This window comes from Mchenga conophoros, linkage group LG7, assembly GCF_057382185.1.
Source record: "Mchenga conophoros isolate Kocher_MC1m ecotype Shallow Benthic linkage group LG7, M_conophoros_male_GT1.1, whole genome shotgun sequence".
NCBI classification, from domain to species: domain Eukaryota; kingdom Metazoa; phylum Chordata; class Actinopteri; order Cichliformes; family Cichlidae; genus Mchenga; species Mchenga conophoros.
The window spans coordinates 55,834,178-55,963,585 of record NC_140532.1 but is presented as its reverse complement, the minus strand read 5'-3'; the positions used below and the strand labels follow the sequence as shown (position 1 = coordinate 55,963,585).

Sequence of the window (129,408 nt, the reverse complement as noted above, 5' to 3'; positions counted from 1 at the left end):
AGAGCAAGTCGGGGTTTGTATCTTGCCCAAGGATATTTGGCATGGAAACTGGGGGAGCCAGGGATTGAACCACCAACCTTCCGATCAGCAGCTCTACCTCCTGAGCTACAGCCACTATGGCCTAGCATCCATAGTCACATGACCTAAACCCAGCTGGTTTGGGATGAGATGGACCGGAGTGAAGGCAAAAAGGCCAACAAGTGCTGAGCATCTCTGGGAACTGAAAGGCTGCTTAAAACAATTTCAGGTGACTACCTCATGAAGCTCATGGAGAGAATGCCAAGAGAGTACAGTAATAAAAGCAAAGGATGGCTATTTTGAAGAATGTAAAATACAAAGCATGTTTTGAATTATTTCACGCATAATTCACATGTGTTCATTCATAGTTTTGATGCCTTCAGTGAGAATCTACAATGTAAATCGTCATGAAAATAAAGAAAAACCATTAAATGAGAAGGTGTTTCCAAACCTTTGACTGGTAGTGTATGTCAATAATGTACTGTAGGGCAGTGGTGTCAAACATCTAAAACCTGCAGGACACCGGCCCTCGAGGCCTGGAGTTCAACACCCCTGCTGTAGGGTCAATCCATGAAAAATCACTCTGTGATTTTGAACACAGTGGGCTGAAATTTGTTGGTTTGGTCACCTTTTTTGTCAGCATTTTTTGAACCTTGGTAACTTCTTAACCATAAGTGAGAGCCACATTTAACATTCAGGACTAAAGAAAAATGTATGCAATTTTACATCAACTCCAAGTGTCAATATCTAACGATAAAGATTTAGATTTTAGGTAACCAATTAAAAGAAACGACTTTCTAAACCCTGGTTATGGCCCTGCTTCTGTTGTCCACTGTTGGCAACTCTGTGTGAACTCGAGTTTTCTGTTCTTAGCTGATGGGATTGGCACAGGCGTGGCCTTCTGCTGTAGCTCATCTGCTTCAAGATTTACTATGTTGTAGGTTCAGAGATGCTCTTTTGCATACCCCGATTATAACAACTGGTTATTTCAGTTACTTTATAGTCATTCTCCTCTGACCTGTAGCATCACTATTGTATTTTCACTCAGAAAACTGTTGCTAACTGGTCATTTTGTCTTTTTCAGATCGTTCTCTGTATACTCTAGTGATGATTAGATATTTGTGGTAACAAGCAGTTGAACACGGGTTCCTAACAAAGTAGCTGATGAGTGTATATGTCTCTGTATGTATCCAAAAGGATGTTAACAGTTCAGCTGTTTGTCAGCTGGTTAAATGACACTTTTTATGAGATCTTTCATTTCATGAAGTCGCTACAGTTGAACATGGGGCCGCATCTAAAGTTATTTTTTTATATTCAGTCTGTGGCAGTGATTAATATTCTGCCCAAAGGAAAAAATTTAGCAGTTTTCAACTTGTGTTTGTTTTGTTTGTAGCTGCAGCTCTGTGCCATTGTTTAAGTGCACTAAACAGCATTGCAAAGACTGACACGAACTAAGCAGAGGCTCAGATGAGTGCTGAGAACACTGATTAGCTCCCCTCCCTCCTCAGGCGGTGATGCATTGCCGTCATTTACGAACGCGCAGGAAAGCAGAACAATTTGAGAAATGCCACAACTAACTCCAGCTACAGCAGCGCCATCACTTTGATCCCTGGACCCGCATCACCTCCATTTCCCCCATGCCCCCACCTCCTCCCTCTCCTCTGACACCCTCATCTAAAAATAGCTTCTCCTCTTTCATCAACCCAACCATCACGTCAGGGCTGCATTCACTCTCATTTGCTGCCCATGCCTTGTTTTTTTTTCTCTGCTGTGATATTTTGACAGTGTCAGATGACCACATTAGCTATGGATGAATACATTTGGCGTCAAGGAAAATAAACCTCCAACTAATTGCAGACACCCAAATCACTTTTTAAATAATGTAATATGCAATGCTTTTGCAACTAAGCATTACTCAATACTTTCAATGCTCTGAAACTGGATTGAGGAAGGAAATGGTTTAAAAACAGTCACTTCTCCTCCGTAATGTGATATTTTTGACAGCACTCTCTTTCTTGTGCAATGCTTCTGCATTGTAGGCTCCTTGAAACACACACCTGCTCTCTGAGGTTTATTTCAGCTGTTTCTTATTCACAGGAAGAAGGGTTGAAGCCTCCACTGGGGATGAACTGCAGGTCAGTGACACCATCTTCTATCCGTAGTAGTTCTGCAAACCAAACCATCAACTGATGGAGGAAGAGTGATAAAATATCATTTTTGTTAAGTAAAAGGAAGAACAGAACACCAGCCCTACTTACCGTAACCATTCAGAAAAGTCAAAGTACTCATTCTGCACTATAATGTCCTTTGCATTATGTGTTGTTATTAATGCTGACTCGTCATGTGTAAGCAGCATTATTTTAGTGTTTCCAAGTCCTTTTGTTTTCACTCTTATGATTGGAACCGTAAACAATCTGTGACGCCCTGAGTCTCTCTATGAAACTGATTAACATATTGACAGTAGTAAAGTGATCAACAAACACTGCCTCGACTGGTAGGGGGGGTGAGGGGAAGCACGCTGTAGAAGTAATTTGCACTAATAAATAGCTTTTAGCTTTAATTTTGTTTTTAAATTTTTAAAAAGGAAAAACAAATGGACACCTCAGGTAGCGGGTTCTTTGAATGGCTACTTGAGGTCACTCCAGTGTATCAATCCTCATAGATTCTCTAGATTCTCATGTTAAAATCAATTTTTCACCTTCATGATGGCTGTACAGTATAGGGAATTTCTGCACACTTACTCCATCCATCCATTGTCTTCCACTTATCCTTTTCAGGATTGTGAGGGGGCTGGAGCCTATCCCAGCTACCAGAATACAGAGAGACAGAGATATATGCTAACTTATATTTTTAAATTGTATTAAGGCTTAAAGTTATGGAATATTAAGGGTGTGGCCACTTTGAGAGACGGAGAACTGCCTACTAGGTGGGGTCTGTCACATTACCAGCAGCTTCAAGTCACTGAACTACACTACTGAAAACCTATGGATGAGAGGGTGTGCACATTTTGGCAGGCTGTTTCTAGCACTAAGAAAAAATGGATAAAATGTAATGTAAATATAAATAAATAAGTGCCTCACAATTGTAATTATGTAATGCTTTAAAGGATATAGTGTTGAAAATGACTCAGCCGAGATAAATGTGAAATATAAATGCAAACAGTCTACTGGTAATGCAGCCATACACATGCTCAAGTGACGTCCACATAAATGCCGTTAGTTGCATCACAGCAACTGACAGTGAGTAGCCACACAGACCTTTTTTGATGAGTGCAGGATGGGTAGCAGGAGTATCTGGTGAGGAAAGATGTGCTTGACAACATCACAAATTAACAGTCACAATGACAGCAGATGTTCATGTTGGGTTGTGCGTGTGTAAGTAGGGGTTGTTTCTGTTAGCGTCTGCTCTGCTGATGCTCGGATAAAGAGTGTGTGTGCAGCGGGCGGAGCACCCATCAACAAGTCATTTCATTCTGAGGATGTGGATCCCTGCAGCTCACAGATAAAATGCGAGGCTGAGAGCAGTGAACCTGCTGCTGGTGTGACTGTACAAGCCTCGAAGCTTGTTTTCAGTTGCCACTGACTGTAAATTAATTTAGGGGTTGGCTTGGCTTTTGAGATCTCCTGTAGTGAAATGTCTCAGGTTGTCTTTCTTCTCCTTCCTCTTGTAAGTTATAGTCTTTGAAATGTCCTTTAAGCCCAAGCAGCAGCTACGTAGTCCCCTATAGATCACTACGAGCTGCAGGTGGAGTATTTTAAACGGAAACCCTCTGAGAAAAGTCATAGATAAATTGGTGTTAACTTGAAGCTCAATGGGAAAAGTGCAAAATAGTTCATAAAATGGAACATTAGTGGATGGAAATGTTTATTCAGGCTGGCCAAAAGCTAAACTCAGCCATGGTCTCTGCAGATCAACTTACTCAATGCCAGCTTAGGCAACATCCTGTTGCAAGTAGGGTTACCACACTGTTTAAGCTTCTTTAACCTGCACATGGTTGCTAGAGCGGCAGAGCCATTGCGTGGTGGTGGTGGGGGAATTAATAAAAAAAAGAAAGAAAGAAGAAGCTTAGACACTGCTAGCATAATGGACAGGTTTTCTACGGGGCTCCCACACAAATGCAAAGCTGAGGATGAGGCATTGCCAAATACTAGAAAATATGGTGAAGCATATCTTCCCTTTGGCTTCACCTGCACAACTGCCACGGTAGGTCTCCCCGACAGAATTGGTTTTCCCTGCGTCGGAAGCACACGCTGGGCTCTCCAAATCACAGACAAACAGTATCCCACATTCTTGATTTTTAGTTGACTAAATACTCCTGACATTTTAGAGATGTTAGCTCTTTATACAGTAAAGTTACTGTGGGATACAAATAATCCTGCCACAATTTGTTCCCCCTGTCCAAATCACAGACAAACAGTATCCCACAGTTGTTTATGTTTTTGAACCCATTTTGCACAGAGAGGCATTTTTTTTGAAAAATGCAATGTTGAATATTATTACACAGGAAAAAAATAACTACACGTAAAATAATTACACCGTGACGCCTCTGCATTTCTAAATGGAGGGACAGTAACTGCGTGTGTAAATGTAAGCATAAAACCTGAAGATAGTCAGATTAACAGTAACAGTATTTTGTCTCTATCCGCGATTGTAGAAATTCATCTCATGTAAACAGTAATGTGGCGCAGAGTGTGAAAAAAGGCACATACCTTTGACCTTGCATGACGAACTCCGTATTCCTAAACTAACCTCAACGCCAGCTGCTCCTTTGGTGCTGCTTAAGTTTGAATTTAATGTCATGTAGATTTTCTACTGATGCCTGCACTGTCTGGACTCTCGCAGCTGCTCTACAGCTGAGCCATATGCCAAATAAGGTGACTATTGACTAAAGTCAATGTTAACCAAGGTCATTCAGGACGTTTATTCAGTTCAGCTTTGTAGCAAATGAACAAATCTTAAATATACCAATCAGGAATAACATTATGACCACCTGTGTTGTGGTCCCCCTTATTGCTGCCAAAACAGCCCTGACCCATCGAGGCATGGATTCCTCTAGACCTCTGATGGTTTGCTGTGGTATCTGGCACCATGATGTCACCAGTAGATCCTTTAAGCCTTGTAAGATGTGAGGTGGGGCCTACATGGATCCGACTTGTTTGTCCAGCACATCCCACAGATGTTTGATTGGACTAACATCTTTGAAATTTAGGCTGAGTCAACACCTCAAACTTGTTGTTATGCTCCTCAAACCATTCCTGAACCACCTTTGCTTTGTTGCAGGGGGCATTATACTACTGAAAGAGGCTACATGACCCATGGTTCACCACTGTTCCTTCCTTGAGCCATTTTTGATAGATACTGTTGATTGCGTGGCCCATGACCCCAATACAGGAAGTCTGTCTCTCGACAATACTAACCACTGCAGAGCCAAAACACCCAAAAATGCTCCAGTTTTGGGGATGCTTTGACCTGCGTTCCCAATCTAAATTTAGCCCATGTCAAACTTACTCAAATCATTATGCTTGCCAATTTTCCCGGCTTCACTGTGTAGTCTGCTTTACTAAAACAAATTCTGCAAAAACTAAACATCCAAAATTGCACCAGGCTCATTAAAAGGAAAAATGGCCCTAATAAGAGAGCTGTCAGTTAAAACAATCGAAAGGATTATAAAGCTTTCTCAAGAAGAAAATCTGACACAGTTCACACAAAAGATGTTGATTTTTTCCACTCAGCTCTGTCTAAAATTTGGAGGAAGTACAAAAAAATGGAAAGGTTATAAAAGGAAAGCATATATGGGTAGATGGAAGACAGAAAACTCAAAGGACAGAATAAGAAATTCAAAGCAGTATACAGGAGTCACTGTTTGTGACAGAACTGTAAGAAATAAAGGGTATGTATAAATTAAAATATACCTTCTATGCACATCAAATTTTGTGTGCATAGAAGGTATATGATGATGATGATTTTTGAATATCTCAGAAGGCTATTTGCAGTGTGGAATTACCTGTATAAATTGTATCATTTTGCTCAACCAAAAGGAAATACCTGTGTTCACAGCACTCAGTTGACTCATTCTGAAGCTGTTCAAAATGCACCTCAGAGGCTGAAGCACAAGCAAAGCACCTCACCAAAGGCAGGACAGTCACGATGCCCTGCAAACAAAGGCATAATCATCAGCGCAACCAATCTGCTGCTCAGAGCTCCCATTAAAACGTGATGCACACACATTTTCTTCACACATTGACTCCTTATCACCTCTGATGTTGTCTTTAAAAGAGATCCCATCATCAAGGATTTGTCGGAATGTGTCAAATGCACAAAAAGAAAAAGAAAAAGGGATTTGCAAAGCCATTCCTATAAAGCTTTATAAAAATGACTGAAAAATGACACTGTCGTTGAAATTATATATTAGAAAATGTGGTTATTTTTGAAGCAACATCTTTTTCCCCTGTTTTTCCCGTTATATATATCCATCCATCCATTCGCTTCCGCTTATCCTTTTCAGGGTCGCGGGGGGCACTGGAGCCTATCCCAGCTGTCATAGGGCGAGAGGCGGGGTACACCCTGGACAGCTCGCCAGTCTGTCGCAGGGCCAACACACAGGGACAGACAACCATTCGCACTCACATTCAAACTTAGTGGCAATTTGGATTATCCAATTAACCTATCCCCTCAAGTTGCATGTCTTTGGACGGTGGGAGGAAGCCGGAGTACCCGGAGTGAACCCACGCAAACACGGGGAGAACATGCAAACTCCACACAGAAAGACCCCGGCCTGATGATGGAATTGAACTCAGGACCTTCTTGCTGTGCGGCAACAGTGCTAACCACCGTGCCCTGTTATATATATTTTATATAAAACATTTGGTTTTCTCTGGTATTAGAAATAGATTAAGAAAACAATCAGCCAATAAGTTGGTATTGAGAATAATACATAAGCAATTAAAAGATGGCGTCTTGGTTGCTATTGGTGAATGCAACTTCAGTCTATGGCAATTTGTTGCGAATGAAAAATTAGACTAAAGTTGCACTGATCTTGTTTCTGAGTTTGTCAAGTCATTTTTAAGTCATTTTTTAAAATACAAATGGAAAATTGCGCTGGTTTTTCCTCTGCTAAAATGGGACTGTTTCACTACAAACTCATCTTTGTTTGTTGTTATGTGATTGATGGCTGAAAAAAAGTTGCTACAATAAGTTATCTGTAAATTGATCAGAAAATTTATTGCATCTTTTTAGCAAATAGATTAATCATGAAAATATTTTTCAAAGCAAAAATGGTTTGCCTCACTTCAAGAAGCCTGAGCTATATTGTGTGGCGTTTGCATGTTCTTCTGGTGTCTGTGTGGGTTCTCTCCAGGTACTCGGCTTCCTGCCACAGTCCAAAGACATGCAGTTAGTGGGGTTAGGTTAATTGGTGATTCTAAATTGCCCATAGGTGGAAATGATTGCCTGTCTCTCTGTGTTAGCCCTATGACAGATACTTCCCCTATTGAGGCTGAGATAGGGTCCATCCCCCTGCGACCCTGAATTGGATAATTCAAAGAAAATAGATGGATGATTTATTTCCATCTTCTGTACTGTGAGCATTTATTGCTTTAATCTGCTTCATATCTGGAAAAAAATCAAAATTCTATTTATTGAAATTTTTCACAATTATTTTCATAATTTGTTTGTGAAAACTAGCTTTCTGCTTGTTCTCCTTTTTTATCCAATAAAATTAATCAATTAATGTAATAGACAAAACGTGCTGAGTTAGTCTTTTATAGATTGCTAAATTCCATTGTAAAGTATGTATTTTAATTGGGAGTTAAATAAATTTGACATTCACAGTCCTCCATACTTTCCACCACGGGCTTTGCTGTGATACACAACCAAGTAATGTAACACTGAAAGTGAATTGTAATCCCCCGCTTTACTGAAAATTAATTCCTATATATCTCCACTTAGTAAGCTTATTCTGGCTCAGTATTACACAACGATTCTGACTGAAAAGGCAATCAATCTAGTGGGCTGCACTGCCGACTTGCTGCATCACAACAAACTCCACCAATCAGGCCACAGCCTCATGCGTCTCCGTGGTAACAAAGCTTCCTCAGTCCCAAAGAGGTGGAGACGGCAGAAAAGGGAGCGCAGAAGAGAAATAGAGGTGGATGGGAGGAGAAAGGAGATAGAGGAGAGACAGAGAATCGATATCTTCTCTGATTTCACTGTGAGAATTTAGAAAGTGAAGCTCCTTACCAGAGCGGGGGTGAACCGGTGAAGATAAGCTGACCAAAGACGGAAGAGGAAGGGAAGCGAGGGTGCGTGCGCTGGGATTCTCTTTAGGATTGGAATCTGCAATGGACCCTAAGCCTGTATTTAGTGGATCAGTTGGGTAGCTTTGAGGTAAACACCCAAATGATTTATTTGATTATACATGATTATTTGCTTGTATACATGAAATACTGCCAAATGGAGCATTCGTTTGTTTTCTCCTCCAAACTGCACTGTTATGAACGTAAATGACATGATGGTAACATAAATGCTGCCTGCTGGACTGTGGTTCACTGTGGTCAAGGCTGACTGGAGTGAGGATCTGCAGGTGGGAAACTAAGGCTGTGAATAAGTAATGGATTCATGTTTGATGTGTGGGCTTTAGCAGTATTCAGTTTTCTTTATCAAATACCACTTTAAAAAAGAAAGAAAAAGAAAAACCTTATTTTTTTAACGTTTCTATAATCAAACACTGTAACTCTGTGGATGTGGGGAAAATGCTAGTTACAGGTTGTAGCCAAATATCTGAAAGAAAATTACCTCATCTTGCAAATTGTGTGAACCAACTTGCATGTTGATTATTTAGCTTGAAAGAATCAAAATATAAACCTTTAGATCTGGTGAAACATCATGTCATTAACGTCCTGTGGCTGCAAGCTGGGTGGTGATGATGTGCTGCACGCTGAGTTTTTCATGCCTGAGTTATGATAACAAATCATCATACGAGACTCTGCTCTGTACAGAGTAACGCAAATATCGTTTGCTAATTTCCTACTGGATCATTAGGCAGTACATGCCTGTCTATGAAATCCACATCTGCAGCTAGTGTGGAAGGAAAACTGAATTACGCAACAAGCGCACACAGTACAGTACTTGACTCTTGGGGTATCTCATGAAACCAGGGGGGAAACAGACTTGCTGTTGATTTGTCTGTGTGTATGTGGCAGATGTTGTGCCCCAGCATATGTGTTCTCATGTGAAGACTGTTGTGGTGTGTTTTACATCAGTGTGTGCTATGATTACTGAATGTAGAGCACAATCCCATCGGGGGATCTTGTCAGTGCAGCACGACTCCTCTAAGTGCCAAAGAATCAAATCAAATGTATCCTGATGCATCCGACTGTGATGTGTAAGAAACAGATGATGCACTGGCCTCCTGCTCTTAGATGTTGTGTATGTGATTGTGACAGAAACACATTATTCATATCATGGTCGTAGGGTTTGTTTGAGGATCTGTGAGGGAACACGTTAAGTAGGGGATCAGGGAATCCCCCTGAAGTAAGCTGAGAGCATTGGACACATAGCTTAGATTTCCATTATTTTGAGTCAGAAATCGTATTTTTTGTAGAAAAAGATTAAGCAAAAGGTAACAGTTTGCCATACTGTTCATTCTAACTAACTCTTCTGCTTCTTTTATATCTTTATTAGGAGAACAAATGCATTGGAGTGGATGTGTCATGTGGATTCCCCCTATGGGTCACCTACATTGGCCATGTACTTTGCACAGACTCAGGGGACTTGGCAGAGGAACAGGAATTTAAAAAACTTCAATATGAGATGTGCAGACAAGTAAGGTGCAGAAAATAAACTAACTGAAAGCTTAAAAAGAGCTCCACAAGAGGATTTTATTTTAAATTAATCAATCCATTTTTCTTAACCACTTCAATTCAGGGAGGCTGGTTGTGAGAGGTGGCAGGTGGGGTACACCATGGAAGGGCCAGTCCATCTCAGGTCTAACACTGAGAGAAAATTTAGAATGAGCAGTTAATGTTTTTGGACTGTAGGAGGAAGTCAGAGTAACCAATTATTTGTGGGTCTATTATTCATGGTTTTTTTTGTTAGAAAAAAATCGCATAATAACAAAGCCTGTAATAAAAGTATGAAAACACTGACAGGAGAATTATCTCCTGAACCTGGATCTGCTCTTGGCTCTACAGAGCTGTTTGGCTCCAGCTTCACTGCTTCTGTTGGCTGTTTGGCAGCAGGTTTAAGACAACTATAAAAAACGAACAAACAAACAAAAGCTGCAAAAAGCAGACACACACAAAGACCAGCTGGTGACCATCATGCACCATTTAGTAGCTACAGAGCCAGAGATTTCCCCTCAGGTGTTTGTGAGGCCAAAAAAAAAAAAAAAAAAAGTTGAATTCTGGACTTGATGACAATGCACCTTTCACAAACTAAATATTCTCAGCTGAATGAAGCAGTGCTCATTAAGGTGGGTTTTAAACAGCTTCTTTGAATTGTAGGCATCTTGGTTTTGAATCGAATGTGCAAAAGTCTGTTAGATATGGAGCCTAAAATATGAACGATCAAAAGAACAGAACCAGGATCAGGAAGCTAGTTTAAGAGTTGAGAGCTTAAGAGACTAGAGAAATGGTGCATATGCAACATAATGCTTATGTTGTTGGTGCCTGTTTGATAAAATGTCTATCTTTGATCAGTTTATTAATAAATATACAGTTAGTCTCATGTATGCTACATTTGTCCAGGGCATCTTCCATGAGGAGCCCAACATGACCCTGAACATTGTCAGTATCTTTAGCATCAATCTAGACTTGCTGGCGGATCATCTCATAACCCACTCACTGGGATGGAATGGTCCTCAGTGACGGGGACCTTCCACATGGACACACAAATGAAGTGGAAGTGGGTAGAGAGAGGGTGTCAAGTTTGAAAAAACCTAATATGTTCATGTTCTGTTAATTTCTATTGACCCTAGTGCTCAAACAAACTGGTTGGAGAATCAGTCGAAGTTGTTTGTCAAACTCATCAACATGTGCTGTAAGTAGCCTTGTAATCTTTTTGCTTTTTAGCACAAGTGTTTGATTAGCTTGTGCCATGGCGAGATGTGTGTCTGTCCATCCTTACGTCCATCACCAATTTGAAAGAAACACAATTTTTCATAGATTATTCATTAGTCTGGTTCCTCAACCTAACTGTGCTCAGGTCCAAGGTCGCATTTGCCATTTTACGAGGAATAACCTGTAAGTTGTGGCAGATCGTGTCCCATACGTTCTGGTTTTATCTGCAGTTGTCCCAGAGATGAGCTGTCACAACCTTTGTCATTCAGGTTGAAACACCAGCATCTATTGTTGGACTGTGGGTCGAAGGGGCTAATGGTGGGTGTGCCTTTTTCCAGACAGTAGCTTGAGCTCCAATTTGGTGCACAGGAACAAGCTGCTGTTTCTATTTGACCAGAGCTGCTTCAGCTGTAAATTTAGTACAGTTTAGCTGTAGACTTTCTCAGCCTCCCATCACATAGGACTTTGATAGATGGCTGCTGGCAGCTAGTCATCCTCTCAGAGGTGCAGATGAGACATTTCTTTTTCTCTGCATAGGCAGGCACAGGCTCTGACCAGCTGTAATTTTCTGCTTTGAGCTCAATTGGAAAGCTTCTGAATCTACCCAGGAAACGTCCTAGCTGCTGCATGGAGTCAACACTCTGTTTGAGTTTACTGGTGATTTTGATTATAATAAATGTTAGTTGTACAGTATTTTTAAAAATAGAGTTTGCAAAGCAATTTGGCAAACAGAAAAAGCAGTTCCAGATAGAAAGCCAAATATTAGGGCCAAATAAGGTCAATACAATTAAGTTCAAGTGAAGACATAATAAAAAACAGAAAGTAAAATAAAAAATAATTAGCAGTAAAAGAGTAAAATATAGAGAAATAATAAAGAAGACAAGTGAAAGATGATAAACAGTTAATACAAGACTATAAAACACGAAATAAAATTGTAATGACGTCACAAAGGAGCAAGCCTGTAAAAATGTGCTTTGGAAGAAGTGGTTTCAAGGAAGTTTCTGATTTTTCAAGCCTAATTTCTGCAGTCATATCTTTATCTTTCTGTAGATTTAAGTTTGGGCTTTGAAACAGGCAGACGGCCCCACCTAAAGATCTGAGGCTGCAAACTGGTTCGAAATTTCTTCTGTGCAGCTCGGTACCAAGCTGGTGCCTTAAAAATGATCATCTTAGATGTTAAAATCAACTCTAAAACATACAGGAAGCTAATGTAGAGAAGTCAAGACTGGGGTGATGTGATGTTGTCTGCTAAAACTTGCAAGAAGTCAATCTGCTGTTTGAGAAAATAAACATGGATCGCTTGTTCTAGTTCATAACTTATTTGATGTCTGGTTTAAAGATAGAAGCTGAATAAAATGTTACTCTAAAATGTATGAACAAGAGACAACTCCATGGGGTTGTACAAGAAGATTTTGTATTTTTAGGTACTGAGTTGAAGAAAATCTTGTGCCATCCAACATGCAGCCCTTCATGGTGATCTGAGAACCATGTAGGATTCTCACTTATTGGAGTCTATAGAGGATAATCTTTCTTTATTATGTGGTTTTGTCCTGGTGCCACAGTGAAATGTTGTGTCTGGTGAGCAGATGTTGATTGGGGCTTATTATAGCATTGCTCTACGAATTGTAAACTTATAGTTAAAAGATGCTAAAATGCCCTGCAAAGACAGTGGCAATTAGCTTCAAATTCACCACTAAAAGCAGCCCCTCTAATAGGAAATCATGTGACTTCTTTGTTTGTAGGAGCTGCTGTTTGTACTGTAGTTAATAAAAGCAACTTTAGACTATTTTAACAACTTACATATAAACCTGAGATTTGCTACACTTGTGCACAAGACCTATGCAAACCAGGAAAGATAGCTAATCTGTTAATGACTATCCTTATATTTAAAACTACTTGAAATGATTTTGTTTGTTAAGAAAAAGCATCTCCCATTCTTAAAATAATTGATTCATTTTCTGTCAGTGAACTAATCATTTCCCCTACAGTAATATCCTGGCAGCTCTCCTCTATAATTCACATCCTTTTGCCAAAAAAAAAAAAAAAAAAAAAGCCAGTTTATCATACATGACACTATGTGTCTGTTTATGTCTACATGTCAGGGCTCATCTGCCACTGTCTCACATTTTGCATTATGTGGATTTAGTGATTCTTGCTGCATAGCAGCTGTTCTGTGGGCCAAGGACTCACTCTTCACAGGAGTCAGTGAGAAATGTCACTCAGTTTCTCTGCTGTAACTGCTCCAGAGCACAAACTGTCTCTGCATTGTAAATAAGGTCATGCATTACAGCCTCTGGAGGGCAGCTTGGATTTCACTGTTCGTTCTGTTGTTGAGTCAGACAAATATTTTATACCTGCTCCTGTTGTTTGTTATTATTTATCCATTGTAGATGTGTGTAAAAGAAATCAATCTTTGAATGAAATGATTTAAAAGTATAGTATTGGGCATAGATCTGAATCATGTAACTGCTCCTGGGGCATGGACTGTTCAGACAAATAAAACAACCCCCCTGCCATGCAGTTGTTTTACATCTTGTAATAGTTTTTCTGGTCAGATTTTCCTGTTTGCAGTGCTGGCAATCAAATTGGAATATTAAAAATATAAGCAAAAACTTAGAAGCAAAAGCTATTTAAGGTTAGACCATAATAAAAGCTTACATTTGTTTTTTCAAAGCTTTGTATTCTTGGTTGCCAGGGTGACACATCTTCGCTAAAGACAATATAATGTGACCTTCTTATAAACGTAAACCAAAAAAAAAAAATCCATAACGATTTCACAGTTTCCTGTTTTCCATGAGACTGGGCTGGAACTTGTATGAAAAATCTGGAAAAAAAACAGATGGCGTTTTGGATTTTCTTCCCCCCAGAATTCTGACATTAATTGCAGAATTCTGAGTTTTTGTTTTTATAATTCAGTTTTTTCTTTCTCAGAATTCTGCCGTTCCAAAAAAAAAAAAAAACAACCTTCAAATTCTGTGGTTTATCAGCTGGGCTTTTACTGTCATTTGACAGATTTTAAAAATGGCTGTAACTTAAATACAATAATAAGCAAATGAAGACTGCAGGAAGTCTTTAATGTCAATCTACACTTCCTGACCACTGCAGTTCATTTGCTATAGAAGCTTGAACAAACATGCACAGCTTAGTCATGCACAGATGGACAGACACACACTTCGCATTTGACATCAGCTCCTTACCTTAACCCTTTCCCCTCTCAGCATTAGATTTACTGTCCACCATCATCTGCCTAAGATTAAGCATTCACTGTCATGTGACCCTCCTCTGGTTGTTTAACGGCAGGTGGAATAAGCGGTACATCACCCTCACTCTCACAGCACTGTTTGGATAGATGGATAATGATGTAAATGGTAAATGGTAAATGGTCTGTATTTATATAGCGCTTTACTAGTCCCTAAGGACCCCAAAGCGCTTTACATATCCACAAGTGTGTAAAGTAAAGATGGCGGTTTTGGTTTATTTATTTATTTTTTTAATGGAGCACATGAGTCAAAACATTTGGTTCCACCTTCCACAGAGCTGTCAGACTCATAGAGATCAGATGAGCTGCCTTTTTAAAAGTCTAAAGTTACTTTTGCATTTAAAATTCCCTCATTTGAATGGTAATTTAACTGCAGAAAACTGGTTATTTAAAAATGTATTTTAATATGCAAGCCAACAGATCAATTCGGTTTTATTTATAGTGTAGCACCAGTCAATAGTATCAACAATAGTCACCTCAAGAAGCTTTGTATTGTTGGGGTAAAGGTAAAGGTGCTACAATCAGAGAGAGAACCCCAGCAAAAGCACTTGGCGACAGAATAGAGATCACAGGCTCAGCGAGGAGCAGTCATCCAGCATGTCAGTCTCTCTAAGGTACACATGGGAAAAATACAACCCATAGCCTGGGCCCATCTCGGTTTAGCTAACACACATGTAAAAGAGAAACAAAAAGAATGCGGCCTTTTGCTCACTTCATCTAAATCAGCATCAGTAGAACTCTGGAATTAAAATGTTGGCCAAACCTGCTCTATGGGGACAAGTGAACCAGATAATGCCAGGAAACTTTTATGGAATGTATTATTTTAAATGAACAGCTTATATGTTTTCCCCCCTATGTAATAATGTAAATAAAATGTCTAATAACTTTAAGTAGTACAACCTTTCAATCTGAAATGCACTATAAGTAGAAGTATAATACCTGAGCACTGTGGCTCTCTGATACTTGAATACATGCGCTTTCTATCACTAGACAAGAAGAGTAATTTAAAAGGCAGCACTGAACACAACTTGGTTGCATCTTTGGTCTGTAGTCAGAGTTGGGATTTAGGTTGCTGGGGGATTTCAGCGCGTTTCCTGGGTCAGTGGATTACCTTGTATGTGTTGGCTTGCGTATGTAGAAGGAGGGGGGGGTGTTAATCCTTGAGACAAACATGCAAACTCTTCCTGTGTTTTGTCTGTAACTCTGGAAGCTGAAAGGACATTTTTCCTCTGTTTCAGGTGTGAATAATGAGTCCCGTTCTTCCTGCTTGAACATGCAGCTTGGGTAGCAAAGCCGACTGACAGGAGCATCTACCTTCACGCGCTGCTTCCTCTTTGGACACACACACTAACTGTGTCGGCTCAACTCAAGCACAGCCATGCTGATCAAGGAGTATCGGATCCCCATGCCTATGAGTGTGGAGGAGTACCGCATTGCTCAGCTCTACATGATCCAGGTGAGTAGTTTTCCTCACACAGCCTTACAAACATTACACATGTATTTAGGTTCATTTCACCTGGTTTCACTTAGATGTGGCGCTGCTACGGCTGGACACTATTAAAAACTAAGCATTTATATTAAAAGACGCATGTGTCATGCAATTACATGTTTATACACAGTCCCACGTTTTCAGAGATTCAATTAAAAGTGGAAAAATTAGCATCGTTTTAAATATAAGGTAAGTCAGTGAACCAAATGTAAATACAAGTGAAACACTACTCTACTTTACCTGCTTAAACGGCCCTCACCTGGCTGTGACACTCTTGTTTATCAATTCAGATGCTATTACCTCTGAAAATAGTGCACTGTGTTGTAATTCCTAATCAATTAAACCACGTTTCTGGTTGTTTGGTCTAGAATCCATTGTGGTTGGTCCAAGGCAAAATAAAAAAAATGTGTATTTGTCCAAACACTTACAGGTATGGACTGAACTGTGAACAGTAAAAATAAATTAGACACACTACAAGTAATTTGAATACTTTTTTATTTTCTAATTATTATATATTATTTTGTTATAGAATTTGGAGATAAAAGCTGCAGACAAGGTGTGTGTAAAATAAATAATGGCATCATTTTGGCTTCAGAATTTGTATTAAACTGTTTTAAAAATCAGAAATTGCAACTCATATAACTTGTATGCTCCCGTCTAGATGTCTTTTTCCTTTGCTGTAAAATCAAAACTTTAAATGAGAAGTTGCATTATGTGATTTTTAAAATTCATTTATTTTTAAATAATTTATATACTCAAATATTTGTGGAGCACATTCTCTAATTTTTCTGTCTTCAAAGGAAATAATAAGTATACCTGAGAGGAATTAAATTAAAAAAAATTATAGTACAGGGCGTAGAGTAATTTTCTTGACCTGGGGCACTAAACCAGGTAGAAGTTCAGGTTTTTTATGTCATGGTGGCAGAGGTCAGCTGTGTGGGTCTGTACCAGGACAAGAGCACTAAGGGAACATGAGTAAATGGTCACAGGGGCAGTGGAGTTCTGCAGAGCAGATGGTGCTCCATATGCCTGTGGCTTGTGTTTATCTTGGTAATTGTGTGAAAATACAAATGCAGATAGTTACAAGGGCATAAAAATGATCTCTCTGTGAGTTTTGTTTAGTAAACATAAGCAGGGAAATATTCATAACCACCATCTAGCCCTCATTGTGGTGTCTCATTGCTCTGTGTATTGTGTTCTAACAAAATGTTATTCAATATTCAATATGCTTGCAGAAAAAAAACAGAGTCTGGTACTAAAGTCCAAGACCACCAGAGGTCAGGTGACGGGGGAAGAAAATCTATAAATCCAGAATTTTGTGGTTGTCAGGTGCTTCTTGAACGCTTTGTGGTGTGTGGCCTGGCAGCAAAATTGCAGAATCATCAAAATCTTTTGTCCCCGCAGTTAGTTGTAACTGTGGATACACTACAAGTGTGCATGCATCCAACAGATATACTAGAAACTAGTATAATAAGAACAGCTGTTCATCTGCAGTGTCCAGAGCTGACCATGTGCGAGTATTCTTCCCTTCTGGGAATCAGTTCAGAGACCACTGAGATGCTCTGAGACTATTAGACAGCCTTCTTCTCCAGCCCTCACCTGTGCTGACTGGAGTCAAAATGTCTATCTGAAACGTAACTGGATTTTTGTCTCTCAGTGTACAAAGCCTGATGAATTGCTCTCTGTATGATGTGAAGCCTAGCCATGTTGTGACACACAGAAAGGCTTTTTTGCTCATAATAACTTTTTCACTCTTGTGAAATTCCTTTATTTCTTTTTATTTCTTTTTATTTCTTTTTTGGCCAATGTCACTGCAGAGAGTAGTCAGGAAAGTGGGAAGATATGTAAAACATGGTCTGGAGTCGAATCAAACCCAGCTTTTTAGAATATGGGTCACCTGCTCAACCAAAGGAGCTATAGCACCACCATGTTCCTTTATTGCTTCAGCTGTGTTCATGAGATACAGCCATTTTTCTTAGAGGTGAACAATGGCTGCGGATTAATTTAGCTTAACAAGGGTTGATAAGACAAATTGTAAGTGAATTTTACAAGTTACGACTTGTATTCCTAAATGTTTTATTAAATTAAAGGTTTAGTTGGGATCCTCATACCTTCAGATTATTTCCATTTATACATGAAAGTGTTGCAGCTGTTTGATGTGGTCTCAGATATGCTGGACCTCATGGCATAAAAGCAGGTAGTGCCTGTTTGATATTTATGTTTTCCCCCAAACCCTCTAAATGTATTGCCACTGGCACATTAAGTAAGACACACACACACACACACACACACACACACACACACACACACACACACACACACACACACACACACACACACACACTTGTGCTGGACGTTGCCTCTTGCTCACTTTCACAGCTGGGCACTAGTTGCCATGGTAACCAGTGACATCAGCTGCAGCAAGGCAGCAGCTGCCATCATTTTGTTTTTGAGAAAAACAGCAAGTGAAAGGACAGCTGTGATTTAGTGAAATGTTGAGATATTGTTGGAAATTAAGTTACAACAGACAATTAAACAGGTAAGACCAAAAAATAAAAAAATAAATTTTAACTCCTCGAGTTACCTTCCAAAAGGTAAAAAGCATTAAAATATCAGTTCAATCCCATCATCATGCATACTACAGGACTATTATCTAACATTCTTAAAAAAAATCACGTTAAGCTTCTCAAATGTGGAAATTATTAGATCAATTTATACAAGGTTGTAAATTTTTTCCTGACTATCTTCTGCTCATAAATACTTAAAAAAAAACTTATCCAAAATACACCAAGACAACAGGCGGGTTAGCAGCTCATCTTAGAAGACATTAAGCTGTGTATTTGTTCTGAAGACTCAGTTTTAGGAGACCTTTGATGATGTGATTGGAATCTACTGCAGTGTCTCTCCCAGGGAAATGGGAATTACGGCCTCTAAAGCTCCTATTCCCACTGGGATCATATCTGTTCTGTGATACGTTTTCACTTGTGCGTCTAAGTGTGGAGGACTGCAGTTGCAGAATATAGAAAATACATATGTAGCAGTTTTTGAATATCGAATGATTGTCTGGGTTTGTGTCAGTGCCAGTGTCAGTTTCTCTAGAAGCCATCTCACATATCATCCCTCACTTTTGTTAATTAGAGGTCATTAAAAACTATCTACAGGAAATTATCAACCCCTGGGCTTTGTCCTCTGGGGACCATGATCTGTCCACAGGAGATTATTACAGTTTTTTCTACTTGTTGGTGGATTTTCCATTGCATTTTTGTTTTACTTCAGCAGCAAGCTGACAGCAACCTTTTGTTTGTGGCCAGTGTCAGATTGACGCACTGGATTTGAAAAATGACCAAGGTAGGAAATGTGTGAAGCCTTTGAGCAGCCACTCATAATGTTTGATGCATGAGGTTCTACTAAGGCACCAAGAGCTGAGGGGAGGAGTTAGCTACCCCTGGTTTATGCTAACCTTGTGTTGTCACATAAATTATTCAGGGACACTTCAGCCTGGCAGACTCACGACCCTCAGCAAAGCTGGGTTATTACAATTCACAGAGGGAGTCGTCCGAGTGTCTGCATAAGCTAGCAGCAGTTCTCAAACTGGACATACAGATAAAGTCAAGGTCAAATTTATTTATATAACACAAATGTATTTATATAGTGCATTTAGAATAACAAAGTTCAACAAAGTGTTTTAAATGAAAATATATAGCCAAGTAAAAGTTTTAAAATCCAGTAAAATAGAATCCAACACACCAGATTAAAAGACAATAAATAAAATAAGATCAAATAAAATAAAGTAAATGCAGACCATAAAATGCAATAATCTAAAGTGATGTCACACTGGAGGAAGAACTTGAGCCTATCCCACCTGCTATAGGGCGAGAGGCAGGGTACACCTTGGACAGGTTGGCAGTCTGTTGCAGGGCAAACACAGAGATACAGACTAGCATTCACTCTCACATTCACACCTATGGGCAATTTGGAATTACCAGCCAGATGTGATGAAAATCTGAAAGTAGAAAATTTTTCCACAACCTGATCAACATTACACCGCTTCTCACCAAGACAGAATTAAAAATACTAAAGAGCAATTGAGGCCTGTGACTGTTATTAGAAACAATATTTGAGAAGTAAGCAGACATGACTGTTAAACAGTCATGTAAGATCTCCAAGGAGACCTGGAGCTTGTCCTTTTTCTATTTACTCAGCATGTCTACACTCATGTCTGTGGGTTGTGTTATTCAGCAAGGGCTGAAAGGGGGATGTAGTCCAATACAGCAGTGCAGGGCTTCAGCTAACAACTCTGAGTTTGTTAAACCTGAGTGGGTTTTAGAAAGAGAGTTATCTTCAACTCTGAAGATAAAACTATAAAACTGAACTCTGAAGTGGGGTAACAGAAATATATTTGGCCCTGTACTAGCCAGCTCAACATATCCAGGGTATCTTTTTGTTAGCTGTATTCACTTACCCTAATGTTGACAATCAGGATAAGCAGTCAAGTTAAGCTGGTTATTAATTCGGTAAATTAACCCAGGGTTTTCTTGCACGCACATGAAAGAGGTGGTGTTGGCAGTCCCAATCTAAAAGGATTGTTTCATGGGTAATATGATTTTTCTTCCACAGAAAATGATCCCCATATGAGTGCCACCTACAACATGATTAAAAATCTATAAGAAACATAAAAATATAACAGTCAAATGCAACACTATTATAAAAAGGACAGTCGTTAGTCTGGTAGTTTAGTTCACAGAGGGGTAAAATAAGGATTTTTAAGGGTTTGATAATAAAGATTAAAAATAAAAACAGAATTCAAACATAGGCTTAGTCTATACATAAATGATATGAGGTCTCTAAGTAGAGTGTAGGTGTCCTGTTTTAGAATCAGATATTATTGCTAATAAAACAATAAAATTGTTTTTAATTTTTTTGCAGAGCAAAGCTTAGTAAACTATACAAATTTTTGAATTTTAAAGCTGACAAATGAAATGCATTCAAATTCTGAGTTTTCACTTATTAAGTTTTCACGTATTAACTGCTAATTAGATGCAATCTAATTAATGTAGTCTAATGGTGTCAAACTCCATCAATAGCAACTGTAGAGACTCAGTAGTTCAATCACCACTGACAAAGCCATTAATTTGGCTTTTCAGACACTTAATCACAGGCTACGTCCACACGTACACGGGTATTTTTGAAAACGGAGATTTTCTGTTTTCGTTTTAAAAAAGAATCCCGTCCACACATAAAGGCAGAAATGAAGGAAAACGCTGCTAGGAACATGCCAAAGCAGCAGGTGGCGCTATATTCCTAACCGTGTAGAAATGTTGGCCAATCAGAAGTCTAGAAGCCTCGGTGGGAAAAAGTAAACAAAGCTGGGGCATGGAAGCAGAACCGAGTCGTATGTGTGGAGGGACAGTAACTGTGTGTATATGTAAGCATTTAAACACTGCAGAGACTACAATTAACAGTAACAGTATTGTAGAAATTCATTTCACCGAAACAATAACGTGGCGCACACTGTGACGTCAAAAAAGGCACACATCTTTGACGCTGCGTTTTCTCCGTTTTTCTCGTCCACACTTAAATGCAAAAACTGAGTTTTAGAAAATATCCACCCTGGCTGGAGTTTTTAAAAATCTCCGTTTTCAGTGACCAAAAACGCCGTTTACGTGTGGACGAAAGGTGCAAACGCATAGAAAAATCTGCGTTTGCAAAAATACCCGGGTACGTGTGGACATAGCCACAGTCAGTTTAAGTAAAAACCATTCATATTTTTCTGTGCATAAACTGTATCTTAAAGATGGCCCCAGCTACCCATTGTTTAGAGAAGTCCTGTTGTGAACTTTCTGTCAGGCTCAACATTCCCCAGGATTACCTATGTTTTAACCCTTTAAAGCCGGTCGGAGTGGACACGCTCCATTTTGTGTAACTATTTTCAAATCCCGGTAGCACTGCAACCAAGTAAGCTAGCGCAATAATTTTTTTTGCATATGAAACCGGAGGAGTTGTACTTACATCTTATGCACATCAGCTTGTCCTAGGTCACAGTTTCCTTCCACATATGGCTTTGCAAAAACTGCATAAAAAGCACTTGCAGCAACAAAAACATAATATTCCAGAAACATGCTTTGCCGATCCGATCAGCTGTTCATAACACTTCCTACGTCCATCAGCGTGAACTGTCGCATGTCCGTCATGACCTGCCCGAAACCGGAAGTGATGTCATTTTGCGGAAATGTAGTTTTTTTTACCATTGTGGCCTTATGAGCCTATACTTGTGTTTTTAAAAGTTATGTTTGACTTTATGACTTTCTGTGTCGTTTCTGGGATGCCGAGGACTCACATTGCACTGCTGGAAATATTTTATTTTGATGCATATGCTGTTATTTTGCAAATTTGCACTATAATATATTTTTTCGTTTTTCCTGCAGTATATGAAAATTGGTGTATCTCAAAAATAAAACTATGAAGACACTTAAAATAAATTTCCTGTGGTGGGAAACTAGTTTGTGCAACTTTTTTGTATTTACAGTTTTGAGGGATAAGCCTCTTAAATTTCTCTAACTAGAAATATATGTTAAAAAAACAAAAACGATTTTACATTTTTTTGTAGTTTATTGCACTTTTTTACAATTTATGTAATTACTATGCACTTAATGCAGATATATTATTAAAATTTGGGCTATAATGGTTGTATTGATGTATAGCAACTTGAAATGCTCCAAAAAATGGCTCCACAGCATGTAAAAATATACTATAAGCTCTGGCGGACTTGGTTCTATGGTAGGTCTTAAAGGGTTAATAAAGATTCACAGAGCACCCTGTATATTCTACACTGTACCTCTTTTCTGCTCTGGGATTGAAGATGAGTGTTATTAATACAGATCCTGTGTGCTCACTTCCCAGAAGGTATGCAGACAGAAGGATGGTAATTTGAGGCTCTTAGCACCTCACCTAAATTACATTACCTGCTAGATTATTACAATTTTCCAGCTGTTTGCCTCCTCTGACCTTCAGTACTGATATTACCTCCCTAAAGTCTTCAGTAGAGAGAGCTCATTTTGCAATCTGAGCTCTCCTTCTTGACCCTGAACACCCCACTCTTGCCGTTAGTAATGATCATGATGATTTATATTCATGTTGTGCGTTCCTCGACCTGCAGCATATTACAGTGGCAGGAATGAAATGCCTTTTCAATCATTTTTCAATCATGTTTCAAAAATCACAAGACAATGCCAGTGCAGTCATTCATTCTGAATGAGTAGGAAGATGCAAAAGCTGTAGCCAGAAATACCCAGTTTGCATGAACAGTGTAACACCTGATAATTAACTCTTACATCACTAGTATATCACTGCCGCTAAAAGTGCATGGGCAACCCTCAGACCCCAGATCTTCATATTGCCCTAAAAGCCCCAGGTTGACACTGTGGTGTCATACACATACAACAAACATGGACATAACCATCAACCAGGGGTTTCTGGAATCTGAATTTTGAAATATCAGTGCTCTTACTGTTGCCATGTTAACTTTTGGAGCCAGATAACAGAGAGCAAAAGAGCAGATGACTTAGCAGGAAGTTTGGGTTGCATCTCCATCCACAATCTATGTGGGTCCAACAAAGAGAAACAGATTGGTAATGGTGCATTAGTATCAGACAAATAAAATCATCGAATTTCACTCAACAAAACTGAACTGCAGCTGTCTTTTTCTAGCTGTGCCACACAGCAAAACATTCTATTTGTGCTCCAAAAGGTGCTATCGCCACAAACACATCAACATGTCCATTTCAGTGACTAGAATTAGCAAAGATCAGGCTTAGCAGATACAAATCAGCGATACTGTTGTTCCCTTTGTTGGCACACCTGTGTATTATAGCAGCCATGCCCTTTATCAGTGTCCTTATAGACATATAGACGTATAAAAAGATAAACATATTATCACATATTCTTTTGGAAAGTTCTTTTATTTTCCAGTATTATAGACTATTGTTTATATGACACATGTATGCACCGCACCCATGGTGTCAGTGCTGACTTGGATAGTTATTAGCTGGCGGTAATAAGTTTTCTTTTTCTTTTTTTTTCAAGACTCCAATTTCAATGTTTTCTGTTCCAATATGAGTCTGCCCAGCTACAGTTTTGTACCAGTGTTATTATGTCTGAAATATTCAACCAAGCATGGCAGGTTAATTATATGAAAGTCGCTGACCCTCTGAAAAACTAAAGAACTAAATCCAGTAATATGGATATCTCTCATGTAATCACTGCAGTCATTTTGGAAATTAGCTCCAGTCACAAGCCAAAGGATGGTAAAATATAAAAGTGGTTTTAAACACCAAACAATCCTTTACTGTGTGAATGTGAACATTTGCCTGCCAGTGGCTGGCAGATGTTAAAATTTTAAGTTCACTTTCCACCCTGGTAGATTGTGATTCTTATGTAGGTAACTGAGCTTCTATTATCAGATCCTGGAGGGTTTTCATATATTTAATAAGCCACATAAAGGTGGATGTGTACAAAAGGAGAGCCTTGTAAGGAGATGTAGGCTCTTTATAAACGGAAACTGTAATTCCAGACCAGTTGTCTGTAGAGCAGCAGGATTAATACAACACTCGGTGGGATCTATGTGGCTGAACCATCTGCTGCCTTTTATTGGGGGAAGTTCCATGCTGATTTTACCTCCCCTATGTCTGTCTCATTTAGTCTGGATTAGATGAAAAGATGCGAGGTTGATAACAGATTCAAAATATTACTGTATGATCTACTGTTATGCACTTCTCAGATTGTTATTATATAGATGCATAAAAAATACAATCAGAAATGTATTGTTTTGGTTGGTATTTCAGGATATTCCATTGAAATCCAAACCTTAATTTGTAATGAACTGACTTTTTTGGTAACAAATATTTTGCTTCCCACTAAGTGACCTGTGAAATCGCCTTTTGATCAAAAGTAGTTGGCCAGAGGTGTTGTGTTGCACGCTCAACTTCTGGGTGACCAGTTGCTTTTTGCAGCTACTTGAAATCATTCACTAAATGTGAAAAGAAATTTGTGCAATCACCCGGTAACCAATGAGTTTTTATTCAGTTTTTTGCCCTAAAACAATATTTTCTACAAACCTATTATCATGTAGAACAGGTCGAAGACTATCCTACTAATATTCCCATTTAGCATAAGGCATCAGATCAGATAATCTGCTCAGACTAGATCACGCTGACTCAGCTTTCCTCTTTCAGTGATGAGCTAGGACTGAGACTTCATAAAACACCTGAAAGTTCCTCCTAATGAGGACGATCCTCCTAACCTGAGGAAAATCTGCAAAATGCTGCATTTAAAGCAAGATCTACTCAAAATACGCAAACTGAATCTGCTGTTAACATAACTCTTCACAGTGTAACATCAAACAGAGGTGTTGTTCAAAGCCAAAGAAGATGGAAAACTCTGAACAGTAGAGGAATAGGGTGGGCGAAGTAGAGAAAACTGGTGTCTTATATAATGGAGAGGCAGACCTTTCTTGTTCCATGTGGCAGCTTTTTCTTTCCACCTCATCACATCGGCTCTGCTGCATCATCCAGCTCTGTGATGTAATCACAAGGTTGGGCAGTGACAGACAGGAGTGCTGCGTAAGGCTAGCAGGGGTTTAATTGGAAGTTTATAGAAAGAAGCGAGTGTGTGGACACCAGTCCCAGCTGCAAGTTGTTCATTAATCAAAACCAAGGTCTGAGCCAGGAAAAGTACAATTTAAGGACCTTTATCATTCAGCAGTATAAAAAGCTTGTGATACCAGTTTTTGCAAGTGATCTGTTATTTCAATTTATTAGTCCCCTAAAAACATACCATAGTTGACAGGATATTAATGATAAGAAACACTCTTGGCTCTTTATAGAATATGAAGGAACAGAGTTATTTTCAAAGAGACATGCTTATTTAAGCAATTCATTGAAATTAACAAAGAAAAAAGTGTTTTTTGAAATTACACCACTCTTAGTTAACAAAGGTGCTCTTTTGGGATATGTCTTATTTCACTGAGGAGAGATCAATAGAGAGAACTAAACATAATTCATGATGATTTTAAGTTATGGTATTTGGCGATTAGATGCCGATGACCCATCACAGTAGAATAAAATGAATTAGGACAGGATACGTTGAAAACTTGGATGAAGTGACTTGCGTAAGGCAGAGATGAGGGGGAGTTGGGTTGCACGAAGGAGTCTGCAAGGGAGAATGAAAGATGAGTGGTGTGATTTAAAATATGCAGAGAGGAGACTGATTGAAGGTGGGCTGAGTTCACTCAGAGTGAAGGGAGGCAGAAAGATGATTGGACTACAGCAATGATGTCAGCACTGAGTTTTACAACATGGGAAAGTGGAAGTGAAGTCATGTAGGTTTTGTATGTTGGAGGCAGGATCTAAAGTGTACAATCACACCCCTAATAAAGAGGAAACAGAACTGTAACGTGTAACAAATGAATTCTTGTAATGTCAGTGATGATAGCCATTGTCATAATGTTCAACATGTTCAGGCAGGTGGAAATCTCTTTCTGTTACTGCAGTATATTTCCAGTGTTGGACATTTTTCCTCCGACTGAAAAATGCTTTAAAGATACTACATCTCCTCAGAGACCAATACTGAGGGATACTGCTGAGGTGGTGTACAGAGACAAACTGTGTCCTTGTTCAACAAATTATGGACCTAACTGTATGTGAGCTTCTACCTGAGCTTCGTCTGAACACTGCTTATATAGACAAAAATATAACTTGAGGGAATCTGACCTTTTGTACTAAGGAATTATGGTCACTGAGAAAATTTGTTTTAATTGTCTGAAGTTCTTTTTGCATTTCATCTCTTGTGTTTTGAAATATTTCTGAATTCCAGGCTTACGAATAAATATCTTGGGTTTTGATGTGATCCAACACTTTTGGAGTCCAGTAGAGTATAACATGCAAATACATGTAAAATTAGCTGATGCTACATTATTATTATTAATATAATGTGTGTATGTGATACTAATGTAATACTCTAACGTGAACACCATTGTGGCTGTATATTGAGTTCTTTTACACATACTATTTGCATCTTGATTAATCTCAACAGCTTTATACTTTAGACCTCTTCATATTTGCTGTCTTGCAGAAAAAGAGCAGACAAGAAAGTTGTGGTGAGGGCAGTGGGGTGGAGATCCTGGAGAACAAACCATATGAGGACGGCCCTGGCGGCTCGGGTCAGTACACTCACAAGGTCTATCACATCGGCAAACACATCCCATCCTGGTTTTGTGCCATTCTGCCTCAAGCTGCCCTTCGAGTGGAAGAGGAGTCTTGGAATGCTTACCCCTATACGCGAACCCGGTGAGGGAACCACAGATACAGAAAATAAAGTGATGGAATTTTATTTCCGGGGAACACATTATAAAACTGTCCCCCTGTGCCTCTTGTAAAACAGTTGCTCCCTCTTAATGCTTAAGCGTACGTTACATGAGGTTGGCTTTATCTGAAGTAGAAATGCTGACCTTTCAGAGATAAAATGTTGTTAATGGTTTTTATTATGTTCTTTTTATTATTATCTGCTGATGGCAGTGTGTTCTTTCTTTCTTTTTTCTTTTTTTAAATACAACAACTTCAGCTGCATGACCACATATTCATTTGCTGCCAACTTTGAATATCATCCTGATGACTTAATGTGTTGGAACCAGCCACTCCAACTGCTTTCTAAGCCCATCAAGTGTTAAGGGAATTTTATTGGCACCACTTTTTACTTTACAACTGATGCTGATTTGCAGCATTTTACATGAGCTCTGCTTACAGGTGCTGCACTTTACTTCAGCTTAGGCTTTTTTCTGCTGATGCTCAGCTACATTTTAAAGGAGATGCACTTACTAGTAACTTTAACCATTTCCACCCTGGAGGTCCCTGTCTTAGGACCAGGCTGTTAAAATGCAGCCCATTGCAATTTCTTGAAAGGATGCTGAGCATGGGATATTCAGTGAATTGTTGTGCTTGGTTTCTGTTGACTTTCACTTGAAGATATCTAATTGCCTATGCATCATTGGGGGGGTCATGAGATCTAATATTGACTTGGGATGAAGGATCCTGTTAACTGATGCATGATACCACCAATGACTTCTAGCAAAGAACCCAAACACTGGTTCTTGTATTGTTTCAACCATGTGAAGATGCCAGAGCAGCTTTTCACTATTGCCTCTGACAATCCTAGATTGTGACACTGCATTCACACTTCATATGATTTTGAATTGGAAATTAGGATTATTACTTTCAATAGCAGTGATTTTGTGCTCAAAGCGTTTTCTTACTACAAGGCTCATTCACCCTGTCATATACACTTGCACTACTAATACTGCTTTATATAAACTGCTCTTTTCTGCATCTAAGCACTTAATAAACATTCTTACACACTGACACTCACACTCTGATGGATACTTCGAGGTCAATTCAGGGCTTGGCATCTTGCCCAAGGGTACTTTGATATGTAAACTAGGGGAGCATAGTTCCCCTAGAGGGATTGAGCCATCAACCCCCCATCTTGTAGATAACTGGCTCTACTTCTGGAGACCCAGCTGCTCATATTGCTTTTCCATCCAAAGCAACAATTTCTTTTTCTTTCCTCAGGTATACCTGTCCCTTTGTTGAGAAATTTTCTATAGACATTGAGACTTATTATAAACCAGATACTGGAAATCAAGTGGATGTCTTCAATATGTCCTCTGCTGAGAAAAGACAGAGGACTATTGGTAAGTTTATCGTCATGCACACTTAAAAACTCACTCTCTCTGCACCATTACTAAAATTGTGCCTCTGGGATCAACTGCCTGGTCGTCGTCTCCTCATAAGCAGGATCAGAAATCGAATTTACACAGAGTTATTTGCAATGAAAGCGCTGACAGTGTGGTGCAGAGGGGATGTAGGCTGTGGAGTGTAAGAGCTTGTGTTGAGCCTCCGCATACTAAAATTCACTGGGGTGCAGGGAAAATGTGCAGTCAGCTCCAGACACGATCCCGGCAGGGACTGATTACATAAAAGACACACACATAAAATCACATTCTTTTCTTGAGGTGAGTGAGGACATTGAGACATACCTGCTGCTTGAATCTGCCTCAGTTTAGCAATTCATTATGTCTTTGTTTCCCTTGTAGACCCCATAGACATCGTCAAGGACTACATACCTCCTCATGAGTACCTCGTGGAAGAAGACCCTAAGCTGTATCAGTCAGTCAAGACTAAACGGGGTCCATTGTCAGAGGACTGGATTGAGGAAATTGGCCAGAACCTGGGTCAGAGTTCTGTCATGTGTGCCTACAAGCTGTGCAAAGTAGAGTTCAGATACTGGGGCATGCAGTCTAAGATTGAACGCTTCATTCATGATGTGGGTAGGTATGGCTTGCGTGTATGCATGTTTTTATGTGGTTCAGATCTTACAACCTACAGACATATATTTTACTGAAAAACAAGGAAAAACCAAAGTCTAAGATAACTGTAGAAGCTAAAATAAAAACAAAAAAATCCCTAAAGATCCTTAAAGATTAGCAAAAACTATGACTATATCAATATTTAATCCCAGTGTCCAATAATCCTGCAAACTGTGACATCCTAAAGAGGACTGAAATGCACAACTTGGAAGAACAGATAAAAATTCCAATTTTATTTGTTAATTCAAGATTTGGTACATAGGTAGTTAATCTATTCATATAACAAATTGCATAACAAACCAGAGGATTCTGGCTAGGTTGGCAAGATATGTCGAGTTTATAATCTAAGTTTTCAATGGCTGTTTTTTACCTGGCTAAATCATCATGGTAATTTATCTTTATTTTTATTAAATCTTTTAACTAAATCAAATCTATAAATTTTTTATTTAGAGCATCTTTCGAGTGCTGGGTGACTATGTTTTATATGTGCAAGTTCTTAAGCTTTACTAACATTGCAAATGAAACCATCGGTAAAGAGCAGTACAAACTGTGCATTGTAATATCTCTAGAATTTGCACGTAGTTAGTTGTTGATGCAGAAAAAGCATAAATGTCTTTATTGTAATAAACTTAATTCTAGTCTGCTCCAAGTTGCTTTCACACTGCTGAAATTGCAGCTACTAGAACACAGAACACAGGCCGGGAACACCTGTTCAATCAATAAAATTACTTTCACTTTGATTTGCTGACAAACTAAAACAATTTCCACTTCTTCTTCATTAGACTATGAGTGTCATGAATCGCCGTGCGGCAGGCAGGAGTAGGACCCAAAATGCAGGACTCACAGGCACGAGGGGATGAACTCAAAACTCAGCTTTATTCGCTGGCAGAACAAATATACAAACTAAACTAAACTGGGAACCACAAACTAAGAATTCACAGAGAGACACAGGGAGATCCACACACGGCATGAGGGACGACGTCACACTGAACAGAGGGAGACGCAGACAGAAATACACAGAGGGTTAACGAGGGAAGTGGGAACACACGGGGAACACAGGTGACACTGATAATCATAACGAGACAGGGCGGGGTGAACTGAACACTGACGGGAGAGGTGAAACAGGAAGTACAGGAGGAGAGAGAGCACGAGTAGAACACCAACGTAACAGGCAGGGGAGACATGGAATAAACACGAAAGGGGACGAGGGCTCATAAATACATAGAGGGCACACAGGGGGAAGAGAGAGCACGGGGAGAACTTAGACATAATGGGCAGGGGAAGCATGGAATAAAATACAAACATACAAGGAAACTAAGAACACTGGGCCAACATGGCCCAGGACCATGACAGTACCCCCCCCTCAAGGGCTGGCTCCAGACAGCCCAAACACAGAAAAACAAAACCAAACAGAAAACAACCCAGGGCGGGCGGCGGGGGCCCAGGACGGAGGGCCCGGAACAGAAAACAAAAGAAGAGCACAGCAAACACCGGAGCCCAAGAAAATAACCCAAACACAGAGCAGTTCAGGGGGCCGACCATGCGGAAGGCAACGGCGGAGACGCGGAAACAGTTCAGGAGGCCGACCGCGCGCGAGGCAACGGCGGCGACGCGGAAACAGTTCAGGAGGCCGGCCGCGCGCGAGGCAACGGCGGCGACGCGGAAACAGTTCAGGAGGCCGACCGCGCGGACGGCAGCGGCGGCCCTCCAGTCCCAGGCGTGCCGGCCATGGCCCGGTGGGCGCAGGGCCAGACGAGGCAGCTGATGAGGATGCTGGACCAGACGAGGCAGCTGATGAGGATGCTGGACCAGACGAGGCAGCTGATGAGGATGCTGGACCAGACGAGGCAGCTGATGAGGATGCTGGACCAGACGAGGCAGCTGATGAGGATGCTGGACCAGACGAGGCAGCTGATGAGGATGCTGGACCAGACGAGGCAGCTGATGAGGATGCTGGACCAGACGAGGCAGCTGATGAGGATGCTGGACCAGACGAGGCAGCTGATGAGGATGCTGGACCAGACGAGGCAGCTGATGAGGATGCTGGACCAGACGAGGCAGCTGATGAGGATGCTGGACCAGACGAGGCAGCTGATGAGGATGCTGGACCAGACGAGGCAGCTGATGAGGATGCTGGACCAGACGAGGCAGCTGATGAGGATGCTGGACCAGACGAGGCAGCTGATGAGGATGCTGGACCAGACGAGGCAGCTGAAGAGGAGGCTGCGGCAGACGAAGACTCGGAGGCCGGGCCAGGCGAGGTTGCAGATGGCGGCTGGACAGGCTCCTCGGGCCCTCCAGCTGATGCGGCGTGAGGCTGAACGGGCCCCTCGGACCCTCCAGCGGAGACAGGAGGCTGAACGGGCCCCTCGGACCCTCCAGCGGAGACAGGAGGCTGAACGGGCCCCTCGGACCCTCCAGCGGAGACAGGAGGCTGAACGGGCCCCTCGGACCCTCCAGCGGAGACAAGGAGGTGCTGGCCGGGCTCACTGGAACCCCCAGCGGACGAGGTAGATGGCGGCGTGGGAGCCGCGGAGTCCTGGATGAGCTCATCCGAGCTTCCAGCAGGAGCTGATGTAGAGCCAGAGAGGTTTGGGACCCCTGGCTGAATGTTAAGCCGAACAGAAGACCGTATTGCTGTCGGGGACTGGGCCAATGGTTCAGGTGCGAGCTGAGCTGCTGGACACACGGGGACCTGAGCTGCTGGACACACGGGGACCTGAGCTGCTGGACACACGGGGACCTGAGCTGCTGGACACACGGGGACCTGAGCTGCTGGACACACGGGGACCTGAGCTGCTGGACACACGGGGACCTGAGCTGCTGGACACACGGGGACCTGAGCTGCTGGACACACGGGGACCTGAGCTGCTGGACACACGGGGACCTGAGCTGCTGGACACACGGGGACCTGAGCTGCTGGACACACGGGGACCTGAGCTGCTGGACACACGGGGACCTGAGCTGCTGGACACACGGGGACCTGAGCTGCTGGACACACGGGGACCTGAGCTGCTGGACACACGGGGACCTGAGCTGCTGGACACACGGGGACCTGAGCTGCTGGACACACGGGGACCTGAGCTGCTGGACACACGGGGACCTGAGCTGCTGGACACACGGGGACCTGAGCTGCTGGACACACGGGGACCTGAGCTGCTGACGGTGGAGGAGTAAACGACTGCACAGGGGACTGAACTGATGTCTGTAGTAACGGTGGTGGTGAGAGTGGAGTAGGAGTAGATGACTTCACAGGAGAATGAACCAGAGGTAGTGATGGTTGTGGTGCTGGTGGTTGAGTGGGTGACTGTGCTAAAGGGGACTGCACTGGAGACTGCACTGGAGACTGCACTGGAGACTGCACTGGAGACTGCACTGGAGACTGCACTGGAGACTGCACTGGAGACTGCACTGGAGACTGCACTGGAGACTGCACTGGAGACTGCACTGGAGACTGCACTGGAGACTGCACTGGAGACTGCACTGGAGACTGCACTGGAGACTGCACTGGAGACTGCACTGGAGACTGCACTGGAGACTGCACTGGAGACTGCACTGGAGACTGCACTGGAGACTGCACTGGAGACTGCACTGGAGACTGCACTGGAGACTGCACTGGAGACTGCACTGGGGACACTGGAGACTGCACTGGGGACACTGGAGACTGCACTGGGGACACTGGAGACTGCACTGGGGACACTGGAGACTGCACTGGGGACACTGGAGACTGCAGTGATGGTTGTAGTGGAGGTGTAACGGGTGAAGGAGTGGCTGAAGTGGGAGCTAACTGAACTGAGGGTGGCTGCGAGGGAGCTAACTGAACTGAGGGTGGCTGCGAGGGAGCTAACTGAACTGAGGGTGGCTGCGAGGGAGCTAACTGAACTGAGGGTGGCTGCGAGGGAGCTAACTGAACTGAGGGTGGCTGCGAGGGAGCTAACTGAACTGAGGGTGGCTGCGAGGGAGCTAACTGAACTGAGGGTGGCTGCGAGGGAGCTAACTGAACTGAGGGTGGCTGCGAGGGAGCTAACTGAACTGAGGGTGGCGGCGAGGGAGCTAACGGAGCTGTCGATAAGGCTGATGATTCCTCTACCAACTGAGCTATTGACTGGGCTAGGGATTGAAATAAGGTTTGTAGGAAGTCAGGCTGTGGATGTGACTGTGCTATGGGAAGCGAGGCTGAATGTGGTGGAGGTGGCGACTGAGCTTCGGGCCGGGCGGCTAACAGAGATTCATGGCGAGTCACTCCTGGCAACTCTGTAGGCCTTAAGCTGTCCATGTTAGGAGTAGCCGTCTCTAAAACAGTCACAGCACAGGAAGATCCAGGTTTAGCAGAGTCAGTAATACCGAGCACAAAGGGATCCGTTGCGGACACAGGAGCATTCACACAAACGGTTTCTAAATATATAGGTTGGAGAGCAGAATATTGTCCGAGTTGGTCCGACTTGGAAGTGGCATGGAAGAAACAGTTAGTGTCACTCACCACCGGAGTTTGCTCAGAAACGTTAGGGCGGCGGCGGCGTGAGCGCCGTTTTCGCCGAGAGGGGGGAGGAGATGAGCCGGGCCGCGAATCCTCCAGCGGACCGGGCTGAACGTCCTCCGACCCCTCACACTGGAGAGGCAGCTCCGGGCGGACGCCTACGGTGGAAACAAGGAAGTCCCGGATGTGGGGGTGCAGCGCGCCGAACAGCCACGGGAGTCCGGACACCATCCGCTGTAGACGGGCGGCTACGACCTCCCGGTGTTCGTCTCCTGGCAGCGCCTCCCACTCCTGACAGTGGTACTCCACCGTATAGATCAAATCCTCCCGGAGCTCAGCGGAGGGGTTGTGAGTTGCTGGGTCCATTACTGGTGACGTCGTACTGTCATGAATCGCCGTGCGGCAGGCAGGAGTAGGACCCAAAATGCAGGACTCACAGGCACGAGGGGATGAACTCAAAACTCAGCTTTATTCGCTGGCAGAACAAATATACAAACTAAACTAAACTGGGAACCACAAACTAAGAATTCACAGAGAGACACAGGGAGATCCACACACGGCATGAGGGACGACGTCACACTGAACAGAGGGAGACGCAGACAGAAATACACAGAGGGTTAACGAGGGAAGTGGGAACACACGGGGAACACAGGTGACACTGATAATCATAACGAGACAGGGCGGGGTGAACTGAACACTGACGGGAGAGGTGAAACAGGAAGTACAGGAGGAGAGAGAGCACGAGTAGAACACCAACGTAACAGGCAGGGGAGACATGGAATAAACACGAAAGGGGACGAGGGCTCATAAATACATAGAGGGCACACAGGGGGAAGAGAGAGCACGGGGAGAACTTAGACATAATGGGCAGGGGAAGCATGGAATAAAATACAAACATACAAGGAAACTAAGAACACTGGGCCAACATGGCCCAGGACCATGACAATGAGACAGTAAACTTTGACATTTAAAGTATTCAGCTCTCAGAATAAACAGCAGGATCAAAAATTTACTCAATGTTAAAATAATAAACCTGAGTTATACTTGAGTTAATTTAGCGTTTTACTGCTATGTTTTTTATAGTCTTTTTATGTCACCGTTGGATTATTTTCCTTTATTAACATCTCTGACTGGGGCAGGTGACATGATAAAGGAGATCATTTTGTGTGGAAGAGGAGTTATATGACTCGTGAAATGTCCCTTTTATGTGAGCATGCACAGAATATGAAGCAAAAAGCCTGGTTTAGGAAAGAAAGTGATGACCGCTGGTGTGATACACCAATTACTTGTGAGACATATTATCTCTGACAGAGTTTTGAGGGTTTCTTTTAACCCAGCTAGCACAAAGAAAGCCGAGCTCTGTTGGGCTGTGTATAGACCTCATAGACTTCACACACCTATTAAGGTAATCTGATAGAGGAAAAGGAAATTGCTGGGTCTGCGCTTCCACAGGCCCGCTGGTTTAGAGACTTATTCCCGTTAACGAAGCAAGATGAACAGCTTAACCGGTTTTTCACATGCTATAGCAAGGGAAGGATCTCAGAGCAGCCCTTCTGCCCTCGGTGTCAGACCACTTTGAAGAACCATCACCCCACAGCAGCCTTTTATTTCTGTGACACACAGTTTACACAAACACCCATTGTAAAACCCGCCTATGGTGCATCATAAACCCTAAGGCATTGAGTGTGTATGTGTATGTAAGTGCGTCTGTGTATGTGTATTCATGTGCATGTGAGTGTGTGTGTCTGTGTTTGTGTGACCTCCTGCTCACCAAAAGGGTCATAAAGGCAGGAAGTTTACTAAATAAGAAAACAGAACCCTCACATAGGATGTGTCCCTATAATAAATGTCTTTAATCATACAGTTTGAACCACGATTTACAAATTTAAGTAACACAATGACAACATTTAACAATTTCAACCTAACAGAAATACACACAGACCAGGCACTTAGATATACACAGTATGCAGCTAATCACGTGAGGAGGACGCAGAAGAGCTGACACAAAAGACAAGCCTCACAACAACACAAGTCAGAAAGTCAAAAACAAAATGTAGTCTGTGTCACGGCGGTGGAATGGACTCAGGCGCAGACGGAGAAAGCACGCTTCAAACAGTTCTTTATTAATCACACTGGTGCGCTATATATACGTGAAGGGGGGGAAACACCAGGGTCCCGGGGGTCAACAGGTTAGGGAAACACACGCCTTCATACTCGCTCCACTCCTTGTCCACACAATCTCCACACAAGCAGCTCCACTCTCACGCACGGGGTCCAGGGGTCACGAATGAGGGCAGATCCAGATAAACCTATTTACAGAGATGAGGATTAAGCCAAGGCAAGCACGGGAACAACAGAATCACTATAGAGACGGGCAATACTAACGAGAGTTACTCAATATTCCAGCGACAAGTAGCTCAGAGCCCCTGCCTTAAGAAGAGCCAGAGATCAACTGCAAATCACCGGTGATCAGCTGCAGGTGCGTAGGCCAAGGGCGGGAGCCCAATCTGAGCCCCGCCCAGGCAGACAGGCAAGAGAGAGAGAGAGCAAAACAACAAACACTTCCCATATGGAAAAGAAATAGTAAAAGCATATATGTGAATGAACCAAGTTAAAATAGAAGGAAGTGTCGAAGAAAAACTAATAAAAATGCAAACGATACCTGGTGTAGAAAGTGTCAGAGAGGCAGGAGCAGAGAGAGGTTACTGGCTTCTCGAGATAACAGAGCAGGCTGGATTAATTTCCTGCCTGTGTTGGTGTGTTTCTGTTTTATTGCTGTGATCTAAGACTGTTTATACACTTTCACGGCCCTCAGGATGCTGCCTCACAGCATTTTACTTCCAGACTAGCGAAGCAGCGGCTGCTCTATCTTCATGATATTCTCACTCAGTGGTCCAATCAACACATCTTCAATCACAAAATGTGATTTTCCTCTGTGACTCTCCCGTTTCAGCCTTTCACTGAACGTTATGTTTATGCTAATGTTATCTGCACTTGTTTACTGGGCTTCTGCCCTAAAATATTCACAGGGTCTTCATCTGCATCTCCCCTGATTCATGAATACTATCACACACCAGCTCCAAGACACATGGCCTTTTTAAACTGTGCCTAACAGGTGTTTGAGTTGCATAATATGCTCAACTTTTTTCATCCTTATTCTGAGTGTGTATACATGGAGTTAAATTGCTTTTGACACACCAATCCTGACTTCTGTTTATATAAATGAAAACTGAAAAAAAACCAGAGGCCAGGATTGGTCTGTCAAAAGCAATTTAACTCCATGTATACACACTCAAAATAAGGATGAAGAAAGTTAAGCATATTATGCAACTCAAACAACTGTTAGGCACAGTTTAAAAAGATATGGCTGTTGAGTTTTTAAATTTATGCACATGTATAAATTGAAAAACGTGACTGTCATAATGATATGAGTGGCGATAAAACACTTTATGGTGAGTTTCAACTGACTGGTTAATTATAAAGTCATCACCTAACTGTTCTTGTTCTCCATCACTGCTCTCTTTCCAAAAAAAAGAGTAAAGATCACTTATATTTCAAAAAAGCAGTAAAAAAAAAAATCAACTAAATCAAGATGAAGACACAACACAAACCTATAACAAATAGCTGACAGAGAATCGTAAATACCTGAAGAAAGTAAATTGGATTTATAATGATACGGATATTAAGCTAATCCACTTTTGTAGATTTGAGCCCTTAAAATAATTCATTAGCGCTAAATTTTGGTTGCTGTTCCTGCAGGCCTTCGTAAAGTCATGGTTCGAGCCCACCGACAGGCGTGGTGCTGGCAGGACGAGTGGTATGGCCTGACTATCGAGGACATCAGGCAGCTGGAGCTGGAGACCCAGCTGGCCTTAGCAAAGAAGATGGCCCAATACAGCCTGAATGATGGAGGGGGAACAGAAGCCAACAACTCCTTCATTAGCCAAGAGCAGGAGCAGGGAGCAGAGACAGTGGGCTCGACTGCAGAGGCAGAAGGAGCAGGAGGGAAGCTTGGAGATTCACTTGAGACAAGAGGGGAGCTCACAAAACAATGGTCAACATCCTCTAGATCCTCCAATAGGTCATCAAAGCGAGGAGGTGAGGATGTCCTTCTGATTTTTGTGTGTTTCACTGGCTTTTACCACAGTCTGTGGTACAATATTTGTATTGATATACCTTGAATTACAGTGTGACTGTTGACATGAGTGCAAGTACTTATTTAAAATATTGGTCATGCCATAATTTTAGGTAACGCTGTAATACACCAATGTTAATCTTTGTTTGTACAGGAAGTCCATCTCATCAGAGCATTTCAGAGTGGAGGATGCAGAGCATTGCCCGGGACTCTGAGGACAGCACAGATGATGAGTTCTTTGATGCTCATGGTAAAGATCAGCAGAATAAAACACATTATAAACAGCTCACGAGCCAATGAATTTATTCAGTATTGTACCCATGCACAAGAAAGATTTTTGCATTTCAGCAGTTCCCACAGATTCAATTTAGTATTTGGACATTATCTTGAAAGATGAATTGATGTGTTTTCATATCTGTGTGTCTTTGGGATGATAAATATTAACAATGGAGAAACTCAAGGTTGTTAATCCTGCTTGCTTCTTTTAATGTTCTCGTTTATCCCTGTGGGTATTTATCCTTAAGAATGAATGCTGAAATGTTAATTAATGAATGTTATTAAAGTTGAAGCCAGAGAAATTATTCTGCCAGACAGAGTCTCACAAATTAATTTTTAAATGTCTTAACTTGCTTATTATATTAGTTTTTAGAATGAATTTATTAGCAATGTGTGATTTCTGAGAAAAAGGTATAATAATTTGTGCCAACAGCTTGTTACTGCGCACTAATGCCATATACACGGTCACTTTATTAGGTACACCTGTTTTTGTGTTTCTGGAGTATCCAAACACATTTTTTATGAGAAAAATTGTAATTCTCAAATGAATGTGTTAGACTTCATTAGATCGATCGCCTTCTAGTTTCTGGAAAAACTTGTGTATTTACCATGTTGCTAAAATCAATTCCATCCCTAACCGTACCCATAAACCTGGAGGGTTAGGGGGTAAATTCAGAAACCTTCACATGCCTGTCTGAAGGTCCTGCCTAGTGAATGTGAATGCAAACAAAAGTGCCTACATTTTTCTCAGTACTGGGTGTGATGGAATAACAATGACCTTTGAAAGAGGACTTTGCAAGCACATCTTTAAAAAAGACCTCTGGAGACTTTGAGGAGGTTTGAGGTTTCAGGGGAACCAGCCTTTAGAGAACCATAATAGACAGACTGATTTTTCAAAGAGTGCATAAACAGGAGTCACCTTTGATGTAATTTAGGTTATTTAATCTGTGTTATGAGGCTGACTGCTTTGATCAGATCAGTGAAGTGTCTCCATTATATTAAAATCCCTCTGTGTATCTTGCAGAGGACTTTTCTGATAATGAAGACATGTTTTCCAAGGAAATCACCAAGTGGAGCTCAAATGATCTGATGGACAAAATAGAAACAATAGAAGTGGATGAAGGACAAGGTAAGTGACTGCCTCACTCTTAATCTTATGCTTTTGTGTACCAAAACAAAACAAGAAAACACTGGGCTTCATTTACTGATATACATAAAGTCCTGAAAGAGATGCACCTACCAATTTTGTTCTTATCATCTTGTGTGCATTAAGGAAAATTATCTTGTATTGAAAGGTGTTATTCTCAATGAGAAGCATGCCTACTAAAGCACAAATCAAAAAGATTTCAAAAGTGAAGAACTGAAACATTAGTGTTCCATGTGGATGAGGCACAGAAGTGTTTCCTGTGAAGTGACAAAGGGGCTGTAATAACCAGGAGTTGGATGTTTTCCCCCTGAGATAGGGACTGTGGGTCACTTAAGAGTAAGAAAGGTTTGACATTTAAATCCATGCCAAGAAAACTAGGAAAAAAAGAAGGAAGAAAAAGAAAAAAAGACCAGAAAAAAGAAGGAAGACAAGGCCTACGTGACCAGCATGACAGCAGTTACATCAGACTGACGGCAATTACTGGGCAAACATCCAAACGGAAAGCTTATGGACACACACAGTTTAAGATTTATGTCTATGCACTTTTTGTGAACTCAGACTGTATATCGAAGATGGACCATGACATCACCCACTGGTTGGTGGGCTACAAACATTTTGAATCCCTCGACCATTGCCATCATGTTTTATGTATTTATTTTTCTCATTTTTCTCACCCCGCAGAGTGAACAGTGCCACAGTTTACTCTGTTTGTAAATGAAGCCCAGTGTATCCTGAGGACTACAGGACTCAGAATTTATAGTTTAGGCCATCTCTTCTGTCATCAGTGATGAAGTCCATAATTTGTTTTCACAGAAACCTTGTACCAGGAGTCAGTCGGGGAGTATGCCGTCAATGTGGAGACACAGATAGAGGTGCCATTTTTTTCAGTGTTCTTGCATTTAATTCCTGTCTTTCTTACACCGACACCTATAATTAAAGGGCTTGTAGATGGTACTGTTCCTTCTACATTATAACGCCAGTGAAGTGAAACTAGAATCCAAAATAAAACTTGACCCTAGAATTTAACTTCAGGAGTGACATTTAAGATTTTTCCTCCTCTTGTCCAGTGTTGTGTCCTTAAAAGGGGAAAACCTGGTTAGGGTTTCTTTTTTCTCTTCAAAATGAAATGTAAATGTAGCTAGCTCACCACTGGTCTTCTCTAGTGCAAAGTGTTTAGACTTTATTTGATTATTTTGAACTCATAGCTCATTTAAGTCCTTTTAAGTACTGCTTGCAGTGTTTTCCTTTACTCCCTTTTGCCTCTATCCCTATCAGCCCACCTTTATTTTCCTGCTTTTTTCCTGTTTCTCTTACCTGCAGGATTGTTCATCTCAGCAGTGTGTACAGCCTTCCAAAATTCATGTCCTCATTTTGGTCCTGCATGGAGGCAACATACTGGACACTGGCTCTGGTACAGTCAAACCTTCAAAATTCTTCCCACAATCCAACTAACTACTAAGTTCATTATAGATTACATTATAGACTATTTTTGGATTAACTGATTGTTTAGTACAAGAGTGAAAATAATAAGAATACATTCTTAAAGCTAAAATTAGCATAGTTAAGTTTTCATTTTTCTGTGATAAAAATATCATTTACATCAATATAATAATAATTAGAAGAAAAAAGGAAATTAATTTATTATCAAAAAAATTCAACCATTATTAAATTTGATCAAGGATAGAAAAGATTGAAAAATGATTTTTTTTTCATACTAAATACCAGGTGATAGGATCTCTTAAAGCCTTATAAAGTTTTCAAATGAAATAATCTAAGCACAAAGACATTAATGGCTAGATACATTTCATACAGTCATAGAAAAAATAACAACAATTATCTACCAGGATATTTACAGGAAATAATTTTACACTATAAAATATGTAATTTTAAAGAAAACAAAAACAACTAACTAATGAAAAGCAGTTCGTTTTTAGCTAGGTCAAATAGTTAAAACAAACAACATGTGAAAAGTGAATTAAAACAAAATTATAGTGGCTAGTTATGATTAGCTAAGACTAGGAAAGTGTTATATATGTTATATGTATATTTATTTAAATGAGCGAGCCCCCACCAGTAACACAATCGGTATAGGAGATGTTCATTTATGCAGTACAGTAAGTCTTTTAATTTTCAAACAAATGTGCAAGGCCTTATGATTGTGTTTCATGGCAATGATTAATAATGAGCCTTTGCTTTTCTTGAAGGAGAACAGAACAGCAAACAGGGAGATGTAAACACGCTAAGTGGAGCTTTTGAGGCTGTGATGAGGGTCCATTACCCTTCAGCACTGGGCCGCATTGCCATTCGAATGGTACCCTGCCCTGCTGTGTGTGTCGAAGCATTCTCGCTTGTGTCCAAGTGAGCAAGCAGCATTTTAATAACATGCTGTCATACACGTGCAAGCTGATTATAGACATAAAGCCACTTCTCTCTGCTCTGCAGTCTTAGCCCCTACAGCTACGATGAGAGCTGTCTATCCAGCAGTCAGGACCACATTCCGCTGGCTGCGCTTCCTCTTCTGGCTACTTCTGCACCACAGTACCAAGATGCCGTGGCAACCGTCATCTTACGAGCCAATCAGGTGTACAGCGACTTCATCAGATCTTTGGAAGGAGCTTCTTTTAATGGCCAGGTTGGGTTTCTGTTTTTTTGGATTGGCACTGCTTGTACAGATAACGCTGATTTAGTGTGCATACTCATGTTTTTGTGCTTTGCTTTATAATACAGGTGTGTGTTATTGGGGACTGTGTTGGGGGTATTCTGGGCTTTGATGCGCTGTGCAGCAGTTCTGTGACGGTATCAGAAAGCCAAAACAGCAGCAGACGGGGCAGTGCCATTAGTGTCCAGGTATCAACTTAAATTCTCTGATGACATACCAAGCTGTTGATACCGTAGACCGTATATAAAAGATGGATGTAGCTTCTGGGTCTAAAAAAGGAAACTAATGCTGAAGTCTTAAAAAGTCTTAAAAAAAACAAAAACTGCCGATGTACATTATGGTCCCCACTGGTGTCAAGAAGGACTGTTCAGTGTCTCTCGGTTTATCGGTCAGCTTCACTCCTTCTTAGTTATTTTTAGGTTCAGTAGCTCAGATGCCGATGGCTAAAATGCTTAGCTAAAGACAATGTAATGTAACAGTGGCTACATCCATCTTTTATATACAGTCCATTGTTGATACCAGAAACTGTGTTTAGCTATGCTAAAATACGTGGAAAACTAGCCAACATGTTCAATGCATTGCATTCTTGCATTCAACTCCATCCTTGCTTTATATGAACTTGTCTGACAATTTTCATTTGTGTATGTCCATGAGTGCGCAATGGTGTGACTTATTCTGTTTTTACTGTAAGCGATATGTTGTCAAATGCAGTACAGTGTGCTAAATGTGACCCTTGGGGGGAAATATATGAAGAAAATGTGTACATTAGATGTAACAAGACTCTGAAGCCATGCTAGTGGGTCTGCATGGCAAGACAATACACAGTGTGGCACAGCGGTGCCTGGAACTGAATGGTAAACTAGAGCAGCCTAGTTTAGCATATTCTAATGTATTACATCTATTAGTAGGTAATACATACAAAGTGGAAGTAATGCAGTGATGTATGACATCAGTTTTGGAGGTGCATGTTCTGGTCATAAACCCAGTTAAAATTACAATTCATACAATTTCAGCCTTGCATGAAGAAAAGGTAAAGAGTTATCACAGATCTTATGTCACATTTAAAGGGTACTGAGGCAATTTTTGATATCCGTACAGGTGAAGTTAAAGCAAAATCTTGTAGTTGTCTTTCAAGTGCAATGATCTTGTAACTGTAAAAGCTAAACCATCCTTAATTTTTTAAAACATAAACAATCAGCAATTTAAAAATAAATGGGCTTCACATTGCAGGTGCAGCTCACTATGGTAACATGTTTTTCTGCTGGTCTCATTTATGCTAGACAAAGACTCTGGATATTTCTTTTTCTGAGGCATCTCAAGACTATGAATGTTGGTGCAAATTTTTATTACCATTCACCTGATAGTTGCCAAATTATAGTGAGTATAGTCCTGACAAACTAACCTACAGTTTGAGAGTGCTATCCATAAAACTATAAGGCTATTACAAACACCTAAGTCATTCCAAGAAAACTAAAGACTTGTGGGAATAATTTCAATCACACATTTGACAGTATCCTCTTTCATCCCTCTCTCTCAGGACACAGAACTTCTTTCTCCTGGTATCGTCATAAACAGTGTCTCTTCTTCCTCGCCATCCCTCGAAGGAAGCCGCCATCTCAGCCGCAGCAACATTGACATCCCTCACTGCTCTGGGCCTGACGACCCCAAGAAGCAGCTTCCACGCAAACGCAGCGACTCCTCCACGTACGAGCTGGACACCATCAAACACCACCAAGCCTTCCTCACTAGGTGAGACACAGAACTTAAAACAAATGCCACAAATCCTTCAAAGATTTCTTCTAATGTGTTATATTTTGTTTCTTTCTGGGCAGCCTTCACGCCAGCGTTCTCCACAGAGAGGCTGGATCCCGGCGTTCCAGCAACAGCACCATGTTGGAGGGAGGATCTCTGGGGAAGTTCGAATTTGAAGTGACTGACTTCTTCCTGTTCGGCTCTCCACTCGGGCTCGTGCTTGCACTGAGGAAGACTGTGGTGCCCACTCTGGATGGTGGGGAAGGATTTTCTCCCTTTTTATGCTCCTATCATTTATTTTGCCGTTGGTCTAATTTGATGTTCGTCACAGGTCAAAGCAGGAAGTGGTTATTTGTAGCACTTTGTGTTTCTTCCTGTGTGAAATGCATGTCTCCAGCAGCTGGGAGGCAGGTGTCAGAGGTTAGAAGTCATGCTTTTGATCTCAAAGGCTGAAAAAGAGAAATATGTGATAGAAGTGCTTACACAGCCACAAGTCTGACTGCACTGTGTCCTTTGAGGTTTTAAAGAAACAGATTACTGACCTGCAGCTGTTGGCTTAACATGTGGACTTTAAAAAAAAAAGAAAAAAGGAAATCATTACAGTTGCTGTCGGATGTTTAGTTTCATTTCTTTGTTTACACAGCCATTTATTTCTCATGGTTTTCCAAAGTAATATCGGAATAACTTTAAAACGTTCAATATTAGGAAAATAAGTTGTTGGTAGATGCAGTTTTATCGGTCTCTTATACTGATAAAATACATAAAGAGTCAAATATTTTTGTGCTGCTTGCCTTGAAAATGTCCTGGAATTACCACTGGTGAGGATATTCTTATCTATCACCTAAATAACATGCCACAAAAATACAGTATCCTCCCTACTCTTGAAATATGACAGTACAATCACACATCAAATTAGGGCATAAGACATAGGATTAAATATAAACAAAGCTTATACCACCTAGTAGCTTAATGAATCAAAGATTCATATGGATAAAGGTATGATTTCAAACAGGACATACTACAGTAGTTTAAGTGTAAAACAAAGTGATTATGATGGGATATAAACATTGATTGTTTGGAATTCTAAGTGGTTATACACATTTTATTTTATTTTTCATATGGGCATAGTTTTTTATTGCTGTTGTTTGTAGACACTGTGACAAACACTAGAGAGTCTATGGTGTAGTCAGACCAAGACCAGTGGGAAGTTTACATCAGCAAAGTAGTTGTCAAGCTTTATATAAAGACGACAGTCCTATTACAGTTTTTATCAATCACTTTGGTGCAATTCTCACATCAGCTATTGTTTCTACTTATAATTTAGTACTAAATGGACTGGTTCTTATATAGTGCTTCTACTCTACCTGAGCACCAAAAACTTGCCTCATACACACATGCACTTTTTTCTGTATATGTGCTTTCTATCTAACATAAACACACATTCATATTGTGATGGATGCATTAGAGAGCTCAAGGACCGTGAGAAGCCAGTGATCGAACCTATATAATTCTTAGTCAGAACTCTACATCTGTCACTTTCTTGAATACTGTCCAGCACGGCATTAGTGTTTTCAATCAAGCTACTTTGAACTTTTTTCAAACATGTATGAAAGAGCAAATCCACTCACACACTCTCGGTGTTAGCAGTGAAATTGTCCTTTGGGTAAAAGCAAATAGTAACACGTTGTCAGAAGAAGTTTAGTTGAAACAATTGGAAATAAATACTCACAATCTTGTGTTACAGGTGAATGTCATGGCACTGCCAATTACACACATGTGTATACTATACATACTGTACAAACTCACTGAGCACTTTATTAAGTACACCTTGTTAGTACAAGTTTCAGAGCAGAGTTGTTGCAGATTTGTCAGCTGCTCATCCAAATTTAGTAGTGACAGTGACTTTTCTGATGGGAGAATTGCACCAAAACGATCGAGGAAAACTGTTCTTCCACTGACAGTGTGTGACTGGCCTTAGTCTTTCATACAGACTTTGAAAGAAGTCTGAAGGGATTTCATTAAAAACAATAATGCAATACCGGGCAGTGTTACGGAAAATGTTTTGATTAGTTATGAGATTCAGACGAGAAGTGCTTCAAGACAATAACAAAATGTGTGTGGTGCTAATGGGTAGAAACAATAGCAGTGTGTGCAAATACAATAACAAATTCTCAAGTTAGTGGGGAAGTGTGTTACACAGTTAAGAACTGCATTTCACTAGCCGGGACCACATCCTCATTTAGGTTTTACAGCAGTAGATAGTAGATAATGGCAGATGACTCGAGCATGAATTGAGGCTGTGGTTTGGGGAAGGCCTCAGGGCCTCAGAGGGGACTGGTGGCGAATCCCAGACTGGAAAGATCTCAATGTACTAATGAGAAATGAATTAATTGAAAAAAAGGAGACAGGGTAAGGCACAAAAACAAGAACAAACAGCTTCTCATTTTTGAGAAAGGGTGTGCTTCAAGGTGTGGTCCCACTAATGAAATTCAGATAAATGATCTCCAAAAGGAGTGGAGAGAATTACATAGATGATGTGAGAACTGCATCAATGTAACTCAGTAAAACTGTAATGTATTTTCCAGCCTACTATCTAAAGTTATAGTTTGTATACACAGTGTCCCGTGTTACTAGTCACACCAGTCTGTTTATTTAAAACTTCTTGCTGTGTTTCCTGCTCTAGTGTCGGCGCTGCGTCCAGCCTGCCAGCAGGTTTACAACATGTTTCATCCAGCTGACCCCTCCGCCTCTCGTCTTGAGCCTCTCCTAGACAAGAGGTTCTACCTGCTGCCTCCCTGTAGCGTCTCCCGCTATCAGCGCTTTCCTCTGGGTGATGGACATTCGGCTCTCTTGGGTGAGTTGACACACACACAAACACAGACAAAAAAGAAAGGCACACTTCCTGAGACATTTTGCTGCAGAACTTTATGTAATACAAGTTGTTGACTTTTTTTTACCCCTTGTCTGGCTTAGTTGAAACTGTGCAAAGTAACCCCCAGCTTCTGATAGAGTCTGGCAGTACAGCATCACATCGGAACCAGGAAAGCACTGTCAGTGAGACCTGCATCCCTGTGCCTGTCCTCAACTGGCAGACCTCCCAGAGCAACACAGAGAGTGTGTATTTGTTCTCTTTATCTCCTTTATCCTGTTATTATTATTTTTCTAATGTGGTCTGGATTTGGTTAAAACTAGAGCTTCTAACAATATAGGATTTTTTTAAGACCATTACTGATACAGATGGAAAAAATACAATATTCCAGTATATTGGCTGGTTCATCTGTTGATGTTTATGGCTCTTTCATAAACATCAACAGATTTCCCTAACATTAGTTATGGCTCAGTTGCTTTTTTTGTTTGTGGGGTTCAAAACACCTGTTTTGCCAACAGGGAAGTTGCAGAGTAAGGTAAACCCCTAAAATAATATTGAGAAAACCCCAACAATCATACAACCTTTTATGAGTAAGCACCTATTGACAGTGGGGAGAAAAAAAAGTCCATTTTAACAGGAAGAAATATCCAACAGAACCAAACTAGAACCAAACAGCCATCTGCTGCGGGTAAACCTGTATTTACCCACTGAATTCATTTTGAGGTTCTATTATTTGATTAGCGAGCTGGTTGCAGTTTTATCATTTTGGTTCACTCTAATGACTCTAATTTTTCTGCCACTTCAGACTCCTGTCTCTTCTCAGACAAATTAAGCACTAAAAAGCGATTTTACACTAACTGCTCAGCAGCAAATAGCAAACAGAGTTCTTTGACTATTGGGTAAAAATAGTGGAACATGCAGTAGCTAAGCAGGAAGATATCTGGAGGAAACCAAAAACAGAGTTAAAAGAGTGAACGTGAGACTTAAATTTATCAAATGGTTAAAACTCAAAAGGTAACATGTTGTATTTACAACTTGTTTCTCCTTGCATGAGTGATTAAAAATATCATTATTTTATATTGGTGTTTGAATTATTCATAATCATAGAAATAATTGATCATATGTGAATAAAGAATATGACTATAACTCCTCTTTATTCGCAGTGGATACCCTTCACTCCCATACTCTTGTTGATGGTCAGCATCCATCATCAACATCACCAGGGATTCCTCACCTTCGCTGCACCCGTAGAGCCAGTGAGGCCAGCATAGCCAGCCAGGTGTCAGGCTTAGCTGACTCTTACACCGCCTCCAACATCGCTACGAGTAAGCTGACCTCTGACATTGTGTCTCTGACCTAATTTTTGGTCCAGAAGCTGGAAGTTTACATGTTGACATTCTCATTTCCTCCCTCCAAACATCCTCTTAGCAAGCAAATGTGAAGTGAGCCACACTAAAAGGCCCAGTCTGCTGTCACAGCTGCATCTACCCTACCATAGATTTGCCTCTCGGAGCACACCGCCTCAGTTGCGCAAGAAAATTCGTCAGGTTTTTCCGAGATCCAACGGTGTGGAGTCCGAGCACAGCTCGGACGTTAGCTCTGACATGACTTCTGACATGACCTCTGACCTCACTGATGTTACGTCTGACATCACTGACATCAGCTCGGCACCCCCGTCGCCCAGGGTGCTGAAGAACATAGAGAAAGGTACCCTGGGAGCTGTAGTAAGAGGACCTTGAGGGAAGGATGCTACAATCTGTATTCATTCCCTGTGTTCTTTCCTTCCTCCTCTGGCTTCTTCCTTTCTCTCAGATAGTACTCCCAAGTAGTTACAGTAATTACACTGGAGGTCCATAATCCTTCTTGTGAGCCTTTCTGAACTTAATTCCTTGAGAACCACTGTTTTCTTGTCCTGGTGGTGATTCCCAATCAGGCTTACTTGTACCTCAGTAGCTACTTTTGGTGTTGGCAGAAAAATCTCAAAAAATATATACTGATGTTTTATGACACGATGGATTTTGATATTAAATATGGTCTAAGTTTTAAATAAGAAGGTCAGTGTACTATATGTGTAAGTGATCCCTGTGAGCCTAAAGCTTCAGATTGCTCTAAAGACTTTCCCCTTGCTGCTACATCTATATGACATCACTGAGAGCAGATATTGCTAATGTGATCATCTCAGGCACGCAGAAGCCCCACCCACCTGTTGATCACACCTTCTGGTTGCGAGATGCAGCCAGTCAAAAGAAAGTTATCTCAAACAAAGCGTGAAGGAAATTAAACACTTTGTTTAAGTAAATTCAGATGCTTTAGCATTATGAATCATGGATACACTAGTAGTGGCTACAAATAAATCTGTGGAGATAAAAATGAGCGTAAGAGATCCCATTTATGTGGGAAAATAAAACAGCCCAAATAGTAGTAAAAATTGATGTGTACTAATTTATTTCTATAAGCGCTAACTAAATTCATCATATCAAATAAATTGCTGTATCCAAGTCATATATTGCAGTTTAGGGATATTAACAGTTCATAGATAAAACAGTGGACAAATACAAGTCGTGGATAATAATGGACTGCATTCATATAGCGCTTTTCGAGACCCTCAAAGCGCTTTACAATTCCACTATTCATTCACTCTCATACACTGGTGGAGGCAAGCTACAGTTGTAGCCACAGCTGCCCTGGGGCAGACTGGCAGAAGCGAGGCTGCCATATCGCGCCATCGGCCCCTCTGGCCATCACCAGTAGGTGGGTGAAGTGTCTTGCCCAAGGACACAACGACCGAGACTGTCTGAGCCGGGTCTCAAACCGGCAACCTTCAGATTACAAGACGAACTGCCAACTCTTGAGCCGCGATCGCCCTAAACAGTAACAACAGTAACAACAAACATTTTTTTACTTTTGCAACACAAAGAATGGACGAATTGCTTCACTACAGTTAATCACACGTGTCTTTTAAAATATCGTAGAGTTTAAAATAGCATTCATTGGGATCATGTTTGGAACACACTGTGGTATCGGTGGAGGGATATTTGAGGGCTTTGGGGATATATCAGTCAAAAAGGTTGGGAACCACTGCATTACAAGAAAAAAAGAGAGGGAACAGTGTGCACTTCAAACCTTTCTACTACTCACCACTGTCCAGTTTTAACCTAGCCCTAGTGCCTCTTAGTCAAACCTTCAGTGAAAAACACTAACTAAAATCAGCACAGTGGACGTTCTGACTGTCTGTTTTTCCCCTCACTGCTGTAGTTGCCTCTCGGTGGTGGGGCAGTAAGAGGATGGACTATGCTCTTTACTGTCCTGATGCCCTGACAGCCTTTCCAACCGTGGCTCTGCCTCATCTTTTCCATGCCTCCTACTGGGAATCGACGGACGTTGTCTCATTTATACTCAGACAGGTTCTCTTTCAATTGATTTTATTTCTTTGATTTGTAATCACTAAAGTGTTTTAAGTTGCATAGTTCCAGGGATGATAATCTCAGTCATTGCTTTTTTAAAATTAAATATAAGACTCCATTCCTTTACAGAAAATTTGGTACAATAGGTTCACCATGCTTTCTACATTTCTTTTTTCCCCCATAAACATTAAAGAGAACAGAATATATGTGATTAATGTTAATTTCATTTCCTGTTGCAGGTAATGAGACATGAGAATTCTGGTGTTTTGGAGCTGGATGGTAAAGAAGTGTCTGAATTTACTCCTTCAAAACCTCGGGAGAAGTGGCTTCGAAAGAGGACTCATGTTAAAATTCGGGTAAGAGGTCTTTATGGTATCTCCACCTGACAGAGGCAATGCTGAACTTTTAAGATGTGGATACAAAAGAGAGATTTTTGACTTAAAGTATCTCTGTTATATTTTCGGAGGGCATAGGTTTGGCTTTAGAAGTATTTCAGCAGCAGCAAAAAATGACACAAAGGGAGAAAAATGGATGTTTTATTTACCTGAAAGGCAAATTTACAAAGAAAATCTGAATTTCTAATGATCCAAACTTTGGAGACCTCAACATCGTTCCCTAAAAGACTAATTTATCATCAGAAAATGTCATGCCACACATACTAGAGCCATCAATTTATCCATTTTCTTCTGCTTGTCCAATTAAGGGTCATGGGGGGAGCCTATCCTAGCTACCATAAGGCGAGAGCCAGGAAACCCCCAGAACAGATCGCCGGCCTGTCACAGGGCCGACACTGAGAGACAGGCAGCCATTGTCATACTGTTCACGTTCACATCTAGTTCACATCCAACTTTAATTAACCTACCCGATTAACTTAACCCCACTTACATGCTAAGCATAAAACATTTGAAATAATGCCAAGCTAAATTTGTTCCAACTAAATATTAGATTATCATTGCTTTCTTTTGACAAGGCTGTGTATAAGTTATTGTTAAAGATTAAGCACGTTTTTTGATTTTCATACTTCAGATATCTGTTAGTTACTAGCATATCTACCAAGAAAATATTTCCTCTCTAAACATTTAATAGAATAGAATAGAATAGAATAGAATAGAATAGCCCATAGCCCTGCATAAGATATAAGCAGCAAGACATAAGTAGAGGATTTCAGTTATTCTGGAAAAAAAGGTCTCCAAAAAGTCCTTGAAGACGATACAGTAGTCCCAAAGGTGCCAAAGAGGCATTTCACAGGACAAACAATTTAGGAAAAAAGCACCTCTAATGAGCTGATTAACATTTCAGTCAAGTTCTCGTCATCTCATTTTGGCAGCAAAAACAGTAAGAGAAGTCTCAAGAGAGACTTTAGAGAATTGAAACTGATTTCCGCCTTTTTTTTGTTTTGTTTTGTTTTGTTTTGATTTTGTTTAATTTCTGTTGTATATATGTAATCATTTATATTTGAATCTTAGTTGCCTTTATGATAAAGAACACTGGAAAACCAAATAAAGAGATTTGAAAAAAAAAAAGAAAAAAAAAAAGAAACTGATTTCCTGTTTTGGTTGCTTCTCAGAATGTGACAGCTAATCATCGCGTGAATGACGCCGTGTTCACAGAGGATGGAGTGCAGACACTGACGGGACGTTTCATGTATGGTCCTCTGGACATGGTCACATTAACTGGAGAAAAGGTAATGACTGACATGCTGTTAGGAACAACAACAAAAAAGAGATGGTTTGTATTCAAGCCATGTTTTGTTTTTGTTTTTTTTCTTTTTCTTGCAGATTGACATTCACATCATGACCCAGCCTCCCTCTGGAGAGTGGGTGTACTTTGACACGGAGCTCACTAACAACAGTGGACGTGTCTCTTATGTAATTCCAGAGAGCAAGAGGCTGGGTATCGGGGTATATCCTGTCAAAATGGTGGTCAGGTATGCTGAGTTGTAGTTATTTCACAAGGAGAGACGCATACATGTATGAATTTCATCATATTTACCAGTCGCTGTTTCTCTAATAGGGGCGACCACACATTTGCAGACAGCTATCTTACTATTGTACCACGAGGAACAGAGTTTGTTGTATTCAGCATTGACGGGTCATTTGCTGCCAGCGTCTCAATAATGGGGAGTGACCCTAAGGTTCGAGCAGGGGCTGTGGATGTGGTAAGGTAAGGAGAACACCAGCATGCTTGGTAGGAATACTACTCTGCAGTAATATATAGTGTAAAACGTCTAGATAGTACAAATCAAAGTTGTGGACACAAACAAAAACTCCGTGGCAAAGACCAAAACAGATTGTTGTGGAATGTTGTCTTGGCAACTTGTTCTCCATACTTCATGGTGGAAAATGCATATGCAGATATGAGCAGTTCACTTTCTCTGCATCTCACATGGAGCCACATATCTCACATTTGAATCTGGTCTAAAGTCTGCCCCTTTTGTATGTTAGTAAGTTAGAAGAAGCAACACAAGAACTGCTTCTCTAGGTCAAAAACATCACACAATGCAAAACATTCCTCTCCACAGTGAAGGCATAAATGGATAAATGACCACAAACACATGGTCTACTTGCTGCATGGACAAAGGTACTGAGGCTGGGGTTCTCCACTCTCTCAGCTCAGGTACTTGCAGGACTAATTGTTGTGTGGAGCTTACACATTACTGTTACAGCGAAAGGTGAAAGTTTTGAAAAATGTAAAATTGAAAAACACATTTTCTTTCACACATTTTTAATTCCATATATGTTATTTTATAGTTTTCTTCTAAACTATTGAGAATAAATACTACCCCCCTGGTATTTGTAGTTTTTACATGTGCTGCATCTTGGGAATATTTATGTGAAGTAATGGCAGAATATTGATTTTCTGAACAACATATCACTCCCTTTTAGCATGGAAGTCAGCTAATCCAAACGCGACTCCTTCTCAGGATTTTTATTCTTTATTGTTTGCAGGTACTGGCAGGACTTGGGCTATCTGATAGTGTATGTCACAGGTCGTCCTGACATGCAGAAGCAGCGTGTTGTTGCCTGGCTCTCCCAGCATAACTTCCCTAATGGCATCGTCTCATTCTGCGACGGCCTGGTACATGACCCTCTCCGACACAAGGCCAACTTCCTCAAAACCCTCATCAACGAGGTAAGTGAGGGCAGGGAGAGTCTGGAATAGCAATGCAGCAAAATCCTTCCAATGTCTAAAAGTTTAAACTCTTTGTATTTGATTAGGCCAACATGAGGATATTTGCTGCCTATGGCTCCACCAAGGACATATCAGTGTACACTTCTATTGGCCTGCCTCCATCTCATATCTACATAGTGGGAAGGCCCACGAAGAAAATGCAGCACCAGTGCCAGGTCTGATAGTAAATAATTGTGGTACATTATGAATTAGTTCACAATGAAACTATTTTATCTGAGTGGGTGTACAGCTGTAAAATAGTTTCATTGTGAACTAATTAGGCCATGAATATTTTACATGATTAATCGCTGAGTGTTTAGGGTCTGTCAGGGGACCTTCTGTCTGTGCATTGATGCTGAGTAAACCCAGTTTAATTGACTGTTAATCTGTTCCAGTTCATCCTGGATGGCTATGCTTCCCACCTATCTCAGCTGGAGTACAACCAAAGGTCTCGCCCTGCCAAGACCGCCAGTACCCGTATGGTCCTCCGGAAGGGCAGCTTTGCTCTGGGCACAGCTGGAGGAGACTTCCTCCGGAAACGGAACCACATCTTTCGCACCATCTCCTCTCAGCAGCCTGGAGGGTCGGGGTCATGCTCACCCAGCCAGCCCAGCCGGACTGAGCGCACGCTCAGCCAGTGTGAAGTGGAGCGCGATAGAGGGGTCACAGCAGCAGCACAGAGGAGTATGAGTATAGCTGGGGGGTGCTGGGGGCGCAGCAGCAGCACCAAGGAGGGCAGTGTAGGCTTACATGGCCCCAAGTAATGTTTAAATAAAAGCTTTGGTATAAAGGACCCTGGCCGAGCCACTATGATCTCTGGACTAAGATAAAAGATAGAAAGGTGAAGAAAAGATGGGAGTGTGTGGATGATGGGGTTGTGGAAGGAATAGACAGATGGTTCAGCATAAATAACCCATAATTAATAGAGATTAGGAAGGAGCGATAAGTAGGGATCTGTCCAGGAGGAGTGGACTAATCAGGCCAAGTGGGATCTAGAGAACAAAACAGTTCTGTAGCATGACTCTTTTACAGTAATACTTTTATAGGATATACCACTATTTAAAAAAATGACAAAGGAAGGATTAAAAAAAGAAATTGTAAGCCTTAAACTAATCTCGTCTAACGGGAAACCCTCCCTTCTCCTTTCCAAACAACATAAACATTTACACTCATGAGCTCAGGACAAACTGCAGAGCCAGATTGATCTTCAGACAGTCAACCATGGGACTGAGGCTAAGTTCGTTTGGCAACCGTGGCAAAGGGCCAGTGATTTACACTTGAGTTTCTTTTCCACTGTTTTGGAACACAGCAGTGACTGGCAATAAGTATAGAAAACCCTCATGATGCAAAAACAGAAAAGCAAATCTATCAAAAAGTAAGTAGAGACCAAAAAACAGAAAGGCAAATCTAACAAAAAGTAAGGAGAGACCAAATGGAGACCTTACTGTAAAGGATCTGTTCATCCAAACTCTACCAAAAGAGATCATATTAGTAGCTATTTTAACTAGCCACAGCATGTTAGTGTAAACAAAATCCATCCAGAAGGTTGTTAGGTTAGATGCTTTAGTTACTCTCTTCCCATTTCTTACCAACAGCCTGTCAGCTGGCTTCATAAAGAATTCTCCAATTTCATTTTACTCCACCCTATTTATCTGGCTGGTACTTTTTGGTTTTATTTGTCCAGAAGTATCTAAACATTAAGATGATGTAAATGTAGGTGGAAGTATTTTCTGTCATGAAAATGTACCTGAGAGTCTGCCAGGGTCCAAACTCTCTTTGTTACCACCTAAAATCACCATGCTAACAAGCTAAACTAGATTAGAAAAAAAGCTTGTAGCATTGTTACTGGAGAAATGATAGCATGAGAATGCTAGCATTGAGTTAAGTGTAATGGACCACAAACGAATTACCTTCATGGTATTGTGCTGGCAGAGATTTTAAAAGAATCTCTAAATTTTCTATTTTTAGATACCAAAAGATATGAATAAAGAAATGTGTATTTTGGATGAATTGATCCTTTGAACAATAAGGGCTGGATTTGTGAAATATACTGTATCACAGAGGAAAGTACTTGTCGTCTTAGTCACAGATCAGTCCTTTTCATGCTTCTTAAAACATACTGATAGCAGGTCGGCCATTCAGTTTTCATTCCACCCTGTGTGAAACTCTGTAGTATTTTCTGTTTCCGTGTGGCCTCTGGGCCATCCAAGGCCTTAATATCCCACAAGACACTTTCTTTGCAGAGGAGACGGAAAGCAGAAAAACAGGGCATGCAGCATCAAAGCAACAACTGAGACTCTGTACAGTCCACAGCAACTATCCCTTTATTTATATATATATCTATATATATATTCATCTGCTTGCAATACCTCAGATCCACCTGCTGGTGGTGTTTTGTTTCCCATAGTTGCTGCTGCTGGGAGACACTTTTGTGGTGTTTCCTGAGTATTTGCTCTTTTTTCTCATAGGATATAATGCAGGCTGGACCTGGAGCCTGTTTCATTTCAGACTGAACTGGAAGGGAGAGCTTTCACTCACAAAGATGTTTCAGTATTTGTACCAAATGGACTAAAGAATGAGCCGAAGTGATTCAGCTCGAATGTTGAAATGACTGAATTATCAGTGTGTGTGAAGTATGGGAGATGAGTCCCATTGGCCTCTCTTTCCCTTTAAAGAAGATGAAGCCACCTCACATCTCTGACCCAAATCCAAAAAAAACAAAAACTATGGGCACATATGGGCTCTTTATATAATAGGTAAAAACATTTACAGGTATGATAAATGAAAAAGTCAGGTGCCTGTGTGAACACTGAAACAGTAAAACTAGCCATGAAGACATACCCTACACAATGTGCTTCCAGTTTAGGTGATAGTGGGCAGAATCCACTATGCTTATTTTTGGCAAATGTTAACAACTAAACAACATCTCTCGAAAAATTGTTGTGTTCAGGGTGTTCTACTAAGGGCTGCACAAAACTGAATGACAAGACCTTTTAATTTATACCTTTAAAATGATCCAAATTCAGTCAATAGGAGCTAAAAAAAAGTTTTAAAAAAAGTGTTTATGCAGATAATTCAAAAAAGGCCATATACTTGATTTTTAAAATCAACCCTTCTTATATTGCAATAGAATTGTTTTAATATAGCTAGTTTTTAAAGTTATTCATTTTTATACACACCCTGTAATAATTTGACTTGACCTGACACAAAGATGAAATTTAAAACCTTGGAAATTATTTACTTTACTCTTTTAAGCCAGATTTTCAAAATAATATTTATAATATTAATAACAAGCATAAATTCTAATGTGTTTTTGCATGAACTGGAAGTCTAAGTCTAAACAAATGATACGTAGTTCTACATGCTTGGTATAGACTTAAATAATTATAACTACAACAGTTTCAGTGTTCAGATGAGCATATGGCTATTTCTGAAGCATGAAAAATTGTGAATCTGTCCTTTAAGCCTTCGTGTATGGATGTATGGAGCAGTCGCACTGCTTGTCACCCTCATTTTACTATGCTGTTATTTCACATGCCCAGTTTCCACACTACACAAGAGTGCTTCTATTTCCAGTCTGTGTGATCCAGACCGTCTTGAACCCACCACAAAAGCCAAAATCATTCTCTAATACTGTAGTTAATCAACGGCATAACCTCATTATCCTTTTTTGCACTAGTTTACAGTGGAATATACTGTAGTTACCATCTCATTTTGCTGCATTCGAACACCTCTGTAGTGCATGACATTTTTTATTTATGTCAGGATATGATATATGTGCTGGTATGCATACGTCTGTACATTTGGTCACAATATGAAAATGATGTACGTATATGTGCCAAATAGTTAACAAGGAACTCTACAGAAGTCTTTAGACCAGGAGTTTTCAAAGTCTGATATTGTGCTCCCCCCCTGATGCATATCCATGCCCACACTCTGTGTTCTCTTAACAGGCATATTTTTCTGTTTGGTGGATGATTATTCTCAAAGCTTTGGAACTACAGTAACTGTAATTCTTTAAAAATTTGTGCAATCTAATGTAGACTCCTGAAGTTTACCTTTAAAAGCGCACTTTTCCTTCTTATGTTATGTTATCTTACAATAACATGACATACAGAAACCTGATTTCTTTGTGCTATTGGCTACATACACAGCACACCCAGAAATATCCTCCTGAGAAGCGAGGAAAAAACAATCTTTCTATTGAACTTTTTTGTGATTTCCTTCCTCTTTGGAGATAAAAAACAAAACCCATGAAATATCAATGGAAATCCCAGAATGTCATATATGTAGGTTAGCTCAAATAAGTCAAAAACAGATGTCCATTACAGAGGACACATAAATGAATGGGCTGGTTCTCAGGTGGATATAACTCTCAGATAATCAGTACTGCTCCTCAGCAAGCTTCCAGCAGTTGGGCAGTCAGAAGAAAGGGGGGTTTTGGGCAGGGACACCTTAAATGGACAAACAGGATCTTCTAGTTGTGAAGCAACAGTACTTACTGCTCTACTACTGTGCCACCACACTGCAAGAGGTGTCTCTTCAAATCCATTTCCTAATTTTCCTACTATCTACTGCTGTCTTTGTTTTCATTTGGTTTCAGAGGTGCAAAATGAGAAAGATTTCAAGTTTAAAATCTTCTTTTTACTGAGTAGAAAAGGCTTTTTTGTTGTTGTTGGTTAACCCAGATACTTAGAAGACTCATTGAGGAATCCAGAAAATCATTTAGAACAATGGTGACTGATTTTTAAAGGAATGTAATTAGCTTTGTGACTTGACTACATGCTGATATCTGAGAAGCACAGACTATAGCTAGAGGATTAGGAGTTTTTCTTATTTTTGTTTCTTTTCTTTAAAAAACAAAAGAAAACTTTTTTCTTTTTTTTTTTCTTTTTTAAGATTTTGGCCCCATTAAAAGCATTTTAGCAATTGTCTTAGCTATTAGCTCTTCCTGTTTGCACTGTACCCATGAAGAACTGTCTGCTTATTAGTCATGGGTACTGGATATAGCAATGTCTTCTGAAAGTCTATGGCCCATTGAATCTAAAGATACATATATCACATAGATCCACTCATTTTTAACTTGGAAATTAAAGGGCCAAAAAAGACAACTAGTGCTTCCTGTTGCTCTCAAACACCTCTGTGCACCTGTACAATCCACCTGACACAGATGGGAGGTTGTCATAGTTTGAAAACCTCTGATGAACACTGTATCCAGCCTTTCGTAAGAAGGGGAAGTGTGTACTGAGAGCAAACGTCTTAATGCTTTGACTGGATTTTGATTTGCTGACTACATAATATTAAATTGAATGTTGCATGTGAAAAAAAATGGGCAAAATGTTTTGACCTTGTAGAACAGAGTCTGAGCGTGCTGCCAAAACCTTGGACAATATGCTAGACTGAAAGAAGTCCTGGAGAACACTTTTTCCCATTTGGCCATTTTGGCTGCTGAGTTGAATGTCTGTCCGTCTGGATTCTGACACTGTTCAGGAGCCAAGGATGTGTCACTGTACATACTGTAAAGATATATATGTAGGAAATATAGGGTCGAGGTTTATTTATTTATTTAAGGTTCATGGCGTTACTCTGGAAATTTCAGGTGAACTATAACGGAAATATGTAGCATTTTATTTGTCATTTTGGCAGTCATTGAGGCTATGGACCAACACAGGAAGCTTTTATGTTCCTACCAGTGCAATATTATTCTTCACATCACAGCAGGGGCACAATCTACCACAATTCAATCTACATGCAGTCTGAAAGCATACACGTCCATACACCACGTGCAGCTTTTTCACACCATGTGAAAACTGTTTGTATTTGAGCTGCTGTAGACATCTGCTGTCTCTTACAACAGTCAAGTATGTTTTATAGGACTATTGTACCTATTTTTCAAGCTGGAGTATTTTACAAAACCTTTGCAATATAACTCGAGACATTTTTCTCAGGCAGCAGTAGGTGCATGGAAAAGTAAAAGCCCTTAACAGAAAACAATATTTAACAAACTGTTGCATTTTGTCTAATCCAACTTAAAATTACATAACCTACACTGGTAAGAATAATAAATGAACTCTTCTCCACTATGTCCTTACAATTAAACTGAACACTTACATATAAAAACAAAAACAAACAGCAGAATATATTTCCTGTAATCACAATTATTGCCACTTTGGGATAAGAATGATTAAATATAGAGACCTACATCTTTAGTTTTAAAAAGTGCATTATTAGTTTGTGGTTTCACTTTCTAATAACACACCCTTTGTGAAAGGGTAAACATTATTGTATGCCGAATAAGTCACTGGACATGTTAGTCCAAAGAGACCACTTTTCATTTCAGTCTATGAGATGACTGCTCAGTTTAGCTTTAATGCTGACACTGTGAAAAATGTTAGCACCCACTGTTGCTTCTATGAACAGCATTTTAGAAAACTAATTATTTGGCACTTATTGAAAATTCATGTGTTTAAAACCTTCCTACATTTTCTAAAGCCAATAAAAGTATTTGTAATGACTTCTGTAAACTCATACCTGAAACATGTATGTATTGTACTGAAGACGTACAGTCATGTAAAAGGAAAGCATGCCTACTGATTAAAATTCTTAATTGATGACTATTTAGTATTTATAATAGGATTACAAATGTTTTTAAAAGCCATTATAAGTGAAACAAAGCTGCCAAATAAAAGTCGGTTTTGATTAATATCTTTAAATGAATAAATCTTTTAGAAAAGGCTCCTTATTAGAACGTGGGACTGACAATTTATTGATGTCCAGCTTTAGCACCATATCATATTTTGTATGTACACATCTGAAATATAATGCCGCAGATGCTGTAGGACCGTGACAAAGTGTATAGTGGCAATAATTAATATACACTTTCAATATATGCATAGTATGGGATTAGAGTCACATGCACAAAATTTATTTTAACATCATCTAGTTTTTATAAGCAGCACTATAAACACTTAATGGTTTATAACACATTAAAATGTAGCTCTACACATTGATTTATTATATTTGTAGCAATTTTAATTGCCCTGTAACCATTACGGCATCATTAATTCTTGCTTTATGTGTGATTTCCATTTGTTTTACTTTTTTTTTTTTATAATTCCAGGAATAGACAAACACTTTGTATCTGCTTACAGTTACATTATTGCATCGTTAAATGTTTATATACTGCTTATATTTGCTAGGAAAGGGTGGCATAAAATAGTACTTCTCTGCGCCATGTTAGCTGTTGCATAGATTGTCATTACCCATTTTATATGTTTTAACTGATTCTTTGATCCATGACACCGACAGCCAGTAACTAAGATGCCACATGTACTTAATTAGGGACACCAGAATTACTTTTCCAAGTGATTTAGACTCACATTTTCAGTAGGTACAGATGTGTCGTTGTTCATACAGTATGTGTTCAGCACTCACCATTATCCTCTGTACTGTGGAATAAATATAATTGGATGATAAATTACCATGTGTTTGTGTGTTCTTTTTAGCCTAGTCTTAAACGCTTACATACAATTATGTGGAATGCCTAAAAAAAAAAAAAAAAGTATAAATCCGGGACTTACTACCAGCTGAGGAGTGAGATCCCACTGTGATGCCTGAAGCACAGTGTTTCAAGCACTGATGTCTTTGTATTTAGAAATAGGAAGCACCGAGTGAGAGGTACAGTGGGGCAAAAAAGTATTTAGTCAGCCACCGATTGTGCAAGTTCCCCCACTTAAAATGATGACAGAGGTCAGTAATTTGCACCAGAGGTACACTTCAACTGTGAGAGACAGAATGTGAAAAAAAAAATCCATGAATTCACACGGTAGGATTTGTAAAGAATTTATTCGTAAATTAGGGTGGAAAATAAGTATTTGGTCACCTCAAACAAGGAAAATCTCTGGCTCTCACACACCTGTAACGTCTTCTGTAAGAAGCTTTTCTGTCCCCCACTCGTTACCTGTATGAATGGCACCTGTTTGAACTCATCATCTGTATAAAAGACACCTGTCCACAGCCTCAAACAGTCAGACTCCAAACTCCGCCATGGCCAAGACCAAAGAGCTTTGGAAGGACACCAGGAAAAGTATTGTAGACCTTCACCAGACTGGGAAGAGTGAATCTACAATAGGCAAGCAGCTTGGTGTGAAAAAATCAACTGTGGGAGCAATCATCAGAAAATGGAAGACATACAAGACCACTGATAATCTCCCTCGATCTGGGGCTCCACGCAAGATCTCATCCCATGGGGTCAAAATGATCATGAGAACGGTGAGCAAAGATCCCAGAACCACACGGGGGGACCTGGTGAATGACCTGCAGAGAGCTGGGACCAAAGTAACAAAGGTCACCATCAGTAACACACTACAACGGCAGGGAATCAAATCCCAGTGCCAGACGTGTTCCGCTGCTGAAGCCAGTGCATGTCCAGGCCCGTCTGAAGTTTGCCAGAGAGCACATGGATGATACAGCAGAGGATTGGGAGAATGTCATGTGGTCAGATGAAACCAAAGTAGAACTTTTTGGTATAAACTCAACTTGTCGTGTTTGGAGGAAGAAGAATACGTGAGATTTTGAGCCAAAACCTCCTTCCATCAGTGAGAACTTTGAAGATGAAACGAGGCTGGGTCTTCCAACATGACAATGATCCAAAACACACCGCCCGGGCAACAAAGGAGTGGCTCCGTAAGAAGCATTTGAAAGTCCTGAAGTGGCCTAGCCAGTCTCCAGACCTCAACCCCATAGAAAATCTGTGGCGGGAGTTGAAAGTCCGTGTTGCTCGGCGACAGCCCCAAAACATCACTGCTCTCGAGAAGATCTGCATGGAGGAATGGGCCAAAATACCAGCTACTGTGTGTGCAAACCTGGTAAAGACCTATAGTAAACGTTTGACCTCTGTTATTGCCAACAAAGGTTATGTTACAAAGTATTGAGTTGTATTTTTGTTATTGACCAAATACTTATTTTCCACCCTGATTTACGAATAAATTCTTTACAAATCCTACCATGTGGATTCATGGATTTTTTTTTCACATTCTGTCTCTCACAGTTGAAGTGTACCTCTGGTGCAAATTACTGACCTCTGTCATCATTTTAAGTGGGGGACCTTGCACAATCGGTGGCTGACTAAATACTTTTTTGCCCCACTGTAGATCTGGGTCTAACTTTGAGTTTGTTAACTCTGCAATCGGCAACTCTGAGTTTTTTTTTGTTCCAGAACAACTAATCAGCTTTGGAGCAGACACTGCAAGGCTTGTAAAGTAGCGACTAGTCAATCACAAGTTTGGCTCATCCAAATGTGTACTTTGCTTTCTCCGCCTCTAATGGGTCCATAAAGAACAAAATAAACACGTTGTATTCAATAAGACTTGAAACTAGCAACTGAGACTTGAAATCATCAAGAAAAGTATTTACTGAGGATACACATCAAAGGAGCCAAGTGACTTTGGACTTCTATGCAAGTTCTTTTTGTAACCAGAGGCCCACTGCTGGTTACTAGAAAACAGATGTGGTATCAAGTTACACACATACAAAGCACAGGTCTTGAACTTCATGTAGCTCAACTGCAATAAACTGAGTTTACAGCAGTCATTTTGATAATAAATACTAATAAAATTAATCTAGGCTTACAATTAATCTAGGCCTGAGATGTACCTCTAACCTGGCGTCTTCGGCCCGGAGGGCATTATTAAATGTTAGGTTGTTGATGAACAGGGGTGGAGGACTTGCGGTGGTCTTTAGGAATAAATTCCGGATACGGCAGCTGTTCCCACCTATGTTTGCTAGCTTCGAAGCACAACTATTGGAACTTGCTGGTCCCCCCCTGGCTCTTTGTGTTGTGGACTTTTATCAATGATTTTGCTGACTTTTTAGGATCTATTTGCTTAAATTATAACCGTCTTCTTATTGTTGGTGATTTTAACATTTATATCTGTTGTAAAGACGATAGGCTTGCCAAAGACTTTCTTGTTTTAGCTCTTTTAATCTTACTCAGTGGGTAAATGCTCCAACCCACTCTAAAGGTCACACACTTGATTTGGTTTTCTCTCATGGAAAACCACATCCCAGTGTTGCTAGTGTCAGGGGAACTAGCAACACTGGGATTTCTAACCACTTTCCAGTCATTTTTGATGCTGATCTACGCAAAACTGATCTGAACCTTGGGGGCCCTCGATGCCTTGCCGGTTCATTGATTCTGGGACTGTGGCTGAACTTTCTGCGTTTTTCTCTGAATCTGTGCTCCCTGATACGGCTGGCATCACACAGTCTTTATTTGATGACTTTGCCAACTCCCTACTTGCTATATGCACCTCCATACTGGACTCTGTGGCCCCTATAAAAGTGAAATGTCCTAGAAGCTGTTCCCGACCTTGGTTAAATGACTCTACACGTGCCCTATGCCGTACCTGCTGTCAAGCTGAGAGGCGGTGGGAAAAGGATAGGCTCCAGGTGTCCCTTGATATTTTACGCAGGACGCGCTTGGAATTCCAGAAATCTGCTAAGATGGCTAAAGCGGCTGTTCTGTCAGCCATCGTTACGAATAATAGTCATAATCCACGCGTTTTATTCAATATTTTTAACTCCTTGGTTAACCCTTATCCTGAAGCATCGTGGCTAGCTTCTTCGGCTCTTTGTGAGCAGTTCTTAAATCACTTCACTGATAAAATCTCCACCTTAAGAGCCTTAAAAGCTTCGGGGATGTGCCAAGCCCCCGCTTTACGCTGCTCTATGACACTTGCTCAGTTCGAACCAGTGTCACTTCCTACCCTTAAGGGAATTAAGATAAGATAAGATAAGATAGAACTTTATTAATCCCTCGGGTGGGTTCCTCTGGGAAATTCGACTTCCAAAAAAAAGCACAGCAACGACCGAAGTTACAGTTATTGATCGTCTAAAAATCTCAAATTCTGTTCACGACATTCTCCCATCTCGCATTATTAAGGAGGGATTTAATGTAATTGGGCCTTGTATATTATCACTAATCAATCTTTCTTTGTCAATGGGTTGTGTTCCGGCTGCCTTTACACATGCCGAAGTGAAACCTGTTCTTAAAAAGCGTTCCCTAGATCACTCAAATCTCGCTAATTACAGACCTATCTCGCAACTTCCGTTCCTGTCAAAAATCCTCGAGAAGATTGTCCTATCACAACTTCAGACCTATCTGAATGAGAATAACATCTGGGATAAATTTCAAACTGGGTTTAAACTGCGCCATAGCACGGAAACAGCACTTTTGAGGGTCTTCAATGATCTTCTTTTAATTACTGACTCTGGGCGCCCCGCCGTCTTAGTTTTGTTGGACCTGTCTTCTGCTTTTGATCTGGTGGACCATAATATCCTGTTAATGAGGCTTGAACTTCTGGTTGGCATTACGGGTATGGCTCTTAGTTGGTTTAAATCCTACTTATCGGAGAGGTCCTTCTCTGTCACGATGGGTACCTACTCCTCTTCCATTGCCCTCGTTACCTCAGGGGTCTGTATTGGGTCCTATGCTATTTTCTCTATATATGTTACCCCTTTGTCGTATTATTGAAAAGTACAAACTCTCTTATCATTGCTACGCGGATGACATTCAAATTTATTTTGAATTGACTGAGGATGAAACTTCATTGATACTTCGCTTCTTCGATTATATAAGTGAAGTTAAAGACTGGCTGCTGAGCAATTCTCTTATCCTTAATACCAAGAAAACGGAAATTTTAATATTTGATAGTCATACCCCTAGAGCCCATCTAACTGGTGTCCTTGGGCCCTTCGCTGATTATCTTTCCGATTCCGCAAGTAATTTGGGTGTTTACCTGGACGGCTCCTTTAAGCTTGACAAGCATGTGTCCTCTGTTATTAAATCTTGTTTCTATCAACTTTGTTTAATTTCTAAGGCCATGCCATACTTACCACGTGAGGATCTAGAAAAGCTTATCCATTCCTTTGTCACATCCAGGTTAGACTATTGCAACTCCCTATACACTGGGCTTCATTCTGCCCTTCTTCGTAGATTGCAACTCGTCCAAAACGCCGCGGCTCGCCTTCTAACTGGTACTCGTAGGTTTGAGACAATCACCCCAATTCTCACTGGCTCCCAATTAAACACCGCATTGATTTTAAAATCTTACTGCTTACTTATAAAATCATAAATAACATTGCACCCAGCTACCTTATTGATCTCCTTAGTGTGTATACTCCCGGTAGAATGCTGAGATCGTGAGACCAATTGCTCTTGGTACAACCTAGGTCAGGGCTGAAAACCAGAGGTGACCGTGCCTTTGGTTCAGTTGCACCTAACCTCTGGAATAACCTCCCTCATACTATTTGCACATCTGACTCAATCCAGACCTTCAAGTCTTGATTGAAAACCCACCTTTTTAGCTTAGCCTTCCCGGCCTCCTAGAGCAGGCCTTTTAAGTGTTCTTTCTTGCCTTCCCCTTTCCTCTCTTTTGCCTATATTGTTTTTATCGTTAAGTCTTGCTTGCTTATCTGCGTGCTTGTATGCTTGGTTAATCAATGCCAGCCATCTGCTAGCTTATCTGCATTTGTATTTTACTACTGTTTTATTGGATTATGTGAAGCATTTTGGCTACCTCTGGTTTTAAATGTGCTATACAAATAAAGTTGTATTGTATTGTATTGTCTTTCATGTTAAACTGAAGGCTATGAAAAGATTTTCATGCCTTTGAACAGCGTGAGTAGTTAAACATATTTTAGTAATAATTAGTAACTATGAACTAGTGGCCCCGAAAAAATTAGCTAGATGCTCCACAGGAGGTGCCCTGAGGGCTAAATAAATACACATACAGCAACAAGAAGTAATCTTTTATTATGGCAAATGAAAAAAGAACTGTTTCTGTAAATGTATCCTGAAACACCTTGATCATAGTGCACCCTTTAGCGCAGTTAATGTCACATAAGGTTAATTTTAGGCTTGTCTCAATCAAACCTTAATTACATACAGTATCAACACAAACACGTGGCTCATGTTACACACAAACTTGACATGCCCTGTTCATCCGAGCTGAAACAGGAAGAACAGGAAGAAAAATTCCTCCAAATATTGCACAAAATGGCAAAAGTTGTTTATAAAATTGCCCTGGTGAGCATGACTGATCTGATAAAAAATAATTTAAAACAATGTCTGAACTTTTTTTTGTTTTAAAATCAAGTACTTGGGATTAAGCACACAGAGAAAAACTTTATAGATACGCTTTACAGGAACATGGCAGAGCGTGGGCGGTACGCTCTTTGGCTTTGCAAATGGATGGATGACAGGAAGCAGTCTGTACAGCAGAGAGGTCAGGGAAAACCAAACACACTTACAGGAACTCACACCATAAAATCACAGCTGAGTTAAATCAGCTGCTTCATCAGCACTGACCTCCTTATGGCCTTCACCTCTCTGAGGACCAATCAGTGAAATAGCACATGTTATGCGTCTATAGCGCCCGAGGCCTCTTGGGGGTGATTTGTTTGCTAGCTTGTTCCTCTTCCTGGAGAGTACAACGGAAAGACTTGACTTTATCTGGAAGAGGAGAGAATATCACACAGAAGGCACTATTTAAATGATGATCTTTGTCTTTAAGGATAACATGAAATCACGTCACTCATACAAAATTTGATACACCAGCTGAAGCTTTTTTTTAAATATTGTGAAATATTCTGTAGCAAAATGTGAATTTTATAAAAAGTGAAGGTGAAATGATAGGATAAGAGCAGAAACTGGTGAAGAATAGGAAATAAAGATTTATCTCTCTCCTATCATCATGGATAATCCTTCTGCTGGACAATTGTGTTGTCTTTGTTGGGTCTCTTGTATTTTCATATAATTCGTAGCTTAACTTCTTTCTTTCATATAATCAGCTATTTGCTCATTGTGACAAAGTGGAGAAGCAGTTGTAATTCTCTCCATTTGTCCCATATGTGTTTACCTTTTTTTTGCACATTGTACACATTATTCTGTTTCTATGTATTTGCTAGTGATGGGACGTTCTGTATCGAGGCTTCGGAGCGTGTATGGAGTAATGGAGGGGGCGTTTCCGCGAAGTGCGTATCGAGGCTTGCTTCATTTATGGGAGGAGCTGAAAATGATGACGTCCGAAGCCTCACTGCCCGGCTGTACCACGTGACTGGTTCATGAAGTGGTTCGAACTTTGCCGCGACAGCCATATAAACCCCTCAGACTTCATTCAAAAATGTGGGTGTTTGATGGAGAGTTGCGGTTAGTGAGAGTTTGGAGACCGTATGGAGGTTTATGAGAGTGAGGAAAGTCAGGAGAGAATGGAGCCAGCTAAGAAGAGGAGGATGTCCTCCCCTGTGTGGGAACATTTTGATCTTATTCCTCCCAACAAGGTATGTAAATTTCTACAGAAGATGTATTTTCATGATACTGATGGTGCAATACAATTTATGTTGAGCTGTCTTGACTTTTGTACAAGGTGAAGTGTTTGCTATGTGCCAGGGAGCTGGGATATAACAACAACACCTCATCCATGCTTAGGCACTACAGAGCTTTGCATGAGAATAAGGGGGACACCGATCGTGGAGCAAGACCAGGTGAGCCATCAAATGCAATGATAATATAGGATGCAGTAATGTTACTAAATGATATAACAATATTATACAACTGTTATAAGTTACGTGTGTGATATTTATATTTGTGCTTTATCTTTATTGTCTTTCCTCAGGAGAACAATCTCAAATAGATGAAGACCTGGTCAGCATGGTGATTGAGGACTCCCAGCCATTTAGCATTGTGGAGGACAAAGGATTCAAAAGATTTGTTAAATCATTAAATCCTAGCTATGTTCTCCCCACTAAAAAGGTCATAAAAGCAGTGAAAATTTAGTTTTTACAGAATAAAATGTGAACAGGCAGGACTGAGGCTCAAAGCCTCAGTGTGTAGCTGTCCATACCTCAACGTTACAAAAGCACAACCACTGTCCACACCCCAACCACACCTCACCTCACAGTAAATGATCATTTCCATTTCAAGCATTTCCAAATAATCATTTCCCATACTGCCACTATAAATATACACAGTATACTGCCATCACTACAATATACATGTTTTACACACTCCTTTTGTTGTTGACATTTACAGGCTGTGTGCAAAATGCCACACTCTTCAAATTCATGCCAGCTATTATTTTTACGTCCAGTAGGTGTCCTGCTAGAGCAAATGAAGCTTCATGAAGCTTCGCGTTGGGGTGAACCAATTGGATGAAAAGCTTCAGTGCTTCATGGGGCTTCATCTGCCCATCACTAGTATTTGCTATGATTTGCTATTTGTCAAGTAACATTGCTTCACTCACTATCCCGGGTTTGTTTGTGTAAGCGTTTTGTTGCCGGCAAATCAAACATTCTGCAAATTAAGACAAATACTAAGTTATGCTTCTTTATACTTTATTATGTTACAGATTAAGTCATTTGTTCATACTTACTCTGTTTGTCTTTTCAGTCATCATGAGTGTCAGGTGTGGGGAAACGCCCGCTTGGCATTTCCTCATTTTAAAGTCCTGATCATGTCACACATGACATCATCAGGTCAAACCATGTGGAGGGGTTTCTTTTTCCAGAGAGATGCTTCCTTTTGTTTGTGTTAATGTTTAAAGGGATTTGTTGAATGTTTTTCCTTTTGTTAATACTGCCATTTAGTTGTGTAAATGTGCATATTAGAAGTGTGTAGAGGTTTTGTGTTTTTAGATAACCTGAGTAGAGTTTTAGATCCCTCAGTTGAGTGAGTGGTACTGGCTGGGCAATTGGAGGGAAATTGATGGCCCTATTTAAAGCCAGTCTCTACCAGATGCAGGAGAGAGGAGAGGTGAGCTGTGTCACCAGAGCCATGTTATGTTGAGTTTTGTTAAATGAACTGATTTGGGGAAAGTTTTGTTAAGTTATACATTAAATTAAGTTCACTGCAAATAAATTGCTCACCTTGGAAACCCAAAATGTCTGCATAGTCTGCTTCCCTACCACCTTCCTTGACGTTCGAGTGTGACTACTTCACACTCATCAATACTGACCTTGATTGAAGTATCAGATTTTTAAATCACCAAATATGGGTATAGTTCTTAAAAATCCAATATGAATATCACCCCTATATAGGGCGATTGTGGCTCAAGAGTTGGGAGTTCGCCTTGTAATCGGAAGGTTGCCGGTTCGAGCCCCGGCTCGTGTCGTTGGACGGTGGATGACTGGTTGTCTATAGCGCTTTGAGGTCCTTAGGGACTAGTAAAAGCGCTATACAAATACAGGCCATTTACCATATGAATAAGTGTAAAACTTATTTGAGTTGTTTGCACAAAACACATTTTGAGTTGTACAACTGAAAATGTGAAGATATATTTTAATTTTACTTGCAAGTTTGTTGATGGAAATGGCACACTATCATAGAAACTACTTAGCACTCTTGCACTGTAATGCGTTAGTTTGGATTGAAGCTTACGCACTGTAAACAGAACAATAATACAAACCAACCAATATACACATCAAGGCTGCAGTAGATGAAAAATCCTGTGTTTTGTGAGATAAAATTGCCGTTTCTGAGTCTGGTGGAGAGTAACAGATTCATTTCCTTGTGGGAAAGAACTGCTGGCAGAGGAAATGTTTTAAATGTAGCTTAATATATAACATAACATCGGTACATTGCTTTTATTACTGTGGCAGCTGGTAGTTGTTTGTTAACGGTGTGTCTGTTGCCATCTACAGTTATTCATTTATCAGACTAACTTGTAGAATTGATACTTTCTTAATGCAAAGAGGCTGAAAATTTGGAAACTGCATGATGTTTACCTCTTAACTCAGTAAGAATGTCTATCTTCTGGTCCAGGATTTGTTCTAACTGAGTTGCATATGATTCAACATCATAGTCCACCTCCTCTGTCATTTCCAGAAGCACCTTCTCATCCTCCAAGCACCGGATCGACTCCTGTAAGGGAAAACGATGCAGCTGAGTTGGGCTATGTGGTTTTAAATTCATATTGCCTATGAATGCAAAAGTGGGTCAAAGTTATGTTATGGCACGTGGTTCCTCCTTATAAAAATATGGCAAATTCTATGGTATTTACTGTAAATTACTGCACTAAAGATAAGATAAGATAACCTTTATTAGTCCCACATGTGGGAAATTTGTTTTGTCACAGCAGGAAGTGGACAGTGCAAAAGTTATATGGCAAAAATTAGAATATAATAAAAATAAAATACTGTACACAACTGTACAGAATAGAATAAAATAAAATACTATATACAGTAGAATAAATAGAATAAAATATACAATAGGATAAAAATAGAATACAAATACTTAATACAACTGAGTAAAAATACAACTTTGTCAGATAAAGAGTATTGCACTTAGTGTTATTGCACATGTGTGGATGTGTGTGTTTGATCAGTTGGAGTCTTTGTTGTACAGTCTGACAGAAGTGGGGAGGAAAGACCTGCGAAATCTCTCCGTCCCACACCGTGGGTGCCGCAGTCTGCCACTGAAGGAGCTGCTCAGTGCTGTCAGAGTTTCCTGCATGGTGTGGGAGATGTTGTCCAACAGGGATGACAGCTTAACCACCATTCCCCTGTCACTTCCCACCTCCACTGGGTCCAGAGGGCATCCTAGAACAGAGCTGGCCCTTCTGATCAGCCTGTTCAGTCTCTTCCTGTACCCGGCAGAGATGTTGCCACCCCAGCAGACCACACTGTAAAAGATAGCTGAGGCCACCACAGAGTCATAGAAGGTCTTCAGGAGTGGGCCCTCCACTCCAAACGACCTGAGTCTCTGCAGCAGGTACAGTCTGCTCTGCCCTTTCCTGTAGTCTGAGTTATGAGTCCAGTCCAGTTTGTTGTTCAGATGAACACCAAGGTACCTGTAGCAGTCCACAGCCTAAATGTCCATACCTTGGATGTTCAGTGGTTGCAGTGGAGGATGTTTGTGCCTGCGGAAGTCGACCACCAGCTCCTTGGTTTTACTGGTGTTGATGTGGAGGTAGTTCAGCTGGCACCAGTCCACAAAGGCTTGGGTCAGTCCTCTGTACACCTTGTCGTCCCCATCAGTGATGAGGCCGACTACTACAGAGTCATCAGAGAACTTCTGCAGGAAGCACTGGGTGGAGTTGTGGGAGAAGTGTGCAGTGTAGATGGTGAAGAGGAACGGAGCCAGAACCGTTCCCTGTGGGGTCCTTGTACTGCAGACGACCCCGTCCGACACACAGCCCTGAGTCCTCACATACTGTGGTCGGTCGGTGAGGTAGTCCAGTATCCAGGTAGTGAGGTGACGGTCCACTCCAGAGTTCTCCAGCTTGTCCTTCAGGACCGAGGGAAGAATAGTGTTGAAGGCACTGGAGAAATCAAAGAACATGATTCTCACAGTGCTTCCAGCGGTCTCCAGGTGAGCGAGGGAGCGATGTAGGAGGTGAATGACGGCATCATCCCCTCCAATGCCAGGCTGGTAGGCAAACTGAAGTGGGTCCAGTGATGAGCTCACCAGGTGCCGAAGCTGAGCCAGGACCAGCCGCTCCAGGGTCTTCATCAGGTGGGATGTCAGAGCCACTGGCCTGTAGCTGTTGAGGTCCTTGGGGCGTGAAGTCTTTGGCACTCGCATAAGCTGTTATCGCGATAACATGCGAGAATTCCCGGGGCAGGTAATACGGACGCATGCTAACGGCTAACAGCTCAATGTCTCTGCTGCAGAGTTGTTCTTTCACAGTGATGTGCTCAGGGTTACACCATCTGTCATTTACAAACACTGCCAGTCCCCCTCCTTTCCTCTTACCGCTGTCTCTCGTCCTGTCCGCTCGCAGCAGCTGGAATCCCGGTAGTGTCACGCTTGTGTCCGGAGTTAGCTCCGTTAGCCTCATGATGCTACATTGCCGGTACTCCCTCTGTGACCAGGTTAGCGACGTGACCTCATCCATCTTATTGGGCAAAGATCTTACGTTTCCAATAATTACAGAAGGAAGAGATGGTCGATAACGTCTCCTTCTCGGGCGACGGCGCTCCTTCCCAGCACGACACCCCTGTCTTTTCTTCCTCAGCTCGCTGGGAATGTCGATGTAGCTTTAAACAGGTTAAAGCTATCAACAAAGGACTTCATGGAAGGACTTCATACATCTATGTATTTTGTTGAACAGATAACAGAATAAAGAATGACAAACTTCTGGTGACCAAAGAAAAGCAGGATGCTTGTTGAGTCAAACACTTCTGGGAAACACTGACCCACACATACAATTTTGAGCAACAAGAAGAACTGGGAGCTCTTCAAGTAGAAGAAGGCACCATATCTCAACATGAAGTCTGTTTGGCGATGAAAGCTCAAAAATCAAACAAACCAGCCAGCATGGATGAAATCCAATCAGAATTGCTGAAATATGGAGGGCCGATTGTTACAAATGTGCTCACAAAACTGTTCAATGAATGTTGGTGAATGGAGGCCGTCCCCAAAAACTGTCAGAAAGGCGTCATCCTCAAACTACCAAAGGAGAGCAACATGATGGAGTACACAAACTGGTGTGGAATCACCCTACTCTCTGTCAAAAGAAAGGCCTTCTTCACCATGCTACTCTGCCAACTTAAAGGCACTGCCGACCAACGCCTCTGCGAAGAACAGGCGGGCTTTCGACATGGACGATCATGCACTGACCAAATATTCACCCTCAGGAACATCATCGAACAGTTAGCGTTCAATGATATGTGTTAATTGAGAGCGATCACTCTCAATAAACTTCATCGACATCAAAAAAACCTTTGATAGCATTCACAGAGATTTGCTTTGGAGCATCCTCCACCTGTACGGTGTCCCGTGAAAATTCATCTCAATCTTCAAGTCACTCTACTGCCACCCCAACTGCTCCATCAAGATGAACACGGGCCACACCGATCTCTTCACCATTGAGACTGGTGTCAGGCAAGGACGCATCCTCTCGCCCTTCCTGTTCCTAATGGCCCTCAACTTCATCATGAAGAAAGCCCTGGTCAGGCCAGATGCAGGCATCACCTTGGACGGGATCAGTTGACTTACCGACCTTGATTTTGCAGATGACTGGTGGAAGATGGACACCACCTCCAGCATCCAACGTCGAACCTGGCTGGAAAAAGTTGGACTTTGCATCAGTGCAGAAAAATCAAAAATCATGCACATTAGCGACCAGGCCGGTATGCCTAAGATCAAGATCGGTGGGCAAGAACTCGAGGTGGTTGAGAGGTTTGCATACCTTGGCAGCGTCATTGGCTGGGACGGAGATTGAGAGACTCATTTCAAGAGCCGCACTGGCAAAGTCTCGTTGGTATTCCAACAAATGTGAAATATCTGGTCATCTGCCTCCATCTCAATCAACATCAAGGTTCATTAGTACGCCTCAACCATCATCCCAATGGAAATCTATGCATCTGAAAGGTGTAAAGCGTCGGCCAGTATTACCAGGAAGGTGGACGTCTTCCACCAGTGCTGCCTTTGAAGGATAATGAAGATCCGATACTTTGATCATGTCACCAATGAGTAGGTGCTACGATGAAGCAACCGTCCTCACCTCAGCGTGATTATCGCATGCTGCCGTCAAAAACTTGCCAGGCACATCATTCGCATGGACGACAGCCAAACAAAACATTCAGATGGGTTCCACCTGGAGGTTGTGGCAGGGGACGGCCATGGCTGACCTGGCACCGGACCTTCCATTATGACCTCAAAGCCCTTTGCATTGCTTGGGATAAAGGTGAAGAGCTTGCTGGAAATCGTAATCGATGGAGAGACCTTGTCGCCCAATACGCTCGATAGCTTGGGTGGACGAAGGTCTGGCAAAGGTAAAGCCTCTTGAGAAAATAGGGTAGATGAATTCCAGTGCTAGCTGTGAACTGTTGCTTAGGATATCAGATTTTTAAAACTAAAGCTTTACCCATTATAATAAACGATTTAGCATTGTTCAGAAAAAATCTGTATCTATACTAACATGCCTCAAAACAAATGATCAATCAGGTATGTGGGGCTAGGCATAGCAATTAGCTACAATTGGTTATTAATTTCCTATTATTTTTAGCTGTAAATGGAAAAACAGAAATCTTCTGGCCTACTGTACCTGAAAAACAGCCCTGTGATCCTCTAGCACCTGCTCCTCCATTTCTACCAGCTGAGAGACGGCTTCATGGAAAGTGAAGAGCTGCGGGGAAACCTCTTCCTCCTACAATAAACAAAGCCAGTGCTGTGATTATGAATTTAAAACTGCAGGAAATATATGCAAATTTAAACTAAAAACAATTATGCTAGATAAATTCCAAGAAATAATAATAATGTACCAAAACCCACAGGTACTTCATTTACTTCTTTTATTAAATCCTAATGTTATTCAATATTCAGCCATGACCATTTTCCAGATGAGGCACCATCAGCCACAATGTGAATGAGGGTTATGACATAAAAGTTAAAAAATAAAGTGACTGCAGAGGAAGGCAAGATCTATTGTTTATTTTGTTGAAACTAGTTTTATATGGAAAGTAACTGTGCAAGAACCTGCAAGCAGACTTAGTGCTGAATTGAACTGTGAATGTGGCAGGGAGCTAGAGTAAAGATATGAGAAGGTAGGAGGTATTTTGAATATTATTGTTTTCTATGGGCCACATTTGTGGAATAATGCAAGTTATCATCTGGCTCAGCAGTTCCCAGCCAACTGAAGTCAGTTTGTGGAAACCTAGCATCTATATTTTTCACACGGAGCTGCTGTGGGTTCAGATGTTCTCTGTCACGGTAGCGTGCGTGGGCAGCAGATGTTCTTACGTTCTGTTCACAGAGCAGCTTCAGATCATCTCTCTGTGGAGAGCTCCCCACTCCCCACTGAGCCTCCAGCACCTCCAGCTGCGTGATGTGTCCTCCCTGATGGCTCTCCATCATGGCTGCCGCAGGGTCCACTGTGAGCTCCTTCACCCTGACAACACATCAGCACTATAGGTAAACCAACAGTATGACAACTGCAAACAACTGCAGAGGTGAGCTACAATGGTGTGTAGCTGTATATGAGAAATATACAAACGTGTCGCGTCGGTGACAAGTGGTTCAACATGCCAAGAAATCAGTGATGAATGCTGTGAGTTATGAGAAAGAAACATGAAGATGAAGATGATGACGAAGAACTTCATGCAGGCTTTGGGAACTCACATCTGGAAAACAAGTCAAGTCAACAAATGACTGATGAAAAAAGCCTAAAGAACAAAGAAAACCAAAAAGTTTACACTTCTGCTGAATTTGGGATTTAGAGATGGAACAAAGTGGGGCACATGCATCATGATAGGTGACACAAAGCTAAAATATATTGAATAGATTGGATGATACTGGTAAGGTGATGTAGCGATTTCTTTTTTACTTTTTGCCAACAAATCTTACAGAAAGATCAGAACCCAGAGGAGGCAGTTGTCAAATGGTATGCTGAATGGAAAGATCAGGATGCGGTGTAATTTTTTTATATTTTTTTTGCCAGCCATAAATTATTGTAGCACATAATTTTATAAATGAATTGTTAACGTACTCTTCATTTTAGATCAGTTTTATTAACGGTTTCCTGAAGATGCTTTATATTTTAAGGTAAAAGCCCACAGCAACACTGAGAGAACCCCATTGCCCTATGAGCAGCTTTGTTGAGGATCGCTCCTTTAACAGGAAGGTCATATGTGTTGTTAATTGACAGAAAATGCCCCTCTTTTTTTTTTTTTTTACTGTGAACCCCTTATAAAAAATTGAAATTTCTATAGATAGTGAAAGAACAGGATCTTTTCTGTCATTTAACAGCTTATCAGTTGCGTCATTACATCGGTGCAGTATAAATGGCCATTAGGGAAGGTTGTGCTGGGCCAATTTCTGCCCCCACGCCCTATATTTGATACTGCTGCTTTAGTGAATAATTATTTGCACTACGAAGACATGTATGTGGGTTTAAAACACAATAAATGACAATTAGTTTTTACAGCAACTAAAAAATTTGTCATCCAGTGCAACAGTGTATCTCACTGGAGTGTTTTGGGATGGAAGTGCAAAATATATAATACTTATATAATGTAATACTTCATAGAAAAGTACAATTGTTATTGTTTTTTTTTTTCCCAAAAGGATTTGTTGACAAAAATAAAATAAGACTAACAAAAAAAGTGAATGACTTAACCTTCTAGGACCTGGCGTCCACATATGTGGACATCACATTTTGGGTTATTTAGACCAAAATACTCAATTTTGCTCTACAAGGGCCTGATATCCACTTACGAGGACATTATACAGCTACTGTTCTATCAAAATTTTAAACAAATATCCCCATATGTGGTTCTTATTTTTCTTAAAAACAAAAATAAGGTAAAAAAAATAATAAAGAAATCTGGTGATTCTTCGTTTTTACATTCATAGGGCCCCAATCGGCCCAAATATCAAAGAGAAACTAAAAATGCATTCTGTGGAAGAGTTTGGGTCTTAGGAGGTTAAAGCAATAAAAAAAACTTTGTAAATAATAAGTAAAGTGAGGCAGACAGTGAATGAACTCATTTTAACCTTGGTTCACATGCCAGCTAAACTGAATTTAATTCAGTTTTATTTATATAATGCCAAATCACAACAACAGTTGTCTCAAGGCACTTTATCTTGTAAGGTAAAGACCCTACAAAAATGATTACACCATTATTATGGTGACTGATGATGTTAGGACCCTCAATGATCTTTTTAGAAACAGACACAAAGCGGCTGCCTGGGTTCATGTGAAATGCCAATACGGGGGTAACTAATTGTGCAGGACACTGTTAAGAGACATAGCAAAATGATCATACTCATAGGTAGGGGAGAGCTCAGAGCGACCTCCTCCACCCCCACTCTGGGAGAAGGGAATGTCTGAGGGACTTATCCCAAATTCCTTTACTCTGGGAAAAAAATGCATGACAGGGGAGAGAAACACACATCAACAAGTGGAGGCAGGAGAGGATCATGTTATGTTATGTTATGTAGTCTTTTCTATTTTACATTTTTATGAATTCATTCAACAGAGGAGAAAGACAAACGGAGCACACAGATAACTAAGAATATTCCTCACAATAAGTCAACATTTTCAAGAAAAATCTGGCTTTATGTTTCATGCAAACTCCTCAAACACAAAATTTTAAATAATTCTCTATACTGTTACAATGGTGAATGTGCTTAATAAACAAATTTTCCAAACTTCTGTTTGTGATAGGCAGCCAATCAGAAGAAAGCTGGCTTAAAGTGAGAGAAGTTGAAGTTGAATTGAATTTTTTGACAGTTGAATCTTGTATAATAGATAAAACTATGGAACTTGAAATCAGTATAACAGGTCCACTTTAGAACTTTATGTTGATGCTTTTGACAAAACCTGAAAGTCAGGGTAGTTAGTGGAAAGTGAAGGTGTATAAATTTGAAATTATAACTCAATGTGCATTCATCTTAATGTTATATCTGAAAACCTTTTTTTGCCTTTCAGTAGAATCTTTCCTACCTGTTGGCATATCTCAATGTGTTCAGTGTGTTTTCACAAGATGCCATCCCAGGAGAGATGGTTGCAATCTGTAAAAAGATGAGAGAGGGATTTACCAAAACTGCAACCAAATCTGTAATCACTTTCTATTGTGTCTGTCTATAGTGGGTACATGTTGTTTTCTTACCATGCATGTTCTGGAGTTTTCTCCGATGAACGAGTCCCGCAGCACTTGGGTTAACTTGCTGGCTCTAAATGGAGTGTGTGGTTTGTTTCTGCCCAGGGCTCGAATACACTCCTGCAAACATACACCATGCCCAATTATGCAAAAAATCTGGCTAACTAATTATAGTCATTTTTGAAAATAATTTTTAAGGAGAACTAGGAAATATTTACTATTTTTCTTTTCTCAGATGATTTGCTGTTTCAAGTCAATTGAATATATCTGGGTTTTCTCGAGATTGCCTGCCTCCATCTCCTCCTTTCCTGTAGAATCTTCCAAGAATCTTCTTTGCTGTCTTAAAGTTGTTGTTTTTTTGCTTTTTTTTTATATCTATAGCCTATTTGTTGCATTTTCCTTGATGGATGTTCTTCTGATTATACAGCAGCAAAATGCCCCTGAAAGATATTCTTGATCCCTTTTTTCCTCCTGCCTGCTGTCTTCACATCCATTGCTTCATATATCCACTATCCCTCCTCTGACATGTCCAAAAACCCCACCCCTCAAAGCTGCTCAACCAGAGCACCTTATTAAATCCTGTCCAATCTGCTTACTCCTACAAAGATCTTAACATCTTCAACTCTGCCACCTCCAACTTGGCCTCCTGTCAGTGCCACTGTGTCCAAACCATACATCATACCAAATCTCACTACCACCTTACCTTTCACTCTTGCTGCTATTCTTCTGTCACAAATTACCCCTGACAGTTGTCTCCATCAACTTCACCTTGCCTGCACTCGCTTCACCTCTCTTGTGAGGTGAAGCGAGTGCAGGCTGTCTCCGTAGCGATCGGTGAGTGGGAATAGTCGGTGTAAGAATCCAAGTTAATCGTCTTAATATTAAATCAATCGAAAGTATACGTAACATTTTCTTTCTGTTTGCAGCATCCCCTCGTCGACATGAGAGCTAAGTGGTGAAAGAAGCGCATGCGCAGGCTTTTCCTCTGGGACATTCTGAACTCTTTGTTCTATTAGAAGGCATAGCATACATTTTCACTGCTATGCAGATGACACCCAGCTCTATCTGTCCATGAAGCCAGATAACACACACCAATTAGTTAAACTGCAGGAATGTCTTAAAGACATAAAGACCTGGATGGCCGCTAACTTTCTGCTTCTTAATTCAGATAAAACTGAGGTTATTGTACTCGGCCCTGAAAAGCTTAGAAATATGGTATCTAAGCAGATTCTTACTCTGGATGGCATTACCTTGGCCTCCAGTAACACTGTGAGGAACCTTGGAGTCATTTTTGACCAGGATATGTCCTTCAACGCACATATTAAACAAATATGTAAGACTGCGTTCTTCCATTTGCGCAACATCTCTAAAATTAGAAATATCCTGTCTCAGAGTGACGCTGAAAAACTAGTTCATGCATTTATTACTTCCAGGCTGGACGACTGTAATTCATTATTATCAGGATGTCCAAAAAACTCACTGAAAAGCCTTCAGCTAATCCAAAATGCTGCAGCAAGAGTCCTGACAGGGACTAGAAAGAGAGAGCAGATTTCTCCCGTTTTGGCTTCCCTTCATTGGCTTCCTGTTAAATCCAGAATTGAATTCAAAATCCTGCTCCTCACATACAAGGTCTTAAATAATCAGGCCCCCTTTTATCTTAATGACCTTGTAGTACCATATCACCCTATTAGAGCACTTTGCTCTTGCTCTGCAGGCCTACTTGTTGTTCCTAGAGTATTTAAAAGTAGAATGGGAGAGAGAGCCTTCAGTTTTCAGGCCCCTCTTCTGTGGAACCAGCTTCCAGTTTGGATTCGGGAGACAGACACTATCTCTACTTTTAAGATTAGGCTTAAAACTTTCCTTTTTGCTAAAGCATATAGTTAGGGCTGGACCAGGTGACCCTGAATCCTCCCTTAGCTATGCTGCAATAGACATAGGCTGCCGGGGGATTCCCATGATGCATTGAGTTTTTCCTTTCCAGTCACCTTTCTCACTCACTATGTGTTAATAGACCTCTCTGCATTGAATCATATCTGTTATTAACCTCTGTCTCTCTTCCACAGCATGTCTTTTATCCTGTCTTCCTTCTCTCACCCCAACCGGTCGCAGCAGATGGCCGCCCCTCCCTGAGCCTGGTTCTGCTGGAGGTTTCTTCCTGTTAAAAGGGAGTTTTTCCTTCCCACTGTCGCCAAAGTGCTTGCTCATAGGGGGTCATATGATTGTTGGGTTTTTCTCTGTATCTATGAAGCGCCTTGAGGCGACTTTTGTTGTGATTTGGCGCTATATAAATAAAATTGAATTGAATTGAATTCTGTACTGTCACTTTGCATGGTTAACCCCGAGTATTTTAACTCATCCACCTTCACTACCACCTCTGCTGCTTGCTTTTTCACTGTTATACCTGCCTTCCTTTACCATCAAAACTGCTCATGTCAATGTTAATTAGATTTGCAGGACATTCATGTGCTCCAGGACTTGAAAAAATGAAAACCTTCACTAGGACTTTTCTGTTGTTCTACAAAGTATAATTCTTTTTTTTTAGCAAAGGTATGGTGTGCAATCATTTCACCCTGGAAAATAAACAGTTCAAAGAAATCTTTAAAATGAAAATGACATTAATACCCAAAATGAGTGTATGTAAACTTCTGAAATCACAACTATATGAGAAGCACAACACTAAAGAACAGAATATCTGTAGTACTAAAGCGAAGACCTTGAGTGCCAGCAGACTCTTGTTGATCTCTGCTCCCTCGAGGCGAGTCTGCCGGTCAGCGCTGGACGTGTCTGCCCCTCTCTCATTCCCCGCCAGGTCGATAAGAGAGAACTTTCCATGCATCTTCCCCCGCCGACGCAGGATGATCTGGAAAACAGCGTGACTCCGGGAGGAGTGAGCGTTGGCCGATGTCTGCCCAGACGTCCTGCAAGAGGCATGGTGGGGGGTGTTCAGGGGGTTCATTCAGCGGTTCTCCAACTCAAATCTTGTTACTGTTTAGTGTTTTCACATATCCATATGTGAAAAAAAAATCACGTTTACCTGCAGCTGTTTCCCACTTCGATGAGTTTGAGGACGTCTTCTGTGCATTTCACCTCCCTCTCCTGCAGGCCCACCACCTGCACCTGCTGCTTCCCGTCCTCCAGCACCCGTAACTTGGCTTTACGGTTTAACAGGTCAAACACCTTCAAACACAAATATGCTCAACAGTAGCGTTAGCAGTTTAACCTTTTCTCAGCTTCACAAAGACAGAGGACTGGACTCTGGCAAATTTCTCCTGATTTAATTTCCATTACTTGTGCTGATGGTTCTTACCCCATGTAGTATTTTCCTAGCAGCACTTCTACCATGAGAATCATTCACATGATTTACCACCAGCCACTTATGCTGAGATGTGTTTAACATGGTCCCTGATCTGAGCTGCTGGTATCTGGTCAAGGCACATGAACCTCCTTTCCTAGAGCAATTCTCATTACAGCTAATTTTAATCAGAGCCGGTCCTTAAAAAAACTTTTCTGGACTACCTGTCTTTATCATTTGAAGTCATTCTTGTCATAATATTAACATTTACAGCATACTTCCTCCTGAAGTAGCACCATTTAATTTCAATCCCTCACTGCTGACAAATAATACAAATAACGTGCGATATCATGCCCAGATGTGATATGAATCCCAAGCTTGCACCTAGCTCTTACAGGTTCACAGTTCATCTGCTCCCTTCCAAGAAAGCGGTGCCTACTTCAGGTCAAGTTCCATGTTAGTCGCCTTAGAGCAAAGGCCCACTCATGAGCCTCCACAGGGTGTGGAGAGGGGCTCACGTTTGCATGTGAGGAGGAGGGAGATCCTGAAGTTCCTCTGTTGCTGCCCAAGAAGTGCAGTATAAGTTATAAGCTCTCCCACTCGATTATGGAGCCTATCTCCCTGGCATGGAGCACCAAAGGTGCCTCAGGAGGCAAAACAAGACCACAACTGAGAGTATGTTCCACCTGGTGAATGCCAGTGTTCCATGCTATTTGTGTTGTTCTGAATGAACCGACTGAAAGGGAACAAAGTGTTATGTTTAATACTTCTATTGCCTGGAGAAGAGGAATGAGGTAAAACACTAGCTTGCTCTGTTGTGCAGCTGGGCTTGGTGAAGAGCAGCTATCAGACTGACTGTGATGACAGGGGTGTGTATGTGCAAGTGCGGCCGACATTATATATGTTCAGGGAACAGAAGTTATAAACATAACAATTTGTTTTCCAGTGACTGAGGTACCCGTCTGCTACAGAGAATCAAGCACATTGGCATAAACAGTTAAATATAAATATGTGGTATTTTTGAAGTAAATTGAAGTAAATGTCTCATCCTTCATCATGACTCTATTCATCAATTATTTAACCTTTTTTTTTATTATATATTAACATACAGCTTAACTGATCAGTGATGATAACACACTTACCTTCCCACTGTAAATTTCAAAAAATGTGGCAAAAACTTGCAGGTCCAGCTTCTTATAATTTGGCTTCTTTAACATGAGAAAAACGTCTCTGGCTGCAGGGAGAGAAGGACACACCTAAATGAGAGAGACCAGCAATAATAATGATAATAATAATAATCAGTAAAGCAGAAACTAACCAGACAGTGCATAGATCCCTTTGGAGCAGTCCTGGTTCTTTCCTGAGAAGTCCCCTCCCATTGTCTAAAAGGAGACATGAGTTAGAATTTGAGAAGTTTGGTTTTATGACACTAAAACCAAACTTCTCAAATCAAAGTCAAAAACTCACATGTGTTTTTCCACTTCCAGTTTGTCCGTATGCAAAGCACGTCGCCATTCCCCTCTCAAAAATGGTCTCAACCAGCGGCTGAGCAGTGAACCTGCAGGGTGGAGTGTTTATTGGCAGCAGAATATTTGACTCAAGTGCTACAGCATGAAGAAAAAAGAAAAAACAGTGTACCTGTAAACCATTTCATTGGTGGAGTTCTCATCAAAGGCATAGTCAAATCGGAAGGTCTGGTTCTCCAGGTAGCGGGTCAAGTCAACTTTCTGCTTGGGCTCATGGACCATTACAACGTCCTTACTGGGAATGGTGATCACATCCAGATCCTTTGTTGATAACTCTGAAGAGACACAGTCATTGTTATAGACACAGGCTACAATGATGTACAAGGGAAAGGACAAGCAGCAGTCTATAGATATCCCTGTTACTTGTTTTTAATTAATTGACATTCAGAGATTTTTAGAAATAATATTTAAAATGGACACAATTGGCACCACAACAGAAGAAATGACCCATGAGTAGGGATGGGTACCGGTATCCGGTGCCATGATGGCACCGGTTCTGACATAAACGGTAGTAACCAGACCGAAAAGCAGCGCACATTTCGGTGCTTTATTTCCCTGAGATGTCATACACTTTGGATTCTAGCCAATCATTTTACCTTTCCGAGGATAGTAGGCGGGTCCAGGTACGTACGTTCTTTTAGAGCAGAGCTACAGATTAAAAACGCCCAAGGCGAAGTGGTCAAAAGTCTGGCTGTACTTCACAGCAAAAGATGCAAACCCAGCAGCCTGCAACAAGTGCTTTAAGGTGATACTGTGCAAAGGAGGTAACACCTCGAATCTGATGAAACGCCTGGCGACCCATAGCGTTTTTTTAAAAGTCTAGAAATGCGCCGTATTTGATAGCTTGCTGCAAGACCTCACACCGTGCACATCTACAGCGGGTGTGGTGCCTGTTATCGGACCAGGAGTTAGCAACATGAACCCGAAGAGGAGAGTCCTGGCCCCTAGCCCTGCCAGTGTAGCAGAAATGATGACGGATGATGACGGCAGCAGCAGCCGTTGTTCTCTGCGTGAGTAGCTTAATGTTGTTCGTGTGTAATTTACGTTGAGTAGGCTAACCACCATTAATGCACGTAAGGTGAACTAGCAAACACCGTCGTAGTTACATGCGGCTGTCTTCTTGTTTGACGGCAGATGCTCCCTTCACCCTGGCCAAAAAGGCTAAAATGCCCAAAGAAAAAGTGGAAAACAGCTGAGAGGTTTTAGGACAAAGTTTGTGTTTTTCTATTGTTTAAGCACTGCTTCCAGCCAAGAGTGATACCATATATGCCACATAGCTGCAGAGAAGACTAACATTGTTATCTTTTTACAAAAAAACAGCTGAACATGAGAGGTTTTTGGACAAAGTTTGTGTTCTTCATTCTTTAAGCACCGGTTCGAGCACCGGTTCGAGCACCGTTTAAGCACTGGCACCGTTTAAAAAGTACCGGTTTGGCACCGGTATCGGATTAAACCTAAACGATACCCATCCCTATCCATGAGTGTCCAAAATCAGGCAGATCTGATTGATATAGTGGATGTAAACAATAAAAAACTTTTAGGGAGGCTTTCCACCTCCTCACAGGGGTCATCTCTCCAATTCTAAACTACTTTGATTAGCTGTCTGAGCTTGAACACAGGCTTCACAGTTTCTCTGAATACAGCTGCTACATAAATATGCTCTTACCTTTTTTGTTGAGGGGACGTGCACGAACGCACACGCATATCCTGTGCTCCTCAATCTGAAACATGAGAAGACATGAATAAATAGTGCGGTTCACACCTTTGTACTGGCCATATGACCTCCTCGTTTCTCCTTTCTTCCAACATTCTCAGGTACCTCTCTCTCTACTGACTCCTTCTGACCAGCAGATCTAAATTGGACTCACCAGATCGTTTGTGGTTAAAGGTCTGTAGTCCAGACTGGCTCTGAAGTCTCTGATCATACACATAATCTCATAGTTTGGTAAATTAACGTCCACCTCCTGCAGTGGCACAGAAAACAAAAGTATTGATCACATAATGACAAAGACAATAAAAACATTCAGGAAGCATTTCAATTATTCGTGAATTAATTAATTCAAAATCAACATCCTAACATTTTGAGTGACACGTCACGTACTTTTAAGTCTTTTGTCTAAATCAGCCGATTAGAAGCTACTTTCAGCCTGAGAATACTTTTTGTATCCAGACAGTGCTCTCTAAAATGGGTTTGGTAGATCACGTTTTGATTTTTAGTTCCAACTAACTATATGTTTTAACTCTAGGGCCACCTGCTCAGAACACTGTGAACCGAACACAGCTGCAATAATCAAAAGAAAAAAACTGAAGCATCTGATTCCTTTAAAAGTTTGTGTTGTTTCAGCTGTTTTCAGAATTTAAACGTTTTTATTAAATGCTACATGAGCTGACTGATTAATTAAAACAGTGCTTATTAAATCTTCTCACAGTTTCAGTTAATATGACTTGATGAGTAATGTTTCTTTTGCTTTGTTTTTTTGGAGTATAATTATCCATGTTTTTTTCTTTTTCATTTCACTCACATTGTCACAGTTTTGCTTATTTAACATGAGGTTATATTTAAAAAAACCTGATTAATGGCATGCATTATAGTTTCAATAATTTGCTACTGCAAATCTGGAACATTACCAGCACACTGTGAAAGACTACAGCAGACACACACAATAGAAATAAGCACAGAAAAAAGCTCAGTCCACACATCCACATGCATTAAGGTCAAAATATTCAAGCAAAAATATATACAGTATATTTAATCTTGGGTTAACAGTACAGAGTCTAGTTGTTTGTGCATAATTCTGTTGACCTTTTTTTTATTTTTATAAAGAGACACAGTACAACAGTATAGTGGGTAAAACTCCTGTTGTGTGAGAGGCAGCATTATTATCCATGTCTTATAGTTATGACTATAAACCAGAACTTTCAGCATTTAGGTTTGAAAATCTGGGACTTTTGTTTGTTAGAGTGGTGGGGTTGGCTCAAATACTGAACTTTGAAGTTATTTAGATGAAAAAGTGAAGACAGTAGACATTTTGCATTTTTGCAAATTTTGGAAGTGTTACAGTACAAATAGTAAAACAGGTGGCCTCCAGGAGATGTCTTAAAAACCCTGGGAACATGTGTTGGCAGGTATGCTATAAATCAGCTTCATATCTAGAGATAATTCTCAAACAAATGGTTCTCCACTTCACACTGTGGTAATGTGTTTGTTGATGTGTGTATAATGTAAAGTACTGTAGTGTATGCTTGAGTTCTCACTTGTGCCCTCTTCTCTCTGAGCTCTTGTTGCTGAAGACGTCTCTTCTCTCTTTTCTCCTGCAGTTTCTCCACCTCCTTCACACAGTTAGATTTCCTCCGTGCTGAAAAAACAAGGAGCACAGTGGCCTAAAATATCAGCATCAAAATATATATACATATGGTTACAGGCTGAAGTAACAGGGACTATTCCCTCTGATACATTAACAATTATTTTTGATGATGCTGACTCATAATGCCTTACATTTACTTTTACACACACAAAACAAGAGCTGCAGTTTTGCTGATGCTCCTACTCAGTCATCTGGCCACCACATCGACAAAACACTTCATACAACAAAAGGGAAAAAAAAAGAAATAAATCAAAAGAACTGTGTAGCTGAGTAGTTACACTACGCTTTGTACATTTACCTAAAATCTAAATGGTTTCATAAATTTAATTAATCTTGTTCAACTTTTATTATATGTCCCACTTTCAAATCTTGAATTAAAAGTCAGTTTTTCTACTATACAGATGCATCATGCATGCAGTCATTCTCAATAATCAAGTGTAAAATGTACAATATCTAAAACTTTATATTATAAAGACTACATCCATTTAGCCAATTCATAAGTTGTAAAAAATAATTTGTTGATAATTGTGAATGCCCCCTAACCTGGGTGTTTTTTTAATTGGCAACCAGCATTATTTTAAACGTGTTAAAAGTCCTGGAGTATTCCTAAAACACATGGCAGTGATTTGATTGATTCAGTCCCTCAGCCCATATCTTGCCAAGCTCCATTTGTCATTCTGTGTCTGAGTTCATCTGTGTCATGATGTCGGCTCCGTTCTGCTCTTGCTTTCAGTGTATGCACATAGCCCGGTGGGCAGGTCTACAAAAAACTTGCTAGATTTAACTGATTTTTAAAAAAAATTACACTGAATATGGCTTTTTATTTACAGTATTTCTTTTTTCAAATGTTATGTTTTGAGTGCTATTTGAAGGCCTGATCTTATTTACATATTTATGGTCATTCAAACAACAGCAGAGGAAAAACTTAAACAAGTGCTGCAGTATGAAGCCACAGCGAGTGAAAGAGCCTTTGACACCCTTAGACACACAGCTGTGTGGGAGCATGACATCACTGCTACAGAGAACAACAACAGAGATGCTGGAAACTCCCTCCAGAGAATTTCAAACAGAGCCATGTGGACATGAATCCTCTCTCATATGAAGTTTGCAGACGGGGTGACTGTGTTACCGTTCTGCTGCTGTATCAGGGACTGGTTTACGGCAGGCTGGGGAACGATGGTTGGTGGGGGTGGCTCCGCAGCTTGGCTGTGCTGACTGGGACGTGCCCGGGTTGTTCCCACTGAGGCAGCTGAGGAGCACACAATCCAGTGTAACTGCTCATCTCAAAACATTAAAAAGGCAGTTCACCCAAATTATACAAAGTTAAACCCAAATTCTCAGGAGAAGTGTTCACAGTGACCCTCTTAGATTTTCTGTGAGGTTTGTTCATGCCAGTGTTTCTATGCTGACTGCTTCAAACCGACTGCACAAACTTAACCATTCATTTTGTCATAACTGACAGACTCGTGAAGCAGGGGATTTTATCATTAGAAGAGTAAATACAACCAAACATGACTCTTTAATTCTAACAAAATATTACAATTTTAAATATTTAACACTGATTTTTTTTCTTGTCAATTCAGTTAAACATTCATAAGAAAGAAATTTCAGCACACTTATTGGATGTTTCTTCCTAAATGCACACTGGGAGTCATTATTACATTCTTACAAAACCCTGTTGTATACAAATTTCTATCTTTGACTTTTACAGTTATTAATCACTTGGACTAATTCTTGTATTGGGAAAACTTTAACTCACCTTAAAAACTGACTTTAAGGTGAGTTAAAGAAGTTGTAGTGAAACTGTTCTACAGTAATTTCCGAGAAAATAACCCTCACTCACTCTGCTTCCCATAAACTCTTTTTTTTTTACATGATCGGGCAGCACCAACTGTATCGAAGTAGAAAATGATTAAATTATAAGCTTCATATCTCAGAGCTGCTAGTGGGAGAACGTACCTCTGTTCTCCCGTGGGGTATTTTCAGCCTTGGGTATTGCTGTAGTCCGTCTGGTCTATAAAGACCATAATCATTAGAGTTGAATTAAGAATGAAAGAAGGGAGTACACAAAGTATGCAAGGAAAAATGTCTAAACTGAATTATATGTTATAGCAATAAATACAGCATAATCTCTTCAAATCAGGAATAATAGTAATATTCTGTTAAAAGGTCATGTGCAAATAGGAGTGATTGATTAATGATGTCTGGTGTTGAGCAGCAGACCTTGGGTACTTTGCTGGTTTTGGCAACATTGGAGGGAGGAACAGGAGCCTCGGGACTCTGTGGTATCTCTTCATCAGGAGCTACATCTGGATTCAGAGCAAAGACGCTCTCCAGATCAATCTAAATCAGAAAAAAGAAAGAAATTCCTTTGTTATCGTTACAATCTTTGTTTAAGCAGGGGCTCAAGATCACCTCATCAAGTGCAACAGGGGCTGTATTTGCTGAGAACATCAATAAAGATGATCAATAACGTTTATCTTTGCAGTATGTGACTGCTTAATTTGTCGTAATATCTTTTATCAATAATATTTTTTCAATATTTCTACTCTTTTAGAAGGCTGTAATGATGTAAAGGTGAACTTAGCCTCCCAAATGAACACCCAACATAAAAAAAAGCTCAGATAATTCTGCCAATGACAAAGCTCGTTAAAATCTGCGATCTTTCTGGTTGCCAGCAGGAGGACATTCTTTAGCTTTTTAAAAAGAAGTTTGATTGCATAGAAGCCTATGGGAAAATGGCCTATGAGTTTCAGGTCTTATTGCACACATACATGAAATTATGGTCCTAATTAGATTCTAAAATGAACAATAAAGCAGGTTTTGTCTTAAAGCAAACCTACATTGTTTTTGTGAATGTAGTATTGCTAAATCTTCCAGTCTTTCCTAGTTTTGGTAAACCTTACTTATCACATCTGGTTTCAAAACATCAACATTACAATTCCCAAAAAAAAGCTCACCTTTTGACATGAGGACTTTATTAAACTATGGGTCATGTGACGGTGTCTACTTCTATCTTTTTTAAGCATTTTATGCTTATACACTTGAGATACTTGTAGTGCACTGCATCGGGTACAGCAATATGTTATATGTTACAACAGCATTACAACATGTCCAGGATAAAGCAAGTAATAAGATACTCATGTCTATTTCATTGCTTTCAGGTGTTCCAAAAAGTGATTTCCAGTGTTTCTTTGTGTTTTTCATCTCTAACATATACTGATAAATATTGTGTGGTCAGGATTCACTAAGCTGTTATGTATAAAATAAAGAAATTACCTATTTTGCAAGTATCTTCATGACTCTGTAATATTGTATCTGCTCCTTGTTTTTTATTACGATCAATCCAGTCCTTTTTGGCTACTTAAAACATCTTTACAGTACTATGTCATGTTTGTTGCAATTTCTGCCTCTCTTTTGGCCAGATCCCTCTTAAAAAGCCATTTTTAATATGAATAAGAGTTTTTACCTTGATAAATAACGCGTATATAAAAGTCACTTTGACAAAACTGATTGCAGCATCTGATGTCTGACAGGGTTATTGTTTCTGGCTCAAAATGCTTTGATATTATTAAGATATGTTTCACAGGTTATAGGCCAGCAACTCATTTACAACAGTTTAAATACCAGCTATCATTTTTTGGCAGACAATCACTTTTTAGTCACTTCATCAGCAACACAAATAAAACTACAGACAGGTGCCATATTTGAAAGTTAATTCCTGACAACAATTCAGGAAGAGAATTACAAATTACAAATCACTACATTTCAGGACATAATGAATGAAACCGAGTGCAGAGGTAGATGTACCTCTTTCCCTTTGGTGTCTCCGTTCTCAATCCATTCCACTGTCACACTCTCATTGTCTTCATGCAGTGATGTGACCATCGCCTGGTGTATTCGTCCTGCAGAGAGGATACAGATGGATGCTAGGCCTGCGCAGTGCTGGACCAGACTGTAGAGCCAATGCTCATACAGACACCAACTTATGAGCCATAAAGCTAATGTTCAGTAATTAGGCCTGAGGATATTTTGTGCATTATCTTACAACAAATAAACTGATCCATCAGTCATTCAGTGTTTACAGGGAAAACTTAAACCCTAAAATAAGGATGCTGATATGCTAAATGGGTGTGGCTGATGAAGGATGATGTTGAGACTGTCAATCACACCACTGCAAGCGCTGCGTGTAGTGACTGTTGACCGGGTTCTTAGCCATCAGACAAATATTAAAATACACAGAGCAGTTTGAAAGTCGTGCGATTTTTTTACTGAGATGAAATACAGTTGGAGATGAAAGGCCCCCATCAGCCATCCATCAGCCCTGGTTAACAGGCCACCGCTGCATGGTGCATGATGCAGTGCAGACTTGTGCCTGCATCCCGTCCTCTAACCGGAGGTGTTTCGGCCATGAAGCAATGGACGGGAGGAAGGAGAGGGAGGGCGGCAGGGTAGGTGTCAACCGGACAGCAGGTGGACGGACCCGCCCGCAGCCCTGCAGTCAGGTCGACCCATTGCCGTATGTCTGCATCACTGACAGACACAGCAGCACCGTGTCAAAGACTATTTGTGTCATTTTTGAGTCTCTGACATTTCGCTCGCCGACCTTTTACTGCGACATTCCTGTGAATGACAGTGTAGCAGCCTGCTAGCTAGCAAAAACACCCGGCTGCGTTGAGCGGTAACGTTAGCTGCTCTCATGCGGACCGGCCGGATGGAGAGCGGTGTGTCTGAATGTGCATGTGTGAGCGGAGCATGCTACGTACCGTCGCTCCGTTTTATCTCCACATAAATGCCAACGAATATCTTCCCGAACATCCCGGCCATCGCTCCCGGTATGCCGTTTATTGAGCGCTCCAGTCTAAGTTGTGTGATATTGCGGAGACTGAGGTCATTTGCGGTCTGTCAGGAGAGAAGACAGGCGGAGAAGAGCAGGTGCGCATGCGCCACTGATGTTTTCACCTACAATTTCAACCCAATAAATAAATAAATAAATAATAAAAACGGACTACTGTCGTTAAATTTATAACAAAAATTCACGTTGTAATCCTGTTGTTGTTAGTACAAATATGTAGATACTTTACTTTTATTTCCATTTTCTGTAACTTGGACAATATAATTATTATAGGGCAGAAAATTAGATTAATATATCTTATTTTTTTATTTATTAAAAAAAAATCAACAATCTAAGCTCAATAAAAGCTAATGAACTTTTCGATTTTGGACTGATTCAGAACCTTAGGAGCCTGACAGGCGACATTCTGTCCTCTCCAGTTTTTTGTGACTGTGAATCAGGACAGGAATTAACGAGTACAGTTTATACCAAAATGTGCATCTGTTTAAAATATTGTGGCAATTCTGTTCATTGTTTTTTGTGATGTTTTGTCATAGCGAAAAGAGAGAGACTGTAAATGTATATATATCACATAATTTATTTTTAATATAACGAATTAAGATGTATTCATCCAGTTTTATGCATATAAATAATAATAATAATGATAATAATAATAATAATAATAATAATAATAATAATTTACAAAAACAAGTTAACTGTGACTGTATGAAGGCAGACAGAAGACCATAACAGATATGGTGACATAACTGATTGACAAATATCATTTTTATGATTCACTACTTTAATTAAAAAGTGCATCTTTTTTTAAACCAGCATTATTGTAAGGACAATCACTGAACATTAAGTCGTATTTTTAAAACAATGCTATATCTTTTTTTATGGAAGCTGAATTTAAAGCAGATTTTTCAAAGTAACATTTTCAACCAGGACTGTTTATTCTTGATTTTCTTTATGTTTACAGAAACCCCAGGATTGTTAACTCACTCTATTCTATTTTAAGCCAGTTTGAGCTTCTGACAAAACAAAAAAGTTGCTATTGTTCCCAATCACTTGACCGTAGAGTAGTAGAAGGAAATTTTAGAACTGAATTTGTTGTACGAGTGGCATCTCATCAAGCTGGAACTCCTGAGAGTGACCCATTATGTTTGTAGTAGCCTGTAATCTTTGTAATCTTTCATTTTCATTCATCTTGACCCCATGCCCACGGGGCTTGTGAAATCCTGCCTCTCTTCTTTACTCCCACTCATCTGTGCTATCATTCACTCTTCTCTCACCACCGGTATCGTTCCCTCCTTATTGAAGACTGCTCTAGTCACTCCTATACTGAAAAAACCTTCTTTAGATCCTAACAACTTTAACAACCTCCGTCCGATTTCCAATCTACCCTTCATTTCTAAGATACTCGAAAAAGTGGTTGCAGCTCAACTTCATTTACACCTGGTTAATAATAACATCTATGAGAGATTTCAATCTGGTTTTCGCTCATGTCACAGTACCGAAACTGCTCTACTTAAAGTCACTAACGATCTCTTAATCGGAGCTGACTCTGGTCTTCTCACCATTCTCGTCCTTTTAGATCTGAGCTCTGCCTTTGACACCATTTCTCACTCTGTCCTTCTAAGCAGACTTTCCTCTCTCGGCATCTCTGACACACCCCTCGCCTGGTTTCAATCATATCTCCTCGACCGTTCCCAGTTTATTCAACTAAGATCATTCTGCTCTCGCCTATTCCCCGTCACCTCTGGTGTACCCCAAGGCTCAGTTTTAGGCCCTCTTCTCTTTATAATATACATCCTCCCTCTAGGTACCATCTTCCGCAAATTTGATCTTCAGTTTCATTGTTTTGCTGATGACACCCAGTTATATCTCTCTTGCAAACCTGATTCCTCCCTCCCACCTTCTTCCCTTACAGAATGTCTATCCGAGTTAAAATCCTGGTTTACCTCTAATTTTCTAAAGCTCAATGAGGATAAAACTGAGATCCTCCTTATTGGCACCAAATCCAACCTTTTGAAGGCAAACCATTTCTCACTTACCATCGATAACTCCACAGTTTTCCCTTCTCCTCAGGTTAAGAGCCTTGGTGTCATCCTAGACAGTACACTTTCTTATAAATCACACATCAATAACCTCACCCGTTCTGCCCACTTCCATCTACGTAACATTAACAGATTGCTTCCTTCTCTTTCCACCCAGTCTACGTCCATTCTTGTACATAGTCTTGTTACCTCCCGTATTGACTACTGCAATTCTCTTCTGCATGGTCTCCCCCAAAAATCCCTCCATAAGCTTCAACTGGTTCAGAACTCTGCTGCTCGCATTATCACCAGAACCCCCTCTTACCAGCACATCACCCCTGTTCTTCAGGAACTTCACTGGCTCCCTGTGAAATTCCGGATAATTTTCAAACTTTTTCTGCTCACCTTCAAGGCAATTCATAACCTCGCTCCTTCTTACCTTTCTGACCTGTTAACCACCACTTGTTCTGCCCGTTCACTTCGTTCTTCTTCTTCTGTCCAGCTTACTGTACCTTCCTTCCGCCTCACCACCATGGGAAGCAGAGCTTTCAGCTGCTCTGCTCCCAGGCTGTGGAACTCTCTGCCCCCTGAAATAAGAAATATTGGTTCTCTCCCCCAGTTTAAATCCCAACTCAAAACTCATCTGTTCAAATCTGCATATTCACTGTGAATCCACTGTTTGTTCATTTTATCTTGTGCTTTATTTTATTGTTCTTATTCTGCCATTGTTTTACTAAGTGTTTTATCCTATTGTAAAGTGTCCTTGGGTGACTTGAAAGGCGCTCATAAATAAAATTTATTATTATTATTATTATTTTATACACTGGTGACCATGGAAGTGATCGAAACACCTGAATTCAGTGATTTTGGATGGGTGAGTGAATAATATACTGTAATGTACATGCTATGATACACTTATATCTTCTAACACACAGCTGAGGTCACTTGTGGGGCTCCACAGGGTAGCATTGAATCCTATGACAACTATTCAAAAACTATTCAAATTTTCCTTTATTTTTTGATGATTAAAAATTTATATATATATATATATATATATATATATATATATATATATATATATATATATATATATATATATATATATATATATTAGAAAGGTTCTGATTCAAGGGGAATAGAAATGCTTTGGTTCAATATACATAAATTATCACTGAATTATAGCAGTGTGATTGTAGTTACAATGTTCTTGTTCAGTCATGTTTATTTGCTAGTAGATAAGTATACATTTATATATGTTGCATGCATTAACTTCCATGACATATTACAAACTGACTCTGGAGGAAGACTTATTACACAGAAGGCAAGTCTTTATTTTGACTGAGTCACAGTTCTCAGAAACGTTATCCAAACTAAATCCAAAAACTAAACACACAAACTCATAAGTAGCCCAAAGGTGTATACTAGGAATCAAACTGAACACAGCCATGATTTTTGTTGTTGTTTTTTTCCCTTGCATAAGCTGGCATGACAAATCACAAAACACCAGCTGGGAATAATGGGCCGCATGATGATTGATATCAACTTTCTTTGTTAATCAGGACTTTCTGCATCAGGCTCTGTGTGTGCTCACAGAAAAATGGGGGATTTCATGCATCTTTTGACTTATTTTCCACACAAAATGATCTCTATGAGACACCTACTCCGATTAGAGATGTCATCAGATCATCACATGTTAGTTAAAATCTATATAGGATATAAAAGGATAACAGTAAAATGCAACATTTAAATTAATTAAATGAATTAATTTATCCTCTGCTAAAGGAGGTAACAAAAAACCCCACATAAACATGTTTTCTTAGTATTTGCAAAAATTCACCAATGACTTACTTGTGGGTTCTGTTATCAGTTATATCTAAATTCCCCCATCATGTTTTTAAATGACTGAATTTGTGTTTTAATTAAGCTTGTGGTACTTTCTCTCACTTTCTGTACAGTTTTTCTCAATCGCTTTGGCTCAGTTCTCACAGCAGAAAAGTCAAAGCAGTGTTGTCATTGTTTCTACACATACTTCAATACTAAAGATATTTATTACTGCGTTGATGCACTTCTCATTTGAGTCTGACAGCTCATCAAAGCAGTTTGTACTTTTGTTGTTTACAACTCTAGGTCTGTCACTTTCTTGAATACTGTCCAGCATTGCATTAGTGTTTTCAATCAAGTTACTGCAAAATTACAAGAACTATTTTACTTACAACAAATGAAAATACATACTTTCAGTCTTGTGTCACAGTTGCTCATCTAAATTTCCCTTTCTAGTATGTACTAAGAATGCCTCAGTTTCCTGTTCTTAACTGACAGGTGTGGCTCCCAGAGATGCTCTTCTGAGTGAGTGGGGTTTTTTTGAGTTACTGTTTCCTTCCCAAGAGCTCGAAGTAATCTGGCCATTCTCCTCTGATATCAACAAAGTGTTTTCACCCAGACAACTGTCGCTCACTGGATGTTTTCTCATATCAGCCCATTCCCTGTAAACCCTGCAGGGGATTGTGTGGGAAAGTACATCTACAGTGTCTGAAATATTCACACAAGCTGACATCAAAATCCACGCCATAAATAATTATCGTTCTTCCTTATTCTGATGCTTAGTTAAACTGAGGTTTAACTCAGTTCTCAACATCTGCTGCTATGTTCTCAGATTGTACATACTCTCTTTGTCTGTTTTCGTATTTTGCTTTTCTCCATTTCATCAGTTTTGTAAAGTTTCAAATAAATCCTTTCCATTTCTTTTTTGCTGAAAACAAAGCACTCTACATCGGCCTTCATTTCTGCAGAACTCTTTCCAAAGTCAGTATGGTTTTGACAAAAAAAACCAAAAACCAAACAAACATTTTATTGACTCAGTCTTTAAAGGTCAGTGAATGGTTTTTATTCATTTACCAGAGTTGATGTGCTTGATTGACCATTCATGTTTCAACAAAAGTAAAAAAGATTTTGATCATTGGAGCATCTTTTGCACAGGTTACGCTGTGTTGTAAAAAATTCCCTAACTGTTTTGAAAACTGGATTATGAGTGGCGAGAATGACTTTTCTGCTGTGAGAACTGAGTCGAATTGATTGAGTCGAAACGAATTGGTTTTAATAAAGCCTTGAGACTTTATTACTACTTGAGACCAGTAGAGGGAGCTGCTGTCTTAAAAAAGATGAGTCTCGGGTAATTATCACATACAATGATGCCAGTTTAGGGAGCTGGAAGATTTTAGATAAGGAAAGTTGAGATTTTTTCTACCAAACTGTATTGGCATCACTAGAATATTGTATATTGTTATATACCTCAAATTATTTATCATACAATAATACTACTCTGATAACCTTTGGTGTAGGGATTCATTTTTTAAAGGGCAGTACAAGCGCACCCCGAAAATGCTACCTTGCATTATAAATCATTAATAATTGAAGTGATATAATAGAATAGAATAGAATAGCTCTTTATTGTCATTGTACATGCAAAATGAAACTGGAAGAGAACAGAAGTATATTTGTATATTTCGGCAAAAAGGTTCTTAGTGCTTTTTAAAAATTAAAAGTAAATTACATGAGAGCAAAAACGCCTTAAAAGACGAGCCTTTTTAAATGTACTATTTATTTTAAGAACAGAATTTAATTCAATAATTAATCAACAATTTAAGATAAAAAAAAAAAGTCAGTACTTTGTTTAAATGTTGGCACAAGTATGTAGTCAGCAGCATCTAGATTCATTTAGGCATGTGATCAAGATAACATCCTGAGGTTCAAGCCGAGCATCAAAATGGTGACGGAAGGTGATTTTAAGGCTTTAAGGCATCATTCTCTCAGAATGGCTGTCACAGTGGAAAGAAAGTATGCAGTACTGACAAGTCTGAACTCACAGGTCGAACTTTGAAGCAGATGATTTACAGCAGCAGAGGATTGCACCGTGGTGCCACTCCTATCAGATAAGAACAGAAAACTGAGTCTACAATTCAGAAGGGTTTACCAAAACTAGGAAATAGAAGACTGGAAAAAAAATTGGATAGTAGGGTCGGAATAAAAGCATGGAGCCATCCTGACTTGTCTCAGAGGTTCAGGCTGCTGTTGATGGTGTAATGGTGTGGGGCATGTTTTCTTGCCAATGTTTGAGCCCCTTATTGCCAACTAAGCATCGTTTAAGTGCAACAGCCTACCCGAGTATTGTCTGATGTCTGCTTCCAGTACAATAATGCACCATGTCCCAAACTTTGATAATCTAAAATTGGTTTCTTGAACATGACAATGAGTGCTCAAATGGGCGCCAAAGTCACCAGAGTTCAGTTCAATACGGCATCTTTGTGATGTGGTGAACTGGAGCAGCTGATACATCTGCAGTAACTGTGTGATGCTATTGTATCATGGACGAAAATTGCTGAGGAATTAAGGGAGTTCTGAAGGTAAAAGGGGGTCCTGGCAAGCCACTGATGAGTTTTTGCCTGTAATTGCAAATAGTTAAACATAGTGATTAGGGGGCACTTTTCTAACAAATGCAATGTGAGAGTGCAGTGTGAAGTCACAGTTTATATTTTATGGAGTTCTGTTTTGAAAATATGAAATGAGAATACAGATGAAGCTCATATCAAGACAACTTTACAGTTGTATGAATGTAGAAGTATTGTGATCTCCAGAGCAGTCATTCTTTCTCTCAAAGAGTGCCCAGGTTCTCCAAAGGACACAGAGCTCACACCAGAAACAGCCAGCAAAGAAGATGCTCATGGTGGTGTTATGTAGGCTGGAGAAGATGAAGAGGCAGTGTGTGATAAATTTTACTAAATTCAAATTAAAAGCCTTGCCTCCCTTCCTGTTCATTTTAAACAATACCTTGTTGATGACTCATCTACAATTTGCATTAATAAATATTTTCAGAAGAACTCTCTGTGCACACTTTAAGATGCTGTGGGGGGGGGGGGGGGGGGGGGGGGGGGGGACAATTAAACAAAGTGTTAATTCAGCTGGGCACTATAGTTTTTAAAACACAGTACTGGGAATTATTTTCAGCAGTGGTTAAATACGTATTTGTCCCTCTTGTATTTCTGAATGTAAGACAGTGACGTAGTAGAGCAATGTGTCTGTTTATGATTAGAGAACCAGTGAACCTCAGGACTAATTTAAACTAAATGTTAAAGTGCCTTTCCACAGATACTATGCAAGATACTTCACATTGAAAAGTGAAGCCACCAGACATTCATTAAACCTGGATTCTTGTTAAGAGGCTAGTTTCACATCACATTAAATAAAAATTAAGTTCAGTTTGTAAAAGTATGGTCATTATTAGAGTGAAAAAAGATTATAAACTATACATTTCACTGTCAGTTTGACTGTCAGATTCACCCTCTCTCAGATGATTTTAAAATACAAAGAAGGTGACAATGAAAAGCTTCTGCTCATTCATGACGCCACTGCATAATTAGAGTCTTTTTGACTCTCGATAATTTACAAAATGAAAATGTTGTATTCAGTGCAGTGTGACTGCAAATGTATCAGGAGAGCCTTTACTGATGTTATAGATAAAGTGAGAAATAGGGGTTTTTTTCTCTTGTAATTTTTGATAATTTGATTTCTTTGTGCAATCAGGACAGTTGCCTCCTGCTGGTCGTTACAAAGAATGCAGATTTTGGGGTGAAATCTTTCTGGTAGGAAAAAACCCAAGCTTAATTATCACTCAATCGTTGCTGCACTGTCAAACAAAACAAACAAACAAATAAACAAAAACAACTTTTATTTACATCATACATTAACTAGGTAATTATTTTTCTATGTATTGAAATTTTAAACACCTTCGTTGCAGTCAAATACAATTCTTGTTTCATGGACTGGGGGATACAAGATCAATACCAAACCTAAAACACGTAATAAATATAGATTGTTCTACTAAAGGTAGATGTAAGTATATGTTTTTATTCATTTATTTATTTTTTATAGAACAACTCAAGGAACACAACTTAAAAAGCTGAGCAGCCATTCAATTTTATAGGATACACTTAAGCATTTATGATACCATAAACAAATGTGGCAGCTCTCCACATCCTTGAAGCTATAACCACAGAGGGTATGGCCTTATTTCTTGAAAAGCAATTGATGATTGACTTTTATGTAGATCTAAAAATGTATTCTCTTGATTATTTTTGCATACTTACAATACATGCCTGTGGTTGACTGTGGTTTGGCACTTGTATTTTGTAATAAATATGAAGACATATATTACATTTTTTTTCTTATTACCTTTTTAGTGTCTCTACAGTGTAATTTTAAGACATCTGCCTTACACACAAAAGATCTCCAGTTTAAAACTGAGAGGAAACACAAGACCTTGGGAGGGTTGCGTCAGAAATGGCATTTGGTGTGAAAATCTGTGCCAAATCAAAGCTGTAGATCCATCATCACTCAATTCAGTTCAGTTTAGTTTAATTCATATAGTGCCAAAATCACAACAACACTCACCTTAAGGCATTTTATATTATAAAGCAAAGACCCTACAATAATAGAGAGAAAAACTAAACGAACAGAAAATCGTTCATGAAAAGCGAGTGGCAACTGGGGGAGGGAAAAACTCCTTTTTAACAGGAAGAAACCTTCAGCAGACCCAGGTTCAGGGAGGAGCCATCTGTCATGACTGGTTGGGCATGAGGGGAGGAAAACATTAACTTTTTCAAGTACAATATTTGATCTTGCCTGATCGGCACTCAGCTTTGGACATCTAACTCTTTTGTGATAGAAGTGAGGTGCTCCAAATATATCAGCCTTCCATTCAGCAGTCTTCAGTCCTAAGCTTTTAGCCATCATGCAACAACACATCAGTCCACAGTAGACTTCTTCACACTGTCCCCCTTTTCACCCCATCATTAGCAACACCCTTTTGCTCTGCCCCCCACACAGATGGACAGGCACAGAAACACATCCCCTTGCTTCATCCTATCCCTGAGTTGTCGGCCATCGCTGTCTCTTGTTTCCCCAGCAACGGCAGCCTGCCCTGCCAGACCTGAGTGTGCTTTCTTCTGTTTGCTTTGGTTTCTGGAGGATTTATGGGCCCACATTATTTTGCTGGTGTTGTGTCTAGGTGTGTAGATGAATATTGGGGTTCAGGGAATACACTGCTGCATGTTCTACAGTAAGAATGCAATTACATTTTTGAAAGCAATTATGTTTCTATAACAAGATGCAAACTCTGGTTATTTAATCAAAGTTCTCTGACATTTGAGTGTCATAGGAAATGTACTCCTTAGCTTGGAAATGCTGATTGAACCCAGACAGACTATGCTTGCATACATATTTGTGCAGATAATTCGCATTATTTTACATACCAATATTCCATGTAGTGCAGCTTCTGCAAGCAGGAGATCTATTTTGCAATCATGGATAATTCATGACGTGCACAGACACTGCATATGAAAGTCCTCTGAAGATGTTTTGGGGCAGGGAAACTCCCCTTTCTTCCACTTACTTTCACTTAGTTAATGCCTGGCCTTTTGTGTTTACTGCCTGGAAATTCACACATTGAAGTAATGTCAAATACATGACTCACTTAAATCAGCCAATGGTGTTCATGTTTTTCCTCCTGCAGTTTTGTTCAGATGTGGAATGAACAGTGTTGACATCTCTACCCAACTGAATCAAGGGGTGATCTACAGAAAGATAGAGTGGTGGCTGTTTATTTAATTTGGTTTTCTTTATTGGCGACAAATATTAAGACACAATATAGGGCAAAGAATACAGCCGCAAATAAGAAAAAGGGTTTGTAGTATCCTCTTACATCTGCCATAAAACTAACAACATTTCATAAAAAGAACATTACACCAACAGTCAGACACGGTGGTGGTAGTATGATGGTCTGGAGCTACTCTGCTGGATTCATGAGAACTGCTACTCATTGGATATTTGCTCTTTTTCAGACCATTCACTGCAAACCTATCTGGATGTACAGGAAACACAGGAAGTTAGTAATTTAAACACAAAATTAAAGTGATTGCTAAGGTTATTAAACAGTTTTTTTCAAGAACATTTTGTTTTTTGTTTTCTCTTTCCAGCAGTTTTTTTTACCATTTGGGTATCCATACCCTTTTGATCGATCGCAGATGCTCACAGCCCTGTTGCCAGCTTGATTATTTGTACCAGATTTCATAAATTGGAAAATACATGACCCACTGAAACATTCTTACCCTGTGCTACTTAAGTCAGCAGGATTTTGCAGGAATGCTTATGCACTTTAAAAATCCAAAGTTTGTTTGTAATGGATTGTTTTCCCAATGCTGTGTTGATACTTATATCTAAACACTAATTTGCCATTGACAGTGATGTGTATGCCTGTCATGTTAGTTGTCAGCACGTTGTGCACTCTGAGCTGACCCGTGAGGGCACATATGATTAACAGCCTGCACTGTAATTGCACCGATTCGACTGCCAATTAAAATTCCCTGTCAAATCTGAAGGTCTGTGCTCAAGTTCCAAGCCTGAAAGGTCTGAGCAGTTCTCTGTAAGGACAAAGGGGCCAATCGAATTACCATCCATTTTACTGATTTCATTGCCACAGTAGAGGCCACAGGAGCAGAGCATCTTCAGCAGGTAATGGTTTCTGGCAACGATGGGCCCCTTTGTCTAGTTCACTGGAGCTGCAACATCACCCCAGGGTTTTATTGGCAGTTAGAGCAATCATTTCTCCTCTTGATGTCATTTGATGAAAAAAAAAGTTATGCTTTAGTTAACCTCATTTGCTGCTCTTTTGTGCATAAAAAATCTAGGCTATTGTATGTCTGCTCAACCAAACAATGTCCTGTGTAACTGCATAGGTCATTTCAATGTGAAATGGGATCATTTAGAAATATATGAGAGAGATTTGCTTTTATTCAAGCCAGAAATTCACTGAAAAGATGCACTACATAATGGGGATTGTCAGGTAGCAGGCCAGAGACCTTTAATTGGAAGATTAGAAACTGAAAGGAGGAGGAGGAAGAAAAAGAAGAAGAAGGTAGGAGGGGGAGGATGCTGCTGCAGTGTTTAGGGGTGAGAGCAGCGGGAGACCTCTCCAGGGATAGGGTGCTTTACTTTGAAGTGCGTGGTAGGACTGTGCAGCACAAAATCCCCCAGTCCTCAGTCTATCAGGCTTTTCTTTGCTGCTGTATTTGCTCATTATGTTTTCATGGGCTGATTCTCAACGCCTGAGTGGAATCTTTTGGCTCAGGAGAGACAAACTCCAGGGGAATAGGAATGAGGCAGAGACGCTCGTGTATTTTCAGGTCGGCTGTCTACATGGATTGATATGACTGACATCAAAAACGCTAAGATGACATATTAAGAATATGTTACTGTGATTCTTTGATTGAAAACTCACACTGAGCTGCCTTATATGAACCACTCTATCTCAGTTCAGTCTATAACTAGAATAATGAGCCCTGATCATTAGCATCGCTTTATATTTCTTCATGCTCATTTGGCCACATTAAATGTTCTCATCTTGGGTCTTGTCTGAGTGCTCCTGCCTCCTTATCCCGTAAAGCATTTTCTTCAAATTATGTCACACAAATGACAAATGAGAAATCGGTAAAATTATATCTTATTTTAAATTATGCTGAGCAGACAGTTAATGGTCTGAAATGCTGTTCGTCACAACCTTCATTGTTAGTCTTCAAATCATTGTCTTTGTTTACTTTAATATCCGTCAAATGCACTGATTTGCAAAAAGAAAGAAATATTGCTGATGCAAAAATAACATATCAGTTCAGTAAAGTATATTCTCCCTTTTATCATTTTATAATTATGATGATAAAAGTAATTTATATTTTGGATCCAGTTTTCCAATTGAAAATGGATGATGTGTTTTTATTAAAATTATCTTTTCAAAAATTATTTTTATTTTAGTTTTAAGATTTGAGTGCATATACAGTGATTATACGCACTGTGAAAAAGTTTATTTCCATGTATATTTGCAGATGTTTTAATAAATGCTGCACCTATTTTACCAGCAAAATATAAACAAAAAATAAAATAAAAATGACATTCAATTATTCTACATTTAAATTTGACATTTGAAATTATTTTTTTAAAATCTGGGTTTTTGTGTGAATTGCTTAAATGTAAATAATACTTTATTTACATTAAGTACCTATTTTTGGAAATTCAAAATATGAGACATATATGCTTCAATGCCAAACAAAGCATATATATATATATATATATATATATATATATATATATATATATATATATATATAGGAGGGAGACGAGCTTGGGAGTCACCGCACCTAGTGCTCCGATTACCACGGGGACCACCGTTACCTTCACCCTCCACATCCTCTCGAGCTCTTCTCTGAGCCCTTGGTATTTCTCCAGCTTCTCGTGTTCCTTCTTCCTGATATTGCTGTCATTCGGAACCGCTACATCGATCACTATGGCCGTCTTCTTCTATTTGTCTACCCCCACTATGTCCGGTTGGTTAGCCACCACCATTTTGTCCGTCTGTATCTGGAAGTCCCACAGGATCTTAGCTCGGTCATTCTCCACCACCCTTGGGGGCATCTCCCATTTTGACCTCGGGACTTCCAGGTTATACTCGGCACAGATGTTCCTGTACACTATGCCGGCCACTTGGTTATGGCGTTCCATGTATGCCTTGCCTGCTAGCATCTTGCACCCTGCTGTTATGTGCTGGATTGTCTCTGGGGCATCTTTACACAGCCTGCACCTGGGGTCTTGCCTGGTGTGATAGACCCCAGCCTCTATGGATCTTGTACTCAGAGCTTGTTCTTGTGCTGCCATGATTAGTGCTTCTGTGATGTCTTTCAGTCCAGCTTTGTCCAGCCACTGGTAGGATTTCTGGATATCAGCCACCTTCTCTATCTGCCGGTGGTACATACCGTGCAGGGGCCTGTCCTTCCATGATGGTTCCTCGCCTTCCCCCTCTTTCTTGGGTTTCTGCTGCCTGAGGCATTCACTGAGCACGCTGTCAGTTGGGGCCATCTTCATGATGTATTCGTGGATGTTTGTTGTCTCATCCTGGACTGTGGTGCTGACACTCACCAGTATGGTGACCATATTTTGATTTCCAAAAAAGAGGACACTTGGCCTATTCATGAAGAACTTTAATAATGCTGTTTGCTTAAAGACATTTTCGGTTAGCCATTCCGGGTGTCTCTCGTCAACTAGCAGCTGGTTCATTGGTGCTGCCAGATGCTTGTGGAGTGCAGTCAGCTTCTTCAGCCAGTAGGCGTGAACCATGTCAGGGCCTGGTGCTGTCCAACTCTTCATATTGGAGACCCTTTCTTGGATATCTGCCACTGTGATGGTTACTGGACCCTGTTCGGGGAGGTTGCTGTGGTCTGTCCTCAGATCCACTAGCCACTGAGCATTGCTGTTATGGGTTGCATCCTTCTCCCATATGCTCTTCCAGTATTGTTCCGTATCCAGCCTTGGTGGTGCTGTTCCCATATTGTTCCCCTGCCACTGAGACTACACCTTGGCTGGTTCAGTGGAGAACAGCTGGTTTATTCGCCTTAGTGATGGAGTTTCTACTTTTGTTCTTTTTAGATAACATTTATTGTGCATTTAAAATACCTTAAAACATTTAAATGCATTAATTCATGGTGTGAAGCCCTGATTTTGCTTGTTAATTAAAGAATTAAAGTCATCTTAAGGGTACATGTAAGGTTATTTAGTAAATGAATTCCATTTTTGAGGTACAATTTCCATTTGGCATGCAAATCCCTCAAAATATCTTTTGTTCACATCTGAAAACATTCTAGATTTTAATTTAAAGCAATATCATAATGACTTATTAAATATACCATAAACAATTACTTGTCTTATTCTTTTCAAAATAAATATATTTAAAAATATGATTAATGATATGTTTTCCAGTTATTAGTTGAACCAAGTGATCACTATGTTAAAAATGTGCATTTATTGTTGTGCATGTTTAAAGTTTTTTGATAAAGAGCCAGGTTTTAGGTTGTAGTAAATTCAGCCTGGTGAAGTTTCATTTTCAGAGGCAGCTGATTGCTGATTATTTGGTTTAGCTATAATGAGATGCATTAGAGTGGTGTGGCACAGAAATTTAATACTCCAAGCAATCCTTTCTCCACCAGGCAACTACCAAGTGTGAGCTAAATTTTGGGGAATCTTTTTTTCCTCTAACAGCTATGAAATCTTATCATTTTTACTTCTGAAATTTGTTTTTACTTCTGACAATTGGTGTCTTGTCAGATGATGTTTGCGCAGTTTTTCCACGATTCCATTGATTTTTCTCTGCCGGCCCATCCAATATCCGCAGCTCTCGTGCCCTTCGTGTTGCACTGCTTGTCACTTATTTTAATATGGCTGTTTTTCATGGTGCGATGATAAAGCCATTATCTACCCTATTCAAAAACTGTCACACGCTGCCACAGAGCGGGTAACAATTAATTTTCTCCAGTGATGATACCTCAGCGAGTCCCTGGTTTGAGATAAAATTTCTTTGTCAGCTTTTATATGAAAATGTATATTTCACAAACGAGTGTGCACCATTCAATTTGGCACACATAGCTGTGCTCACAATCCATCTGATTCCCTTCAGTGGGGTCCCAGAGCTGTCAGCTGGTGAGTCAGTGGGATGCTATGGGTTGTGACAAACTGCAGCAGATGATAGCTGAGAGGTGATGGTGAGCGATTGTGGTGCTCTGTTGGCAGCTGAGAATTTGCCATTATATAAGTAATCCACCACATTTCACCTAAATGCAATTTTTTGTGTTTGGCTACACTTTGCAAAAAAGTTAAAATGTGGCTACCATTTTTGTGAAAACACTCAAATTTGGTTTTTTGAATCACACTGCATAAAAATAAAAAAAAAATAAAAAAATACACACAGTAAAATAAAAACCAAAACGTAACTGCTACATAAAAGTTGATGATGGGTCCATGAGTTTAACATATTTAGACCATATTTAGACCACTTGTCATAAAAACAAAGAAACTGTCATGGGACCGAACAGACTCAAGTGCAGACTCAGAGTTCTTAGAATGAAAATCAAAAGTTTATTTACAATCACCAGGTGAAATATATACAAAGTGCGGGGGTCGGGGTTGAATTTCAAGAAAATAGGTCGGGGTTCCACGGGAAGGAGGGGGAAGGTCCATACACAAAGTCACTATCACACACGCCATGCTCCTCTCCAATGTATACTCCACAGTCATCTTCTGCGAAAACACACTCTCACTCCACACCACCCTGCCAAACTCAGGAATCAAGGGAAGGTAAACAGGAGCAGGTCCAGGGTACCTATGTACAGGGAAACACACAGTCAGAAACAAGCAAGTGATTCGTACAGAGCCTAGGATTTGCTGGGGCTGCACTGACTCAGGTTACTCAATGATCCAACGGGGAGAAGTACTGAGCCACTGCCTTAAACAGTGGCCAGAAAACCAGGTTATTGAGCGGCAGGTGGTTAATCACTCCAGGTGTGTGGGCCAAAGGCAGGAACCTGTGACGAGTTCCAGCCAGGCAGGAGATAGGAGAGTGAGATAGAGAGAGCGGAGAAAAACAATAACAACATATGGGCTGACGCTGAGCCAGTCGAAGAGATGCAGGGGTCTTCCGGTTACTCACCAGGCTTGTCAGGATACTGGCGATGAGAGTCCCACAACATTGTCTTATCCAGGACAGCAGCCCGTGGGATCCAGGAGCGCTCTTCAGGGACGTAGCCCTCCAACAAATGCTGGAACTCCCTAACCCCGCCTAAAGTCCATGATGCAAGTAAAGGAGCAGGTTGGAAGCCTATCCACGACCTGGGTGGGTGGAGGGATCCTGGAATGAGGGCACAACGGACTGGAGAGAATAGACTTTACTTGTGAGACGTGCAAAACATTGTGTATTCCTCATGTTGCGTGGGAGTTTGAGTCTTACAGAGACAGGATTTACCAGAACTGAGACTTCAAAAGATCCAACATAGTTTGAGGTGAGCTTCTTGGATTCTGAATGTAAGAAACGTGTGGAGAGCCAAACCTGGCCGACGGAGTATTCCGGTGCGGGAGCTCGGTGCTGGTCTGCAATGCGCTTGTTGCGCTCCTTGGTGCGCAGCAGCGCTGCCCGAGTGGCCCACCATACCTGCGCAGATGAGACTGAAGAGGCGGAACAGAATGCTCACCTTTGATTCTGGGAAAAAGCAGTGGTTGAAAACCCAAAAGGCCTCAAATGTGGTTAGAGCGGTGTTATAAGCATACTCAATCCAAGGCAGCTGCTCACTCCAGATGGCCTGATTGGATGAGGCGACGCAGGGCAGAGTGGCCTCCAGCTCCGTCTGCCTGCTACTCTATGGATGAAACCTAGAAGAGAGACTGACCTTGGACTAAGGAGCAGAACTCCTTCCAGACCTGAGAAGTAAACTGCGGTTCCCGGCCCAAAACAATGTCCTTCCATGAAGGCAAAAAAACCATGGGTGGTGAGTAGCTGCGCAGTCTCTAAGGCAGTAGAAAGCTTGCATAGGGCCACAAAATGTGCTGCTTTGGAGAAATGATCAACAATAGTAAGAATTGTGTTGTTACCTGCTGAGAGGAGTAGGCCGGTGACAAAATCCAGGGCAATGTGTGACCAGAGCCGGGGAGGTGTTGACAGAGGTTGCAATAATCCCGCAAGTGGCTGATTTGATGGCTTGTTCTGGGCTTGAACAAGGTTGAACAGGCAGTCATATATTAGTGGGCATCCCGGGATAGACCAAAAGAAGTGGCGCTGCAAGAAGGTAGTGGTGCGGTGTACTCCAGGGTGACAGGTGAGGTGGGCTGTGTGAGCACAGTGAGGTACCTGAGACCGGATGGAGACAGGACTGAAAAGCCGCCCCGATGGACCATTTCCAGGGTTCGAGTTGGTTTGCTGGGCTTCCCGATTCTATTTCCCAGGTGACGGCTCAGATTAAGCAAGAGACAGGAAGTACTGGTGCTGGGTTCTGTTTGTTGTCGGTGACGAAAAACTGGTGTGACAAGGCGTCTGGCTTGACTTTGTGAGATCCCGGCCTGTAGGTAATCGAAAAACAGAAACAGGTGAAAAACAGGGCACATCTGGCTTACCGGGCATTCAGTCGCTTAGCTGACTGCAGTCAGTTTTCTCGGTCAGAATCCAGAAATCAATAGAGTAGTCAGCCATACTTCGTCTTCCTTTTTTAAGGTTTAGCAAACGATGTGCGGCTGCTGTCTTGCTGGAGTCTTTGTCAAACACATTCCTAAACTTAGAGAGAAACTCAGAGTAAGCAATTTCTGGGTTGGCTTTAAGAGCAGTCTGAGCTCACTTGATCGTATAATCACACAGTAATTGCACAAAGAAAGTTATTTGCGCTCCATCTTCCCCGTATGGGTGCCTCTGCTGGCAGAAAAAAGTGAACACGGGGTTTGAAATGCTGCACATTTGTCCAACTCACCTGAAAAAGGTGTGGGTAGGTGCCTCTCCAGAGATGCTGATAAGAAGAGACCTTTTGTCAAAGTGAGATGGAAAACTCCCTTTTAAAATAAAGAGACCTCTGGCAGAACCAGGCTCAAGGAAAGGCAGCCATCTGCAATGACCGCTTGGGTGTGAGGTACGAAGACAGGACAAAGACACGCTGTGGAAGAGAGCTAGTGATGAATAATTAATGATTAAATGCAGTGAGCAGTGTAAAACACAATAGATTTAAATGTATTCAACAGAAAAATGACAAAAAGAACTGAATAACAAGTAATCTCCAGCCAGCCCACTGTCATGGTTCTAGGTCTTTGACCCAGTGTTTAGTGCTTTGTGTTCTGGACTTGTGTGTTTATTTTTGTTTTGCTTATAGTTAATAGTGGGTTATGTTTCCTTGTTTAGTTTTCTTGTTTTATTTCAGGCAACTCATGTTTATTTTACATCGTTTAGTTCCTTTTGTGTTCCCCTCTTGTCCCTCAGTCCTTTCATTGTGTTAGTTTCTACCTTACCAAGTCGGTCTTGTTGTCATGTCCCATCTGTCACAGTCTTCATGCCTGTGTTATGTCTTTAGTGTCCTGCTAGTCTCCCCAACCCGTCCCTTAGTCTTTTCCTCGCTCTCTCCCTCCGTCTTTTGGGCCGATCATGTCTATCTGTCATGTGTTTGTTACTCTTCCCACATCAAGTTGTGTGTTTTGGTCTGCTTCTCACTTTGTTTCCTGCCTTATTTTGACAGTCCCTCATCTCATGTGCATTGTGTTCAGTTTCACTTCCTCTGTCTTGTTATGCCTGATTTGTTACTCCTGTTATCCCAGCTGTTTCCACTTTCCTGATCACTCTGTTGTGTTGTCCCAGTCTCCCCTTTTCATTTGCTGGAACATCAGTTCATCTCATCTCTAGGTTTGCATGACACTCACACTGAATATGGTGGACTAGGAACTGTAATCAACACATGATTTGTTATTAGTAAATAAAAATGTTAAAATTGAGATTTTATCACTGATAAAATAACAGAAAAATAATTTCTCGCTTAGAACCACTCACCCACCCACACACACAGACAGGCATCTTTTTTCCACTTTTCACCTTTTCCCTGTGTTGCTGTCATTGTCCCGGGTCGCTGACCCAGCGTTCTGAGTTTATTGTTATTACTTTCTAGTTTCTTCTGATTTTGTATTAGTTCTTAGGGTTTGGTTCTTCTGTTTAGTGCTTTATTACTCCTACCTGTGTTCTCCCCCCTGTGCTCTGTTCGTGTCCCTGAGTTTGTGTTGTAAAACAGTCTGTGAGTTTCCTGTTTTACTTTGAAGGTCTGTGTCTCATTGTGTCTAATTATGTTCAGCTGTGTTCCCCTCTGGTGTGTCATTCCTTTGTTATCTTGTGTGTATTTATAGTGTGTGCCTGTCTGTGTTTGTTGTCGGCTCATCTGTGTAAACCTTGGTAAACCTTCGCGTCTCTCTGCTCTCCATTCTCTGTGTCATCTCTGTGTATCTTCCCATGTCCTCATGTTTTCAGGTTTGTTCATTAGTTTTTCCCAGTCTAGGTTTTAGTTGCTCCCTGTTCCTTATTTCCTGTTTTTGTACTTTGCCATCACTATAAGTAAACGCTCACTCACACTCCAGCAAGTATCTGCATTTTGGGTCCTTTTCTCACAACACCACACGACTGCTGCCCCAGCCGTAACAGTTGCTGCTCTTTTCTGTCTTTTGTAGAGTGGTGTGGTGGTCTGCTGACTTTATAGCTTGTGGAAATTCTGATAAAACAACAGGGATTTAAGATGACTATGATTTTATGTTGATGATTTATGTATAAAAATGTATGGTTAGCAGTAGAACCTCTACTTTCCCACACTGCCAAGTGGTGGGGAGAGCAACACTCGATCTCTTCTGAATCCTCTGAGCCTGAGCATTGACAGAGCTGCTGGGGAGAAAACATTTTTCACTATGAAATATGCATGGTGTATTCAGCACAAAATATGTCACCGCTATTCCAGTCCGAACTGCTTTCCATGATCTGTCTTTTATGAAAAATGCATGTGTTGTTGTGCCTCAGAACTTCAGTGCAGCCAAACTTGAGTTCGATTAGGGAGAAATCAAAGCACAGATTCTCAGCGAGGAATAATTCATCTTCATTGAGATGCGTTTGCTTTCCCAAAACTTGTGTGATAGTGAATAAAGGGGAGATTCTTCTTCTTTTGCACAAGAATCCTCCCATATCCTCAGGCTTAGCATGAAGATACACAAAAGAGAATAACAGCCTGCAATGAATTCCCTTCTGTGTAGAGTCCCCTCTGCAGCATCAGTCCTGAAAATACACTGGTTAATTATTACCACACATAACCAAGGGATAAAAAGTTTGTAGAAAAGCTTCCTATAAAACAAAACACACTTTAATAAAGGATAGAACTAAGTTTTGAAGTGTGGATATTGTGTTTGTCTCTTTCCTTTAAAGGAGTAGATTTATGGACCTGCTGAATTTCTCGTCCTCCACCCCTGACAACTATTAATTACCTACACCTGGATTAGCAATACCTGATCTGCTATAATTAATAACCATAAATCTTTGGGACTTTTAAGTAGCCAGTCACATTTGTTTCTGTGGACACTGATGGACAACCACCTTTAAGGACCGGAACAAGTCAGGCATGTCTAACAAATGGTTAAACACTCCTGTTTTTCCTTGTTTCCTAGCTGCTTTTTTTTTCTTCACAGAAAGCCAAGTGATGTGTGCAGAACTGTAGTGCCTCTTTTTCCCACACGCTTAAGGTCTAAGTCTTAATGACCACTTAAGCTAATGTTGTCCAGTAGGCTGCATTTATGGTTTTGAACCTGCAAGTGGTGCTGCAAGCCACTGAACATGTACAAACTATGTTTCTATTCTGCTTCTCCTTCAGCAATCATAGGACAGTGTCTGCAAAACAGAGTAGTACGACAATTAAGACAATGGACGGGACAGAATGAGGCCTTCTGTGTATTCAATTATACTCCCCTCCAGCGCACCGACACCCATACACCCACACATGCCTTATTATTCCCTTCAACTGTTTAACCGCCATCCGCTTAAATTAAAGCCCTTCACCTCCTGTCATTTTATGTTTCCCCATCAAAGAAAAAAACAGCTGAAGAAACCTAAAAAAACAACAATTGTAGATGGATTTAAATGTTTTGTCTTTTTGTGAGCAGAAAAATCACTCCGTTACTACAACTGCAAGCTTTGTGAGTTTTTTTCTTTGTTTTTGCACTCTTGTTCTAAAATCTCCCATAAGTCTTCACCTAAGTTAAGCTCAGATGATTATGAAGGCCATAGCAATAGCAAATGAATCACATCCTTTTCACAGAGACCCGCCATGCTCAAATTCTTTTCATGGAAGCAACCATGCAGCAATCAGGGTAGAAACCTTTTATATTCAGATAAAGGCTATCATTCAGAAGAAGGTTGTATTGATTTGCAGTAATTGTTCCCTCTCAGGGGACAGCTGAACTCAAGCTAAGCTCCCTATACCACTGCAAAGCTGCCAGGTGCACTCACTATGGGTTTTAGATTTTTCCTTGAATTTGTCACAAGTCTGCATTGAATCATAGCATTAGTTGATGCAAGACATGAATATCAGCTAATCTAATTGCCAACCCACATCTGATATCTTTCTGTCCTTTCAGATTGTCAAATGTCATTTTAAATGAACTACATGCTCTATCTGACTTAATCAGCGCCGTATCCTACCCACAGAACTGACTGACGTGAGAAAAATGGAAAGATCAGTCTTCTTTTCAATGTTATGTTAAAGATAAAACTGATGATTACAACTTGAGTGTGCTTGTCATGACAACTAAAGATGGAGGCTGTAGGTCTTCTCCTCCTTTCACTGCTCACACATTACTGGCTGCTCCAGTTGTCTTAATTAATAGAGAGTGAAATACAGGTCAACTGATATTGACCCATCACAGATGTATTGCTGTTGGCATCTATGAACTCCAGTGTGTACTAATAGTAAAAAATGCATACATTAGGGTAGAAATGGTGTAATCCTATGACATTTGTTCAGCACAAGGGCTCAAATGCCATTACAATTTTTCTGCACGACTTCTGCAGGTCAAAGTAGCATCACAAATGAGCAAATGATGGTGATTAAACGGAGAAGTGTCTTCATGCTCTGCTGTTTAGTTGTTTGTAAAATCTGTTTCTGGAAAGTTGCAACATAACTTCAATACATTGCATTCATAAAAGCAAAGAATATCAGCCAACATAACAATCATCCCTCAAAATTTACACTGTCCTAAAGAATTCAGTGCAGGGCAGCTTTTTTTTGTCATTTACATGTACAGACAAAAGAAACTGGACACTGACATACATTTTTAACATAACAAGCAGGAAAAGTGTAATTTTAAATACTGCAGAGCGTCTTTTTTTTCCTTCTGTTTTTAAAAAAAAAATGTAAATCATAATTTGTCTTAAGTAGATCCACCTGAGCTTTCAGGAAAAAACAAGACTTTTGATGATAAAGTGGATGCTATTTACAGATGAACACCTGGAAAATATGGAAATTCAAAATTGACACGTAAGTAGCATTAAGTATTCTATCAGTTGAACACATATGCAGACAAAACACTGCTGAATGTGTGTGTTTGTGTCTGTCTGTCTGTCTGTCCGTCCCTGTTTTCTACACATTCATTTGCTGCCAGCAGCCTTAGTGGCAATTACGAATGACCCGGCTTAATGTAGTGAGGAGATCAGTACACCACGTTAAAAATCATCACACCCTCCCCCACACATATTTAGAAACATATGTGACAGACTTAACAAAGGACTATAGAGCTGAGCATGAAAGCTTGATCATGAACACACTGAGCCAAATCCTACATGTCCATTTAAATCTTAATGTCCGCCATACTCTGTTCCTGTAGGTTTGTCTTTGTGCAGATGAGTCTGGTTCCTATTTTCACCCATTAGGAGCAGCTCTGACTTGATGGTAGGTGACTGATGCTGCTAAAAGAGCCTGGGGCCATGTTCTTGTAAGCATTATAATGTGTGTTTCGTCATGGCAGCACTCACATGAATACTGCAGGCAGAAGGTGGGAACGCAGCAGAATGTGCTGTTGAAAACTGTTGTCATTGCATAAAGCGGGAAGGCACTGGTGGCCCTGTGACCTCAATACAGTGCAAAAACAAACAACCAGATACTGAAATTTAGCTGTTTGCACAGAAAAGGATGGAACTGCATTACTCAACTAATGGGATTTCCAGGGAACACTGAAATCTTGAGAACAAAATATAACAAATCAACCACTTTTAGCACTGTAAATTCCATCCACTATATTGTGAACTACAAAACCCTCATGTGACATACCAAAATCTAGTCTCTAGAACCTGTATGTCCCATACATATAATCCATAAAAGCTTAAAAGCTTCTCAATGCAGCTTGCAGTTGTTGTATTTGTAGCATAGTTTTTGTATATACTTGCTGCATGTTTGTAGCGCATATCTGTACTTAACTGTGTCTATAAGTTGCTGCTGTGTATGTGTAGAAATACAAATAAATCCTGGCAATCTTCAAAAGATACTCGCAAGATATTGATATTCTACCGTACAGTGCAACCTTTTGTGAAGCTTTACGATATTGAATTAGGGGATCAAGAGTTCTTTACACAATTCATATCCATTGACATTTTGTGGGCTCACGGGTTGCACATTTGTGCCCCAGTGGAGAAAGCAATCGATGGCCTCAGCATTTCTCTGTGGACCAACGCTATTGTGCAGGACAGGACCGTGTTTGCCACACAAGGCAGCATCCTGTCCCTGTGCAGCCAATGGAAGAGCTGTTGCACAAAACTCTGTAGATGCACACAACGGGAAAAGGTGGTCAAGATGCTGCTTACTCATCTATTCTGCTCACGTTTGGACCAAGAAGGCAGACAGACAACACAGGGAGGGTGGGAGCCTCCTTCACAGCTAAAACCCCCAGATGTCATGGAGGGGGCAACGCATCATTGCCATGGAAACCAACCCTCAGTAATATTTGATTTTGATCATCAGCAAGGCTTTGATGAGATCCCACTCGCCTGCTTTCTGCTCTCCAGGTGACAGGATTTTCAAAGTTGGGAAGCAACCTGGAACAGATTGTAGTCATTCAGCTCTTGTAGGGACTAGAATTAGATTTAGCTCTGGTGATAATTGAACTGGGGAAAAGATGACTCCATTGTGATGTTTTCTCCTTTCCTTTCCATATGGGGTGCTTCTCAATCAACAGTTGTGCGCATTAACTTGGGCACCCCTGTACAAACTGCATATTTAGTTGATTGTTTTTTTTTAAGCAAAGTAAACCACAAAACCAGACAACAAAACTAAACATTGGGTAGGACAAGCTTTCTGGAACCAGTGAAAAAATACATGGTTTCTGCAGCACATTTTGTAATGAATGAATGTGAAAGAGGCAAGATGTTAGTTTGTTTATTTTTTCTGTATTAACTCCCTGTTTTGCAATCAATAAAAAGATTTTCTCACACCCCAAGGTATTTGAAGTGAGTGAACCATGGCCATAATTAAAAAGATTTTGTGTTCAGTGCTCTATATTAATCATCTGTGAAAGGCTTAAAGATATTCACCCATACTTCATCACTCTTCAGTGATAGCCCTCTTATAACGCTTCAGCTTGTTCTTTAAAATAGTTGGTGAATTTTGTGCTGTGCTTTAGGTCATTGTCCTGTTGAATGAGTTAACTTCTGATGAGTTTTATTTTCTTAAGGTGGGCAAATTTTGCTTATTTCCTGTTCCATAATTTTATTCATCAGCTCTGGTATTTGAGTAGCTTTCTATATGACAGCTACTGAAATATGAGTAAAAGAAATTGCTGTTTATGTTTATGCTGTTTTCATTACGTGAGACTTTGTCCACATTTACTATGAGTCGCACCAGTGTAATAGTGTGTGATGACTAATTGATATTTGCATATATCTTTAGATAGAAATATATATTTCTTGAAATTAAGTGGAAGTGCAATGGATCTTTTATAGTGCCCTTTAAAGAACCCAAGGTACCTTAACACTAAAATTCAAAGGCCAAAAGACTCAGTGAATAAGTGACATTTCAACTGTTTTTGTAAATGCATGAGACAGGACATTGTAGATCTTAGATGGGAGCCTGTTTCAGTGAGTGCTGCCAGTCTGTCCCTAAAAGACTGCAGTCTGCTGTGGTGGATGAAAAGTCCTTGTGCATGGAACACAGAGTCTGGGAGGTATAGAGAAAGAAAAGGCACAATAAGTACTAGGACCGAGCTCAAGTGGAGATTTGTAAGTAAAGAGGAGGATTTCATAGGAGATACAGAATTTAACTGGGAGCGATTGAGCATATATAAGGTTGGGAAGTGAGAACTTTAGCAACTTAGTTTTCAACCTACTATAGCTTGTCTGGACCTCTGGAAAGCAGACCGCACAGGACACCATTGTTGTAGTCAAGGCAGAAGATGTTAAAGACCTGAATGATGGTTTGAACTGCAGAACGTTAGAGAGTTATGGCTGAAGGTGGTAAAAGTCAGATTTATAGATGAGAATGATGTGTGACAAGGAGAAGGTAGAGTCCAAAATCATACCCAAGCTGCAGACCTCCAAAGATAGTGAGATAGAGCAGCCATTGACCATTGATATTGAATGACTGACCTCTGCCTTGATATGTCAAGGCAGAGGTCAGACATTCTTTGGAGAAGCGAGAATGTGTTCTCATCAGAATCCCAGTATGAATGCTCTCTGTGCACAACATGAACCTGGTTTATCCAGGTGTTGTTTTGCAGGCTTCAGGACCTTTGTGATGAGCTTTCAGGTAGGTTTCCTACACTGAAGACTCTCTTAAAACCTGCTTTGTGGATCAGCTTTCACAGTTCCATTTAATTCTCTGATATTTCAGAGAGTGAAAACTGGAAACTGGAAGGTCACTTGGATAAATTTTTAGCCATTTCCTACTTTGTAGGCATGAACCTCACTTCAATATAAGTTCTTCTGCCAGTTTCTTAGAGGACATTATGGGTGTTGTAGATTACTAAAAGGTCTGAACATTCAGAGATTTGATTTAAGTCTGAAGTGGTGTGAGCTTACAATGCCTGATAACAATTCTTGACGTACTTTAGGAGGACTAAACAGAAAGTTAAAGCTCATTAGCACAATGTTGCCCACATTTTGTCACATGGCACAATTAGGTGAGGCAACTTTTGCATACAACTACGCATATTTTTCCCAGGCACCTCTCAATGCTAAAATACCAGCTCACAATATGTAACATGTACCCAGTGCACAGTGAAATACTGTGCAATCACTGCTCAAATGTGGTGCCGAATTACATCATTACCAATAGGCAGAGCTACAGAAAACAACACACCTGAGTCATGAACAACATAAAGATTACTGTATCTAATACTGTGCACAAACCCTACTGCCTGCAATATGAACCTTTGTGTCTAGACGCCCATTACCCGCCTGCACCTAAAACAGTGGAATCAATACCATTGCAGGGAGTCATAATGGCCCAATTACTGTTTGTAGGTTTGTCAATGCCACGTCTCTGAGGACGCCTGCAAAAGGCCACACAAGCATGCAGTGTGCAGAGTAATGCCATAAATTTATAATGGTGTGAACATGTTTGTGTGTTGGATTTTAGTTTTTGAACTGCAGCACTGTGACATTTAGAAGAAAAACGTAAGCAAGCTGCTGTGTTAAGGCCTACGCTCATGTTGTGGCACTGGGCTTGAAAAGACAACAGAAACTACTCCCGGTGCACTTGAATGTAAGCTAAGATAATATGTCAAATATAGCTGGAGGATAACATTGCTGACCTCTTCTCCACTTGATTCTATATTAAAGGTTTTTCAGACTAATAAGGTATTTTATTTCAAATTAAAAAGGCAAAAGCAAAACCTTAAGATTTTAGAGTAAACACTTTTTGTTATTGGCTGAACAGACAGACTGTCTCGTAGCATTGCACTTTAAGATCTAGATGCAACTGTGCAAATATGTGCTTTTTAATGTTTGACAACATGTATCTTTTTATCCTGTCAGTAGCCCTTTCATGTGTTTTTACAGATGGTATCTTTAGGAATAGAAATGGACTTTTAGTTTACCGACAAATAGTTATAACTGCAAAAGAATAATAATTTGAATTCTTAGTTTGAGTGGCCGATATCATTTTCACCTTTCTGAGTTCACCTTGTGAGTGTCCTCATTGCAAAATGTGCTACTACACATCTACTGTACAGGTCTTCATAAATGAGTATACCAAAGCCTAGTCTGAAGGTGAGTTTGTCACATCTTTATGTATTTGTGACTCTAATATGCCTCTGCCCCACTACTGAAGTTCTCTTTCCACATCTTTATCTTTATTTTATTTATTTATTTTTCCCCATGGTATGTGATCCTATTGTGTTTTTTCTTTATTTGATGAAAGTGTGCAATCAATTTCATCACAGCTCTCGTGGTCCATGATGAGATTTTTTTTAGCTTTATTTTTGTCTTCACCATTATAAATAGCCCAGCTGTCCATTTTCTTTTTTTTTTTCTTCTTCTTCTTTTTTTTCAACAGTTTTCATTAAAAGAATTAATACTGTTTACTTACTTATCTGTATTTAAGGGACAGGAAGGTAAAAATCTAACATAAGCCTCCTATCCCCCTGTATGCTGGCCTCTCTCTGGAGGTCTGTGGTTGGGGAATTATAGGCAGGCTGTAAGAGGCATCTTTTTGGGACCATTAGTCAAAGACGGGGACACTATCAAGGCTTTGATTATAGTGGTATGGAATATTCTCCCAGGATCCACTCTTCTTTGTGCCATTCATCAATTACCACCACTGCAGCAGCAACATAGTCGCTATTGTTCATGTGCATTTAAACACAGCAATACAGACACACACACACACGCACACACATGCACACGAGTGGATGTATACACATTATGCAGAGCATGCACAAGCACTCTCAGACATCCATGCCCATTATCACATACAGGCACTGAGGCATGTGCATGCACACACATGCAAATGGCAGGTGAAATGGTATGTGTGTACCCACCTGGTGTCTTCACACAAATACAAAACTGTTCCAGAGGGTAAGCGTGCTGGAGTTTTCTGTTTATGATTACCAGATCCTGGTACTGTTCAATACCATGGCAACAATACTGAGCCAGAATAGTTAATCAATAACTAGGTGGCTAAGTAAACACTGAAAAGATATTCATGGATTGCAGAAGATGACTCCTAATGATGCTGGTAATTTTTAGCTAATCAGGTTAAGGGCCATGGTGGCATGGGGAGGCTTGTATCAGTCAGCATGGGTCTGCTGCCAACAGTAATTACTGCGGCTTATTAAAAAAGCCTCACCTCTGCTAATTTCAGTCAATGAAACTTTGGACCATATGCCGGTATGTTATACTGCATCACTTTTAATAGAGTTTTTTTTTTTTTTTTTTTTTTTTTTTTGGCCTGTCCCGTTTGGCTCTTTTGCCATCAGAATTGTTGTCTAAAGGCAAAGAAAGATGCCCAACGGATTTACTTTACCAAACTGACCATCCCAGCCTTGCCGTAATGGTCCATTTGATTCACCTTTTATTGTTTATTTTATTTTCACTTACTGAATACGGGACAGACTTGACTGGGGGAAAGAAGGGGAGAAAAAAAGAGGGAAAGAGAAACAGCTGAGAAGAGGGACAGGGGAGAAGGGCAAAAGACAAAAACCAACAGAACGGGCAGAGAAAAAAAATGCATATATCAATCACCTGGATCACCTGCTGAGAAAGAAAAAAGAAAGCAAGCAGAAGAGAACAAGAGTAATAGAATAAACAACATCACAATGATATATGGGAATATGACAGTAAATACTAAATGTTAAACATTATTGTGCAGCACCTAAGATCAACAGAACACAGTGTGCTTTGAGGTAGGAGCCAAAAAGGGTGTAGTTTGTGGGTGTGATCACCCGTGTGTACACCTGTGAGCATGGACGCGCTTGTTTTTTGTTTTTTTAAAAGGTTCCTTCATGTAATAATCTGCTAGAGGGTGTGGGGGGGCCACAGCCCCGTCCTCCAGGGCGTGAAGCAGAGTTGAATAAGTAATGATATACTGATAAAGGATGCAACAACTAACGAGATATGTGTTTGTGTGTTTCTGCCATATGGTTCATAAATGCAACATGCTAACCAAGATTAACTTTACAAGCTCGTGTCAAAAAACAGCAACATGTGCAGTCTGCAAAGCAATGACATAACAGCAAATGTGTCTTTTATATACAGCCTATGGTACAAAAAAGCATTTACTGACCATAGCAAACAGCTGTAAATGAAGATGTATACAACTGTAACCATGCATATACCAAACTATTGTAAAACTGTGCCAAACAAACAACCTTGATTAAATTTCAGAACCAGCTTTTCTGACGGGAACTTTGTGATCAAACAGTAAGTAACCTAACCAGACCCTTTCCTTGTAAGTGCAGCATGCACATTTCAACCTCATGTCCAGCACTGTGTGAAACCTCGTATATTTGATGTGCATTATACCAATATTTAATAAATGGATTCATTTGCAACAGCAAATATAAACGAAGGAATGGTAAGAGACTTTTCTGCGGTAAAGACAAAAACAGTCAAAGAATCAGAAACGCATTTACATTATTACCATATTTGTGTTTTTGTATAACCCAACAGTTTACAGCACAGCAGGCTAATCTCTCTCATTTGTGTTTGGTACACATGATATCACATGCTCATCCACCACTGGACACCTAAACAAGGATACTCACCTGTACAGTAAATGACATAACAGATACAGTGTGTGATGCAGACCTAGACTTTTCAGAAAAATAAATCTGACCCCCAACCCCCAACCCATACCCCCAAGGCAGAAAAGGCAGCTTCACAGTTCATTTGTCAGTTTACAGATCACTAGCTGCTCTAAAAGACACAAAAGGCCTCAAACCCCAGACCTGGCACAGCAGGACACAGCACATGACTGCCTGTAGGTAGTGGAAATGTGTATGCTGAAAGATACATTCCCTAATATCATTGTGGTTAAGTGTGTGCTTGTGTTAAAGACGCAGTCGTATATCTATTGGACACTATACTCAGAAACATATTTTTCCTGGAAGTCACAATTGGTGCTACATTTAACATTTTAGGGTATTTCTTTCAAACATCAACTTCTATATCAATGTAGCTGTTATAGTGTGTGTGTGTGTGTGTGTGTGTGTGTGTGTGTGTGTGTGTGTGTGTGTGTGTGTGTGTGTGTATTTTATTGGGAACTGTGCAAAAATAATGCTAATAAAGTCTGGGCAATTAACTGATGAACCAGTTCATGGCCAGGTGAGGCCAATTTCCCTGATAATCCATGACAAACTAATCTGATTAAAGATCTGGAGTGGATTATGTGTCCCTTGGTTTGGACTCAGTGTCTTCAGTTTTGTGGGGTTTTGATTTATTTATGGATTTATGTGATTATTTCTTTAGTTCATCTTTACCTTGTCAAGGTGTTTAGCATTTTTCCCATGTGCCTTCTAGTAAGTTCCATCTTTAATTTAGTCAGTTCCCTTTTATGTACATGGGCCTGTATTTAGTTAGTCTTGTCTTTTTGTCTATTCCCTGTCAGTCTGTGTCCTGTTCCCATCTTTGGATTTCTGTTTTCCTGTGTCTGTCTGGTTACTGTGTCCTGTTCCTCCAGTTTGTCGTGTCTCAGTGTTTGTTTACCTTTTTGTTCCAGTGTCAATTTGTATGTCTTAGTCTGAGTCTTTGTGTTCGTGTATTAGTTCCTGTTTTATGTTGACAGTCCCTTGTCTCATGTGCATCATGTTCAGATTTGCTTCCCATGCCTCATTAGTCATATTCTGCTCAGACATGTTGAGATGAACCTCTTTGGAGAACATTGTGAAGTTAAATCAGCTTTTACAGTACTATGCAAACATTAAAGGCAATACAATAAAATTGAGAAAATTAAATAAATACTTCAATCTATCAACAAAAGTAATTTAAGGTGCAGTAATAATAAACATAAGTCAAATCAATATTTGCCCAGTACCCTTTCTCCTAGATATGCTTGCACGCAGTTTTCAGAGTTTTTGGGAAATAGGCTATTTTTGCTCGGAGTTTAGAGGTTGGAATGCATCCACTACATCAACTGGCATTGTTACAAGTAACAGAACTTTCTCTGATTAAAACAACAAAGGGTGTTGTGAAAGCCTTACAGGTTGAGACTGAAGAAGTCACTTGGATGATTGACGAAACGTTTCTCTCACTGAAAACACTACATCCAGATGAACAGAATCAACTTTTCGGGTATTACAGGCTGACATTTGTATTTTTACCTATCTTTGTATTCTATGTTATGGTAATACTTTTTCAAATGCTAGAAAATAGTTTTCCTGTAATGGTCAGTAGGGGTCACCTACATAAAAGTTTCCATATCCAAACTGTTACAATAACATTTTTATTTTATTCTGACATCTAACTGCTATTCCAGCAATATGTGCCTTTCTTCTCTTGCTCCTACAAATATCAGTTTTGTACCACAGTTGGTGAACCCCGATTGGCTGATTGTGCAGAAAAAGACCTATCCCAGACGCAATATATTTAGCTTAACATGCTCAACAGTTAATTATTCTTATTTATATCACTCTAAAGGGCATATCCTGCTGTCTGCCCTGTTTTTTCATTTACTGTTTCTATTAGTACAACTACATCCAAGCACCCTGCCTGGATGTATAGTTTTCCTGATTGCATGTATTCAATAGAGCCTTTTTCAACCTCCAGTCCTCCATGTCCATCACAGCCTCCCCTCAACCTTTCATCCACTGATTCCTTCATCTTTTCCCGCTGGTGCCTTTTTCGGCCCTCTGCTCTTTGTTTTCTCTCCGAGACATTCAGGTGGGCTGGACCTTGGCAAGCCACAGCCTGCTCTTTGGAGGTTTGTCTGTGGAGCAGAGATAAGGTTTAGGGTCAAAACTAATTTAGAGTAATAACAGAGTCTATCTCTGGAAAAGAGTGACTGCGTGTATATGTGTTTTTTTAAAGCCAGCAGGTACATGTACATATACAGTATTGTATATCTGCTATATGTTCACTACATTTATGAGGTTTTTTAAATCACAAAAACATCAAGACCAGCCAATGTATTTATGCTACTATCAAGTGTTGTGTATGTAGCAAACCCTGAGGTATCGTATTTATCTTTGCCACAGAGCTCTATTGTCCAGTGTTGTTTGTTTGAGTTTAAGCTGACATCACTGTGCCATATCACTAGAGCGGTGAAAATGAATTTATACACTGCTGAAAATAGTCCCCATTAAATCAACCTGCAGCTGCTTGAATAATGTGCTCGAATCCACATTGTTCATATGTTTCTGAAAATTACTGAACTAGAGATTCAAGGTTTTCAGACAGATTAGCATACTGTTTGTTTTTACTTCTTTTTGGTCTTTTCATTGATTGTTGTCTGTTCAAGATCTCACTGATGCTCCATTTCTGATACTATATATTTTATTTTATATCAGTTCCTACCTTATAATATTCCCAAAGTAAAAACGAGAAAACTTTACACTTGATACATTAAACAATTACAGTAGGCAACATCCACTTTTAAAAAAAAGCATATTTTTACTTTAATAAACATTTTCAGGGATTTTCACTCCTAACCGACAGTTCAAATAAAATAACATTTTTAAATTTTGCTTTCCATATATAAAATGTAAAATATTTTACAACTCTGAGCTATGATGGATCAACAACAAAAATAAAAATTGGTTTTTGATCCTGTGCACAATAGAACATGGCGAATATTATGTACTCAAAGTGTAAACTTCACCATTTTAGGAAAAATATTGTAATATTTTAATAATACTAAGTTAAGGGGCTATACCTCTGTTTGTTTTGCAGGATGTTGCACAAAAAACAAACAAAAAAACCCATAACATTACATCATGTACCGATCCAATATCAGAATTTTAAAAATGAGGACTTCCATGTAAACTTTAAATTTCCAGCATTTCTCTCAACTTAACAAATATCAGCAAATATTTGTTAAGTTGAGAGAAATGCTGAATTTGATATTACCTGCCATTAAAAAAACTTTACTGTCTCTATCCTTGCTCCTCATCTGTAGCTAGCTAGATCCTGAAGTACAGCGACCACAGCTTATGGACATCTGTACTTGTTTCAGTGTTCTGGCCAAAAAAAAACCCTCCCCCAAAAAACAACCAGCACACTTTAACCGCTGACTATGGGGCAATAGTCAGAATCACAATAACCCATGGTGATTGTTGCACCAATAACATTGTCTTTTATGTGTTAATGTTTAGTCTCAAATCAGTTTAATGTTTGAAGGTGTGAAGTGATGTAAATAGCTTCCCTCAAATGTCTTAAACTGAAAGTAACAAGCCTGTTTTGAACATGTAAGGTGTACAGATATCTGTTTAAAAATGTAGGGAGCAAAACTAAAGTACAGATACTTGAAAATTCTACTTAAGTACAGTACACCTCTTGAACTAATGCACCCCATACCATGAGAGAGGGAGGTTTTTAAACTGAGCACTGATAATAAGCTGCATGGTCGTAGATGTCTACTGTGAACAACAATCATTGAACAGATAACCAACTGTCAGCCATCTACAATGCAGTTTTGAGATCCCTTCCTGGCGCTTCAACCCCAACTCGTCATTTCAGCTGAAACCTCTGGTGGTCATGACCCATGCCTTTTTTCACAACTTGATTTATGTGATGAGGCGCATGATCATTAGTGGGTCAATGACCACTCCAGTCGCTTTCTTTCCAAGCTCCTTTGAATACAATGACATCGATGACTTTGAACCTACACAGAAACAAGCTGGGCAGTTTTTGTCTCTTCAGTCCTGAGAATGTGGCGTCTTTTCAGAATCGGAATACTTTATTTGGTCACTACGTGGTCATAGTTGCTCCAAGACAGTAAGAACTAAATCATCAGAAAATTTCTGAAGATGGCAGGTCTCTGTGCAGTGGCTGAAGTCTGTGGTGTAGAAAGACTTTTAAAAATTCTAACAGTTATAACAATCTATTTAAATTGAGCTTTGGCTCAGAGAAGATGGATCATGTTCTCACATGAAGCTTCTACTTGACATGATATAGTTCTAACCTGTGTTTGTGAATCTGACAGCAAACTGTTTCGATAGAAAGTCATTTCTGGAACTGTTTCTGAGCACATGAAGTAATTTACATGACAGAATTATGCCTGTTTTTTATGCAGTGCTGCCCGAAGCCCTGAAGCTCATGAGTATCCAGTATTGATTTTCAGCCTTACCACATACATGGAGAGGTTTCTCCAGATTTTTGAACTCTTTTGATGATATTGTCTATACAATTTTATATGTCCAATACTTTTTGAAAATTTCCCCCAGGCTTCTTCAAGTCCATTTCCCAGTGGAGCTGAGGAGTCGCCATCATCATGTCCCACTCACTTGTCTCTTCAAGCTAGTTAATTCCTGGAAATTCCTCCACTCCACTACCTTCAGGCCACAAAGAAACCTGTTAACCCCTCCTGGGCCAGATTACCTTCCATTCGCAAGTAAGCCTGACATACTCTTACTCACCATTTGGACCCACAAGTTCTTTTCCCTCTGGATCTAACTCTCATCTCCTCTCTCTTAGTGGATCACCCTCCTGAGTCTCAGTTTCTGCCCCGACACCCAGCCACTTCCCTCCAGAGTCTCTCAGTCTCTCTTTTGTGAATCGAAAGTCTCAGCTCAGTTGTGTGTGAGAGTCCACTCTTTTATCAGTCAGCACCATCCTAACGTTGTTGACGTGTTGCTGCCATCAAATTCAAAATGAAGTAATAATTCCCATGAAACAGTAAGATGTCACAGTTTAAACATTTGATATGTTTTCTATGTTCTATTATGAATAAAATATGGGTTTATTTACATTATTTACCTCAAGTTTTTTGATAGTCGGTTGTTCATACTGTATGTACTGTATATGGAAATATTATCATTATTATCACGGGGGTCATGGGATCATGGGATGATCGTGGCTCAAGAGTTGGGAGTTCGCCTTGTAATCGGAAGGTTGCCGGTTCGAGCCCCGGCTTGGACAGTCTCGGTCGTTGTGTCCTTGGGCAAGACACTTCACCCGTTGCCTACTGGTGGTGGTCAGAGGGCCCGGTGGCGCCAGTGTCCGGCAGCCTCGCCTCTGTCAGTGCGCCCCAGGGCAGCTGTGGCTACAATGTAGCTTGCCATCACCAGTGTGTGAATGTGTGTGTGAATGGGTGGATGACTGGATATGTAAAGCGCTTTGGGGTCCTTAGGGAATAGTAAAGCGCTATATAAATACAGGCCATTTACCATTTACCATCACACTGTTCTGGGATGGTGTAAGGTTAAGCAAAGACAGATTTATTGATTCAAAAATAAAAATACCTTACCTGATGTAGGTGGTGAGTGACAGGAGAATGGCGGCTAAGCTGTCATCCCTGTTGGACAACGTCTCCCACCCCATGCAGCAGACTGTGACAGCACTGAGCAGCTCCTTCAGTGGGAGACTGCGGCACCCACGGTGTGGGATGGAGAGATTTCGCAGGTCTTTCCTCCCCACTGCTGTCAGACTCCACAACAAAGACTTTAACTGAACAAACACACACATCCACACATGTGCAATAACACTAAGTGCAATAATCTTTTCTGGCATCATTGTATTTTTACTCAGTTGTATATAGCATTCGTATTCTATTTTTATCTTATTGTATATTTTTATTCTATTTTATTCTACTGTATATAGTATATTATTTTATTCTATTCTGTACAGCTGTGTACTGTATTTATTCTTATTGTATTCTAATTTTTGCGTCATAACTTTTGCACTGTCCACTTCCTGCTGTGACAAAACAAATTTCCCACGTGTGGGACTAATAAAGGTTATCTTATCTTATTCATGCCCCCATCCACCATATTTCACTTTCATGTCACTGATCTAGCTCACAGCTTCACACCGAGTGTCCAACTTTAGGAGCACTGAGGAGGAAGCAATCTTGTCTTTTGTCTTCCTCCTGTCACCTTTGTCTTTGTCCCTGGGGACAAAGACAAGCTGACACCAAAGCCTTGTTTCATCCCTGCTCCTCAAGCTGCAGATGACACTTCACTCAAGTAGAGAATGTGAAGTGAGGGAGCAGGTATGATGTACATGTATTTCATCTGGAGGCAGAGAATGGGGCTCTGCAGAGATAGAAAGATGAAGGTTGGTCGTTGTGAGAACAAAAAACATTTCAAATCTCCACAAATTAGAACACTGTTCCTATGCTTAAATTTTCCCACTGGCTAGTTTATAAATTATTCATGAGCCTTGGGCCAAAATCTAATAAAATGCAAGAATAGCATGAACGCATTAGGTCCCTTTAAACATTCAAAGACATTAAAAAGACAGTAACTAAACATAGTGAAACTGCATGTTATACCTACAATAAACTAGTTTCATAATGTCAGAATTTATTCTGTTTTGAGAACTGAAGCTGTACCGCAAAAGCACATCTTGTACATTATTAGTATTAGTGTTAGATGTATTAAAAAATATCATGTTTTTTTAAATAATGTACTAAAGTATTGCAATATCATTTTAGTTAACAGTACATACTGTATATAAAAGACGATGTAGCTACCATGATATCACTTACTGGTGGCTCAAGTGCTTATCAGTCCTTACTACTACTATTTTGTCATATTGTTTTTGGAGGTAGACAGCATTTGGATGAGAATTAAGCTGTTGCTTAATGCTAACAAGGATGAAAGTAGCATCCCTAGACAGGGTAGACCTTACAGATGCTGAATGCTAATGCTGAAAGTTGTAGAACGCACTTTTATTTGACCTTTGCTATATCCCAGATTATTTTAGCACACTAACTTACTGTTACTTGTAGAAAGCCAATGTTAGCTGTTGGCTAGAAAGTTTGCCTTACATGTTAAGGTACTATAATATTTTGTGCAGGGCTTTTTTAGAGCAATTGATTAATGAATTTTCACTAACTAATAAGTTTATGATGTCTAATTATATAGCATTAAATGTTTGTGTAAATTAAATGTTTTTCTTTCCTATTTCACCTTTCATTGATTTGCAGCTTCAATATTTGTGATCATTGTTTTTTAAAGAGAGCATCTAGTGGGCTACATAAATTAAATGTGGTTGGCAGCTATTTGTTATGTAAAGGATGCAAAATCCCCCCCCACAACTACAAATGAAAAAATTAATTTTCCTTTAATTTAGTTTTTAAAATTGAATATGCTAGTAGCATGTTACTAGCATATTTTACAGCATGCTACTAGCATATATTACAGCATGCTACTAGCATATTTTACAGCATGCTACAGCATATTACAGCAATATTACAAATAGCCAAAGTGGCTTCTTGACTGGTTTAATACAAGGCCATACTGTCACAGTGGAAGAGTGATTCAAAGAGCATATGTAAAGGTCAGACTGTACCACTGCTGTAAATGGACATCTGCTAAAAAAACATGCATAAAGGTGAATTTTGTTACTCAGAGCAACTCAAAAGGCTGCAGTTTGCATGAGAACTTGATGTGCACTCAAGAGGAAAATTACATTAACAGTTAATTACACAGTCAAACATGAGCACCAATCTTTAAACAGCCGACTAAGTTAGAGATAGCAGATAACAGTGTGGTAATGTACATTAATTAACTGCCCCTCACACTTTAATGCAGTTTAAAGGTAATAGATGTCCTCAGGTGAAACGTCTCTGCTTTAACAAAGGCATATAAATTAACTTTAATATATTAATTCATTTTGATTTTTTTTTCTTTATCGTAAAATTCACAAGAGGATTATATTACACTGATACATTGGGTGGTAAGGAATTAGAGCAGGAAGGTTGAACATTATCAAGAGGGGCAGTTTTTAAATTCATACCTCTTCTTTTCATGATGTAATGGGTTTGAAGGAAATATCTCTCAATTCTATTTAACTCTAGGCTTGTTAAGGAGGCGAACAAATGGAAACTATTAATCTTCTGACAATGTGGAAAGAACCACTTAGACATACACTCTGGAGATATTAATTAGCATTTATAATTAAATACTAATTAATATCTCCATAAGTATCAATATAATCTCTCAGAAATTTTATATGCTAACCTCTGAGAACCTTTAAGGAAAGGGACAGACCAGTAATTCATTTCAGTTCAATATTATTTCTTTAGTGCCAAATCACAACAACTGTTACTTTAAGACATTTTATATTGCAAGATAAGACCCTGAAACGAGAGAAACAATCATACTCCATTTTGAAAGGAAGAAACTTTTGGCAGAACCAGGCTCAGGGAGGGGCAGCCTTCCACCACAGCTAAAGGGAACAGAGGGAGAGGGGTTATGGTAGTGAGGGAATAAGGAAAGCCAGGGGACTGTGCATATCAGGAAACGAACGCGGTCTAGAGGAAGGAAGAGAGGAAAAGTAGTCCAGGCAGCATTTTCCAGTAATCACTGCAAAGACGTTTTTGTCACGGTCTGGCTGGCAGACCGTGGGGATGTGGGGAAGGAGGACCCAGGCGCGGAGCTCAAAGTTCAAGCAGTGCGTTTATTTACAGAGGGTGATATCAAACAACAATAAATCCCCGTGTTTTTCCCCAGACTCCCGTGTCGTGTCCTCCAAGTGCTCTCTGCTCCCGTGTCTACACTCCCGGTGCTCGCTGCTCCTAAAGCCTTCCACGCTCCTCCTGCGGGAAACAATAGCGGCAGTAGTCAGGACACTGAACAATGGCAGGCATACACTACACGACCAAAACCTAAACTGGGTAACTAACGTGGAGTCCCAAGCAATGATCCCGCGTTGGTGGGAGCTCCAAGACTCTCTTAAGTAGCTCCCCCGACGAGGCCTGATCAGCAGCAGGTGTGTGGCTTCGGGTGTGGCCAGTCCCCTTGCAGGGCCACACCCTCCAGGCCTGACGCCGCCTATAAACAAGTGCTCAGCCACCCACACACACATATACACAAGCACAGGGAAGGGGGAGCAACACCAAAATACACAGCAATAATAATAATAATAATATAATACATGACTGCTCAGGGATCCTGGGTCGCCCAGTCCCAGGACCCTGACAGTTTTAAACTAGTGAGAGGGAACCTCAGAGTCTGAATGCTTACTTGGAAGTCCAGGGTTATTCAGTCACAGGGGGATGTTGAAACTGCCACGTCTGGGTTTGTGAGGGAGAAGGAGCTGACAGAGGGTGAACAGGCAGCTGAGTAG

General features: G+C 40.3%; 3 protein-coding genes across 6 annotated transcripts; 2 read left to right on the top strand and 1 right to left on the bottom strand.

Moving 5' to 3' along the window:
* The first annotated feature begins 8,084 nt into the window (after positions 1-8,084).
* On the top strand, positions 8,085-60,607 carry pitpnm2 (phosphatidylinositol transfer protein, membrane-associated 2). Of its 3 annotated transcripts, none has more exons than XM_085280299.1 (27): positions 8,085-8,403; positions 15,573-15,790; positions 26,951-27,165; positions 28,444-28,565; positions 28,968-29,201; positions 37,477-37,815; positions 38,007-38,102; positions 39,153-39,257; positions 40,089-40,147; positions 40,596-40,686; positions 41,480-41,633; positions 41,718-41,907; positions 42,003-42,122; positions 43,472-43,683; positions 43,767-43,942; positions 46,370-46,540; positions 46,660-46,800; positions 47,719-47,880; positions 47,984-48,262; positions 49,811-49,959; positions 50,199-50,315; positions 51,527-51,643; positions 51,738-51,886; positions 51,973-52,122; positions 52,908-53,091; positions 53,178-53,306; positions 53,526-60,607. In XM_085280299.1, the coding sequence occupies exons 2-27, from the start codon at positions 15,713-15,715 to the stop codon at positions 53,892-53,894; spliced, it is 4,308 nt and encodes a 1,435-aa protein (XP_085136425.1). In that variant the 5' UTR covers positions 8,085-8,403; positions 15,573-15,712; the 3' UTR covers positions 53,895-60,607. The 3 variants fall into 3 exon arrangements, with proteins under 3 accessions (XP_085136425.1, XP_085136424.1, XP_085136426.1); XM_085280298.1 differs by lacking the exon at positions 8,085-8,403 and adding an exon at positions 8,425-11,055; XM_085280300.1 differs by lacking the exons at positions 8,085-8,403; positions 47,984-48,262 and having other exon boundaries at positions 15,493-15,790.
* A 5,321-nt stretch (positions 60,608-65,928) lies between these two features.
* On the bottom strand, positions 65,929-90,853 carry LOC146571216 (kinesin-like protein KIF2A). Of its 2 annotated transcripts, XM_085280295.1 has the most exons (21): positions 90,683-90,853; positions 89,727-89,821; positions 88,140-88,259; positions 87,876-87,930; positions 87,046-87,165; positions 85,807-85,907; positions 84,420-84,515; positions 84,218-84,272; positions 82,664-82,826; positions 82,493-82,583; positions 82,344-82,407; positions 82,168-82,259; positions 80,768-80,910; positions 80,447-80,651; positions 77,743-77,853; positions 77,577-77,644; positions 76,897-76,986; positions 74,873-75,020; positions 74,178-74,279; positions 69,913-70,048; positions 65,929-66,643 (listed from the first exon to the last, which is right to left on the bottom strand). In XM_085280295.1, the coding sequence occupies exons 1-21, from the start codon at positions 90,741-90,743 to the stop codon at positions 66,558-66,560; spliced, it is 2,202 nt and encodes a 733-aa protein (XP_085136421.1). In that variant the 5' UTR covers positions 90,744-90,853; the 3' UTR covers positions 65,929-66,557. The 2 variants fall into 2 exon arrangements, with proteins under 2 accessions (XP_085136421.1, XP_085136422.1); XM_085280296.1 differs by lacking the exon at positions 76,897-76,986.
* LOC146571217 (uncharacterized) lies at positions 67,324-68,279 on the top strand. The gene is made up of 3 exons (XM_085280297.1): positions 67,324-67,470; positions 67,557-67,674; positions 67,806-68,279. The coding sequence occupies exons 1-3, from the start codon at positions 67,363-67,365 to the stop codon at positions 67,964-67,966; spliced, it is 387 nt and encodes a 128-aa protein (XP_085136423.1). The 5' UTR covers positions 67,324-67,362; the 3' UTR covers positions 67,967-68,279.
* Positions 90,854-129,408: the final 38,555 nt, after the last annotated feature.

Coding starts and splice junctions, on each gene's coding strand:
- pitpnm2 (XM_085280299.1), top strand. CDS start 15,713: ATGCTGATCAAGGAGTATCGGATCCCCATGCCTATGAGTGTGGAGGAG. Junction 39,258..40,088: donor AGAAGTGGATGAAGGACAAG/GTAAGTGACTGC, acceptor TTGTTTTCACAG/AAACCTTGTACCAGGAGTCA. Junction 52,123..52,907: donor GGGGCTGTGGATGTGGTAAG/GTAAGGAGAACA, acceptor TATTGTTTGCAG/GTACTGGCAGGACTTGGGCT.
- LOC146571217 (XM_085280297.1), top strand. CDS start 67,363: ATGGAGGTTTATGAGAGTGAGGAAAGTCAGGAGAGAATGGAGCCAGCT. Junction 67,471..67,556: donor ATCTTATTCCTCCCAACAAG/GTATGTAAATTT, acceptor CTTTTGTACAAG/GTGAAGTGTTTGCTATGTGC. Junction 67,675..67,805: donor CGATCGTGGAGCAAGACCAG/GTGAGCCATCAA, acceptor GTCTTTCCTCAG/GAGAACAATCTCAAATAGAT.
- LOC146571216 (XM_085280295.1), bottom strand. CDS start 90,743: ATGGCCGGGATGTTCGGGAAGATATTCGTTGGCATTTATGTGGAGATA. Junction 88,260..89,726: donor GAGACACCAAAGGGAAAGAG/GTACATCTACCT, acceptor TTTCTGATTTAG/ATTGATCTGGAGAGCGTCTT. Junction 80,652..80,767: donor GAAGTGGGAAACAGCTGCAG/GTAAACGTGATT, acceptor TGCCTCTTGCAG/GACGTCTGGGCAGACATCGG.